At 37.0% G+C, this 122,164-nt stretch overlaps 5 protein-coding genes and 3 long non-coding RNA genes across 18 annotated transcripts; 5 read left to right on the forward strand and 3 right to left on the reverse strand.

The window, feature by feature from the left end:
• The first annotated feature begins 10,422 nt into the window (after nt 1-10,422).
• LOC128198914 (uncharacterized) lies at nt 10,423-13,847 on the forward strand. Its single transcript, XR_008251622.1, has 2 exons — nt 10,423-12,714; nt 13,571-13,847. It is a non-coding gene; the product is annotated as an uncharacterized LOC128198914 (long non-coding RNA).
• Nucleotides 13,848-45,186: 31,339 nt separating this feature from the next.
• On the reverse strand, nt 45,187-46,550 carry LOC112054152 (mitochondrial inner membrane protein OXA1L). Its single transcript, XM_024093829.2, has one exon. The coding sequence runs from the start codon at nt 46,420-46,422 to the stop codon at nt 45,247-45,249; it is 1,176 nt and encodes a 391-aa protein (XP_023949597.2). The 5' UTR covers nt 46,423-46,550; the 3' UTR covers nt 45,187-45,246.
• Nucleotides 46,551-46,881: 331 nt separating this feature from the next.
• LOC112054151 (U3 small nucleolar RNA-associated protein 15 homolog) lies at nt 46,882-50,356 on the forward strand. Its single transcript, XM_024093828.2, has 4 exons — nt 46,882-47,091; nt 47,169-47,267; nt 48,353-48,535; nt 49,150-50,356. Exons 1-4 carry the CDS (start codon nt 46,990-46,992, stop codon nt 50,335-50,337), a joined length of 1,572 nt encoding a protein of 523 aa, XP_023949596.1. The 5' UTR covers nt 46,882-46,989; the 3' UTR covers nt 50,338-50,356.
• A 622-nt stretch (nt 50,357-50,978) lies between these two features.
• On the reverse strand, nt 50,979-55,155 carry LOC112054154 (uncharacterized). 3 transcript variants are annotated; one of them, XR_008251620.1, is made up of 4 exons: nt 53,302-55,155; nt 52,413-52,469; nt 52,078-52,375; nt 50,979-51,579 (listed from the first exon to the last, which is right to left on the reverse strand). XR_008251620.1 is itself a non-coding variant. In XM_052886616.1 (3 exons), the coding sequence occupies exons 1-3, from the start codon at nt 55,066-55,068 to the stop codon at nt 51,409-51,411; spliced, it is 651 nt and encodes a 216-aa protein (XP_052742576.1). In that variant the 5' UTR covers nt 55,069-55,153; the 3' UTR covers nt 50,979-51,408. The 3 variants fall into 3 exon arrangements, 1 of the variants encoding a protein (XP_052742576.1); XR_008251619.1 differs by having other exon boundaries at nt 52,078-52,469; XM_052886616.1 differs by having other exon boundaries at nt 52,078-52,469; nt 54,981-55,153.
• Nucleotides 55,156-55,391: 236 nt separating this feature from the next.
• Nucleotides 55,392-56,812, forward strand: LOC112054161 (uncharacterized). Its single transcript, XR_002887431.2, has 3 exons — nt 55,392-55,650; nt 55,943-56,112; nt 56,378-56,812. It is a non-coding gene; the product is annotated as an uncharacterized LOC112054161 (long non-coding RNA).
• Nucleotides 56,813-56,890: 78 nt separating this feature from the next.
• On the forward strand, nt 56,891-58,749 carry LOC128198913 (uncharacterized). The gene is made up of 2 exons (XR_008251621.1): nt 56,891-58,148; nt 58,455-58,749. It is a non-coding gene; the product is annotated as an uncharacterized LOC128198913 (long non-coding RNA).
• A 1,374-nt stretch (nt 58,750-60,123) lies between these two features.
• On the forward strand, nt 60,124-116,692 carry LOC112054150 (DENN domain-containing protein Crag). 9 transcript variants are annotated; one of them, XM_052886607.1, is made up of 35 exons: nt 60,125-60,353; nt 60,575-60,734; nt 72,068-72,232; nt 78,359-78,598; nt 79,384-79,471; nt 80,926-81,085; nt 82,060-82,251; nt 83,436-83,537; nt 84,507-84,679; nt 84,984-85,075; nt 86,213-86,334; nt 86,974-87,076; nt 87,168-87,256; nt 88,133-88,300; nt 88,985-89,210; nt 91,516-91,696; nt 92,260-92,446; nt 92,985-93,151; nt 94,091-94,197; nt 94,501-94,605; nt 95,354-95,482; nt 95,768-95,868; nt 98,157-98,271; nt 99,272-99,383; nt 100,133-100,330; nt 101,819-101,902; nt 103,590-103,667; nt 104,639-104,865; nt 105,308-105,429; nt 105,733-105,915; nt 106,894-106,984; nt 107,798-107,983; nt 108,734-108,887; nt 109,828-109,944; nt 111,051-116,692. In XM_052886607.1, exons 2-35 carry the CDS (start codon nt 60,608-60,610, stop codon nt 111,241-111,243), a joined length of 4,884 nt encoding a protein of 1,627 aa, XP_052742567.1. In that variant the 5' UTR covers nt 60,125-60,353; nt 60,575-60,607; the 3' UTR covers nt 111,244-116,692. The 9 variants fall into 9 exon arrangements, with proteins under 9 accessions (XP_052742562.1, XP_052742563.1, XP_052742564.1 ...); XM_052886600.1 differs by lacking the exons at nt 106,894-106,984; nt 107,798-107,983; nt 108,734-108,887; nt 109,828-109,944; nt 111,051-116,692 and having other exon boundaries at nt 60,137-60,202; nt 60,285-60,353; nt 86,974-87,085; nt 104,624-104,865; nt 105,733-105,998; XM_052886602.1 differs by lacking the exons at nt 106,894-106,984; nt 107,798-107,983; nt 108,734-108,887; nt 109,828-109,944; nt 111,051-116,692 and having other exon boundaries at nt 60,124-60,353; nt 104,624-104,865; nt 105,733-105,999.
• Nucleotides 116,486-120,104, reverse strand: LOC112054159 (uncharacterized). The gene is made up of 3 exons (XM_024093840.2): nt 119,703-120,104; nt 118,716-118,934; nt 116,486-118,320 (listed from the first exon to the last, which is right to left on the reverse strand). Exons 1-3 carry the CDS (start codon nt 119,919-119,921, stop codon nt 117,631-117,633), a joined length of 1,128 nt encoding a protein of 375 aa, XP_023949608.2. The 5' UTR covers nt 119,922-120,104; the 3' UTR covers nt 116,486-117,630.
• Between the last annotated feature and the right edge of the window lie 2,060 nt (nt 120,105-122,164).

Consider the following 122,164-nt stretch of genomic DNA (forward strand, 5'->3'; position numbering starts at 1 on the left):
CATAGCTCGCTCGATCACGCGCTACATGTCTCTGATTCTTCCTATAAGGCCCATAGTTATAGACTAAGTCTCGGATCCGTAGGTCATCACTGGCAATACATGCTGTCCGAAGATTTTGGTCTTCAAGCATTCAGGAATTTCGGATGAAAAGATTTTACGGATATACTTACTTAGTTGAGTAGGTATTGTTATAGGCAATATTAAAAGCCAAATGAAAGGAGATGCTCCACTCTTATACCTCGTATCATTAAAATTAAAAAAAATACAAGGATTTTATTAAAATCTAAATAAGTGAATAAATCTAACTAAATAAAATTAAAACCCAAGTTTTTGAGTTATAACGAGATGGCGTCCATATAGCAACTATGACATGACAATTGACATCAAACGTCAAATCGACTACTGCGTTGAAAACGTCATCAATCCGCCATTATTACCCATATTAGTGTTGCATTTCTTGAGAGAGAATGAATATTATTTCGAAAGAATTAAAGTAAATTCATGGATTTGAATTATCAAAAATAGGTGAAAAATATATTTTCTTTTATTTCCGCCAGGGTACAATGACTGATCCTGGGATCCATACAATTTTGGACCATTTTGCTATCATTTCCATAATGATTATAATTATTCCTGGTAAAATAGCCATGTTTATTACCTACTAAAATTTGAACGAGGTTTCCAACAATTCATGGGCAGAGATAATTACGAGAATTATGACAACAAAAACTTATTATTCGGTTCCACCACACTTATTTCAATTTCGTACCCAAGTTCCGAGAAGGGTGAAACTTTTGTAACAATTGCCGTTATATTCTGTTTTCTGTTCGGAGTTCTTGTCGGCTCCCTTTAATCGGCAATCGTGAAAAGTTTCCTAACCACGTAGATAAGTGAGTTCGTGAACGTGCTCTTTAATTAAGTCGTTATCATTTCAATTGGTATCGTTATTTTACTGTAATTTCACAAAATATACCTAATCTATAATGTTATAAAGAGGTAAAGTGCATGAGACCCGTGACAGCCCAGTGGATATGACCTCAGCCTCCAATTCCGCAGGGCGTAGATTCGAAACCGGTCTTTGACTTTTCAGTTAAGTGCATTTAAAAAAAAATTTACGTGTCTCAAACAATCAAGAAAAATCATCGGGAGGAAACCTGCATACCTAAGAATTGTCTTGATTCTCCACGTGTGTGAATCTGCCAATCCGCATTTTGATAGCGTGGAGGACTATTTGCCTAACCCCTCTCATTCTGGGATGAGCTCAGCAGTGAGCCGAATATGGGTTGATAATGATGATGATGAAAGTTTATGGTATTGTAGGGTGTAATCTCTGGATTTACTGAACCGAATTTCAAAATTCTTTTACTTTTGAGTGGTATAGGCTTTATTTTATTTTATTGCCGTGTTGAGGAACGAGAACTACGCGAAACCGCTGGTAGTCGGCTGATGTAATATATTTCGCAGAACATAATTTTATGGAAACTTGAGAAAAAGTTAATAAAATAACTTCTCGGTATTCTGCCTAATTTGCTATTTGAGTAAGTATCTAATTATTTAGTAACTTTATTTAGTTGAACTTTTGTTACTTTCGAGAAAATCTCTGTAACAATGATCAACTAGGCTATTCTGTAACGATATTTTTATAACTCGCAAGTGCGAGTTTCGCATTCACCTCCATTTCTCTCTGTTTAACACGATACTTTAGAATGAGAAAGATAGCGGTGAATTCGAAACTTCGAAATTGCGAGTTATACAAAACATCACAGCCGTGTTCTCTAACGATTTGTTAAGTTATAGCTTGTTAAGTTATAGCTTGACAAGGTCGTTCGTAACACTTCCGATGATACGCGCGGGCCGGGGGGCGTGTAGGTCTTTTTTTTTTTTTTTCTTTGAGTAACGTGGTCGCTTATTTACAACAAAAGTTTTTTAAAACACATAATACCTAAATATTATCAACAATGTTGAGTTGTTTAAGAAGTGTAAAAACTGTATATCGGCGGAGCGGACTAAATATACTACTTCTGATAACGGAGAAGCCGTAGTCTAAGAGCAGGTTCTAAGCTTTACGTATCAAGGATGGCAGATACACAAAGTAACAGTGTCAATCATCACCGAATCGTTTAACTTACTAATACAGTTCTACCCTCTAACTACATTACTGATCAAGTATAGCGACGATACTATCAGATGTAAACCAGGATTATCTAGCGTATTGCAGTAAGGCAGTCACGAGTGAAATTACGGGCTGGCAACCGCCATTGGCAGGGTTAAAGGATCCTTTCTGAAGCATTCAACTGAATCAACTTGAAATCCACCGCGAGCTCTCTCAGAGATCGTCAACTAACAGATGTCCACAAACTAACACATGTAAACACAAAATTGTGCATATGTGTGCTTAGCGGAGTCGCTAAATTCGGATCACTTTTTGCGATGATTTTGTAGGCACGTAACTTAACTATAGTATAAAATTGTAGGCAGGTATTGTTTCATTGAATCAACGATATTGAAGTTTAAACATTATGTAAAATAACTAAGAAAACACATTGTACGATAATGCAACCGTACATTTCTACCATAGGCTACATAACAATGTTGGATGCAAGCAGCCGTTCAAAACAACTCAATCGATATCGCATTTCAATGCAAGCGGTCAATTGAGCCGAGAAATGGCCAGTATTGGTTTTACACGCCTGAAGTTGCATGTTTATTCCATCTTGTGTTGCTTATTATATGGAACCCATATGTACCTACTAGGTATAGGTAGCAAGGCATATTCATGAATAGAGGGAGTATTTCCCATGGTAGTCGTCAGTTAGAAACAGGCTCTCGCAAGTTTGTTTGAATTTCTTTTTATTTTGCAACTAACTCGAAATTTAGCTAGAAGGTGGATTGTAGATTATAGTTGGTAGAGGTCCGTTACAAATGAGATTTGCTAGATGTCCAGATTAAGGAGGTCTTTTTATTTATGAGGACGAGCATATTTCAAGTCGTGATAGCCGATATGGATAATGGCTCTGCCTTCGATTCAAAGAGCGTAGGTACCAACCCGCTCCAGGGCTTGCACGTCCAACTATCTAAAAATAAAAATAAATATTCCCGTGATATTTATCTAAAAATAAATATCACGGGTCTCAAACGGTGAAAGAGATTTCTGAGAGTTTTCCTAATTCTTGTGTATGAAGTCTGCCTTTTGGGTTAGTGTGGACTATTAGCCAAAGAGACTCGTACTCAACAGTGTGACGAATATCGGTTGTGAATGATGATGAATTGTATTCTAGTTAGCAGATATATTCTTGTAATAAATAATAGCACACCAATGTTTCCTGTATATCCACTAAACCCACGGAAGTTTGTTAAGCCAAAACTGGAGCGGCAAATTTCTTTGCACGTTCGGGAATCTCGAAAAGTCGTTCCGCAAAGTAATTGCTTATGAGTGAAGCGGATAAACGGAACGAGCTCCACTCTAGCGGGACTCGTAAAATGGACTCGGGGGCTTGCATTTAATTAATACGGGCACTACGTGAGAGCACATCGCCCGAAATGAAATCATTCCTTTTGACCGCAAAACTGACTTTCAGCCGAAAAACTCCGCGCTTGCCTTTCATGGCGGTGGAAAAAAAAACGAAATCAGTTTTGCTTTGACTGGCTAGGGAGCTAATTTCCACGGTGTCTTTTTCCGTCGTTTTTTTTTTGTTTTCAGTTAAGGTGGGTTCGTTTGCTTTTTGTAATACTTTTAGAACTCCCGTAAATAATTTCGGTGAGTTAATCTGGCAGTTTTGAATGTTTGGTTTTACTTTAGCAGACGCCTGAGACTTGGTGGGTACATGGTGGAATTACTTTTTTTAATAACGAGCTTATATTAATATCTCATTGTACCGAGACCTGTATTTATTATTAGCGGACGTCCGCGACTTCGTCCGCGTGTAATACAGTTTTTCACAAATCCCGCGGGAACCATGGTTTTTTCCGGGATGAATGCGTTAATCCAGACTATAATCTATCTCTACTTCAAATTTCAGGTGCTTCGGTTTAGTAGCGTGAAAGAGTAACAAACATTAATGCCATCATCAGGTTTTCGATGGATTTTTTCGGGATAAAAAGCCTGTATTAATCCAGAGTAAAATCAATTTCCATTCTAAACTTAAGCCAAATCGCTTTAGTAGTAGCGGCGTTAAAGAGTAACATCAAACAAACATACAAACTTTCGCGTTTATAATATTAGTAGGATACAACATTTGCCACGCGATCTCACCCACGAATTTCCCGTACAATAATATATACCCTGTTACTAAGTGGAGATGTAGCTTTCTAAAGGTGTTAGAAGAATTTTAAAAGTCGCTCCATTATTCTTGAGTTATATCGTAACAAACAAAAAAATAAAGAATTAAATCTTACCTCTAATTTTAAAGAGAGAGAAAAATAGATCAGAAATTTCTCTTTATTTTTTTTTACTATAATATTTGTCATATCTTTTAAATGTGACCAATATTCCCATTCTAACTAGTCGGGAAAGTATTAGGAGTGGGTACGATAATATAACAACGGAGCGGGGATCGAACCTGCATTATTACTTTTTTTTTAAATATCAGTAGAAAAATATATCTTACACTTAATCTTATCGAACCATATCGAACGCATCACTAAAACCTTAGCAAAGTGAGCAAAACGAGGTAAAATAAAAGGAAAAGAAACTAAACAAAAGTCTCAGTTCCCCAAGCATAACAGTTCCGATGGAACTCAAACGAAACCGGCTACACCAACAATAGTTAAACTTTACAACTTGAATAAAAGAATACAGCTAATAACAAACACAGGAAGGCTTCCTTGCAATTTACCGAAACAACTAGGTACTTCTAGAGTTACTAATAGTGTAGCCTGTGTAGACAATGGAAAAAGTTAAGGTCAATAGTCTTTAATTTAAGGTTGAACAAAAGGACACTAGTAATAGGAGACGGAGGCGCGATTACACGACTCCGGTGCCGTTTGCTTTGGAATTTATAAAGCTGCTACTTCAGTAAGAAAATAAATTAAGTGTCACTTTTATACAATGAGGATGATGACTAGGTCTGAATATATTGATTTTTATGATACATTCGGGTAAATAAGGTCAATGTTAACTAATTTATACATAAAAAGCAAAGATTGACTGGATAATTGCAAAATATACTAAAAATATTTTATCGTAATTAGATGGAAATTCATACAGTTTTAGCTACCTTCCTTACATTAAATGTGACATTTTTTAATAAATGAACTATAAACATAAACGCAGAAATAACAAAGATATTAGTAATTTTGTTTAAATGCCCATACAAATCTAACGATCATTAATTGCCTACGACGTCATAAGTTCGTACCATTTTGTATGGGGCGTTTTTCAGGGATCCGCAGCAGTGCCGCAAATCTGACCCTTTAAATCCCTGTAGCTCCGAAAGTAATGATCGCAGATACCCTGTTACTTTTACAAAATTGCTTTACTATTAGCGTACTCTTAATTTATATACAATTTAAAAAACTGTCATCATCCCTATTGCGTCATCATTAATGGCCTATTTTAATATAAAAAAGTGACAATCCATATGTGAAGCATTGGGTAAACACACGGCACTTCACAAAATGGTAAATACTGTCATTACTAACATATTTCCATTTGGTTTTATATATTACTAGCGGACGCGGTCAAGCTTCGCTTTAACTTATGTGTACTTCTTCCCTATCCTTACTCTACACTAACCTACTCTTAGCCCTACTCTACCCCTACCCTACATCTACCCTACACTACACTACTCCTACCCTACCCTGCCCTACCCTATCCCTACTCTAACCCCACCCTACCCATACCCTACCCCTACCCTACTTCTGAATTCATTTTTCTTCTTTAGCCAAAGAAAAAGAAGAAGAAGCAGCCTACATCTAATCATCATCTGCGCCTGAGGATAAGCAGGCAAGTGCAGCGCCCGCGAGGTAATGTCCGACCTTGGGCGCGTATAACCAAACAAACAAACTAAAAACTATCCAAGTTTATAATATTAGAACAAACATGCACTTGTCGGTGCGAGTGACGACACGAGATAGTACGAAGTGTTCCATGAGTTAGGTGGGGAGTAGTTGGAGTGCTGGCGATATGGGCGACTGGACTAGCTCTAGGCTTATTCTTACCGAGGCGTTCGATCCGTCCATACTGTTGTTGGATAATCCTTCATGGATAATTTTGAGATTGGCGGGAGAATGGTTTGAGTAGAGAAGGGGAGTGTTAACTAGTTTTAAAAGTCGTCTTTAATCCTACATACATCGGTAACAAGTCCGGGACTTCGCTCAAGGTTATAGTCTCTGCCATTCAAGGGTTTATTCGTCACTTGATAGGTTCTCATTCAATAATTGTGTTTTCTGATGTCAACTCGCTCGTACCTGTTGTAATTGTTTTTCCGAGAGCTCTATGAAGATCTCTACTTTTTCTTAGACCCGTCTTTGGTATGCAAATTGCGAATTCATTAAATAATTGTACGTCCGTCGTGAGCTTTCTTTTTCTTTGTCCTCGTTAAGAGCCTCTCGTCGGAGGCACAAAAGGATCGTTTGGATATACGCTAATAAAACTGTCTGGATCGTATTTACATTCGTCTAAACAATCGTCCAAACAATTAAATTGACTGTTTACAAATCTTATAATTAGATTCCTTTTCACTTTTCTTTTTATGACGGAGGACACTTTTTTATTTCTCTTCTTTATGTATTTATGTATAATTGACACAAGATTGTAGATCACGACTTGAGAAAAGCGTAACCATTAGCGCTTTATCTATTTTCTATGATTATAATCACGACAGATTAAGCACTTCTGTGATTCGGATAGTGTTAAGTTGATACGCATATTATTATTTAAGGGGTGTGGATTTCATCCTCCTCCTAACAAGTTAGCCCGCTTCTATCTTAGATTGCATCATCACTTACCATCAGGTGAGATTACAGTCAAGGTTTAACTTGTAACAAATACATAAAAAAAATATTTATATTATTTTGAGTCTATATATCTATACATTTTAAAAAACAAACTCCTCTACTTCGCCTGTCTGTTCACGGTAAACTCGAAAATACTGTACAGAATTTCATGCTGTTTTCACCAATGTGGTACATGGTAATTTATGACGAAGTTATACGCATAATTTTTCAAGGTTTTTGTGTAAATTGATTTTGATTAATGACGACAAATTTTATTATTGGTGGATCAGAGATTTCATTCTCAATTTCAGGGTCAGGAGTTTTCTGGGCAAAGCCGTCTATAGTAGTCAATACTTTACATGGAAAACTCACAACATTATTGTGGCTTTCCTACCTAAGTTATGGAGACCTTAATTTTTTTGACGATTATAAATAAATAAATAATAAAAAAATAACTTTTTATTTCGGCTTACACCATAGAATTGAAAATTAATCTAGAAGAGATTATAACATTTGTAGATGTCAAGACGAATCATACGTCATCGTAACGAATGCCTGTATAACCCCGGGTCCACAGATGTCTGCTCCGGTATAAATCCACCCCACATACAACAGTTAGCTTAGTTTGGACTATAACTTATATTTGGAAAGTTATGGCCACGCAAAATAACTTATGGCGGGCCATACATCCCCGTGTGATGGATGTCTGCATTTATCGGGGTTCGCAGATGCTTTCGTCTGTATATATCCTACCATATATGGGCCTGAATCCATTAACATCCATATTCATATTTACAAGCATTAACCTTTTGTTTTTTGAATGTCTCTTTGCTCCGGTGGTTAGCCTATCTCACTTTGGATCACGATGTCGAGCTATGAAAGAGAGAGACGAATATCTTAGCATTCCATGGATTCACCGTGCGGGTGCCGGGTCCATCGCGTGGTAGCGAGAAAACTCCGAGCAGAGTCCTGAACTTGTGACTACAGGATGTAGGGTTAAGGAATTCCTTGACGATCGATCAACACTCCCCGTTCTCTGCTCGTGTTGTTCTCCCTAGCCAAGGTGTTACTTTCTTCTCCATAAAAATTCACCGCCATTCAGTTGTTCGCTACGTGACTCGAAGACGCTTCATCGGTCCCGTTATTTTACTGTCATTTGTTTATTTAACAATATTAATAAAATACAAAACATTATCAAAAAAATTTAAAAATAATCCAACCCTCCCGCTGTGGGACATTTTGAGTGCCCAATGTAAATCAATGCCACTTTTCGTTATAATTTTATTCCTCAAGAATGGGCTTACCTATCCAAACTAAATATTTAAGCTTTGATCGGACTGTTTAGTAGATGGTTTATGTGAGGGAAGGGTAGGGTGGGGGTAGGGTATGGTAGTTTAGGGTAGAGGTAGGGTGGGGGTAAGGTAGGGATAGGGTGGTGTAGGGTAGTTGTAGCGAAGAAGTGCACATAAGTCAAAGCGAAGCTTGACCGGGACCGCTAGTACATAATAATTTTAATAACCAGTTCAAAATAAAACGAACTGTGGTTTATGTTGCACTATGGTTAGGCTTTAGGTTAGGTTGGTTATAAATCAATAAAAATATAGTTCCATCTCATGATCCTGTACCTTAGTAGGCCTAGGCTAGTAATGAACCTTTTCTTTTGTTTTGCATATTTGCAACATAGAATCGCATGTTACTCGAATCTTACACATGCAGTAGTCGGATTGACATTGAAGTCTACTAACACTAATATTGAAAAGGCGAAAGTTTGTGTGTGTACGTTTGTTTCTCCTTTGCGCTGCGGCTACTTAAGCGATTTGGCTAAATTTTTAATGGAAATAGAATTTACTCTGGTCTTAAGTTTGGATAGGCCACTTTTCATCCCGGAAAACCCCATGATTCCCGCAAGATTTGTAAAAAAGTGAATTACACGCGGACGAATTTGAAGTCCGATAGTATATAATATTACAGATATAATTTGCGTAGAAATCCCTTCCATTTTTAAAACACTGACTTTCAGACAACATTTCCTCACATATAGGGGATATGTGCGGAAATGTTGTCCCTCCTCTGTCCCTAAAAGGCTTTGTCACTCCTCATAAGTTCAGCTATCATATTTAAAAAGAATTATTACAACTAAGACATGTAGTCAAGGGAGTACGGATACGATATAGAAAGCTAAACAGCCTCAAAAAAGAGAAACGCCGTTGGTTTTAATTTTCCAATTTTCAATTTTTTAATTTTCAGTTTTAAATTTCAATTCTAATTTTGTTAAAATCGTTATTGTAAGTTATTGAAAAAACTATTTACTAGTGAATAGAACGAATCATGTCTATAGTGTGAAGTCTGCCAATTAGGTCAGCGTGGTGGACTACTGTACTAACCCCTTAGCCTAACCGCTCCATTCTGAGATAAGACTCGTGCTCAACAGTGAGCCGAATATGGGTTATTAACGACCCAGTAAATCATTTAAAATTGAATGTCAATTGTCAAATGTTATGTTAATAACATTAATTAATTAAATTGCCAAAGTCCAAAGTCCACAATACAATACGGAAGTATAGTGACCTGCGTTGCCGCAGGTACTGTACTCTTCAAAAATTCTTAATTGATATGACAATGAATTTAAAAACTAAATTACACGTCAACTTCTACATTCTGAACGAAAACAACGCTGGCGCGTTTCAAGCTATTACTAGCGCCATCTAGTCTAGTCTAGTAGCAAGCTAAATAGTCTCAAAAAAGAGAAACGCTGTTGGTTTTAAGACTTTCGATTTCAATTCTAAATTATTTTTTATTAAAATTATTATTTATTAAAATTATCTAGAAACTCTCCCATCTATCTATCTATCTATTGAACTATTATCTATGGGTCATTAACAACCCAGGAAATAATTTTGACAATAGTGGGAAAAGCTAAAGTTGAATGTCACTTGTCAAACTCAAATGTTATTGTTAACATTGACATTTCACAATAACTAATTAATTATTAATTAATTATTTGACTAATTTAAAATTTTAAATATAAATACCACAATACACAATTATACAATACGGAAGGGAAGTATAATAACCTCCGTTGCCGTAGGTACTATACTCTTCAAAAATAGATTATATAAATGATTAAAAAGCAACGTCAATTTATTTACACATCAACTTCTACATTCTATACTAACACAACGCTGGCGCGTTTCAAGTTACTACTAGCGCCATCTAGTGGGAAAATAAAACACTACAATATAGTAGATGTTTATCTCATGAGACTGGCTATTATATTCAAAAAGAATTATTACATAACACAACTAAGACATATAGGCAAGGAAGTATGAGTACGGTGTGGCAAGCCTGAACTGGGTCCTAACTGAAAATCAGTGCTGCATACTTTTTTTTGGATAGGAAGTATGTAGCAAAATGCTGACTTAGGGCCTTTTTCTAGGTTATGCCACATATTGCAAGGCGTTCTTCTTTTTTTGCTCTAGCTATAAGCTATATGTCGCCGGGGAAGCTTGGCTCACTGAGGGCTCTATGGCCTCAGACCTAATAGTTGTCATGTTTGCTCTGTGGTTATTTCGAATCGACTTGTTATCTAGTGGTCTGATCATTTTGCAGTCAAAATACTATTCCGTTTTGATTTAATTAATAATTAGTCTCTCAAGTAATGATGACAGGTGACAGCAGTAGAAAAGAAACTCTTTAGGTTCTGTGTTGAGATTTTGCTGTCGTAATGGTCAGCAAAATCTACGTTAATTAATTTAATAAATTTAGAATCAAGTTTTCATGTAATTAGGTTTTGATTATTTACTCTAGTAGTAATTAAGATTGTAAAACGTTACCACCATAACGAACGTGGCGGCGATCGACCAATAGGAAATGATCACGTAACTCTCAAAAATGGCGCGTACGCGTGTACCGTCACTGTGTATTCACTCTAGTGAGGCATCCTGCCTCCGTCTGTCTCCGTAGTCTATTGATTTAGTAATTCAGTTCTAATCGCGTTTTTAAGATGGAATAATCGTCTTCTACAATCTACTTGTTAAGTATAGTGAAATAGTGAAGTGTTAAGTAGTGTTATTAAGAAAAGGAAAGTAATTAGTGACTTGGGCTATTAATTGGTTCAATTCTTTGTTGAGCAGCTTGAGGCGTCATGCTGCTTGTCGTGTTAGTGATTTTGTTCGATAATGTTTCGTGATGAAGTAATTATTGATCTTAAATTGTTTACTGTGGGCATGGAGAGCATGTCGGGCAGGGTTGGTGAGTGTTTACTAGTATTAAAAGGCGCCTTTAAACCACACCCAATGGTCACAAGTCCTGGGACTTGCTCGATGTACTTCCTCTACCACAACTACCAGGGTAAAATAGTAAAATTAAGAGTAGTATTGTGTAAGCGATTAGTGAGGTTAAGCATAGCATACCTATTGTAATTGGCAGAGCCGATGACCAAGGTTAGGTCAGCGGTTCTGTCCATATTTTTATTAATGACTCTACCCATTTTTACGACATCAGAAGTGGGATCGCTCCAGCGATCCCTTTCTGCCGGTCAATCTGTACCAAATCCTGACATTGACAATGAAAGTGCAACTTAATTTGTAATTTGTGAAATCCCTGATGAAATTAATTTTATTTGATAACTACCCTCAGTTTTTCTTGTGGTAACTAAGTTGGACTTAAAACCGTAAAATAGTTTTGACAATTTAATGTTGATGCGTCATTGAGTTGAATCGGCAATGGTTGCCGTGATGCCCGTGTCGCCATATCGCATCCAAATAAATAATGTAATAACGTAAAAGACAAAGAGAAAAGAAAAGAAAAAGAAAAAAGAAAAAAGAAAAAAAAAAAAATTGAGAAATGTTCATTACGTTGCAAACTTATTACGTTACTTTTAAAATTTATCGTTTGCAAACGTTATGCGTTTGCGAGTCGAGTACTTTTAGTTAAAAACCGCGACGGTTTGAGCCGAGTGTGCGAATCTTTTACCGATAATTTCAAAATAGATATTGCGTTTACGTGGCGTACGGCATTTTTCCAAGTTAGATTGCGTCTCTTACTTTTCATTTAATTCAGACTGTACCAAGGGTTTACTTTAAGAACTTCTCCGCCTCTTTACATCCCCAAAATAAATTATTGATGATGGAAGACAATTCCTCAGAAGCTTCCAAGAGTTATTGTGACAGGCATTGCAACGAACTACACATAGTGACTCCAGGTAACGAAATACTATCTTTGGTTATTTGCAATGCTCTTTTTACTGTGAAGTACATACAATATTTGGTATAGCTTCGTTAACACTTCTTGTATGTAGTCACAATTGTGTAGTACCTAAACTTCTTAGTCTAGTTCACTTTGACAGTGGGGTCATCGATATAGAGGCCCTGCATGTTTACATCCAAAGTAGAATGGCAGAGGCGGTTGTAAAAAAAAAAAACCACTATTAGTAAGGAGACTACTTGGTTTTAATTAAAAACAACCAAACGTCGCTTCACCTTTGTTTAGCAATCATTATAGTGAAGTACACAGAGTGCTCAAGAGCGGTATCTGGTCGTCATTGGAGGCCTTGCAGGGTCACAGATAACCAATTGAGGCGACCTGCTCGCCCTGGTGATCTTCTGGCGGCCGTACCGCCTCTGGTATCAACGGTGTCAAACGTCTAACGCCACTACAGCCGCGCAGCCCGCTACTACTTCTGCAGTCGTTGCAGCCTGCGGCTATTGCGACCGCTGGAGCTGGCGTGCTGCCTGTGTCGTCTACTACATCGACCACTGCGTGGACTATTTATTCCCGGTGAATATAGTTTCAATTATTTTAACATTTACACAAACATCATCACAAACACTTTAAAAGAAAGAGTAATGAGAATACTTATAATTTTACTTATTGGCGGCGTGGAGTCGTTTATAACTAATAAAAGATGCCATGTGGCACTCAAAAGATGTCGTTGGCGTATGGAGCCGACCAGCGACCACCAAAAGATGCCATGTGGCACTAAAAATATGTCGTTGGCGTATGGAGCCGACCAGCGACCACCAAAAGATGTCGTTGGCCTGAGGTGCCTTGTATAACGACCAACCTTGTCTATCCCCTGTGGACCACGGCGCTAGATAACCGCTTAGCACCACAGCATCGACCTTCCCAAACTCCCCTAGAGCCTTCGACGTGGATCTATCTCACCTAATTCCCTACCTATACTACACACCACGTTATAACTGTATTCATATGAAAATTATGAGCAGTGTCTACGTGTACACTTAAAACACAACATACTTACTTATTTTATAATTATAATATTTATCTGTTGTCGCGTGGAGCGAGCAGTGTCAATATAAATTATTATTATCTGTTGTCGCGTGGAGCGAGCAGTGTACATATGAATCATTAGCTGTTGTCGCGTGTAGCAAGCAGTGTCAATATGAAATAAACTTATGAATATTCTCTTTCTCAACATTCATAGCAAGTTTGTGTTGTCACACTTATAGTTCAGCCTTGTCTAAGATAACTAAACATTTTAATTTTTGATACTAAAGTTAAGCCTTGTTTAAGGTAACTAACTATTTGAAAAACACAAGTTTCTAGATTCAAACAAAGCCTAGGTTAATTGTGAAAGTACCTAGCTTCAGAATTTTTTTTTTTTTATTTACAGAAAAGAACTGGAGGCGCTGCAGAGCACGCACCGCACGTCAGTATGGCCGTGTCGCCGGGGAAGCTTGGCTCACTGAGGGCTCTATGGCCTCAGACCTAATAGTTGTCATGTTTGCTCTGTGGTTATTTCGAATCGACTTGTTATCTAGTGGTCTGATCATTTTGCAGTCAAAATACTATTCCGTTTTGATTTAATTAATAATTAGTCTCTCAAGTAATGATGACAGGTGACAGCAGTAGAAAAGAAACTCTTTAGGTTCTGTGTTGAGATTTTGCTGTCGTAATGGTCAGCAAAATCTACGTTAATTAATTTAATAAATTTAGAATCAAGTTTTCATGTAATTAGGTTTTGATTATTTACTCTAGTAGTAATTAAGATTGTAAAACGTTACCACCATAACGAACGTGGCGGCGATCGACCAATAGGAAATGATCACGTAACTCTCAAAAATGGCGCGTACGCGTGTACCGTCACTGTGTATTCACTCTAGTGAGGCATCCTGCCTCCGTCTGTCTCCGTAGTCTATTGATTTAGTAATTCAGTTCTAATCGCGTTTTTAAGATGGAATAATCGTCTTCTACAATCTACTTGTTAAGTATAGTGAAATAGTGAAGTGTTAAGTAGTGTTATTAAGAAAAGGAAAGTAATTAGTGACTTGGGCTATTAATTGGTTCAATTCTTTGTTGAGCAGCTTGAGGCGTCATGCTGCTTGTCGTGTTAGTGATTTTGTTCGATAATGTTTCGTGATGAAGTAATTATTGATCTTAAATTGTTTACTGTGGGCATGGAGAGCATGTCGGGCAGGGTTGGTGAGTGTTTACTAGTATTAAAAGGCGCCTTTAAACCACACCCAATGGTCACAAGTCCTGGGACTTGCTCGATGTACTTCCTCTACCACAACTACCAGGGTAAAATAGTAAAATTAAGAGTAGTATTGTGTAAGCGATTAGTGAGGTTAAGCATAGCATACCTATTGTAATTGGCAGAGCCGATGACCAAGGTTAGGTCAGCGGTTCTGTCCATATTTTTATTAATGACTCTACCCATTTTTACGACATATATATTTTAAATTTATTATTGTAATGTGTGGCACTGCCTAAAAATAAAGATATTTCTTTCTTTCTTCTTTCTTTCTTTCAAGCTAGACATGCCTAAATCAATTTGAGAGCCGTGATAGCCTAGTGGATATAACCTCTGCCTCCGATACCGGAGGGTGTGGGTTTGAATCCGGTCCGGTTATGCACCTCCAACTTTTCCGTCTCAAACGGTAAAGGAAAACATCGTGAGGAAATCCGCATACCCGAGAATTTTCTTAATTCTCTGCGTGTGTGAAGTCTCAGCGTGGTGGACTATTGGCCTAACCCCTCTCATTCTGAGAGGAGACCGAGCTCAACAGTGAGCTGAATATGGGTTAATAATGATGATAATGATAATTCTAATCTTATTAAAATAACTAGCTGACGCCGCGTGGTTTCACCCACGTGGTTCCCGTTCCCGTAGAAATATAGGGATATTATATAGCCTATAGCCTTCCTCGATAAATGGGCTATCTAACACTGAAAGAATTTTGCAAATCGAACCAGTAGTTCCAGAGATTAGCGCGTTCAATCAAACAAACAAACAAACAAACTCTTCAGCTTTATCATATTAGTATAGATAATCTAGAAACTCTCCCATCTATTACTTTCGCAGTTATTGAAAAACACATTACTACTGAATAGAGCAATCAATGTCTAGTTGTGAGAGTAAACAAAATTGTTGATTGCAAGCAAGTTGTTATTTTCTTGCGGTTCAATTTCTATAATAATATCATTAGAGAAATTGCATCGCATGTTTATTTGATCTTGAGGTAAATATCTAACTGAACTATTACCTTCGTTTTCAAATCAGAGGGAGTGGCTTCGAATCCTGTCCAGGGCATACACCTATGACTTTTCAGTTAAGTATCCATTTTAAGAAATTAAATATAACGTTTCTCAAAACGCTGAAAGACAAACATAGTGCGAAAATCTGCTTATTTCTTAATTCTACTTATTGTAAAGTCTGCTAAGCCGCATTGGGCCAGCTTGGTGGACTAACTTGGAGAAAATTCATGCTTAACAAGTCAATAGTAAGCCAAATATGGGTCATTAACAACCCAGGAAATAATTTTGACAATAGCGGAAAAAGTCAAAGTTGAATGTCAATTGTCAATTGTCAACATTGACAATAACATTAATTATTATTAATTATTATTTGAATTTTGGAATAATTAATTAATTTCAGAATAAATAAATACCACAATTCACATTCACAATTATTATTCACAAATACACAATACATAACCTGCGTTGCCGCAAATATTAATACTCATCAAAAATAGATTAAGTACGCGATAAGCGATTAGCGATAGATAGCAACAACAATAAATTTACATATCAACTTCCACATTCTAAACTAACACAACGCTGGCGCGTTTCAAGTTACTACTAGCGCCATCTAGTGGGAAATGAGAACACTTCAATTTAGTACATTAACACGGCCCCTGTCTGGTACGCCCTCTGCGCCGCGCACCAGAAGAACCGGCTGCAAATCCAGCAGAACAAGTGCCTACGCCTTGCTACGGGATCTCCGAGGTACGTCAGAAATTACGTCTTTAAGCTTCAGTAGCTCAGTGATAAAGAGGCCTCATTTATCACTGTGGTGTTTCAATCCCCGCTACACTTTCGTCGTACCCGCTCCTTACCCCGCAAATATCTACCATTACCATTTTTTACCCTTCGGGGGGCAAACACCTTTTTTACCCTTCGGGGGAAAAAAGGTATATTTAGGTAATTAAAAAAATTGCCTGTAAAAACTAATTCAAGAATTATATTAATAAATTTACTTAAAAAACACATTTTGAGACCTAAAATTTTTTAAACTTATAATTTATGATGTTATTAAAACAAACAGACGGTATATACATACTTATATAAACAAACGTATACGAACTGACGTATATGCATATGATTTATGAAAGCGTAAAAATAAATGCATAAAAGTTACGTTGAAAGGAACGTTGATTGCAATTGAACTGTTTATTTTGTAGACGCTGAAAGCTTGGGCATCGTATTATATTTTTATTTTATTTTAAACTGGAACAGGCTACTTCGGGGCAGACGAAATTGAAGTCTCAGGGGAATTGGGAGCGAGCAGGAGGTATCATCTCGATTCTCAAAATAAATAATTTCGACGCTGGAACCGTTTTAACGACGAAGAACTCGAAATTGCAACGTTCGAATAATTTGTATCCAGTGCAAAATATTGAAACTGCTTTTAACGTTTGTGATTGTAAATATTTTTTGAGAATACCTTTAAAAAATTGTTTTGGTATTTACGTATTATGAAATTATATTTCATAGAGAAGTTTCTTATGTGCTCTTTTCGACTGCGTCTTCGAAAATATGTCGTTTACCTGCGTAAAGGAAATAGCATAACGTTGCGACTTAGGAACTTATTCCATCAGACTATCCTACCATTACCAAAGCATTTCTTTTACGTAAAAGTAAATTATGAAACCAACTTCCTGAAATAATCAGTGCCTCTGATGTGTCAAAAGTATGTAGCAGCGGGCAGCGGCAGACACAGGTATAACATTTTTTCAAAAATCCCGCGGAAACCATGGGTTTTGGAGGAAAAGTATCCTATGTGTTAATCCTTAGTAAAATCTATATCTATTCCAAAGCCACTTCCGCCGCAGCGTAAAGAAACAAAACATACACAATTACACACACAACACACAAACTAAAATAGCTTGGCAACTTTGTTCGTAAAACTCCCAAATTCCCAATGGTCCGCGCGGGCCTGGCGTGTAGCGATGAATGGAAAACAAATGATGCACCTCACTTCCCTGCACGCATGATTTCACACCATTTCTTTCCCCCCGTCGCCCGCATATCATGGGAGTATCATTAACGAACTTGCCAGACTATATCGCCTTTATAATATTAGTGCGATAACCAATCCACTGATCATAAAACAAACTGTTATCTTCAACAAAAAATGGTTAACCATTACACAGTAATGGCGGTCATCCGTTCAATAGACCCCACACAAGATATTAGCGCAATAAACTGCCAGTGTATCAGAGCATCGGCCAATATTCGGCCAGTATACAGATTACAGATAATGTCGGATCGTTATTAGAGGGACGGGCAAATCAAGTACGTGCCTACGGCGTAGATAGTCGTCACAATAGTCGTTTAAATAAATTCTTATTCTGTCTGAAGAAATAATTATTTCAGAACATTATTTTTGATAATAAAATCGTCGAAACCACGGAAAGACAGCGCTAAAAGCTTTAAGTTGCGTAGATTCTTTTCCCCTTGGAAAAAAAAACTATAACTGTCAGTGTATTAGATCATCGTCCAATATTGGGCCAATATACAGATTACAGATAATATCCGATCGTTATTAGAGGGACGGGCAAATCATGTACGTGCCTACGGCGTAGATAGTCGTAGCTCACGATAGTCGTTTAAATAAATTCTTATTGTGTCTGAAGAAATAATTATTTCAGAACATATTTTTGATAATTAAATCGTCGATACCACAGACAGACAGCGCTAAAAGCTTTAAGTTGCGTAGATTCTTTTCCCCTTGGAAAAAAAACAATAACTGCCAGTGTATTAGATCATAGTCCAATATTCGGCCAGTATACAGATTACAGATAATATCCGATCGTTATTAGAGGGACGAGCAAATCATGTACGTGCCTACGGCGTAGATAGTCGTTTAAATAAATTATTATTGCGTCTGAAGAAATAATTATTTCAGAACATATTTTTGATAATAAAATCGTCGATACCACGGAAAGACAGCGCTAAAGGCTATAAGTTGCGTAGATTATTTTCCCCTTGGAAAAAAAGCGATAACTGCCAGTGTATTAGATCATCGTCCAATATTCGCCCAATATACAGATTACAGATAATGTCGGATCGTTATTAGAGGGACGGGCAAATCATGTACGTGCCTACGGCGTAGATAGTCGTAGCTCACGATAGTCGTTTAAATAAATTCTTATTGTGTCTGAAGAAATAATTATTTCAGAACAAATTTTTGATAAAATCGTCGATACCACGGAAAGACAGAGCTAAAGGCTATAAGTTGCGTAGATTTTTTCCCCTTGGGAAAAAACAATACGCACTTTTACCGGCTTCCCGGTCAGCACGGGATCGCTTTTAATTGTAAATCTTCCATTTCTTAATAGTCTCACTTTTTTTTCTCGTCTTTTTTGGGTTCACCTTGGGCTGGATTCTATTATTAAGCTACAAAAATGTTTTTTTTTTAATCCAGAATTCTAAATAGCGTAGTTACAGCACGTAGTTACCGCTGATGGAACGAGAGCCTGCGAGCGCTACACTTACCCGTACCTCATTTGTTAAAAACTGAATGTTTGTCCGCCCATTCTTCCATGGGGCCACAGCTATCATTTCTATTGTCAAAATACAACACGTGGTTTTCATGCATTTTTTATAGGTCATCATGAGACATTTAGTTTTTTTTATAATCCAGAATTCTAAATAGCAGTCAAGTCAAGTGTTGCTACGAGTAAATCATCGCAGAACACGGTTAAGCCAGCCTTTGATTCATTATCATTAACATAGACATCAGTATATCAGGATGATTGTAATTAGTATAACTACATTCCAATTATTTTACTTTTCAATCGCATTAATTTAATATGTAGGTAGTAGGTACTATATACATATTTAAATTGGGTCTGTAGCCAAGTAGCGTAATGATTCTCTTTCTACCAACGCTAACGTTTTGAAAACTAAAAACATGTACGGAAATGACAGATATGATCGATAACTTACACGTAACCTGTCGATAACAAATGACATTCCCATACATGTTTTAATTTGTCAAGCGTTTGCGATTGTAGAAAAAGAATCGACGTGCTACATAGCTCCAAGCTTTGGTTTTTCAGTAGGTGCACGAAAAATCTATCTCTCGTGTACTTACAATCAAGTCGTCGTCGTTATCAACCCAAATACGGCTCACTGCTGAGCTCGAGTCTCCTCTCAGAATGAGAGGGGTTAGGCCAATAGTCCACCACGCTGGCCCAATGCGGATTGGCAGACCTCACACACGCAGAGAATTAAGAAATTCTCTGGTATGCAGGTTTCCTCACGATGTTTTCCTTCAACGTTTGAGACACGTGATATTTAATTTCTTAAAATGCACACAACTTAAAAGTTGGAGGTGCATGCCCCGGACAGGATTCGAACCCACACCCTTCATATCCATGCTATCACGGCTCAATACAACAAATTAGGCATGTCCTATTTTTAAATGCCACGTGCAGCTGTGAATTTAATAATCGATACAACAGCAGACACTGAGAAACCAGTGTTCACTGTGACAGCATCGGCACACGTAGTTACCCACATCTGATAGAGCGAGAGCCTGCGAGCGTCAGACATACCCGTACCTCATTTTTAGGGTTCCGAACGTCCGTAGTACAAAAACGGAACCCTTATAATGTCAATCGCGCACATTTTAATGTTTGTCTGTTTTTAAAGATTGATTGTATGTCAACCAATTCTCCTTTATTATAAGTAAGTGTGGCTTTGGAATACAGCACTTATCAAGGGGCCACAGCTATTTTCAATTGTCAAAGTACAACACGTGGTTTTTGTGCATTTTCTACAGGTTATCGTAAGATATCATTAGTTGCTTCTCTTAGCTCAGTGGTAACCCTTCGCCAAAGACCTTTAAAATTATCTTTAAATAAAATTTACGGTGTTTTTCGTAGGTTCGAAGATTGGTCTGGCCACTGGGGACATGATTATGCTAGCCACCTACCATCCAATAGGCCCACATGCCTGTAGCGGTAACGGCTTGACATTCGATAAAACTGATTGTGTGTTTATTCGCGATCTATATGATGTCATCACTCACACACACATATCTTATTTTATACTTAAACGGTTCTGAATCTGGACACTTAAAACATGCTAATTTTCAAAGCCACCACAGTTCGAAATCCATAATTACCTATCGTAATTAACTATGGTACAAGTATAGGCTAACAAAGTTTGAAAAATTCATTTATTTCAAATAACCGTAGCTTACAAGCACTTTTGAAACGTCAGACTATGTTATGAGGTAGGTCATAATAAAATATACGAAGTACTAATAACAGCATAAATTACACTACCGTTGTCTTGGATAGAGAACTTACTGTTGATATGTGGATTTATGGTAGTTTTTTATCTATTTTAAAGGACATGTCCCAAAATAGGCCTTTATTATTTATAATTTATAAGCAGGTCGATAGTATTTTTAGGGATAGAAGATACAAATTGCTTTTGAGAAAATAATTTGCAGAATTTTTGGAACCCGCATTTATTAGATAAATATTTTTTTTTGTTTTGCTTTCTTGTTTACAAATTAAACATGGACTATACAGTAAAAGTGTTCAAAACAGTTAATATAAACACCTGGAATTGAATTCATATCCGGTGTAAGCTGTCAATGTCATGTAATATTGTCAAATGTTAATAAGACACAGTTATTAAAATTAAATCGTAGACAGAGAAGCATTAAACAAAAAAAAAATTCAATAAAAATATTTTATTAGATTAATTTAAAAAAAATGCGGGTTCTAAAAATTTTTCATTTTGGGTTCTTAGCCCTAAAAATAATTTGTTCTGCTTAGTTGACACTCGGAATAAAGGCCCAGCCTCCATACAAAATTGTGACATGTCCTTTGGAAATAATATAGCTAACGACGCCAACACATTCCGTGAGGTCACCCTGGGGTCATGCCTGAAAATCAGCGCTACAGTTACTTAGCTGTAGCGTAGAGCTGAGGCAGCGCCTCATTCAGCCGAAGCATTAGGTTTGTATCAAGTTCAAAGTTTTATGTATTTGGCTGATTTTTTTTATAATTATTCTTATTAGGTATAATAAAAAGAAGTATGTCTGGGTATTGCAGGCCCTGTTTCTATGTGACAGGCCAACGGCACACGTAGTTACCTACAACTGAAGTTGCTTTAAAAATTGGATAATATTGGCGAGGCGGCACCCGAACAATCATTTCGAAATGAAAAATTCCGAACATTTCAAATATTGGAAAGCGTTCAAAACGTCACATCACTCGTCGAAATTGCATCTGCTCCCTACTTTGTATTCAAGAACACTTCAAGGCATATTTGTTCATACCGCCACTGAACGGCGCTCTCGGCTTGTTATTATACATTCCCAAATATTCAATTACTTAAAAAATTCAATGTTGTTTTGCCATCTATACGAATAATTCTAGATTTACCTTATTGATTGTCCACAGATTCACACCGCACGCATCGGGTGGATCGTATTAAACGGATTTTAGTATTCTTTGTATAAAAAGTCATACAAGTGCGTCCACTAATCCGCATCGTACGGATCGCAAAGAACAGATTTTTTCGCAAACTACTGTAAAATTAAAAATTCGTTGATGCGATGCGTCCGACACATACGGTGCGGAATAATGGAAGGCGATCACTGATCCGCATCGTACGTATCGAATGCATCGCACCAAATTGCTAATCAGTTTTATTGCTAGCTATTAGTGTGATAATGTTGCATTAAAAAAATATACATTCACAATAAAACAAGCAATAAAACAGATACAAAGCTAGAAATTCTTTTGTTATACCTACAAAAGTAGGTGTGATAAAAGAATGGATCAACAAACCTCCTGGTAACATGCAGTTACGTACTGCATGCTTTTCTGAGTTAAACTATAAACCGAATGTGTTCCTCGAATTATGCACATTCAATACCTCACAGTGCCTGGCCTATGCCATTTAGTGTAGTGGATATGTCATATTCAAACCATCTTTTGAATCATACAATGATTAAGTAACAAACATCTATCTATCAATTTTAGTTACTGAGAAAACAACTGTAACCCAAATAACGTAAGGTATATTTTACACTGACGTTGAAGTGACATCCTTTATTTCGAAACCATCGAAAAAGATATGTATAAACTCTTACTGGGTTACCTACATTTTTACATTTTAATTGGGTCATGTCTCGATCGCATTTTGTTTTTTTTTTTCAGAAGCTTCGACAGTTTTACGTGTATCTCAATTGCATGTCGTATAACAAACTTCTGCAAAATACCTACATCTTTGAAAAAATAATCTCTTATATTAATTAACAACTGGCTGACGCCGCGCGGTTTTACTCGCGTGGTTTCCGTACCCGTAGAAATACGGAAATAATATGTATGCCTATAATATAGCCTTCCTCGATAAATGGGCTATCTAACACTGAAATATTTTTTTCAAATCGAACCAGTAGTTCCTGAGATTAACGGGTTCAAGCAAACAAACAAACAAACTTTTCAGCTTTATGATATTACAACGAGTATAGATGCATGAAAGTTTTCGTAGTTTCTCGAAAAACATGTATTCAATTTTTTTTATGATATGTTAATTCGTCATTTAAATTAAAGTTACGTTTAAATTTAAATTAGTGTTACGTGCCTCAGAGACAAAATTGAACTGTCGATCTCGATCATTATGATTAAAATTTAATGGTGATCGTTAAAGAGTCCAAAATTCACAGCCTAATCTTGCTAAGACGCATTAGAACAACATGCTAGGTCTGACCTTCAAATCCACTCTCCTATAAAGGGCCTGCCTGACATTTAAAAAGATTTACAATGATGGTGATGATGTTAATATAATAAAGGGAAGCCTAGCCTATCTTAGAACACAGAATACATAATAATACCATTGATTAATACATACTCGTGATAAGGCGCACAAGGCCGGAAGTTAAATCTTCATATGGCGGGTAATAAATTCGCATTTGCCATCTCAAGTGTTATAAATGAGTGTTATACGTCTTCGCAAATAACGGATCCGTCCGTGACTCTTCTACTTTAGAATAATAACACTGTTTGACGATCTCTCTGAGCTCTCTCATGCTATTAGGTGCACTTTCCGAGGACATATTTTTTAAGTCATCTGTCTCCAAAGATGTCGTGAAAGGGAGACATATAGCCCCAGAAATTAAAAAGAATATAGCCAAAGGAAAATCTTTGCGATAACAATCGCCGTAGAGATATAACTCTAAGTGTAAGTCTTAAATCTCTCTATATATGTTTTTTATACAGTGACAAGTTAGCTTGTGACAGCGATCTAATGACAAGTGATGTAATCTTGAGGTTTTTTTTTTATTTTTTTAATTCTCTACAAGTAAGCCTTTGACTACAATCTCACCTGATGGTAAGTGATGATGCGGTCTAAGATGGAAGCGGGCTAACTTGTTAGGAGGAGGATGAAAATCCACACCCCTTTCGGTTTCTACACGGCATCGTACCGGAACGCTAAATCGCTTGACGGTCTTTGTCGGTAGGGTGGTAACTACCCACGGCCGAGGCCTCCCACCAGCTAGATCTGGACCAATTAGGAAAACCTCTATCAGTCGAACCGAGGATCGAACCCAGAACCTCCGTCATGTAAATCCACCACGCATACCACTGCGCTACGGAGGCTGTCAAAAGCTCAAGTCTATCAGCACCTTAAGGCAAGCGTCCACAGATCAGTATGCATAAGACGCATCGCACCAAACGGATTTTAGTATACTTTGTATAGAAAGTCATACAAGTGCAACCATTGATCCGCATCGTACGGATCTTATCGATGCGTCCAATACGGATGCGGATCAGTGGACGCCTACCATTTACATAATATACAAGTTTATTCTACCCACATTTCTTACAATCACACTGTAAAACTTCATTGAGGTCATAGTCAACACACTGGAGGTATTACAAATACGAAAATGCTTCCACGAATTTCACAACAAGTAATACTTTCAACGGCTTGTCACCTGTCACAGAGTGTACGTTGCTGAAATACGAGGCTAAGGAGCTTACGAATGGCTATATTCAAAATACATTACTATATTTCGACGAACAAATAACTATATTCACTGAAACAATAACAAACATTTTCCCTAAAATCTAAATTTAAATTTGTTTATTTGAAGTAGGCTTAGTTTACAAGCACTTGTAATGTTAAGTTTGGTTATTTGTAAATAATCTATCATCAGTTATAAAGGCAGGTTTTGTTAAAGAAAACTACTATTATTTATAAGTAGATACATAATAAATTAAAAGTAGCTGTATATATTTTGTTATTAATTGTTAATATTTAATTTGAAAACATCTAAGGCGTCTATTCAATCTGCTTGAATCATCGATCCTATTTATTATAAGAGGTCAATGGCTTCAATGTAGTTATTTTTTTTTATTCTTTACAAGTTAGGCCTTGACTACAATCTCACCTGATGGTAAGTGATGATGCAGTCTAAGATGGAAGCGGGTTAACTTGTTAGGAGGAGGATGAAAATCCACACCCCTTTTCGGTTTCTACACGACGTCGTACCGGAATGCTAAATCGCTTGGCGGTACGTCTTTGTCGGTAGGGTGGTAACTAGCCACGACTGAAGCCTCCCATCAGCCAGACCTGGACCAATTTATAAAATCTCAATTGACCCAGCCGGGGATCGAACCCAGTATCTCCGTTTTGTAAATCCACCGCGCATACCACTGCGCCACGGAAGCCGTCAAAATTTTTTTCTATCTTAATTTATAAAAAAAATACGTTTTATCTCTCTTCATCCAGATGTTTTCGCACAATTCAATTGAAATGATAATAGATTTTACTCTGTATTAACTTTTCATCCCGGAAAATCTATGATTCCTGCGGGATTTGTGAAAAACTAAATCCACGCGGATGAAGTCTCGGGCGTGCGTAGTAAATCTATACTAATATTATAAAGCTGAAGAGTTTGTTTGATTGATTGAACGCGCTAATCTCAGAAACTACTGGTCTGATTTGAAAAACTCTTTCAGTGTTAGATAGCCCATTTATCGAGGAAGGCTATAGGCTATATTTTATCCCCGTATTCCTACGCGAACGGGAACTACGCGGGTGAAACCGCGTTGAATCAGCTAGTTGTAATTATAAATAGCTTAGTCATAAAAATGTAATCAACGCGAATCGCCCATAAGGTGCACGTAGTTACACGGGGATGGTAGTCATAGCGTATTTCTTATTTATATTGCAGTCGTTGAGAACGGGAAATTGAATTACATATTAAAACTAGGGCGGCAGACGAGCGAAATTGAACTCCTTCCGGAGTATTGGAAGCGAGCTGCTCCCGTCATTAGAATATTATTACGTAATTCATAACGTAAATTGGAAATTATCATTTCTGCATTTGGTTTTTCTTATGACAAATGTTAGTGATCAATTCCTTCCCCTTCTCCTCTGATCCAGCTTAGAACTATTTTAGCTTCGTATAATATTCTTTTGGAATGCCCTTCCGGCGTTTGTGTTTCCTGTCACGTATAATTTGAACACCTTAAAAGCAAAAGTGAATAGGCATCTTCTAAATAAGCGCGCTCCAACTTAGACCGCATTAATGCTTACCATCAGGCTTAATTGTAGTCAAGCGCTGGCCTATATCGCATAAAAAAAATTCTATAAGTAGTCGGCGCTCGATCAACCGAAAAAATAAATTTACAAAATGTAATGAATCACATTACATTTTGTATATTTTTTATGATATATGGACAATGTTTTATAACTGTAACTCTAAAAATGAGGGACTTTCCATACAAACTTTCAACCCCTATTTCACCCCCTTCTGATTTAATTTTTGCAACAAAAAGTAACCTTTTACCTTCTCCGTACTATGGTCTCAAATCGTGCCAAGGTTCATTTAAATTCGTTCAGTAGTTTCAGCGTGATACCCGGCCAACAAAAACACGGACAGATAGACAGAATAATTTTGGCTTCAGTGTCGATTGTATAATGCCCTCCAATAAAAAATTAAAAACATCTTCAATGTACAGAATTTAACCAGTTACACTTTTATTATAAGTATAGATATAGATAGATAAGTTTTAATAGAATTTGAACTTCATGTTCCATCCCACTTCTGTGGGATGGCAAAAATAAGATGTCAGTAACAACGAAGTTGTCATGGAAATGAGCGATGTCACATCGCTGTAACTTTACAGAATTCAGGGGTACAGCCCCTGGATTCTCTAACCAGGTTGAGAAATCTCTCAGAGGCTTCTTCTTTTCTTTTTAACCGACTTCAAAAAAGGAGAAGGTTATCGATTCGTCGGAATCTTTTTTGTATGTGCTACCTTCTGATCAATTTGAAGACGGTACCAAGTATTAATTAAATCCATTTAAATCATAAAAGTTAAAGAAGAAGAAGAAACGACTTTAATTATTACTGCACTATCTTGGTAGCACCTTCAAACTGATCAGAAGGCCTAGACCGGCATCAATACCTTCTATATCAGAACACAGCATTACTACTCGACAGCAGATGTAAGTAAGCATTGTGGGAATACTTTCGCGGACGAGCTCCAGTACAAAGAGCTCTACTAACTACTGTATCTATCCTCCGATAGCCTCCGTGCAGTGGTATGCGCGGTGGATTTACAAGACAGTCCTGGATTCAATCCCCGGCTGAGCTTATTAAGGTTTTCTTAATTAGTCCCGGTCTGACTAGTGAGTTGTTTCGGCCTTGGCTAGTTACCACCTTACCGGCAAAGACGTACCGCCAAGCGATTTAGTGTTCCGGTATGATGTCGTGTAGAAACCGAAAGAGGTGTGGATTTTCATTCTCCTCCTAACACGTTAGCCTACTTCCATCTTAGATTACATCATCACTTTCCATCAGGTGAGATTGTAGTTAAGCCCTAACTTATAAACAATAAAAAAACCCTTCAATGGTCATAGTCTTGGCTGAAATTGTTTGATATTTATTAGTTACAAAGCTACTTGCTCAAAGTATCGTTATCTACCACAAACATTGTTTAGAGTAACAACTCCCTTGAAGATAATTTATATTGGGGAACGACTACCACAGATTAATGGAGTCATTTACATTCCTCGGTTAGCCTGAATAGGTTCGATCATCTACGGAACAAACTCTTGTCAGACCATATATCAACCATCACATTTAATATAGATTTAGATATACCTCGCGATTTATCCTAGGTAGACCGTTTCTTGCAGCATTATTAGGATAAAAAAGACTATTTGCCGTTCTTTAAGCCAATTTTATCTAGGTACGTCCTTTCAGCCGTTGAAATGGGATGTTGAACCATTGAGCCATAACAAACATCTATATAATAGTTATTAAGTTTCCTTATTTTCTGTGCAATTATCTTCATTATTATGTTCCCAAGGACCTCGAAATTATAAAATAGACATTGAAGCATATTTTTTCTATATTTTAGATATTATAGATTTAAAAAATGAAGCTTTATAATATTATCTGTGGGCCTCATATGAAGGCTCAGAGTCACGAAGCGGTTGATGGAACGAGCTGTGCTCGAAGTATCTCTGCGTGATCGAATGTGGAAATCCGCAGAAGAACCAAAATTACCGACATAGCTCAACAAGTCGCAAAGCGGAAGACGCAGTGGGCAGGGTACATAGTTCGAAGAGCGGACGTTGGGGTCTCAAGGTGCTGGAATGGCGACTAGAAAGCACAGTATTGGTCGACCCCCCACCAGGTTGACTGACGACATTGAGCGAGTCGCAAAGATTCGCTGGATGCAGGCGGCTCAGGATCGTGATGTTTGGAAGTCCCTACAAAAGGCCTATGTCCTGCAGTGGACGTCCATCGGCTGATATGACGATGATGATGATGAAGCAATAAGCACACCATTTAATACAAATCTTTAAATTTATCAACTTTGTTTCTACGATAAGTTATACACGATACGATAAGTACGATAAGTAGATATATCTATCTATCTATCTATCTATACTATAATAAAAGAGTAGAAATCGAGTGTCTGTACTTTGCCCAAATTTAACTAAAATCAAGTTAGGGCGATTAGAAATGAGCAATAGAATACAAAAATATTTTTTTTAATTTTCTTGTCTGTCTGTCTGTCTGTCTGTCTGTCCTTCTGTCTGTATGTTCGCGCTATTCTCTGGTTCTACTGAACGGATTTTGATGTAGTTTTCACAAATAGATTAAGCAAAGTTCAGGGCAACATATAGGCTTTGTTTCATTAAGATCGGACAGATAGAAAAAAAGTTATCTTGAAAAAACCGGATTGCTCAAATTGATTCGCAGGCGTTATTTGGAGAAACGAGTTTTCCACTAAAACTGTGTAATATCGATATTGAGGCACATATTCTATACTCAACTGACCAATTTGTTTGTTTATTTGGTTGAACGCGCCAAGCTAATCATAGGAACTACTTGAAAGTTCAGGTTCAAATTGGATAATTCTTTTTGTGTTTAAATAGTCACATTGTCTGCTTTTTATCGTATAATGGTATGCAAGTTTTTTACTGTTTCAAGCAATAACTTCATATTAGATTGACCTAAAAGGAGATCATTCATTTTGGGCCTTTATGAAAGTGCCGGCCAACAAACAAAAATAGCACGAATTTGGCGCAATAGCTAATCTATACTTCTGTCAAATTCTGTACATTCTGTACATAGAAGATATTTTAAAAGTTTTTATTAGAGGGCATTATACAATCGATACAAAATATTATTTTGGTTTCTTGTCTGTCTGTCTGTCCGTATTTTTTGTTGACCTACTGAAACTACTGAATGAATTCAAATGAAACTTAGCACAGTATGAGAATATAATACGGAGCAGGATAAAGTATACTTTTTATAACGAAAATAAAATGTGAAGGCGGTGAAATAGGGCTTAAAAGTTTGTATGAAAAGTCCTCCTTTTTTCCTGGTCAATTTACCAAGAACAAAAAACGCTCGGCCTTTGGCCGCGCACTTTATTATAGACCGGCCTTCGGCCGGGAGCTTATGATAGGGCCTCCGACCGTGGTTACAGCTGGGTATTTTACCCAAGCACAAAAAACGGAACGCGCGGCCTTCGGCCGCGCACTGTGTTGTGGCCCGCCCTTCGGCCGGGAGTATATGATACAGCCTTCGACCGTGCCTACGGCTGGGTATTTTACCCAAACAAAAAAGAAGCGCGGCCTTCGGCCGGGGGTTTGTGATATGGCCTCTGATCGTGGCTACGGCTGGGCATTTTACCGATGCACAAAAAACGAAACGCGCGGCCTACGGCCGCGCACTTTATTATCCAACGGCCTTCGGCCGGGGGGTTTTGATATGGCCTCTGATCGTGGCTACGGCTGGGCATTTTACCGATGCACAAAAAACGGAACGCGCGGCCTTCGGCCGCGCACTTTATAGTACACCGGCCTTCGGCCGGGGGTTTGTGATATGGCCTCTGTTCGTGGCTACGGCTGGGCATTTTATCGATACACAAAAAACGGAACGCGCGGCCTTCGGCCGCGCACTTTATTGTGCACCGGCCTTCAACCGGGGGTTAGTGATATGGCCTCTGATCGTCACTACGGCTGGGCATTTTACCGATGCACAAAAAACGGAACGCGCGGCCTTCGGCCGCGCACTTTATTGTACACCGGCCTTCGGCCGGGGGTTAGTGATATGGCCTCTGATCGTCACTACGGCTGGGCATTTTACCGATGCACAAAAAACGGAACGCGCGGCCTTCGGCCGCGCACTTTATTGTACACCGGCCTTCGGCCGGGGGTTTTTGATATGGCCTCTGATCGTCACTACGGCTGGGCATTTTACCGATGCACAAAAAACGGAACGCGCGTCCTTCGGCCACGCACTTTATTGTACACCGGCCTTCGGCCGGGTGTTAGTGATATGGCCTCTGATCGTCACTACGGCTGGGCATTTTACCGATGCACAAAAAACGGAACGCGCGTCCTTCGGCCACGCACTTTATTGTACACCGGCCTTCGGCCGGGTGTTAGTGATATGGCCTCTGATCGTCACTACGGCTGGGCATTTTACCGATGCACAAAAAACGGAACGCGTGGCCTTCGGCCGCGCACTTTATTGTACGCCGGCCTTCGGCCGGGTGTTAGTGATATGGCCTCTGATCGTCACTACGGCTGGGCATTTTACCGATGCACAAAAAACGGAACGCGCGTCCTTCGGCCACGCACTTTATTGTACACCGGCCTTCGGCCGGGTGTTAGTGATATGGCCTCTGATCGTCACTACGGCTGGGCATTTTACCGATGCACAAAAAACGGAACGCGTGGCCTTCGGCCGCGCACTTTATTGTACGCCGGCCTTCGGCCGGAGGTTTGTGATATGGCCTCTGATCGTCACTACGGCTGGGCATTTTACCGATGCACAAAAAACGGAAAGCGCGGCCTTCGGCCGCGCACTTTATTGTGCACCGGCCTTCGGCCGGGGGTTTGTGATATGGCCTCTGTTCGTGGCTACGGCTGGGCATTTTATCGATGCACAAAAAACGGAACGCGTGGCCTTCGGCCGCGCACTTTATTGTACACCGGTCTTCGGCCGGGGGTTAGTGATATGGCCTCTGATCGTCACTACGGCTGGGCATTTTACCGATGCACAAAAAACGGAACGCGCGGCCTTCGGCCGCGCACTTTATTGTACACCGGCCTTCGGCCGGGGGTTAGTGATATGGCCTCTGATCGTCACTACGGCTGGGCATTTTACCGATGCACAAAAAACGGAACGCGTGGCCTTCGGCCGCGCACTTTATTGTACGCCGGCCTTCGGCCGGAGGTTTGTGATATGGCCTCTGATCGTCACTACGGCTGGGCATTTTACCGGTGCACAAAAAACGGAACGCGCGGCCTTCGGCCGCGCACTTTATTGTATAGGGGTTATGATTTTGTATTTTTCATATATAAAAAATTCGAAAATGTAAATAGAAGGGGCTAAGGGTTCGAAAATGTACATCGATTTTCACGCGGACGAAGTCGCGGGCATCTGCTAGTACTTATATATAAGTACGATAAGAGATAAGTAGATACGATAAGTAACACGAAATACGTATTACTCGTTTAAAATTATATATTTAACATTACGTTGTCTAAGTTACAATATAAGCAAAGCTGTCGTACTTCTCAGTAAAATAAATAGATGAGTTTATCATTATTTTAGCCGGTAAGTTGAGTTTCACGTAATATCCTGAAGCATTAGGTATTCAGCGTTTCGCGAGAACTATTATAACATTTCAGGCGCGCTACTTGGCTGTATGCCGCTCACAGCTGAACACAAATTGCGAAGGTGTTTACTGTGTAATGTTTATAAATATCCTAACTATAATATTTACTTATATAATATAATAATATTATAAAGAGGAAAGATTAGATTGTCTGTTCGTTTCAATGTAATGAATAGGCTCCGAAAGTAATGAACCGATTTGAAAAAATATTTCACTGTTGGGAAGCTACACTATCTCTGAGTGCTATGGGATATATTATATTTTCCAAAAAATTATTCAGTCCTTCCTAGCACTCAAATCCACCCAACGTTTAGGGTAGGGTAGGGGTAGATAGGGGTAGGGTAGGTTAGGTAGGTAGGGTTGACGTAGTGTGGGAGTAGAATAGGATAGGGGTAGGGAATGAGTCAAAGCGAAGCTTGACAGGATCCGCTGGTAATATTATAAATGCGAATGCGCTAGACTCAAAAACGATTTCAAAATTTATCTCACCTATGTAAAACGAACATAAGCTATTGTCGTATATTATTCCCGTATTTCCACGGTAACGGGAACTACGAAGGACGGGCTCGTCTGTAAGTAGTAAATAAAGTAAAAGAATTTTTTATATTGTTGTGTTTCTATTATATTTATTTACTTGATTTTGATATTATATTTATTTGATTTGTTGTAAAATCCCCAAAAACATCTCCTTAACCCAGTGTTACTTACTTCTGTATTACTTACCGAATGTTTAAAGTTATTTTTCTGAGAGTTTTCGTAAATGATTTAGCCAATTTGACTAAATCATAAATCATAGCATTATGGCCGCCTTGCATGCTAATTCTTAGTTTCATTTATTAATTTATTTTTAATGGCTTTTTATTTATTTTTGTGTGCAATAAAGTACTTCGTAAACATAGTATAATGGATCTGAGTAAAACTAAAACAAAGTAAGAAACAGATACGTAGGACATAGTAACTCAGACAACAGTAAGAAATCCCAGAGCAATTCTCGAATGTATCAGTTAGCAGGTGGAACATATATCATGGGAATACGGTAATATTCTTCCTTTTCGCAGATTTATCGTATAAATCCTTAGAGCCAACGCGGTATACGACCGATGGCGATTTACCTCGTCTTTCACTATTATTTTATATTTTCATATTATTTTCATATTAAATTTTTACTAGTCGTCTTAAGAATTCCACAGTTAATAGACTGGAAGCAAGAGGTTTCCCCATCCATTTGTTGTACCACTAATAGCAAAAACTTTTCGCTTAGTTAAAGAGGAATAAAATATATTGATCGTGTTCAAACATACAAGGACAAAGAACACTTCGAAAAAAACATTAGAAATTAAAAAAGTGAGAAATCGATAGTTACGTGTTAATCAATCTATAACATAATTATTGTATACACGAGCATTTTTCGTTTGCAACGAACTTTCAATCACGTAGCATTATATTATATACAATTCTATCCATTGCTTGTAAAGACTCACTCTGTATCCTCTTTACTCTGTGCTCATTTATAAGTATAGATGTGGGATGATAACTAACAGCACCCGAAGCAGCCCCAGTATACCTAGATAAAATATTTCAAAATATAATTTACCACCACATTTAAAATCACCTTCAAATTTTGCAATTTTTAATACAGTTTAACTAAAGAACGCTCTCTCCAAATGCCACCTCTCTAATTAGTTCACTTGTGTAGGTGTTGAGAAAATTTCACCTTGTTTAAATTGTATATTTTCCTGAACAAACACGTGTAATAAAAATCTGAATGAATCATGAGAATTATTCTAGTTTTCGGTCAGTGGCGTAGCTTGCCTTGGGGAGGCCCTGTTCCAAAATTAGTTAAGGGCCTAGTAAAAGAGCGGCAAATCCAGAAAAATCTCTTTAGTTTTCGATTTTTCACTAGCTCTATCACCACAATGTAGAATTGGTACCAAAATATTTGTTGTGAAATACTACTTTATTTTTAATCGACTTTAGTTGACATTCAAATAAGCAAAAAAAAATGGCTAAATTTCTAATTTTCAAATTTTACTAACAAAAAGAGACTGCTCTATTGACTTTTGTAATTTCTGAAGTGAAACTCTATACGCAGTATTTTATATTTTCTTTCGGAAAGCACCAGACTGTCACCAGACAGATTTACAAAACGGAGGTCCTGGGTTCGATCCCCGGCTGGGCTGATTGAGATTTTCTTAATTGGTCCAGGTCTGGCTGGTGGGAGGCTTCGGCCGTGGCTAGTTACCACCCTACTGACAAAGACGTACCGCCAAGCGATTTGGCGTTCCGGTACGATGTCGTGTAGAAACCGATTGTGCATGAAAATTTACTACTTTTTGATTTCACACGTAAGATACGGGATACAGGGCTCCGAGGGCCCCGTATCATTAATACGGCATACGCTAGCTACGCCCCTGTTTTCGGTGTCCCATTCAACCAAGTCTCATTTTTAACTCCCTCGGGCACTATAACGTGAGTAATATACGTGTATTATTTGTATCTTTACAACCATTACATTCTATTTTACGAGCAAAGTTGCGTAGTGAGATAATTTGGACGTATTGTTGTGCAAAGTTAATAGGACGTGTTGTAAATTGTTGATTAAGTTTTAGTTGTACTGGCAACACAATGACATTGTTGTTTATTAGCCGACTTCCAGAAGGGCGGTTGTATGTTCAGCTTTATACTTAATTATGTTTTTTTTCCTGTACCTAATCTATTAATATTAGTAGAATCTTAAATTACAAAATTTTACCTTATATTAAAGATGTAAATGTCTTAAAAAATCATTTGGGGTAGTAGGAAAAAAGATCTTCTCATACAAATTGTACGGTAAAGTTAGTTGTCTTTACTCCACTGTTATCGCCTAGCGGCAATATTATTGTCAATAATTTGTGTACCTAAAGTTGCCGGTTAAACTACATTATATTATGTAGTTAAATTGTTTTCAGGTTCCTTAGCAAAAAATAGCACAGCACGCACCTTACAGCTCAGATTTGTATAGAAGTAAGTATTTCTAAAACAGATCCCAAAACCGAAAAAATAGTCGCATACCCATAACATAACTTTAAATTCACAATTTTAATTCACATGAGATTGATGAAGAAAAAGGTAATTTCCACTATAACTGTGGTATAAAGAAGTATCCTAGTCTATTATGTACGAATAGATAGAAATGCCATAAACATAGAGGTTACACGAAACCCTAAAACTAGTAAGAAATAAAAGTACGTAATAATAATAAAAGAAAGTGAATAAAAATAATAATAAACTATCTCTCACTATGACCGTGACTATTTTTATAACTATCAGGTCCAGCGGGGCACGTAGTATATGATTTGCCCCGTCCCTCTAATAACGGCCTGCCCAGTGCCCCGATAACATCTCCGATGTATGTTCACGAATATTGGACGATGTTCCGATACACTGGCAGTTTATAACACTAATATGTTATTTGCAAGCTATTGGATAACGATGGATATTGTTACCAATTATTATAGTGGTCAAGGTATGTTATGTAAGGCTGGTTTTAGAGTCACGCTGACAAGACGCTGACCGTCGACGATGACAAATAAAATGTATGAACTCCTAGGGAGCGTTTCAGAATAACGCGTAGCATTCAGCGCGTGAGGAGGTCGGTCGTGTTATTCTGAAACGCGTAGCTCTACGCTAATGGTGAAATTGTCATTTGAATCATTAAATACTTAATAAATAATTTGCATGCCAAATTGGCAAGATACATTTACCATCTACATCTACAGACCACCTGTAGGTATATTATATAATGCATGTATCTGCAAATAAATAAATTGATTGATTGAACTCAGCGTCCGGTCAGCGTGACTCTAAAACCAACCTTAATCTTTATTATTCAAAAACATTTTCAATATGTTGGGAATTAATTTAGAAGACATTTTGTAAACGAATATTATACATTCAATGCTTTTGTAAACTGATAATAATGACTAAATAATGTAACATGTGTAATTCATTAACTAAAAAACAAGGTTTGTACAAACAAAGTTCTAACATCCTGAAACTTGTATTTTTACATACCTAACCTACCTACCTACCTAAGAAATAGTTATTCAGACAAGATGACCCAATTGATGGCAAGTGATCAAAGCAAATCATTACCTATAAACAAACACCACTTCGCAAAAGTGTCGCTTTCTGTCCATATTTCAGCATTCCTAAAATATGGTATAACTGGCTGTCTTAGGCTGTGGTCTGATTTTTACCTACAGATCATAAAAATTTAAAAAATACAAGGATTTCATTAAAATCTAGATAAGTGAATAAATCTAACTAAATAAAAAGAAATAAATAAAATTTAAACCCAAGTTTTTGAGTTTTATCAAGATGGCGCCCTTAGAGATACTATGACATGACAATTGACAGCAAACGTCAAATCGACTTCTGCATTAAAAACGTCATACCCATATTAGTGTTGGATTTCTTGAGACAGAATGAATATTTTTTCAAGAGAATTAAAGTGAATTCGTAGATTTGTATAATCAGAAATAGTTATAAAAATATTTTCTTTTATTTCCGCCAGGGTAAAGTGACTGATCCTGGGCTCCATACAATTTTAGACCATCTCCTTTAAACTAACAATATCAAATAATACTCATTTCAGTTAAAACAGCAAATGTTTTATATAAATATTGCCCCTGTAGAAAATCAAATCAAGTAGCGTAAGGCGCAAAAAATTTTCATTTTTAACGTAATGTTGTGAGCAAATTTAATTTAGCGCTCTACTAAAATAGTGCATCCAAAGCTCAAGTTTGCAGATGATTGGTGGTATTCAGCACTAAGAGAATAACTCCTCGTCGTCTGTGAAAGACACGTAAATGACTCCATTTGTCTGAAAGCAGTCGTTTGTCGAAATAAATTATCTTCAAGGGAGTTGTTACACGAAATTGCTGTCTGCGGTACGTAATAGCAGTTTGAGCGACTTCTAACTATCATGCAATTTGAAGAAGATTGATTACGGAAGAGAAACGGTGAATAAATCACAGATTTTCACTATTATGGACTACTTGTATTTACTTATTTATTTATTATTGTTACTAGGAATTAATTATAGGTAGTTGTGATATTTTTTTATGTTTGTGTGACGTAGGTACTAAGAAAATACACACGCAGGATATTGATGATTAATGTTCCAGTTATGTTTTTAATTTTTGACGACATTAGAGAGTGATATTATTAGTGAGTGAGTGATGATGATGATACAATGCTTCATTTTTAAATTATAGTCTGGCAACTTCGTTCATAACACTCTCGATGGTCCGCGCGGGCCGGGGGGCATGTAGCGATGAATGAAAAACCCACGACTGAAGCACCTCACTTCCCCGCACGCACGATTTCGCACCCGCGCAGTCTTTCCCCCGTCGCCCGCATATCTTGGGAGTGTCATAAACGAACTTGCCAGACTATAATTTTTAATCACTCATTGACTTGCCAGTTCACAAGATAATTGTAGGAAATTACCGCTATAGAGCATATTATAGAGTTCGCTTTAAGCCTTTGATTAAAAGCTTTTCATCTATACTTTCTATACTAATATTATAAAGAGGTAAAGTTTGTAAGTTTGTAAGTTTGTCACATTTTTTAAATGGGGTAATCTTCGGAACTACTGGTCCGATTTCAAAAATTTTTGCACCAGTAGAATGCTACATTATCGGGGAGTGCTATAGGCTATATTTTATATTGGTATCATATATATTAGCCGAGTTATCACAGTGTTTGTCTTACAGGTCGGACTGAAAATCCTCTTAAACAGACTTATTCGCATGCGCTGCCTTAACTATTGTGTAAAATTGAAATTAATGTATGGAGACTTTATGTATCTTTAAAAGTTCTACAAAAAAGTCCGCGACACGACATATCTATCTTCTATATATTAGCAGATATAGTACCTTTTGTGTTTTAAAAATTATTAATTTTATATACGTAGGTTTACGTCATTATTTATACAACTAAACTTTAATCCTTATTAAAATAAATTATTTAATAATCACAAGGATATTATGGAGATAAGATTTGCCCTTTACAGTATGTTAATTACTTAAATAGTTTCGGAGATAATACACAATTTCTAAAAGACGCAGAAATTCCGCTATATGACGCCCGGCGCTTTCATTTATGTATTTCCCGTTCCCGTGTGAATATGCGGATCAAACATAACCTATGACACTCGCAAATAACGTAGCTTTCTATTGGTAAAACAATTTTCCAAATCGGTCCAGTAGATCCAGAGATTACCTCCTACAACCACACGAACTTTACCTCTTTATATTATTAGCATAGAAGTCTCTATTTCTCTTGGTCATACCACCACTCTCGAAGGAGTAAGATAGAGAAATTACAGGGTAGGGTAGGGTACGGGTAGGGAAGCGTAGGGGTAGTGTAGGGGTAGGGTAGGTTTAGGGCCGGGTTTAGGGTAGGGGTAGAGGTAGGGTAGTGGTAGAGTAGAGGTACGGGTAGGATAGGGAAATAGTAGGGTAGGGGTAGGATAGGCGTGAGATAGGGGTACGGGTGGGATAGGGGTAGGAAAGGGATAGGGTATGGGGAGGGTAGGGGTAGGATGGGGGTAGGGGCAGGATGGGGATAGGGTGTAGGTAAGGTAGGGGTAGGTTTGGGGTAGGGTAGGGTAGGGGTAGAGTAGATGTAGGGGTAGAGTAGGGTAGGGTTGGGGTAGTGGTAGGGTAGGGGTAGTATTGACATCGAAATTTACGCGGACGAAGTCGCGGGCGTCCGCTAGTACAAAATAAATAGTGTAACCTCTTCAAACTATTTTTTATTTTGGTACCTTTACGCTTTTAATTTTTTTTTATAATTTTATTGTGCAACAAAGGCTTCATCTTCTGTCTATCTAAGTGATTTAAATCTAACTAATCTAACTTTAAAGAACAGACTTGTTAAGAAAAAAATCTAAAAGCATTATTAGGTATACCTACCTAAATTAAATTTTCACGTAAATTTAAGATATATTTTTGTTCTTTACAAGTTAGCCCTTGACTACAATCTCACCTGATGGTAAGTGATGATGCAGTCTAAGATGGAAGCGGGCTAACTTGTTAGGAGGAGGATGAAAATCCACACCCCTTTCGGTTTCTACACGGCATCGTACCGGAATGCTAAATCGCTTGGCGGTACGTCTTTGCCGGTAGGGTGGTAACTAGCCACGGCCGAAGCCTCCCACCAGCCAAAGATAGTTTTGAATTTCGTATATATTATTACAAACAAGTTCTATAAGTATAAACATGACTTTCTGAGTATTCTTAAATAAAAATGAAGTATGTACATAAGTAAACGGTGCAATTGCGTTAACTGATATTAAAACGCTGCCAACGTTGGAAACGTTCGGAATTTTTCATTTTGAAATGATCATTCGAGTGTTACGCTTCCAATATTCAGGAGGGACTCCAGTTCCGCTTCTGCCGTCCTAGTTTTAAAATGTAATTCAATTTCCTATTTTCAACGTCTACAAATAATATAAATGACATCCAAAGATGGGCTACTAACCTAACTTTGTCGTTTTTATTTTGTGAAAGCAGAAAAGTAAAGTCTATACTTTTCTGCTAACTGTTACTTAGACAAAAGGGTCTACCTTTTTCTGATTGTGTAAGTGCCGTAGGCTCCTTATGATACCTCAGCGGCGTCAGCGGGGGGTTTGGGCGAGCGCAGAAGCATCGCCTGATGGGGCCCGAAGGCAGAAGCAGAGTAGATGGGCGGAACGACTCTCTAAAGGCGTCTCCTCTGAGACTCGGACTTCGGAGCCGTTCGGGAAGGGTGTTTTGGCCTGAGTGTATCAGTCCGGGCGCCCCTGAGATTGTGAGGTATAAAGCCCACGTCTGGGTGACGTCAGATATCGAGGACCTCGTCTTCGCCGGCGAAGACGCTGTGTAGCTTGTGTTTGTGTTGCCTGGGAAGCATTGTCGTTCGTTATGTCATCGTCAAGATCGTAAAGGACGTTTCCAAAAAGTTCTACCGCAATAGTATCTTATTGTTCTTCTTTTTGAAAGTTGGAAAAAAAAGTCAATAGATCTACTAATCTAATAACTTATCTACCTACGTATTGCTCTCCGCGGTCATCATTATTAAAATTTGGGGTCCCCACAACGTTTTACAAAACCATCGTGACATCTGTCCATCTTATTTATGGGCGTAAGTAAAGTTACCTTTGTAAGTGATGCAACGAATTGAGTGAATGAAATGGTCTATGACGTACAAAATTGCATAAACGAAACAATCCTGCAATAAGCTTATTGGCCCTCAGGGTACGAAATGTCGAAAAATTATGGAATCACTGCAGACATAAGAGTGTATGGTTGATTAGATCGTTAACCACGGATAATGTTGAATGAATGAATGATGAAATCGTAGTTAGTTATTAATATGCATAAATAAACCAATCAAATCTCGAGAAATTATAATGGTAGGTTCATTCCATCATTCATGCATTCATACCTACTTGAATAAAACTTGAAAAAATATTTTTGACAAAAAAAAAATTAACCAATTTCAAAGATGCATTACCTACTGTAAAAAACAAAAAATTTTCGTTTTTTAGAGTTTTAATGCCAAATAGGCTCTTAAAGTTTAATTTTTTTATTGGCATCGCCTTCAAACCGATCAATAGAAAGAACATAGGTAGTTATGATGTTATTTTTCGCTTTTTAAAGTAGGTACCTAATGCATCTTTGAAGTCGTTTCGGTTTTGTTCCTAGACTCCTAGCTCAGTGACCGTAAACGCCACAGTTTGGGCAATTTCGTTCACTTATTTCAGTTATTTTGATTTTAACACAAAATTACTTAACAGATTTTTTGTGAAAATTAAATGGGACGAATCTGAAAGCATACTCTATCAAACAATAAAAGAATTTTCAAAATTGGTTAATAAATAACGAAGTTAAGACGTAAAAAAAATTTAAATAAAAACATACGCGTCACTCTGAGAAACTCCTTTTTTTTGAGTCGGATGGAAAGGCATAACGCAAATTGAAATTGACCACGTTACAACCATTCAAAATGTACCACGTTCACCCAGATCTTGCCGCTTATATCCCTCGCCGGATTAAAAGAGATCCAATGTAGACGGAGACCGGATTAACGCGAGTCCTCTGTATTTCAGTTGCTAAATAACTTCGCTCGCTACTTTCAGGGTACTTTGGCGAGGTGATTTCCAAAATAATAATTAAATTCGGTATTGAAAATAATGCAATTTTACGACGTCTTAGACTCTCAGCAGCGGCGTACACAAGGTTTTTAACTAGGGTAGGCACCAGTAGAGATGACTGAAATTTTATCATAGGTAACCCATCCATGTGATTTTTAAGTCTGAATGTGTTTTTGGCTGAGTACGGTAAATTATTTACGTACGCAAAACTCGAGTATATTTAAAAGGTAACCCGATAGGAATCGGGTTGTTAGGAACCATCGCCTCTGGTAGGCACTACTTACAAATTGTAAGAAAAGGAAAATTCCAAAATATGGTTTTTCTCAATCCTCAGGGTAGGCAGTGCATGTTTGTATCTATAAAGTACACGCCCCTGAGTCTCTCAGACTCAGGCTTGGAAGACCTGAGTTATAATATATAGTTGACTTATCCAGCACTTTTATGTTTTCGTGCACCGGTCAATCAATGATAAATTGGCTGGTGGGAGGCTTCGGCCGTGGCTAGTTACCACCCTACCGATAAAGACGTACCGCCAAGCGATTTAGCGTTCCGGTACGATGTCGTGTAGAAACCGATAGGGATGTGGATTTTCATCCTCCTTCTAACAAGTTAGCCCGCTTCCATCTTAGATTGCATCATCACTTACCATCAAGTGAGATTATAATCAAGGGCTAACTTGTAAAGAATTAAAAAAAAACCTACTTGATCAATTTATAACCAATCGATAATACGTATTGAATAAATAGAGTAAGGCATTACATAATACAAAATGTGTAGGTACCTACTACTTTAATTTTTGATCACCAAACTATTCATAAAATACTTAGCCCTCTCAATCGTACGCTGAATGATCTCAAACTTTTTTATTAGACCCATAGTTAGCAAGTGTTTCATCGTTCACGAGAGATAAAAGAAAAACCGAACTGTCTATCTAAATATCTATAGTTATATAATGAAACTGTAACAAGTCAAATTCTGTACATGGAAGGTATTTTGAAATTTTTTTGTTGGAAGGCATTATACAATAGATACTGAAGGCAAAAATATTCGCTTTCGATTTTTTTGTCTGTCTCTCCGTATTTTTTGTTGACCGGGCATCATGCTGAAACTACAGATTGAATTCAAATGTAACTTGGTATGGTTTGAGACCATAATACGGCGTGGGTTATAGGATACTTTTTATTGCAAAATATAATGCGATTCAAAAATATTTAAAATTGAACCGTTTAAAGGGTTAAAAAGGTTGTAACTAAATAAAATCGTGTCTGTGATTTCAAAATAAGTTTATTTTTGTTTATAAGCAATTTCCACGGTACTAAAACATAATCAAGCGTTTTTAAAATTGTCATCTGTCTTTCTGTTTGTCCGGGCGGCTCTCTGGGACGGTTGAACCGATTTTAATGGGACTTTCACTGGAATATAGAGGAGGTTATGGAGCAACATATAGGCTTGTATTCTAAAAAATACGTACTTCCCAAGGGATATGTATAAACAGAATTTCACGCGTACGAATTACCTATCCATTATAATAAACCTGATAAACAGTAAAACAATGTCTCGATGGTCCAGTGGTTAGCCTACGTGGTCTCGGATCACGAGGTCCTGAATTTGAATCTTGGGTCGGGCTGAATACTGAAATTTTCTTTCTTTTGTTTCACTTAAATATCTCAGTCCAACAATGTTGGGAATTTGGTGTATACTCCCGTATCTCGGAGAGCACTGTACCGATCATTAATAATTGTTTTGGCAGTCGTTAATGTAGTTAACATTGCCACCGATGATTGGAGCAGCGTGGTGGTTCTAAGCTCCATATCGCTTCTCCAATATGGAGGGAGGCTAGCTGACTTATTCACTGTTTTAGTCTTTAATAACCACCTATTAAAATAAACATCAAATCAATTGAGAAATGTCATCTACCTACCTACTGTATGATATCCGCTAGTAGGCACCGGTTGACATTTGTAGCATAGAATCACAATTTCGTTTATGTAGGTATGGCATCCGCATCCATTATAATAAACCTGACAAACAATAAAACAATGCCTCGATGGTCTAGTAGTTAGCCTACGTGGTCTCGGATCACGAGGTCCTGGGTAGCTTATGTCAAAGATACTGAATTAACCTGCTGACCTTGTAGCGGTCTGTTCAAATATGCCGTTTTAATGTCAAACTGGTTCAATTGACTTTATCCTTTTTATGACACATTAGGACTTGGTTATTCACCACAGTCACCCATAGATTTACGATTCGGTACAAGTACCTACAGTACCTAACTACCTACATATGTTTTATATGCCAAAGTTAATGAATAACACATCATGTTACCTCAATGTCTCTGAGCCAGATAACAATTAATTTCAGAACAGAAAGATATTTAATTTTACGTTCAAATAAACCAAATACCAAATTAATTGAAGAATCAAATCTGGCCCGGCTGATTGACAACGATAACTTCACCTTACTCATATAAAAGCATGTAATTGCGCCATAAGCATTCAGCTTTTGATATATTCTCTTTGTTGGAACAGCAATGGTTTTCCCTCTTTATTATAATACCCGTCGAAAACATTCCGCGTCGTTGCGACTCCCAGTATTCAATGGGCCACGACCTTCTGGTATCAGCGTTAGCCTTACTTAGTATTACGAGTAGATAAGTACCGCATAGAACCCGAGATTATTATTGTATATTTCTGTCATCAAGCCGGGTTGCCTGTAATTGATGGCGTTTAGCAATAAAGCCGACTTTGCATGTTCTCTCTCTCTCCAAACACATAAGTGAAAAGAAAATTCAATATCTCATAGCCTGACCCAGGACTCGATCCCAGACAAGACAAACGAGGCAGTTAGCTGATTGGGTTAAAGATAATGAGCTCTAACGAATCCCGAGTCAGACCAATAAATCTTTCAAGAAATATTTCAATCATCATCATTATTATCAGCCGATGGAAGTCCAGTGCTGGACATAGGCCTCTTGCATGGACTTCCAAACACAAAGGTTTCGAGCTGCCAGCACCCAGCGGCTCCCTGCAACTCGCTTGATGTCCATGGCCTACTTTTATCCTCAATAATGTAGGTATGTCAAATCTCTAATTCTCGCTCATAAAATTAGGCCATGGCTCCAGGGTAACACAATACGTATTATTTTTGGAGCTTCCCCATTTGTATTTCAATATTAAGTGAATTGTTTTTCGCGCCCTCTTTATGTTCTGCGTAAATTAGTACCTATTTGCTTTGCTCTGAAAAAAACTTTTGAAGGCTGTTTTATTATTACCAAAGCTCGAAGCAATTTATTTGAGCAAATTCTTCCAAAGTGTCGTATTGCGTGGGCATTAATAACGATGAGTGTGTACCTACTTATCCAAAGATTTTAGTATAAAAACCATTTTTAATATTAAACGAATGATATATACCTACTTAATTACTAAAATTTTTTTTTTCTACCTACCCCACTCGTAAAGAACGAAATAATCCTTACATCAAATTAAACAACAAATAAGTTCGTATACCTTATCTATAGTAATATTATAAAGAGAAAAGATTTAATTGTTTGTTTGTATGTATTAAATAGGCTCCGAAACTATTGAACCAATTTGAAAAATTCTTACACTGTTGGGAAGCTACACTATTCCTGAGTGCTATAGGGCTTAGGCTATACTATTGTATTTTAAAAAAAGTTAGTGACTACAACCAAAACAAAACAATCATCTTAAAGTAGAACATCTACCCATATCCTTTGTGTGAACCTTGTGTAAATCACATTCTGGTGGCGCCATCTAGTTTAAAAAGCGGAAGGCGTACGCTGGATTGGAACACAGGTCACAGTTAGGCTTGCCAAACGTACTATACTATATAGTTTTGTACTATATTTCTGCATACTATATACAGTTGAAGAAATATATAGTACGCAAAAATACTATATTTTCAACATTGAAATACAATAATTAAAATTTACATTTTAAAACTTTATAAACATTAGTTTTTGAGAGATCTTTTTGCGGATGATAGCAAAATAAATAAATCATTATATAATCATGATGAACTTCCACAAAGTAACTCCTGCTTCTATCCAATATGCAACAAGAGTGAATAAATATTTTTTTTATTAAATACCTACTATGTTTTATTTAAGTTTACTATATATTTTATTGCAAATTTTAAAAAATACTATATTTTTCTGATAAAATATTGGCATCCTTAGTCACAGTACCTATTCACCCATGGCCAATCCCCTATGCTTTAACGGAGCAACACCAGCTGTTTGTCCAGCTTCTTCAATCCCAACAAATCTTTTAGCTTAAGCAAATTAAATACTGGGAATAAAGTGTAGATTTATACAATAAACAAAAATTATTATTTACAACACATTTAATACATAATCTACAGACTAAAACTATAATTAAAATTTAACTATTTAGGTTTTGCTTGAATTTTTGCTACTTTTGTTGGGTCATATTTGAAGGTTTTCTGCACAGCACCCTGTCCTGCTTTAGTGAAGATCATTTCGTCAACTCTCTGCCTATCTGCAAGGTTTCTCGAAATTTTGATATTGGTCCAAGACTCCTTTGCACCTTCGACAAATCCTTTCTTCTTTATTGGCAAATTATCTGCCTTATGTGTTATCAGTGGAGGTATTTTAAAGTACTCTCTAACAGCTGGTATTTTAAGGAAAGCCACTTGGCAGAGAGATATAAAGTTAGTTGAGACCCAATACACTAAAATGGCTCCCGGGAAGTTTATTGTAAAGGGAATCATAACAAGTGGGATTGCCCTCAGGACATATCTCATTAGCTGCATGTTCTGTGCTTCTAAGCGCCCACCGTCGACCCCTACCTCGATAGTTGCCCACATTGTCGCACTGGTAATAAGAGGCAATATAAAGAACTGATCAGGTACAGTTAGGTCTGTGAACCACCACATTCCACCATGCATCATACTCTCTACAGGACAATTGGCCATACTTCTGAGGCCCATGAAGAAGGAAATAAAAAGCGGCGCTTGTGCCAAAGGTACCATAAGATTCTTCAAAGGATTTAAACCTTTCTCTTTCATAAAAATCATCATTTCCTGTGCATATCTAGCAGAATCCAGTTGATTTCCTATTTGTCTGGCTTGAGTCATTTTCATCTGCAACAACTGCATTTCTGGTAAGTTGTTATTCATGATTGCGGTGTTTCTCTGTGATATAACAACTAATGGGAACATGAACAGTCTTACTACACAAGTTCCGATGACGATTGCGCCCCACCAAGGTATGTCTAGGGATACGTGTAGAAACTCGAGGCAGTTTTGCACCATACCTACAGGACTCCATCCTCCGAGGCCCAGGCTGGCGAACGTAGGCTCCCCGTTAGCCGCCAAAGACTGCACAGCCTCTGTAATCCCACCAACTGTCGGCTCGGGTATAGGCGGCGGTTCCGGAATGTTATCCGCTATGGGAACAATTTTCCCCGTCGAAGCATATCGCACTGATCCGGCCGATGAATAAAAATAATAAACTCTAGCTTTTCTAACCTCGAACTTTTTGTCGCAAAATAAGTTAACTATGCCACTCCGGCGGCCGTGGCGATTGAGCAGCTTAAACATGTTAAATTTGTTCCTATGCCTCTTGTTTTGTGAATAATAACAATTTGTGCACAAATAAAATAATTAATTATTAATACACACAATTTTATAGGTTACAACTATATGTCAATGTCATTTGTCATTTTGAATTTGACTGATATTTTTGATCTACGTCTATAATCTATATAGATGATCTTTGGTAGGCAACTACAAATGGTGTTACAATGGTGCTATTTATAAAACACTTGTAATGATTTTATATGAATTTTCATTGTCATGGTTTTGAATTTTGAAAATAACGAATCCATGGACCGATCGAATCGCTCGGAAGCTTAGACCATTAATAACGGTCTAAGCTCGGAAGAGACATGATGCAACCTACACGCAACAAATGTCAGGCATTGCTCTAAACATATTAAATTGTCCCAACGTACAACGTAGTATCTATTAATTTGTGGTCCCAACGTTCTTGTCATTTTGACAATGACAATGACATTTAGAATTGAAAACAATGTGATTTAAATGCGGCATGTTTTTGAAAAATAAAACAAATTCTAAAATTTCATTTAACTGTTATTTTATATCAAAATGGCACATATATCTTATCCTTTCAAAAAATCTAATAAAGCGGTATTTAAAAAACCTGGTTCTGCTATCACACACGACGTAGTTCATTGGAAAAAATTAGGGGTATAAACTTTCCAAATATTTTGTAAGTAAACTATTTGGTATTACCTGAGATGTAACTGACATTATTATCCTTGTAGCTACCGGTACTAGTAAAAGAATTCGGTGCGATTGACTGCCTGGATTTCAGCCCTGTAGAACCATATTACTTTGCTGCCACTTGCTCCGTCAGGATACAGGTTAGTATGGCCTTTATTTATATGTATGTAAGATACTTATTATGTTATGCCATTTATACTTATTTCCTGCCTCATAAAATATGTAGATTGTTGCTCAAAATTCCATAACAACACATCTTCTGAACTAAAGGTGCAGCTTTAGGGGCACTTATATGGCTTAAGTTCCTATAAGCGCCCCCAAATGCGCACCTTTATCACCAGTGGAATTTAGCAACCAACCAACAATGGTATGTGCAAGGTTATCAAAGTACACAATCAATTTGATTACGATTGAGTGCTTGTTAGGGTTCATTTGCACGAGCAGCAACTGCTGCCTACGACTGCAGTCTGCGACGTCGTGGCGGCAGTCGACAGCAGTAGGCTGCAGTCGCCGACGCTGTCTCGGCGTTAGTCAGTCGACTGAAGTTGACTGCAATCGGCGACGTTTCGTAGACTGCCGTTGACAACATGCTGCTCGTACAAATGAACCCTTAATTGTGTGGGCGATGATGAATCGGATTTCTGAGGTGAGGCTTGTGTGTTTGTGCCTTAATAATGCTCCCAATTCAGAAAATTATCAATTAACTTTGTCCTTTTAAAGATTATTGGCTATATCTCCTAAACATGACAAATTATTGCCATTGTCCTCTACTAGCCAATAACCTTGGGTTAGAAGTAAATACTTTAAGCCCCATAATATGGGAGTCGGGCAATACTTGGAGGTTATGTTTTCAAATTTTGCTTGATGGACTATTGTTGTACCCACTCCTAACACAGATTTGCTCATTAATTGCAGCGGAATAAAAATGTTGGTCATATTTTGATTTAATATTTTAATATTATAATAATAATAATAATAATAATAATAAGCCCTTTATTCTGTGTTAAGAAATTACAATTATATATATACAATATTTTAATATTAACATACATTAATTTCCTTTAAAAACATACATCAACAGTCAAAAATCAAACTCCAAACCTCATTAAAAATCACATTTGATCCTGCCCCCCAGTGAAGCTATATAATTTTTTAATCATGTAATATTCTTCTTTTACCTCATTTTGAATATCAATACATTAAGAATATGATTCCCATTTTTCAGGTGTATGATCCTATTACAAAAGTAGTTGCTAAGAATATTGCTAAATTCCATGAAGCAGCCTATGGTGGTGTGTTTAGAAATGATGGAAGACTATTAGTAGCTGGCAGTGAGGAAGCTGTAGTCAAAGTATTTGATGTCCAGTCTAAGAATGTACTACGAGTATTTTCTGGTCACACAGGCCCAGTAAGTTTACACATAATGTGAATTTTTACATAGAAATAATAAAAAAAAAATATATTACTTGTAAAACTGTCAATTTCCATTATAAGTAAAGTTGAGTTAGTTAAACCATTCATATCTCCAAAACTGCTGAATTAAAAAATTATAATAAATATGGCACAGACTGCACAGAGATAATAGTGAGCACATCACATAGTGAGCATGGGTAATATTTCCTTGGGAACAAATACTATGTGGTTGATAATGCAGGGCACAGATTAAATATCAATTTTCCACTAACCAACTGGATGTAGGAACTGGTTATGATATACTTAGTTTAGTCAATAAAACTCTTGATGCAGGTACCAAGAGTACTAAATTGAAATCAATAATTAATTATATAAAATACAAGCAGTCGCCCTGTGATTTCACCATCTCATTTCCTGTTTATGTGGAAATATGGGGTTAAATTATAGCCTATGTTCAACAGCGGTGATGTAAAATTTTAACTGTGATAAGAAATATCAAGTTGACCCAGTAGTTTCAGAGTCTATTCAAGACAAACAAACAATCAAATCTTTTTCTTTATAATGTTTGTATAAAAAACGGAAAAATCATACATTTTTTTTATTTCTCAGGTTCACAGGACATACTTTTCCAAAGATCAACTTAAAGTACTCAGTTTATCCGATGATAAGTCAGTTTGTCTATGGGATATTGCCACAGAAGAGAAAATTGCTTCATTCTCTGAACATACAGATTATATAAGAGCTGGTGCTCCAAGTCCAATATCATCTGATATTATTTTATCGGGAAGTTATGATCACACAGTAAAGTTGTATGATGCAAGGTCCAATGAAACAGTACTAACTGTTAACCATGGTAGTCCTGTGGAATCTACAGTCTTTCTGCCTTCAGGAGGTATTTTTGTAAGTGCTGGAGGCACAGAAATCAAAGTGTGGGATATATTTAATGGTGGAAAGCTACTGGCAAACATTTCCCAACACCATAAAACAGTAACTACATTGAGACTTGCAAGTAACAATAGCAGACTTATGTCTGCATCACTGGACAGACATGTTAAAATATACGATTTGTCAACATTTAAAGTAGTACATAATATAGATTTTCCCAATGCTGTACTTAGTATGGCAATATCAGAGAATGATGATATATTAGCGGTTGGTATGATAGATGGGGTCATCTCAATAAGAAAAAGAGAACAGCCATCTAATTTGCAGGATGAAAGAAAGGGATTTTATAAATTTGCCCCAGATCATACGAAGACATCAACTGTTGATGTTGTTGTATCAAAACAAAAAGGAGTAGCAAATTCACAACCTGATAAATTCTTGAGGAAAATGGAATACACGAAAGCCTTAAATGTAGTTCTGAATACCTTTGTAATTACCAAATTTCCTGAGAAAACAGCTGCAATAATTCAGGAATTACTCAGACGAAAAGTGTTATATTTTGCTATGTCTGGTTTGTCAGAAAATGCTATTGGTGTGTTGCTAAAGTTTTTCAAAAAGAATCTTGGTGAAACAAGATTTACAAGATTAGTGATTGATGCAGCAAATGTTTTTGTAGATGTATTTGAAAATCATCTAAGTACATTTTCAGAACAAAATTTGTGGCTGTACACATCATTGCAAGAGGATATTAAAAGTGAAATTGATGTTTGTAAGAGGGTCTGTGAATTAGAAGGTGCAATAGGTATGCTGTTTTCAAGTGCCCAAGTTAGTACAACTTGTGACAACTTAGATTTATATGATAATTTAGTTCCATCAACAAAGGCACAGAAAGAAATAATTATTGATGTTTGAATAAAAATCTACAAACATTCATTTGAAGTATTTATTTAACTTCACATTAGCTAGTGGGGAGACAAATCTTGCAAGTTTTATTTGATATACTTGTGTACTTCCCATAATTTGCATGATTATTAAGATAATTTTGTTATGATATATTTAAATACCTAATTTTATAGATATCACACCAATCTTTAATTAATATTACATCTAAATTGATTAATGTCTCTACGCTTTAATGATTAGTCACAATGTTTCTTGTAGTCTTTTGATTTGCTTAAAATTAGGGTAGTTGACTCATATCTTTAATTTTAAATGATATGTTTTTGACAATATTATAATCCACATAACACATGAGCTGTGATAGCTCATGTAATGTATGATATGTAATGGCGCGCATTTTAGGGAAGACTAATAGATTTACGAGTCGGTACAAGGTACATTACAACTCTATGGGAAGACTAGTGTTTGAGATGATGTACCTAAATAAAACAAAATATGTTCAATAATTGATCTTACGAGTATTTATTTTCAACTAGCAGATAGCAGGCTAGCTACCACTCTACCGTCAAAGAACCGACTACCACTTATCAGACTCAAAAAGGGAGGAGGTTTCTGAATTCAATGTGTACGTTTTTTTTTATGTGTAATTTTGGAAATTTTTTTTTTGTTTGAAAGAGAATACTTTCAAATTGTCCCATGAAAATCAAAATAACTGTAACACGTCTTTGAAGTATGTTTAATTTTTATGTTAAAAAGATTATTATTATTTACAAGTTAGCCCTTGACTGCAATCTTACTTGATGGTAAGTGATGATGGAATCCAAGATAAAAGCGGGCTAACTTGTTAAGCGTAGGATAAAAATCCACACCCATTTCGGTTTCTACACATCGCACCGGAACGCTAAATCTCTTGGTAATACTTCTTTGCCCCGGCCGCCGGTAGGGTGGTAACTAGCCACGGCCGAAGCCTCACACAAGCCAAAGATTTCGTTTAGAATAAACTTGTACCTCTTTCAATTTAGCCCACTACCATCTTAGACTGGGATCGCAGTTAAAGGATAACTTGTCACAAAAACATCAATTTTATCTGCGTAGTTTGCTCAATATCGCTTTAGTTTCGTTCATAAACTTGACATCGTCGGCCTTCGCTTTGAATGACATCGCTTCTTCGCTAAGCGTTTGAAGCGATGCTACTTGCGTAATGAGAGATTTTGGTAGAATCGATTCTGGTATGTTAAGAGATGAGTATTTGGTCTGAAAGAAAAAAAAATACAATTGTTAGGGCCCGACCATACAAACGACAATTCGCTTCATGGTAATCCATCGCTAACGGTAAGATACCCTTAAATGCGACAAGGTTAGATATAGTTGTTCCAAGTTCCTCGATTACAGGTGGTACCTTTCATTATTTATGTAATTGTAGAGGGGAGGTGTCAGTATTGGTTTAAATAAGAGGGTATTTAATGGCTTGAGCTCTCTTGACTTGACATGTGTTTGGCAGCGTAGACACCGTAACGCTGCCAGTCGCGTTAGTAATTTTGTGCACTTTGCTAACGCTTCGAAAACTAGAAAAATTTATGGGAATGACAAATCTTGATCACGTGACCATAGCAAATGTCTTTCTCTGACATCTTTATTTATAGTTTTCGAAGCGTTAGCGATCGTATAAAGAGAATTGACGTGCCACTTGGCTAGGGGGACAGGTGAGATTGCAGTCAAAGGCTAACTAGTCACTGAATAAAAAAAACTTACCTTAACCCGCTCATAGTTATCCTCATAGACGGACAACTTTTGTTTTAACTGTCTGATATACTTATTTATATTTTCAGGATTTGGATCCTGATTGGACAAACTCTGCCTTGAATTCTCCAAATCTTTTTTCATCTTGGCTAAAAATCGATTATTACGATGGATTTTTATTTGCAACTCGATGTTTTTAAGATTCAATTCAAGTAATTCATATATGTGGTAGAGTTTTTCGCTCAATTCCCTCGATTTGTATAGCGATATAGCTATGGGGTATAATGATTGGAGTTGTAACTCGTTTTGACTGTCCGCCACATTGTCTAGTATAGTTTGACTCTGACGTGGTAGTCTTTCCAGGTTTATATTTAATTTCTGTAGCGTTTCCGACGTTAGGGTGACTGAAAATAGAAAAAAAAAATATTTTTAACAGACTACTAGGTATATGTATTTTTTGACGGCCTCTGTGGCGCAGTGGTATGCGCGGTGGATTTACAAGACGGAGGTCCAGGCCATCCCCAGCTGGGCCGATTGAGGATTCTTAATTGGACTAGGTCTGGCTGGTGGGAGGCTTCGGCCGTGCCTAGTTCCCACCCTACCTTATATCGCCAGTCATTTCCGCCCAAACGCTACCCCTCTCTAACTCCCTACTCTTTACGGAAATGTCAGACTACTATTTCCTACAGTATACAATTAATGACGGGCGTGTAGCACAGGAATATTGAAGCCGACCGTACGGCGAGCGCCTTATATCGACAGTAATTTCCGCTCAAACGCTACCCCTCTCTAACTCCCTACTCTTTACGGAAATGTCAGACTACTATTTCCTACAGTATTCAATTAATACGGGCGTGTAGGACAGTATTTAGTGACCCTGCCTTCCGTGACGAGTGACACATGACAGTGACTGTGGGTACGATTTCCAGAAATTAAAAATGTTTGTGTGATGAGCATAGGTGTTTCTGAGTGTCTGGATGGTTATAAATAATATAAGTGTAAGTGGTTATAATATTTACATTAAGAGTATTTTAACGGCCAGGCCAGGCATCACTGATTTTTCTTTTTGTAATAGATCTATAAGATAAAACTACTAATCTATCAAGTATAAAGAATTTAAAGGGAAAAGGAAGGGTTTGCATCTTAGTTTTGTGGAAGTTAAAAATAACAATTTGTATTAACAACATAATTATGTTTTTATTAAAAAGTAAACAACAAAATTGTACATAGGTATACCTCCACAGCTAGCTAAAATATTAGTCAACATTCAATCCAGGGAATTGGACTAAATCTTCAATCCTTTTTGCTACATTCAATAATATTTCTTCTGATAGTGCTGGCCCCATCAATTGCAAGGATAATGGCAATTTATTACTAGATAATGCAATAGGTATCGACACAGCAGGAATCCCAGCCATATTAGCTGGTTGTGTACAATAATCTTGCAATGCACACTGATCCCTATTGTGTTTAGACTTGAAATCTTTGTATGACGGAGCATCAGTCAAAGTAGTTGGTGTCAATAGTAAATCTACAGAATTTGGCCCACTGTAAACTTTTTTAAAATCATCTGATATTAGTCGCCTTAGCTTGAGAGCTTTGAGAAAGTATTTTTCATAGTTTCTAGTTAACAAAAAATAGTTGCCGGCGAAAATTCTTGACCTTACTATGCTGTTGAAACCTTCACAACGTGTTGAGGCATATAATTCCTCTGTAGAATAATCATCTGAAGTTCGGAGGCCAAATTCTAATCCGTCATATCTTGCCATGTTGCTAGCTATCTCACACTGATTTAAAATTGAATACACAGCAATGGACACAGATGTGTGAGGCAGTGAAACAGTTTGTATCTGACATTTTTCATTTTCTAACAGATCTGTGACCCGTCGCCAAAGATCAATTATGTCTGCACTCATACCATCACAGTAGTATTCCTTTGGTATACCAATTCTAATTTGTGATAAATCAATGTTTTTATTTATTACAACTGGTTCGAATGGCTTTTTTATTGTTGTAGAATCCAACACATCGGGTCCAGCTATACAATTAAGTATTTTTGTGGCATCGTCAATAGTTCTCGCTAATATGCCAGGTACATCCATAGAATTTACTAAAGGTATCAGTCCGTAGCGAGAAACCAGTCCATAAGTTGGTTTTAGACCAATAACTCCACACAAAGCAGCTGGAATTCGTGTTGATCCGCCGGTATCAGAGCCGATGGCGGCTACAGATGATCCAGAGCTCACAGCAACTGCACTACCTCCAGAGCTGCCTCCGGATATCTTCCAATCTTCACCGTAAGACCATGGGTTGCGGGTTGGACCAAATATAGAATCCACAGTACCCGAACCCATGGCAAACTCGTCCAAATTCGATTTGCCGACAAGACAAGCGCCTGAATTGACAAGTCGCGAGTACACAGTCGCATCGTAGGTCGGCACGAAGTTTTTTAACATGTCTGAAGCGCAGGTTGTGCGTACGTTTTTCGTGCAAAAATTATCCTTAACAGCAATGGTTATACCTTCTAAAGGCCTGATTTTCTTATCGATATAAGTACGTTTTTCACTCTCAATAGCATGGTTTTCAGCTATTTCCTCAGTCAGAGTTATAAATGCATTTAATTCACTTGTTTGTTTTGCCCTCTGAATGCACAAATCTACGAAACTTGTTGGTGTCAACAACTTATCTTGGAACGCTTTATGTATCTCTTTAATTGTATATGATGTTAACTTGTTCATTTTAACTTAGAAAAATGTATTTTTTAATGTAAATAACAGAAATAATATTTATATTTTTGAGAGATTAAACGACTATGGAATTGGAATTGGAAATGTCAATAACAATTGTCAAACTCAAACTCAAAAGTATTAACCTCCATTCGGTCGGTTAATACATAAACTTTGTTTTTCACTTACCGAGTGCTTTATCTTCGAAGCATTCTCTATTTATAATATTATTAAATAGTTTTATATAATCTTCATTTATAACATTGCGGTTATCCATGTTTTATCCTTTTTCACTAAAGAATTTCTATCTATAAAAATATCAACAAAACAAAGATGAGTTTTTTAACCGCTTTGTAATTATTGTATTGTATTTATTTCACAGACCACAAATTAAGATTTGTTTTGTAACGGAAAATTCAATTTCATTTGACAATGACAATGACATGACAAATTGCTTTGACACCTATATAAAATAGACCTGTGACAAATTTACGTCAAATTTGGTCAAGGTTTTAATTTTTTAAAGAAGAAACAAAATTTTTTCGTTACCTCTCTAACTTAAAGAAAGTTACCTTAATGGAGTGAGATAGATATTTTTTAGTCATTGCGTAAAGAGATTAGACATATTTTACATGACAACATCAATTATGTCAGCTGTGACCAAAATATATTTTGTTTTTAGTGACCAAAAATGGCTATTGTTGTGGTTCCGGTGTAACGAAATTCGAAATATTACGGAAATAATAACCAATAGCTTGTGAATCGCAAAATAAATTAAATATTATACAATGGTTGAGTGTGCAGTTGTTGCCTGCACTAACAAAACCCAAACAAAACTAGCGGGGATTTCATTTTACAAGTAAGTATGAAAATCTTTGATTTTTCTGTTGATATTAAGTATTTTAAAGGTATTTTCTTTTAATTAGGTCCATTGCCTAATTCAAAGCTTTACAATACGTGGTTTTATGGGCAATCCTTTAAAGAATTGAATTATTTCACGAGTTTTGGTTTGACCGTATACGTAGTGTTGGGAAAGTATTGTTTACAATATCGATGAATAGCGAACAATTGATTTGTTTCGCTATATCATCGAAATAAGCTTAAACGTATAAATTAATAAATTATTTGTATAGTTATTTTATATTTTTCAGATTTCCAGAAAATCATGATTTAAGAAAAAGAAAAAATGGCTAAACAGCATTAACAGGCCTAATTTCCATCACGATACAGCTGCATATGTAGTGATCATTTTAAGAAGGACTACATTAATTTAACATTATGCTTTCCGCGCCTCAAAGACAATGTCTGCCCATCTATCCCGGTGAGAATCCTTTTTCATCGTATTCATTCTTGTTTGTGATAATATAGGAATTCTCCCATTTTAAAATATCTGAATAATAGCAAATGTTAATTTTAACATGTATTTATATATTTTTTTTTTATTGTGTCCAATGGTGTAAGAGAAAAAAAAGATTTTGCTGGTTGGTTCCTTTATGTACCTTCTCATTATTCATATAAATACTAATGTTGCCTTTATAGTAATATTTTAGTAGATTTAACCAAAGAATAAAAATTACCTATTGCAGAATTTATCACCTGAGCAACAAGTAAGACAACCCTTGCAAGAAGTGAACCTTAATCTGTTATTAGAGAGTCATGACAATGCTGTTTCCCAAAATGGAATATAATTAGTATTGTATTGTATTGTCAAATCATGTTTAAAAACTAAAATTTTTGTCTAGTAAAACGATAATCAAATTTTAAAAGACCATTTATAAAAAAGTGTCAATTTTGTTATGTATAACGTATAACGTTGTATCAAAAATTGTAAGTTTTGCAACTTCTATAAATAAGTTTTGTTGATGAATTACGATTTTTGTTTCCTTGTTGTGCCTTGGTTTAGTATTAGGCTGGTGGTCTAGGACAACATCATATTCATCTGATAGTAACAATCAAGACATAAACACAGGCCAACGTTCGTGAGTGCCAATACAAAACATTGCATAGTTTAAATAATCTAAACTATACAATGTTTATTAAATACCACAGAGTAACCAGAGAGCCTTTACAAACTGCGTGCGTGCAACCCATAAAAAAAAAACAAAAATCACGCGTCTCCTTGTTATTTGCATATGTAACAATTACGTAAATTGATATAATAATCAATAAAAAAATACTCCATCTTATTTCTTTAGTTTTTGAAAACAGTTTTTAAAATATTTAGAAACAATTAACGCTATTTTTCTTGAATAATATTGAAAATTACTGATGCGACGGTTCGTATCTTACTGACAAGAGAACGTATTCGGTTTTTAATTTCATATTCGTAGCGGGTACGACACCGTCATGTTCCGTACGCTCCATCTGTATATTATTGATTAATCTGTGTTAAATACAAAACACTTTAATGAGAAAATCAATTGTATGGAATTTTATATTATAATAATATAAGACAGAATTTAAAATGTTTCATTTTTGTAAACATAATATTTTGTATAATTTTATATCGAGTGCTTAATTATTATCGATAAAACAGCCCTAGCTCAATTTAGAGACCTAACATGGTTACCGGAAGCCTCAAAAATAATTACTTGTCACATATCCTCTATTATCTATGTATCTAAGACAAATTGACATCGCAATCGGTTATTATTCAAAAATCCATGACCCATAGATAACTAATCATCTCAGGTCAATCGTGTCCATACGCTACACTATAAATTTGACTCGCAATCTCAGACTAATTAGATAAAGACCTGCCTCGCAAGACATTACTTTTCTGACAAAGTATATGATCAACGATCTTATGCGATTATAAACACTGTCTCTATAGAATCGATGTTTCATAGTTACAATCGTGTCCGTCGGTTAAAAACCTCCGTAAAAATACCTTTTTGTGTAGTTAAATGGTGTAAAAAAACGAACAAAAACTGCAAGTTTAGTATATGATATGCTTTGATACCTATATATATGGACCTGTGGCATTTTACGTCAAAATTGGTCAAGGATTTAACTTTTTAAAGAATAAACAAAATTTTTTCGTAACCTCTCTAACTTAAAGAAAGTTACCTTAATGGAGCGAGATAGATATTTTTTTAGTCATTGCTTAAAAAGGTTAGACATATTTTACATGACAACATCAATTATGTCAGTTGTGACCAAATTATCTTTTGTTTTTAGTGACCAAAAATGGCTATTGTTGTGGTTCCGGTGTAACGTTATTCGAATTATTACGGAAATAATAACCAATAAGCTTGTGAATCGCAAAATAAATTAAATTTATACAATGGTGAAGTGTGCAGTTGTTGCCTTCACCAACAAAACCCAAACAAAACTAGCGGGAATTTCATTTCACAAGTTAGTATTAAAATCTTTGATTTTTCTGTTGATATTGAGTATTTTAAAGGTATTTTTTTTTTGATTAGGCCCATTGACTAATTTAAAGCTTTACAATACGTGGTTTTATGGGCAATCCGTTAAAGAATTGAATTATTTCATGAGTTTTGGTTTGACCGTATAAGTAGTGTTGGGAAAGTGTTGTTTACAATATCGATGAATAGTGAGTGTGATGATTTGTTTTGCTATATCATCGAAATAAGCGAAAACGTATAAATTAATAAATTATTTTATGTTCTATAAGTATAGTTATTTTATATTTTTCAGATTTCCAAAAAATCATAATTTAAGACAAAAATGGCTAAACAGCATTAACAGGCCTAATTTCAAGCCATCACGATACAGCTGCATATGTAGTGATCATTTTAAGAAGGATCACATTAATTTAACATGCTTTCCGCGCCTCAAAAACAATGCCTGTCCATCTATCCCGGTGAGAATCTTTTTTCATCGTATTCATTCTTGTTTGTGATAAAATAGGAATTCCCTCATTTTAAAATATCTGAATACTAGCAAATTTTAGTTTGAACATTTATTTATATAATTTTTTTATTGTGTCCAATAGTGTAAGAGAAAGATATCATTCACAAATTTGAAAAAAGATTTTGCTGATTGGTTGCTTTATGTACTGATATAAATACTAATGTTGCATTTATAGTAATATTTTAGTAGATAACCAAAGAATAAAAATTACCTATTGCAGAATTAATCACCTGAGCAACAAGTACAACAACAACCCTTGCAAGAAGTGAATCTTAATCTGTTATCAGAGAGTCATGACAATGCTGTTTCCCAAAATGGAATATAATTAGTATTGTATTGTATTGTCAAATCATATTTAAAAACTAAAATTTTTGTCTAGTAAAACGATAATCAAATTTTAAAAGACCATTTATAAAAAAGTGTCAATTTTGTTATGTATAACGTATAACGTTGTATCAAAAATTGTAAGTTTTGCAACTTCTATAAATAAGTTTTGTTGATGAATTACGATTTTTGTTTCCTTGTTGTGCCTTGGTTTAGTATTAGGCTGGTGGTCTAGGACAACATCATATTCATCTGATAGTAACAATCAAGACATAAACACAGGCCAACGTTCGTGAGTGCCAATACAAAACATTGCATAGTTTAAATAATCTAAACTATACAATGTTTATTAAATACCACAGAGTAACCAGAGAGCCTTTACAAACTGCGTGCGTGCAACCCATAAAAAAAAAAACAAAAGTCACGCGTCTCCTTGTCATTTGCATATAAAACAATTACGTAAATTGATATAATAATCAATAAAAAAATACTCCATCTTATTTCTTTAGTTTTTGAAAACAGTTTTTAAAATATTTAGAAACAATTAACGCTATTTTTCTTGAATAATGGTTACCGGATGCCTTAACAATAATTACTTGTCACATATCCTCTATTATCTATGTATCTAAGATGATATGTATGAAATCTAAGCTCGTTTTCCTTAGAAAATGGCAGAAAATTTTGTTCGTGAATTTGGGTGCGATACTAGTCCTTATATATTTAGTCTGAGCTCGCAATACACCAAAGACCTTAAACTATAAGGTCTTTGCAATACACACACGCTAAAATTTTTACAAAACATCGCTTATACTACTTGATCGTTTTTTTATTGCTCCGTCAAAAGAATCGATTCTGTTTAAAAATTGTTTTTATTACAAAGATAAAATTAAAGTAGAAATGCTTACTAATGAAACGTTACTCCATCTTTTACTAAACTAATTTATTCATTGACAAATAGTCAATGAATAAATTATATTGTAAGACAAAACGAAATCATCGATATAATCGATAACAAATATAATCGTAAATCCCTAGAGACTTTATAGTAAACCTTCATTTGTCACTGTGTAGTAAACACATAGCCTGTGGTTAGTTTAGTTTAGTTGTCTATAGTGTGCCTTGTGTTGTGTGATGCTGTGCTGTGCTGTGATTACGCCAGTTACGTTTATGTCAGTCCAGCAATCTATGTGTAAAACTTTAAGAAATATGTACGAAATGATTATTATAAAACCTTATTTATATGCATAAAGCCATATCTTACATTAACAAAATGATTATTATCCATTTTAGTAACACGTAAATGCAGTGATTATACTTAATTTGCTGGCGAAATAATTCGTTATCTGTTGCAAGTAATCTGTGAGTTCATTTTTGGTTATAATTTTTTAATAACGTCGCTTGTTTATTTTGTTCGTATATTTTATTCGTGACGATAACATAGTGTTACATAAAAGACACTGAATAGTGATTGTGTGCTAAAAATATATTCTTTTATTACTTGTGTACTGTGAAAGGTTAAAGACCGTGGTGGATTTTTATTCGCTCGGTTCGTGTTTATGTTTATTGAATTTGCATTGTAGGTGTTAAATGAAAAGTATAAATAGTATATAGAAATGGACGAGAGGCGTGTAGCGGAGTATTTTGTGGTGGCCGGGCTGCCCGAGAAACCCGAAATACTCGACGACTCCGATTCTGGCCACCTAAAAGGTTACAGTACTAAGCCGCCGATCACAGATATAAGTAAGTAGTTGTTTGTCTATTATTTATTTAATAGTAGTAGAGCTTTTTGTGTCAGCTCGTCAGGGGAAGCACTGCCTTGCCAACTTAAGCAAATTACATAAATGACACTCAACACAACAAACATTCCTTACTTACTCTTATATTCATAAGTTCAACACTCCATAGGTTTGACATGCTCTCCAAGGCATGTGTGAATGATAAGAGCTCCTCGAGTACTGGTGGTATTAACATTAATTATTAATATTATTATAACAAGGAGGTATTTGATGACTTGGATTCAGTTCTTTGTTAAGCTATGGTCTCTTGATTGTGCTGCACACCGCAGCGTAGGACACATAATCTTATGAAAAAGTCAAGAGTGGTCTTTTGTTCCGTCGCCGTCAGTGTTGTAGTCTCAGCACAGAGCAGCAGTGGCACGTTATAGAGACCAAAGCTTTACGCAGCACAAACTAGTTGTGTTAGTGATTTTGTGCGATAATGTTTTGTGTTGATTACTGATTATAAATTGTTACATTGACATGGAGAAAATGTCTGGCATGGAAAGTAAGTGTTAATGCATTGTGAAAGAATCCTTTAAACCTACACCCAAGGTCATAAGTCCTGGGACTTGCCCGAGGTAGTTCCTCTACTAGAAAATGATGGTACAATCAATATTGCTGCTACCCATCACATTATTTAACACCAACTGAGAGAAGCCTGGCCCTTTGTGTCATTAAAAAACATACATACAGCCAAACATAGAACCTCCTCCTTTTGGGAAGTCGGTTAAAAATAGGATGACAATGAGTTATTTAATAGGATGCCAGAGCAGTTACCTCAGATTTTAATAATAATTAATTATAATTGCTTTGTATTATTAAAAAAAACCACTTTCTCATGGTCTATAAACGGCTTTATGAAGGTTAATAAATGTCATGGACTTCCTGTTATTAATGCATTGGATTCTCTATATTACTGTATATATATTATATTTTATCTTAATTAAACTTAACCTTTTTAATACAATATTTTGTTTGAGAAATTACCTGTAAACTATTAACTTCAAAAATGCTGGTGAAAAATTGAAATTAAAAGACTGAAAATGGTAAACTGAAACAAGCATTCAGGACCATCATTATTAACCCATATTTGGCTCACTGCTGAGCAAGAATCTCCTCTCAGAATATGCCAATAGTCCACCACTCTGGCCACCACACAGAGAATTAAGGAAATTCTCTGGTATGCATGTTTCCTCACAATGTTTTACCTTTACCATTTGGTTAATTTAGGTTTTGGGTAGGGGTAGGGCTTCATGCGGATGAAGTTACAGGTGTCCGATAGTAAATGTAATAAAAGCTTGTACTAGCACTTATTATGTCCGTAATTAGTTATGAGTACATGTCTCCTGCATAATGATTCTCTAGGACACAATTGGTTATTTATAATCTGTTTAGTGATTCAAGTCTCATAAACTTTGTCATACATATTGATGGTCATACACTTAAGGATAATCTATGCAAACATTTTTGTCAATGGTATAGTAATAATGCCTTGATAACTCATATGATTCAATGTCTTCCCATGTAATATTTTTATCTGTTGTGATTTTTTACATTAGTCATATTTTCAGATGAAATTATGAATTTTTGTTTATGAGTCTCAATTTGTGAGACATTCTAATGCCCATCTGTATGTAGTATTTAGGCAGTGCGGTGGGCTTAAGCTCCATATGGCCTCTCTTGTAAGGATAGAGGCCTGCCCTGTAGTTGGTCATTAAAATAGGCTAGTAATGAGAATGATGTGAAACACGTGGATATGACCTCTGCCTCAGATTCCGGAGGGTTTGGGTTCGCAACCGGTCCGGGGTATGCACCTACAACTTTTCAGTTGTGTGCATTTTAAGAAATTAAATATCACGTGTCTCAAACGGTGAACGAAAAACATTGTGAGGAAACCTGCATACCAGAGAATTTTCTTAATTCTTTGTGTGTGTGAGTCTGCCAATCTGCATTGGACCAGCGTGGTGGACTATTGGCCTAAGCCCTCTCATTCTGAGAGGAGACTCGAGCTCAGCAGTGAGCCGAATATAGGTTGATAATGAAGTAATGATAAAATTAAAAAGCACGAGCATATCATCATCATCATCATCCAACCCATATTTATGTCACTGCTAAGCTCGAGTCTCCTCTCAGAATGAGAGGGGTTAGGTCAATTATTCCACCAGGCTGGCCCAATGCGGATCGGCAGACTTCGCACACGCCCACGGTGAGAAAATTCTCAGATATCCAGATTTAAGACACGTGATATTTAATTTCTTAAAATGCATATAACTGAAAAGATGGAGATGCCCCCCCGGACGGGATTCGAACCTACACCCTCCGGAATCGGAGGGAGTCAAAGTAGAGTAGCATAAATACTGGTACATTAATGTCGATATTGATTGTGGTTAAGCCCCCAGATCGTATGACTTCTCTACACGTAACATAGACTGCGGCGAGGCATTGTGTTACAGTTGTGCTATGATAATATCGGTGCTGGTAATTTCTATTCACATTCCTTCAAACTGACAACATAGAATGGTTATTATTAGGTTTCATATCGCTCTTTGTTTGTACCCTTCCTATTGTATAGCTAATGGACGCCTGAGACTTTGTTCCCTTGAAGATACAATGTTTTTATAAAGTTACTAGCTGACGCCGCGCGGTTTAACCCGCGTGGTTCCCGTTCCCGTAGGAATACGGGGATAATATATAGCCTATAGCCTTCCTCGATAAATGGACTATCTAACACTGCAAGACTTTTTCAAATCGGATCACTAATTCCTGAGATTAGCGCGTTCAAACAAACAAACTCTTCAGCTTTAAATATTAGTATAGATTCTTACGTCTTCGTAGGTATTTACTGTTATTTTTATTTAACTTGCCCAGTTATTATTTATGCCCTACTAGTGGACTCCCGCGACTTCGTTCGCATGAAATCTGCTTTGTGAAAATCTCAAGAACCATAAATCCAGGATAAAAAGTAGCCTATTTTCTGCTGCAAGACTCACTTTATCTCTATATTGTAGGAAATGGTAGTCTAAGACGGATATGACGTCAGGTGGCGCGACTTGTTTCGTAATGAGTAGGGATTTAGAGAGGGGTAGCGATCGTTTGGCGGGAACGGCTTGCGAGTCTGCCAAAAATACCATATCATGGTCGAATCTCTTACCATATCGTCTTGTGGTATTATGCTATCAACTACTACGTTACTTACTTAGCGCTGAAAACATATTTGGTTTCACGTTGATGGATCAGTTTTTTGTGAGCTTTTACGTGAATTATAAATGAAGGGTTCATAGCTGACCCCGTTTTTGCTTGGATTACACAATACAAAAAAGGTTAAAAGAATGAAAGACATTCTTAAAGTGTATTATCACTTTAAGAATGTCTTTCATTCTTTTAACCTTTTTTGTTTAGCTCGGTATGCCTATTTTGCTGGTAAGGTACGTAAACAGTGACGTCACTGTCACGTGCTTATACAATTCCCAAAAACACAAAATTAAATTATTAATATTTGTCAAACGTTATCTACGCGAGTAATATGATACCGATGATACCGAGAACTACTGGACTGCAACCTACTCTAAACTCAAAAGCTTAGTAGTTGAAAGGTTGATTGAAGCCTGAAAGATCCTAGATTCGATTCTCCTCATTTGCTATTTATTGGCTTGTCGCTTAGATAGAGTGGGACAGGAAACGTTACACATTACCATAGAGTAAGGTTAGAATAGAGCCGTGATAGAGGCAGATGTCATATCCACTGGGCGGATATGACATGTGCCCCCGATTTCGGAGAGTGTAGATTCGAATCTGGTCTGGGACATGCACCTTCAACTTTTCGGTTGTGTGAATTTTAAGAAATTAAATATCAGGTTTCTCAAACGGTGAAGGAAAACATCGTGAGGAAACCTGCATACTAGAAAATTATCTTAATTCTCTGCCTGTGTCAAGTCTGCCAATCCGCATTGGGGCAGGCAGGGTGGTGGACTATTTAGCCTAACCTAAGGTTAGAATTCCTTCCTTCCATCCATCCATATTCATGTGAAAGTAAGTCTGTATGTTACCTTTTTACGGCTAATCGGCCTAACCGATTTGGATGAAATTTAGTATAGACATAAATTGGACCTTGAAGCATAACATAGTTTACTTAATGTCTCTGAAATAAAAGGAAAGAGTTGGAAACTGAAAGGGGTAAAGTTTGTCTAAAAATTTTAAATCAGCCATTTTTCAAGTTATATTTGTGAAATACGATTAGTTAAACATTTTGAAAATTTTATCCCTAAGGGCTTAAAATGAAGTTTATTTTTTTTTCTCGTTTATCTCATTTTTTTCTCATTTTTCATGTTATGTTAACAGTAGGTACATTGACTATTGTTACAATGTGAAATGTAATAGAAATGAAAGCTTACAGCAAAAAAACGTGCCGCAAACAATGATAATTTTATACTATAGGTCCCTACAAAATCACCGCAAAAAGTGATCCGAATAATACAAAACTGAGCGCACACAGTCATGCACAATTTTATCTTTAATTCCATTATTTATTTCCTGAACACACAACTCGACGTTGTAAACGATATTTAGGTATTATTTGTTTAAAAAAAGTACGTTGTTGACCACAACTAACATTGAGATGAAGAAAATTTCCTCTTTTAAAAAAAAGCTGTAGCACAAAGATGATTCTAATTTTTGGCCTGCAGGTTAATTCTCTAATTTTGACGTATTGTTAGTTGAACTTAAACGAAATAGATATAAATGTATCAAATGTCATCCGGTGCCTACTGACAACCCTTCGTGTATATCATACAGTAAGTAGATGACATTTGTCCGTTCATTTCATGTTTATTTTAACTAATGAATCCCCCCCCCCATAGAAAATAATTAATTAGACTGTTAAAGAAAATAAGGTTTTTATTTGAATAAAAGTTAACACATAAAGTATCAAAAGAAATGTCTTTGTTTTAACCTTAATTCTGACTCGATATCAGTTATCAAGCCACCATTACGTAAATCTTGTCGCTAACCCCCTGCCGTCGAATGGCGAACCCCTAGCGGTTCGCGTACCCCACTTTGAGAAACCCTGATATAGACCAAATTAGTAAATAGGTCAGCAGGACTTCAATATGCTATTCTTTGAAATAAATGTTTTATCAAAACATTACCTTTAACAAATCTATATATATAAAAGAAAGTCGTGTTTGTTACAACACTTACAACTCGAGATCTGCTGGACCGATTTTCATGGTTTTTAATTCGTTGGATTTGTCTCTGCCAAAAATAGCAGAATACATCTTAAAAACAATAAAAACTCGAAGAATAAATAATTATGAACGATGAATAATTTTCCATAAATGTTACATTGTTTAGTATCTGTCAAACATTTGTTGTCCATCTATCCCTATCCCTATACAATACCCATAGGGTATGGGTGTTGTATAGGGATAGGGTAGGGGTAGGGTAGCGGTAGGGTAGGGGTAGAGTAGAAGTAGGGTAGAGGTAGGAGTAGGGTAGTGTAGGGTAGGGGTAGGGAAGAAGTGCAAATAAATAAATTAATAAGTCAAAGCGAAGCTTGACCGATCAATAAAGATGACGCTTCCGGTTTTTATAACGGACTTTCTACAGAAAAACTTGACCGTTTAGCCCGCATCAAACTAGTTCTAATAGTGTAGCAGTGGGTGATTAACACGCCTCTGATACTCACCAAGATTTCTTATAATCCACTTATCTAATCAGTTGACATATTTTATTAGTAAACGTGAAATCACCATTATATTTTTTATTATTTATAGGCTGCAGATTTATATTATAGGTTTAATTTTATATCCTACTGATTATAAATGTGAAAGTTTGTAGGTTTGTATTTGAATATTAATTACTAGCGGACGAATGCGACTTCGTCCGCGTGGGTTTCAGTTTTTCACAAATCCTGCGGGAACTGTCGCGGAATTTTTTTTAGAACTTTTAAAGGGGAACAATTCTGTCATACATGATTTTTGCGAAACTTAAACCGTTTACGCAGCGCACGCCAGCGTAAGCTCTCATCAATAGGAAAAAATCCCCCGATTTTGAACATTTTGATTGGTGCTCCGCTCCTCGGTCTTAGCGTGATAATAAATAGCCTATAATAGCCTTCCTCGATAAATGGGCTAACTAACACTGAAAGATTTTTTTAAATCAGATCAGTAGTTCCTGAGATTAGCGCGATCAAGCAAACAAACAAACTCTTTAGCTTTATAGTATTAGTATAGATTCTATCACGCAACAATGTATGAACCATCTGTAACTCCTCGGATTCAAATTCAAGAGATGTAGGATACGGTCCCTGTCAGTCAGTATTGTCGTACCCACAAGCTATCCGCTTAGTTATTGGGCAGAAAATAAACGTCCACCAGCAATGCACAACCAAGAAAGCGGTTGGATGCGTTTAGATTAACTTGCTTAGATTGAGAACATTGACGTCTTATAATAAAAGGACGCACAATCATGTAGAAAATTTCACTTAAAATGTGGCTAATTTTACTTTGGCAGTTTAGAACTATTGGTAAAGAAAATTATACCTACCTTAGATAATTCAGAGCAAATTCGACCTTAAGGATTGAGTTTAAGGTTGAATTTGCAAATGTGACCATTTGAATTGAGTGCCAAGAGGTTGTGTTTAGCACTCATTGAGTGGGGACGCTTTTTGGTCGCTGATTGTGCATCCACTTTTTAATAGGAGATCGATGTTACATAAGAAACAATCATCACCCCCCAATCAAATCATTACCCCCCAATTTCTAACGTAACGAGAACTGATACACTCAAGCTACAACATCCTTCCCGAATGGTCCTCTAAACAGAGGTCCAATTCTTAGAGTCGTTCCGCCAGCTCTTCTTCTGCTTCTAACCTCGAGCCCAATCAGGCGACCGACGCTTATGCGTAACTCGAAATCCCCGGTGACGCCGCTGAGGTTCAATAAAGGAGCCTTACCACTAATCAATTAGTCAATTTAGTTATATTATGGGGGTGCAATTTCAAATAGCCTATCCGCCATATTGGATTTAAGTCACGTGACTATTTTTTTCGTACACCTGACAGCAAACCCTTTCATTTGATATCATCCATATCATGGGGCTTATTTCAAACAGCCAGTCCGCTATCTTGGGGAAGCCGCCATATTAGATTTGTAATGACGTTCCTTAGCTAATCATGTATTGACATAAGAACTCAGAGCGTGTGCAAAATTTCATCCTAATCAAAGACCGGGAAGTGTGTCAAATTAAGATTCCAAGATTTTCTTACATACATAGTTACAAGTGAAGCTAATGTAAGCATGTTAAAAATACGGAACAAGCAATGCCTATATGCTTCTATTTATAGCACCGCGCAATTGGTATACACCGTATGACCTCCCATTTACTACAGTTACGTACAGATTTCTTTCGGTCTAGGACACGCGGGGACCTTGATTCGCTCGGATGAACCAGACCGAGAAAGGTTGTAAAAACTCGTATTACGTGTACCCATTTGTGGACATGTATCTTTGTATGCCTACTAAGTTATTACTACTACTTAGTTTGCTCTACAGCTTTTCTGTACCTTTAGTACGAGGTGCAATCATAACTTCGAAAACTTCGATGGTTTTTGATGGTTTTTGATTGCTTATAAAATACCCAAATTCAAATTCGTTCGTTTATTTGAAACCTTCTTTATTTATTACTTTTATTATAAATAGGTAAAGTTTGTGAAATTGTACGGTGTAATCACTGGACTGGACTACTGAACCGATTTTGAAAATTCTTTTGCCATTAGAAAGCATAGGTCATTTTATTTTATCTCCGTATTCTCACGGGAACAGGAACTACGCGGGTTAAACAGCGCGGCGTCGGCGCGTATAATATTATAAACGAATTTGAATAAAGGCCATGTCTATTTTTTTATATAATTTTAAATTGTGCTCTCGGCAAAAAATTCAATTCAAACTCAATTTCAAAAATTTCTTTTCTCGACAATCGATTGAATTTCAATTGGAATTCGCTTAATTTACATAGATTTTACGTCAAGGACTTTAATTCAAGTTTATTTGTCTGTACAAGTAATGATTACCTACTATCGGCTAGGGAGGCGGTTCAAAAGTCTGAATGATATCATATTTTTCAATGATTATTTCTATTGATTGATCCACAGATATTAAGTGACATTGCTCTCTACGTAGCCTGGTAACTTTCAAAGGGTTAACCTAACTAGTATCTGACTATCTAGCTACGACCAACATCAAACAATTACTAGTTTTAGACGTTGTATGCGTACAAAAGAATTTGAACCTTAAAACAAATGTAATTAAGTACATAGATAATGAAAATCACTCACGATATTTTAAATTCTAAAACAATTTTTCCTAATCTGATGTTTTTGTTTCGATACTCGATAACTATCGAGTAATGTAAGAAGACTATTTTTGGTTTGTACTAAAGGTACTAAAACCAAAGCTTATCAATTTTTACTTACCTAAAAATGCGCTTAAATCGTCGTCGTTGTCATCAACCCATATTCGGCTCACTGCTGAGCTCGAGTCTCCTCTCAGAATGATAGGGGTAAGGCCAATAGCCCAACACACTGGCCCAATGCGGATTGGCAGACTTCACACACGCAGAGAATTAAGATAATTCTCTGGTATGCAGGTTTCCTCACGTTGTTTTCCTTCACCGATTGAGACGCGTGATATTTAATTTCTTAAAATGCACACAACTGAAAAGTTGGAGGTGGATGCCCCGGAACGGATTCGAACCCACACCCTCCGGAATCGGAGGTAGAGGTCATATCCAGTGGGCTATCACGGGCGCTTAAATGTCTTCTATAAAATAAAGGAAAACAAATAAACGGAAAGAAAGAGGTGTAGGAAAAAATGTGGTTATTTATAACCTTCGATCGAACTGCAAAGTCATTGAGGTAATTACGTACAAATCTCGATTTACATACAAAACCTTTGTAGGCTATTTGAATATACCTACCTATTCTATTAAAAGATGTAAACAATACACTGAAAAATTCCTCATTCGGTATGAAACCACTATAGTACTAGTACCACTATAAAACCAGATAAATTTTCGTGGACCCTTCCTTACGAATTATGAACCCCCATTTTTTGGAGATGCTGACGTAGGAATCTACCGTGGACCCTCGGGGAAATTTGGGACTCAATAGTACAGAGTATAGACTAACGGAGGCCGGCAACTTCGTTCGCGTGAAGTTCTGTTTTTAAAATGTTCTGCTCTAAAGTCCAATTTATCACTGTACCGAAATGCATCGAAATCGGATTAGCGGTTTAGCCGCGAAAAGATAACAGACAGTCTTTTGCATTTATTATTAGTATGTATTTATACCACACATTGAATAAGTAAATAATGGGCGTTTGTCATACGCTAGAAAATATTGTAAAATATTCTCTGCTACGCGCTAACTTGCTCGCCTTATAAGACTTCTATTTTAGTCTTTTAAATCCTATCAACTATGCGCAGGTAGGGTTTGCTTACACAAGCTGATGTCAGTGGTTGCAAACATTTGATTTAGTCAATTCTTTCATTTCCATTTTCCATTATGATTTATGTTTTAATAAAGAAGTGACCAAAGTCGAGAAAGGTACCTATGCTTAGATCGTATGGGCAGATAGAGAGGATGAATGATGAAAGGAGACTATTGAAAGGGATTTATTAGGCGGGAAGGGAAATGTTGGAAAGGGCGACCTTTCCTGACTCAAATCCAGGACATTCTCATTGAAGGCCAGGTCAGGAGTACCTACCATAAACCGACAAACTTGTATGAAAGGATTGATGACAGTGGAAGAAGTAAGGGAGATATGCAAGCATCTCAGTAAGCAGAAGTAGAGCCGTGATAGCCTGGCCTGGCCTCTTTACCATTGAGCCATTGGAGCTATATTGGGGGAGCATTAACAATGCCTTTATTTTGTGTTTCTACACCCCTACCCTAATGTGAACCGCAAACTATCCGGTTATACATTAAAATAACTGAGTACGCGAGGTCATCATAATTGGTTGCAGCAAATAAGAAAAAGCTTCTTATTCTTCTTTCTGGGTCTTTTGCGCACTTGGCCTTTATGGTGGCCTGCTTTGCTTTGCATTGGTGAGACTGCAGTCAGTCAAGCTCACTTTAGAGGCTTAGCAGGGCAAAGGAAATTAAGATTATGATTATGGTGATTCTGTTGCAGCGAGAATACTTTATCAACAATTTGGGTCAGCCGATCGACGACCAATGTTAATAAATAATAACGAAAGGTTGAAATCGGGTCATCAATTGGACCCTTATTGAGTGTTATAGCAGGGATTCATAATAATTGATTGAACCGTCATTTTATTTATTTGTCCCTGTAGTGTTTAAAATGTCACATTGAACAAAGCTTTCACATTGGATTCTTAAAAATATGCGTGGTATTTCATAGACGCAAGAATTCATTACCTGCGTGAATTATTACGAACAAACTATAGTGGAAAAGGATTTTTTTATTTTGTACGTATAGTGCATTATTATCAGTACTGGAACGCGCTTGTATGAATTTCTATACAAAGAATACTACGATCCGTCTGAGGCGATGCCTCCAATACGATGCGGATACGTAGACGCATACCATTAACGTCTCTGTAGGCACGGAGGTGTAAATCACCAATTTCCCAACTATGTGCTGAGAATTTAACTGAAAATTTCTTGGAAGAATGCAAAGCTCACTAAATATTCAATGACCCAACCCATGATTCGAACGCAGGACCTCGTGTTCTGAAGCCACATAGTCTAACCACTGAAACATTGAAGCAGGTACAACAACGTATAGTTCTTACCCTAGTTAAAAAACTTGTGCACGCCACTGTCTGCTAGTTATGATAAGAAAGCAGCGGCAAAGAGTCCACACAAGCCGATTCCCGGCGGGTTACCTTTTCAAAATCCATACATACATCATAGGTATACATTATTGTAATGTATGTATGTATGGAATTATGGATGTATGAGAAACCGAGGTTTGTATCAGTATGAATTTCCTTTTCTTTGGAAGGGTTATCTTTGTCTACATTCCACTCTTCGCCACTGTAAGATAGGGTCATAAAGAGCTTTATTATGTACAAACCGACGCCTCGCGGTTTTACTCGCTTAGTTCCCGTTCCCGTGAGAATACTGGGATAAATTATAGAATGTTGCTTTCTAGTGGTAAAAGAATTTTTAAAAATCGGTTTAATAGATCCAGAGATACCCCCTACAACACCACAAACTTTACCCTTTTAGATTAGCCCTAAAAATATTTAATGAAGTTTTTTTAATTGTTTCAGGTGTAATATTCCCTGGTTTAGGGGAAAGGGTGCCAGATGGGTACGAAGTAGTGGAGCTAACGCCGACCGGACTGCCCGCCAATTTGAACCATGGCTCGATGCGGTCACCAGAATGCTATCTGTGTATACGAAGGGGGAGGGATCGACCACCGCTAGTTGATATAGGTATTTACCTAAAATAATTTATTCGTGGTGATGGATACGACTAAACCAGACCCAGGGTAAAAAAACTGAACTGAGTATTAGATTTGAGCCCGAGCTGGAAATCGAACTCAGGACTGCTCTGTTTAGAACCATATTACCAGAGTGCCTAGTGGGAGTTTTCAATGTTTTCATACTGTGACGAATCGCGCCATCTAATGGCACTATTCTACAACTGTTTCTATTTTTTAGAAATTCGAGTTTACGTTTACGCGAACGTCACAGTATGAAAACATTGAAAACTCCCACTAGGCACTATGTTGGTAATCTCTCTAACGTAGTTACGTTAGGTCGTCAAATAATCGTATGGTACGGATAGAATAGCCTCTTTCAAGTAAGTCCGCTTCCATCAACTGCATCTCTTACAGTGGAATTCATAGATGTTCTAGGGGCACCCCCAGGGGATCATTCAGCCGGTGGGTGTCGAATTAAACCTCTATTTGTTTAAGGATTTGATTTGAAATTTTTTTATGTCAGGTGATAGGCTCGCACTTGACTAGCCTAATGGAAAGAAGTGATGATGTCAAAGTTGAAGCTCGCTACTGCTTTATTCACTCTTGCCTATAATGTATTGAAATTAATAAGTTATTTATGTTCCCTACAGCATTAAAAAAAAGTACTACTAAAATTATTCAATCAATCAACCCAACCCATATTCGGCTCACTGCTGAGCTCGAGTCTCCTCTCAGAATGAGAGGGGTAGGCCAATAATCCACCACGCTGGCCTAATGCGGATTGGCAGATTTGACATACGCAGATAATAGGGATGATGACTAGGTTTGAATATATTGATTTTTTTTTATGATACATTCGGGTCATTGTTAACTAATTTATATATAAAAAGCAAAGTTTGTCTGGATATTTGCAAAATAAATGAGATTATAAAATTTTAAAAAACTATTAAAAATCTTTTATCGTAATTAGATGAAAATTCATACAGTTTTAGCTTCCTTACATTAAATGTGACATTTTTCAATATATGAACTATAAACATAAACGCACAAATAACAAAGATATTAGTAATTTTGTTTGTACGCACATACAAATCTAACGATCATTACATTGCCTACGACGTCATTAGTTCGTGCCATTTTGTATGGGGCGTTTTTCAGGGATCCGCGGCAGCGCCGCAAATCTGACCCTTTAAATCCCTGTAGCTCCGAAAGTAATGATCGCAGATACCCTGTTCCTTCTACAAGATTGCTTTACTATAAGCGTACTCTTAATTTATATACAATTTATAAAACTGTCATCATCCCTATTAAGAAAATTCTCGGGTAGGTATGCATGTTTCCTCACGATGTTTTCCTTCACCGTTTGAGACACGGGATATTTAATTTCTTAAAATGCACACTACTGAAAAGTTGGAGGTGGGCTATCACGGCTTTATTTAATTAAAATTAATGATATTGACTAATTGATTTTTTTTTTATAATGTGGTTAACCAATTTAATGGTTGAAATATTTTGATTCCACACTATAATTTCCTTAATTTAACAAATAAAGACCAACCGCATTATGTTTATTACCTTTATCAGGATTCCTCCTACTCTCAATGACTTCATTGCATGACCCTGGTAAATACTTTAAAACATTCTATACGTAGAATGCATATACCTACCCGTCATATGTATTCTTTAGGGACACTAGGGTTATATTCTTTAAGGAAAATTAATTAAAAATGTCTAAGGAACATGTGTTCTAAAAATATGTAATAATAAAAAAAAACAACTGACTTAACTGAAAACACAAAACATGGTGACTAAACTAAAAAGCGAAAAATAATATCATACTAAGTTCTATGTATCATATTATGTTCTAACTGATGATCAGTTTGAAGGCGGTACTAAACCAGTGTTGTGACCGGCGGGTGTCCGCTAGTGGTAGATAAAATACTGGTCCAATGAGATATATCGATACATATACTGCCTGTTGTTATTGGGTAGATATTTCTTAAGTAAACAAACCAGAATCCTTACAGTGTCGCGTCGATATATTTTATCGGAGCGACAGGACTAAGGCGATTTGAGGCATGGGACATTCGATACTTATCGACGATTTCGCGTTTGTTATTGTAATATTTTGTTTTTTACAGAAATAAAAACAATCTTTACTGAATAACATATAGGTAATATTTTATTCTCGTATTTCCACATAACCAGGTACCACATGGGGCATATTATTATTTCAAAATCGTAGCAACACCTGCAGTAGGTTATCAATAGTCGGTACATTGAAAATTATTTGACGGCCTCCGTGGCGTAGTGGTATGCGCGGTAGATTTACAAGACGGAGGTCCTGGGTACGATCCCCGGCTGGGCCGATTGAGGTTTTCTTAATTGGTCCAGGTCTGGCTGGTGGGAGGCTTCGGCCGTGGCTAGTTACCACCCTACCGACAAGGACGTACCGCCAAGCGATTTAGCGTTCCGGTACGATGTCGTGTAGAAACAGATAAGGGTGTAGATTTTCATCCTCCTCCTAACAAGTTAGCCCGCTTCCATCTTAGATTGCATCATCACTTACCATCAGGTGAGATTGTAATCAAGGGCTAACTAGCAAAGAATAAAAAAAAAAAATACTAAAAGCCACGTTATTTGTGAGTGTCATAGGTATATTTTAACGGGAACTATGCAGGTGAAACCGCGTGGCGTCGGCTATTACAAAATTGCATTGATTTATTCAAAAATTAAGGCGACAGAATTAATGTTTTGTATCCATTTTTCCTCAGACACTGAATAACATATTAACATATTATATAATAAATATAAAAATGAATGGTCATTCCACGTCAAATCGACCAATAGTTGGACTCGACCCCTTTCGATTTGGATAAATTTTGGTCAGAAGTTTTCTTTTATCCTATAACGAAGTTCTGCCGAAGAAAAAAAATTTAAAAATTTTTTTTTCAAAAGTTATGCAAAATCCAAAATTTCACTATTTTCCATATTTTTTAAATTTATGTTTTAAAAATCTCAAAAACTATTGCAATTAAAAAAATCGCTTATGGTAAACTTCAAAGGGGATACTTGGGGCTATTAAAAAAAAAAAAATCCAAAAAAAAATTTTGAAAAATCTCCAATTTGTGATATTTTGAATTTTTGAAAATTGTCAAAATTGACCGTCGACAATAAATTTTTGGCTCAAATTTTTTTGTGTACTACCTTGTACCAATCTTAAAAGATCCTGAAATTTTTGGAACTGTGTTTTTTGTTTTTTCAAAAATATGAATTTTTGAAATTTGTTAAAAAAAATTTTTTTCTTAAATTTTTTTTTTTAATCAGTTTGGCGAATCGCGTAATTTTGATATTTTGAACAGTTGAAATTTCATTTAGTGGCATAATGATGAGAAAAAAAAACATTAATGATATTTGTTTATTATTGGTTATTAATTTATTTAATAGGGCTTTTTACGTGTAAGTTTACTTGACATTCTGTTACGAAAATTTTTTTTTCTTCAATTCTTCAGTTACTGTTGTTGCTCCTTTTCTTTTTCTTAACCTGAAAAATGTTAATATGATTTAAATCTTTAAATCCAAACTTAAAATAGATAAAGTACTAACATAGAAATTTCAGATTTTTACCTGCTTTTAATATCTGGAAATCCTTTCCTTCCTCAGATGAGGATGAGGTTTTTACTCTCATCACATCACTTGAAATGGGAATAGCGGCATGACAATTTCGGATTCCTTGTACTGGCAGAGCATTTTTAAATCTCTGGTTAAGTTTTTTTTGAGTACGCTGAATCTGCTCATTTGAAACAAAGTCACAATTGATTCCGTGAACATTTTCTTTTGCCCATTGGAATAGCTCATCAGGTGTTTGAATTTGGTCGTCAATTTTTCCTCATCATTATGCCACTAAGTGAAATTTCAACTGTTCAAAATATCAAAATTACGCGATTCGCCAAACTGATTAAAAAAAAAAAATTTAAGAAATTTTTTTTTTAACAAATTTGAAAAATTCATATTTTTGAAAAAACAAAAAACACAGTTCCAAAAATTTCAGGATCTTTTAAGATTGGTACAAGGTAGTACACAAAAAAATTTGAGCCAAAAATTTATTGTCGACGGTCTATTTTGACAATTTTCAAATATTCAAAATTTCACAAATTGGAGATTTTTCAAAATTTTTTTTTGGAATTTTTTTTTTTTAATAGCCCCAAGTATCCCCTTTGAAGTTTACCATAATCGATTTTTTTAATTGCAATAGTTTTCGAGATTTTTAAAACATAGATTTAAAAAATATGGAAAATAGTGAAATTTTGGATTTTGCATAACTTTTGAAAAAAAATTTTTTAATTTTTTTCTTCGGCAGAACTTCGTTATAGGATATAAGAAAACTTCTGACCAAAATTTATCCAAATCGAAAGGGGTCGAGTCCAACTATTGGTCGATTTGACGTGGAATGACCCAATTTATAATCCTTGGTCACGCGCCATCGCGCGTGAACGGCTAGACCGATTTTACTATTTTTTTTTTGTGTTTGTTATTGTCAGGAGAAGTTTCTTATGACAGATAGGGTAGGAGTGGGGCAGGGTAGGGGTTGGGGGTAAGGGTAGGGTAGGTGTAGGGTTAGGGTAGGGTAGAGGTAGTTGAAAGTGTACATCAAGTTTCACGCGGAAGAAGTGGCGGGCGTCCGCTAGTAATATATAAATGTACACCTACATAATATAAATCTTTTGGAAAAAACCTTGCCTTGTAGAGGGTTCTTTCTTTCAAGTAAGGGTATTGTAGACTCTCCTTATAAGGATGTGGAGCTTAGGATGCTACAAAATCACTGCATCCATGATCCGTATTTAGCTACTTACTCCACTGAGCACAATTTTGTGTTTACTTACTTCATATATTTATGTAGTATTATAGTGTTTACAATGTCTGAACACACAAGTCACAACTCGACATCGTAGACAATTTTTAGGTATTATTTGTTTAAATAACTTTCGTTGTTTACTATGCGACTTAATGAAATCAAGACAGTTTGAAACCTTTGTTTGCCTCAGTTTCAACGCGCTATTGACATATCTAAAAGTATAAAAATCTATGTATGTTCCTAACAAATTGTATTAATTTGTAACAAAACGTAATCTAAACGACTGTATCAACAAGGATGCCCTTGTCATTTCCACTTACTTGTGACGACATTTGAACGCCTGCACTCATTGGATTTTTATCTCCTAAACAGCTATTTGTATAAAAATAAATAAATGATGTAAACCTCAGTACGTTGACCTCAAATAATTTTACTTATACCAAAGGTGATTGTTGTGTGGCGATCTCATTGACCGTCTTTATTTACAATCATTGGAGATACGAACAAAATGTTTAGACCGAGTTTTATTCTATACTAGCGGACGCCCGCGACTTCGTCCGCTTGGAAATCAATGTAAACTTTCGAGCCCTATTTCGCCACTTAGGGGTTGAATTTTTATTTTTATTTTTTTTTGAATTATAGTTTTAGTATTTTTTTTATTATTTATGAACAATTTTTTAAAACCCTAACTTTAAAAATTGAGGACTTTCCATACAAACTTTCAACCCCTATTTCAGCCCTTCGTATTTTATTTTCACAATAAAAAGTATCCTATAATCTTCTTTATATTATGGTCTCAAACTGTGTAAAAGTTTCATTTTAATTAATTCAGTAGTTTCAGCGTGATGTTCGAATAACAAAAAACCGGACAAGTGCGAGTTCCGAATATGTATCTATCATGCTTTTGAAAACTGACCAGCTGGCCTGTTCACTATTTTGGTCTTTATTATCATTATCAACCTATTGAAGTGGACAACAAAGTGTACATACTATGATATACACCGTAAGCACCGGATGATATTTGTAATTTGTATCATATTATGTGGATGACATTTTGTCAAATGATTTGTTTTTTTTTATTTTGACGGGTTATAGAGTATTTATATAATTAGTGTGTTCTCCACTTCAATAGGTTGATAATGATATCATAGACCTAAATAGTGAATAGGCCAGCTGAAATTGTATCTAATTATGGCTGGTTTTAGAGTCACGCTGACCATCCAAAATATTTTTCCAAGTAGCCAATTGACGACTGCTTTTATTTTTTTTTCTTTTCCGCAGGTGTAATGTACGAAGGTAGAGAACGGTTAATGGCCGACGCTGAAATGGTCCTGTTGTCCGTTGGCGACCGGCTGGCCAACGTTAACAATTCCACCGCCAAGTCGTTCATAACGTACCGACGCGCGCATCCAACGGCGCCGTGCAACGCGTTGGTCGTGGTGGACGTGTGCGTCATCATCACGTGCAAGGGGGAAACGCCGCCGCATGCCTTTTGTATGATCGGGAAGAATTTAAATAAAGGTAATTATATCTCTTCAGTATGGTAGTTCGAAGAGCCGATAGACGTGGTAGTCCGAATGTGCAGAAATGGCGACTCCGCACCGGTAAGTGCAGTGTTAGTACTCGATCCTCGATCCTCCACTAGTTCGATTGAGGACATCAAACAGATTGCAGGGAGCCAGAGTAAGGAGGATTCTGGAGGTCGAGACTGTTGTCTTTGGAAGTGTATACAAGAGGCCTATGTCCAGCAGAGGACGTCCATCGGCTGATAATAATGACCATGATGACTTGGCGTATTGTTGCAAGGTCCTCGAGTACGGGTGATATGAACATTCATTATTTATATTATTATAAAAAGGAGGAATTTATTGCAACGGTGATGGTATAATTAAGAGGGTATATGATGACTTGAGTTCAGTTCTTTGTTAGGCAGCGTGATCATCGCAACACTGTTACTCTCGTTAGTGAGTTTGTGCAATTATGTTTTGTGTTGTAATTATTAATAATGTTTTGTATTTATCATAAAGTGAGCATGGACAACATTTCGGGCAGGGGAGGTAGTGTTAATGCATTCTAAAGGGATCCCTTAAACCTACACCCTCTTCACAAGTCCTGGGACCTGCTCGAGGTGTTTCCTCTACCACAAAATGATGGTACAGTCACTGTTGCTGCTACCCGCCATAGTAGGTCACGCACTACATCGTCGCTATAGTCTTAGTCACTCCTACCAGTCTTTCCGAAAATTCAGAACTTTTTTCTAATCCATTGATCAGTAACAAGGTACAATGAGCTATTTTATCTTACAGGGTTAATAGGCAGCAACGTGTTCCTATGCTACAAAAAGTCAATGAATCGCCCGCCGTTAATAGCTTACAAACCTGAAGTGCTGTTTAGGTGAGTTAACTTTTGAGTCGAAGCCTAAAGCCAAACTTGATGTTTATGGAAAGTTTCTTGATAGAAAGAAAATAAGTACATCGAAATTCAAAACCCAATTCACTAATCAAGCCCAATATCATAAGGCAGTTATAACTGTTACAGTATACGTAATGTAATGTGGTGCTAGCATTAGAATGAATCATTGAAAAAGAATGGAGAGTGCTGTTATATTTAAACTGAACGCTAATTGAAATAACTTTCACAAAGTGAGTCGGTAATTAACGCCCGGCGGCGCTAAAAGGCTATGTTTAATGAACTTTGGCCGGCCTCTGGGGGCTAGAGCAATATTTAACTGCATTAAACTGCACGTTTCTATGAACCACGCAGAGCTTTTAGCGCGGCTTCATTTATATTAGTGAACCGTAGTTTTTATCGTAATCGCGCTGGTTTATTTTATTTTTATTCTCATTTTGTATTTGTCACGCTTTTAAGACTTAAACAAATAAATAAAAGTAGTTAATCCAAGACGTGATAGTCCAGTAGATATGATCTCTGTCTTCGATTCGGAAGGCGCAGGTTCGAATGCGGTCCGGTGCATGCACCTCCAACTTTTCAGTTATTTCCATTTTAAGAAATTAAATAGCACGTGTCTCAAGCGGTGAAGGAACAACATTTTTTTTTTTTTCCTGTCTGAGTAGGTGCCGATAGCTCCCTGCGGAACCACTACGGCGTCACCGGGGGGGGGGAACAACATCATGAGGAAACCTGCATACCTAAAAATTTTCTGAATTCTCTGTGTGTGAAGACTGCCAATCCGCATTGGGCTAGCGTGGTGGACTTAAGGCCTAACCCGCGTTGTTCCCGTAAGGATTAGCCAGAGACTGCAATACTTCAGCTTGTCTACTTTGATTCTTCCATTTTGATCAATCCTATCATAAAAGTTCATCGTCTTAGGGTTCTCTTGGCCAGGCCTTTAATGACAATGTACTAGATTTGGTCCAAGAGCTTCCCCTTTTAACATTTCCGTTCTCGATCCCCTTTTAATGTTTTCCTTTCAATCATCCTCTCTTTGTGCCCAAAACACGTAAGCCTTTCTTTATATTAGTCACTACATCCTCTTTTATACCACAACTTTCTCCTGTTACATTATTACTTACTTCGTCATTCAGTGATCTTCATTCATACTCCTAATCACTCTCATACACTGCATTTATTTTTTATATGGTTTTTTGCTATACCCAACATTCACTACAAATTAAAATGGGGTACCTCCAAACTTTCAGTTATGTGCATTTTAAGAAATGAAATATCACATGCTTCAAACAGTGAAGGAATAACATCATGAGGAAACGTGCATGTCTTGAAAATTTTCCTAATTCTTTTTGTGTGTGAAGTCTTCCAATGAAAGTCGTGCTAAACAGTAAGCCGAATATGGGTTGATAATGATATTGGACAACTGTGTTCTGCCTCAGGTATCCATCAACAGAGCGTCGCAGTCTGGCGTTCCCCACGTCAGTGCCTCTGTTCTGTCTGCCCATGGGCGCCACGCTCGAGGTGTGGCCCAACAACGCTGCGTCGCCAAAACCCGTGTTCTCTACGTTCGTCCTCACCGTCGCTGATGCTACGGATAAAGTTAGTATATACATCAAGAGCAGTGATATCCCAGTGGATATGACCTCTGCCTCCGATTCCGGAGGGTGTGGGCTCGAATCCGGTTCAGGGCATGCACCTCCAACTTTTCAGTTGTGTGCATTTTAAAAAATTTAATATCACGTGTCTCAATCGGTGAAGGAAAACATCGTGAGGGAACCTGCATACCAGAGAATTATATTCATTCTCTGCGTGTGTGAAGTCTGCCAATCCGCATTGGGCCAGCGTGGTGGACTATTGGCCTAACCCCCCCTCTCATTCTGAGAGGAGACTCGAGCTCAGCAGTGAGCCGAATATGGGTTGATGACGAATACATCAACAATCTTCGACCATTAATAACAGGACCTGCCTCGATAACCGTTACCCCTTTGGCAAAGATCAAAAATCAATGATCTAACGTGTTTATAAAAACTGTTGCTATAGAATCGATGTTTCATTGTTGTAATCGTTTTCGTCGTGTAAAGAGCTCCCTAAAATGCCAGTTTGTGTAGTTTAGTAAAAGATGGAGTAACGTTTCATTTGTAAGAATTTCTACCTTAATTTTATCAAATTTGTAATAAAAACAATATCTAAAAAGAGTCGATTCTTTTGATAGAAACAGTAAAAAATCGAATATTCGAATCGAATATTATAATGTGTATTGCGAGTCAAATTTATAGTTGGGTGTAGTGTATGGACACAGAATATATTTATTGGTGTTAAATATTTTCGATGTGTGAGTTTACCTCGTACCCCTCAAAAAATTACAATAATTTTGTTGGTGAATTTGAGTGCGATGCATCTCCATTTTCTAATTCCTCTATGTCAACAATGCATTATCTGCAAATGTGTTTTCATAAACATTATATCAATCTTTATCCACACAAGCACACTATTCGTCGCAAGTATTTAATTTCGAACAAATTGCTCTTGACAACCACTCTTCTCGATTCTCCATTCCTTTCCCTTGATTCCAGGTATATGGGTCAGCGGTGACGTTCTACGAGAGCTACCCGCACTCGTCGCTGAGCGACTCTCAGATGGAGCAGCTGGGGTGGCGCGCGGGCGTGTCTCACAGCACGCACTCGCTGCACGCCAACAAGTGCATCTGTCTGCTGTCCCGATGGCCCTTCAGTGATACCTTCGAGCGATGGCTCTTGTACATATTGGTGAGTTTTTGTTTCTACGACAACTGCTATCTACGAGTACCTATTAAAAGAAAGAAGAAGAAAGAAAGAAAAAAGCTTTATTAGTGAACTATGCCACACAACACAATTTGTTCTATAACAATATCCTGCGATGTGTGGCACAACCCAGTAAACGGATCCAACTCAGCATAATGCTACATACTCTTTAAATAAAAAGAGCATGCAGCGCTGGTTTTCAGTTGGAACCGTTGACCAGATGCCGCCACAAACACAGCACACAACAACCTTATTAACTATAATAAACAATAATAATAACAACTTAAACTTAAAATAATACATTCCAATTAGTAGAGAGCAGTTGTTAATCCAGCTACTAATAGGTACTCGTACCATCCAACAAGTACCTATCAGTAGCTGGATTAACAACTGCTCTCTTAGCCGAAAGGACGTTGTTGATACCCTGCGACTCCGACCTGCACACATTCCAACTAACACGTTTGATTTCCTGATGGGAAAAGTTCCGTCGCCAAATTGCCCAGACTGTGACAGGCCAGAAGACATCTACCACGTGTTGTTGGAGTGTGTCAGAAACGAGGCAGTGCGACGGGAAGTACTGCTATGATTTCCCGCACTAAGAGAGGTGGGCGGCTGTAATAGTTCACTGGCACATCCTCAGTCAGAGGAGGCCAGGGCGCTGGTACAGATTTATAGGAAAAGTTTTAAGGTAATTAATTAAATCATAAGATTAGCATTGTTACAAAGGCGGCCTTACGGAGCGGCATAGTCCAAAATGGACTCAGCTCCTTAAAATAAAGATTTAAAAAAAAAAAAACTAGAACGTCCTACGAGTGCTTCGCCCAAAGCTCCTGTAATGTTAGCGAAGTTTTGGCACTATCGCAATGACGATTGCCACTGTAATCTCCTTCTTTTGATAGTGCCATCTCCTATCGGAGGTCAGCAATCATTAAGGCTAATTTCACTTTATTCACTGCTTCCCGAAAGAGTGATTTGGTACTCATATTAAACCATTGGCGTAAGTTCTTGAGCCAAGATGAGACCAGCCACTGTAATAGACCGAGAAATTACCTGGTGGATTATTTTCTAACTTCGTGGCCCTCTGTGTCACTTTTGGATATCAAAACACAGCTTGTATGATTTATAATGCCGGCGAATGTCCTATTGAACTACTGTGTGTATTATTTCAGGAGATGTCCTGGAGCAAGGAGCCTTTGAGTATACCTATCGAGCGGTACATAACACACCTGCTAGAAGAAGTGCCATTTCCAGAACCGAGAATATTATTACAGGTATAAAATACAATACACAATTGAAGTCCGAAGCATCGGAATTTATCGCCTTTGCTTCAATAACGTGGTATCTCGAAAAACACAATTTTACAGGAGGCTCTTTTTTGAGTTTAAAAAATGTTTCGTGTTAAAACTAATTGATTATGATACTTGAAAATCATATTAATTTGTTAGAGAGTTTGATATCTAATCTCAATCTCATGTAGATACGCAATAAAATTTGTAAGCAAAAGAAAATAATTAAGATTTAAGAAGATCTAAAAGTCGCGGACGTCCGCTGCTTGCCCACTCTTAGACTTAGACTACTTACTTGTCCACATTATAGACAAACTAAAGATGAATTAAAAATGTCGTAAAACGTTGTAGCAGACTTTTTGATTGATAAAGTAATATTTGAATAGGGATGATGACAGTTTTTTAAAAGGAACAGGGTATCTGCGATCATTACTTTTGGAGCTACATGGATTTAAAGGGTCGGATTTGCGGCGCTGCCGCGTATCCCTGAAAAACGCCCCATACAAAATGGCACGAACTAATGACGTCGTAGGCAATGTAATGATCATTAGATTTGTATGTGCGCTCAAACAAAACTACTAATATCTTTGTTATTTGTGCGTTTATGTTTATAGTTCATTTATTAAAAAATGTCACATTTAATGTAAGGAAGCTAAAACTGTATGAATTTTCATCTAATTACGATAAAAGATTTTTAATAGATTTAGAAATTTTACAATCTCATTTATTTTGCAAATATCCAGACAATCTTTGCTTTTTATGTTTAAATTAGTTAACATTGACCTTATATACCCGAATGTTTCATAAAAATCAACATATTCAAACCTAGTCATCATCCCCATTATTATAGTAGAATTATCAAGGTTTTTTTCGATATAAGTAAATTACCGGGTGTTTTGGGTAGGCCTGCGTTTTAAATTGCATTCCCGTTCATGTTTTTAATTTAATTTTCAGCTGTCGCCAACGAACGCTCACGACCGGGTAATAGTAACGCGTCGCGACGATCAGCCGCTGGTGCGTAGCGGGGCCGGCTTCAGGCAGCTCCTGCTGAACCTCGGCGCTGACAACTGCTTGCTGCTGCTGGCGTTGGCGATCACTGAGCAGAAGATACTTATACATTCGCTCAGGTACACAGAAAATACTTTATATATTCTTCAGGTACACAGAAGGCGCTTATACATTATCTCAGGTATACAGAGTATACGTATACATTCGCTCAGGTATACATAAACATTTTATACAATACTCAGGTATACATTCTCTCAAGTACACAGAGGATACTTATAAACTCGCTCAGGTACAAAGAAGATACTCCTATATTTATACTCTTTAATACACTTTATCCACCTATCTCTTCATGCCTAACATAAAATAGCTATGTCTAATATGTATGAAAATAAATTTTATTCTAAAACAAATAATTAATTACAGGCCAGACACATTGACTGCTGTCTCCGAGGCAGTTTCCAGTTTATTATTTCCATTCAAATGGCAGTGCCCGTACATTCCGCTTTGCCCTTTGGGTAAGTTTTCTATATAATTTGATAAGTCAAAAAGATATCTAATCTGCTACTTCCAAGGAAAATTATGATTACTTTTTATTTAGCCCTAAGATATACTGTGACGTGATGGGTAGTAGCGATAGTGATCGTACCATTATTTTGTGGCAGATTAAACATCTCGAGCAGGTCCCAGGAATTGTGACATTGGGGGTAGATTTAAGGGATCCCTTTAGAATGCATAAACACTCACTTTCCCTGCCCGATTCCCAAAATTATGATAAACAATGGGGATGATGACTAGGTTTGAATATATTGATTTTTATGATACATTCGGGTAAATAGGGTCAATGTTAACTAATTTATACATAAAAAGCAAAGATTGTCTGGATATTTGCAAAATAAATGAGATTATAAAATTTCAAAAACTACTAAAATTTTTTTATCGTAATTAGATGAAAATTCATACAGTTTTAGCTTCCTTACATTAAATGTGACATCTTTTAATATCTGAACTATTAAGATAAACGCACAAATAACAAAGATATTAGTAATTTTGTTTGAACGCGCATACAAATCTAACGATCATTACATTGCCTATGACGTCATTTTTTCGAGCCATTTTGTATGGGGCGTTTTTCAGGGATCCGCGGCAGCGCCGCAAATCTGACTCTTTAAATCCCTGTAGCTCCGAAATTAATGATCGCAGATACCCTGTTCCTTTTACAAAATTGCTTTACTATTAGAATACTCTTAATTTATATACAATTTAAAAAACTGTCATCATCCCTATTATTACGTTATTGAACAAAATCACTAACGCGACTGGCAGCGTGACGATGTCTACGCTGCCTCACAAACAACTGAGCTCAAGTCATCAAACACCCTCTTATTTAAACCAACACTAATACCTCCCCTCTACAATAACATAAATAATTAATGTTAATACAACCTGTAATCTAGGAACTTGTAACAATACATAACTAATTCACGACTTATCGCTAGCTAAAAAAACAAATGTCGACAAATAGTCGAAATATAGCTCTTTCATTCATTGCGTTGGAATGAGCTGGGACTGTAACAACCCCGTCGCTATTGGTTGACGCATGTTAAACCTACTGGCACAATTGATAATTCTAGATTTTTTTATATAACTTTCAGGTCTAGCAGAAGTATTACACGCTCCGTTACCGTATTTAATAGGAGTGGACTCAAGGTTCTTTGACTTGTTCGAACCCCCGCCAGATGTGACGTGTGTCGACTTAGATACCAACAATATCACAGTAAGTGGTTTTACTGCAGACTGAGACTGAGGGTGCGTAGACTGAGAAGTAAATAGACAGTGGATTTGCATTCTGTCAAAAAAGAGGACAATTGTTTATGCCCAGTTTTTTGACGGCCTCCGTGGCGTAGTGGTATGCGCGGTGGATTTACCGAAGAAAATCGAATATCTGGTAAATGGCACGCTAATCATTGGTCCGTTTATGCATTTATTTAGCTACTAGCGGACGCCCGCGACTTCGTCCGCCCTTAAACCTCTTTAATCCAGCCCTTAAAGTACTATCGCTGTAAAAATGGAGTAACTTCTCCCGTTTTCCCAACATTTCCCTTCACAGCTCTGCTCCTATTGATCGTAGCGTGATGAAAAGTATACTATAACCTGCCCAGGGGTATGAAGAATATTTGTACCAAGTTTCGTTAAAATACGTTGAGTAGTTTTTGTTTCTGTAACGAACATACAGACAGACAGGCGAAAATTTTACTGATTGCATTTTTGGCATCAGTATCGATCACTAATCACGCTCTAATAGTTATTTTGGAAATATATTTCATGAACAGAATTGACCTGTTTACAGATTTATTATAAGTATAAATGCCTTAACTTATAAGATTAGTTGATTACAAATTTACTATTGTTACAGATATGCGAATCCCAGAGGCATATATCAATAAAACTATTGCCCAAAAGACAAGTAAGGTTATTGAGACACACATTGGAGCAATTATATACCAACATACGGCCCGGTATGTTAGGTCAGTTTGTCGCTTTGTTACCCAGTAATATTGTCGAAAGCAAGCAATAGTATTGGAGAATAATTCCTAATTTATATTACAGCTTCACCAGTACATTCTTCACACAACAACAAATATAATGGGGAACCAACAACGAGCTTAGACAGAGATTTTCAAAAAAGAAAAAAGGAGGTAAGTGTTATTTTAGAAATAATTTCATTTTATTTCAGGTTAGTTGTAGTCACCATTTGTATTGCCAGAATGGCAGAAAAGATTTAGATAGACGGATGTTTTACGTTTGTATAGTGTATGTGTCGCCGCACACGGGCCGTCGCTACAAGAAGCAAAAAGGGGCCACAAAAGTAGCTGAAGTGCGCGACAGCCACGTGTGGCCGGTGGTCGACACTTGCGGTCGGTGGCTGTTATTTTTTACTGTTTAGTGGCCGGTGCGGGCCACAAGAAGCGAGCGACGATTGTAGCGTGTGGCGGCCGCCGTCGTCAACCGTGTGCGGCGAGTCCATATAAAACGTATGAAATTTGTAGGAAATATGCCGGTTGTGGCCGGTGGCCCGTGTGCGGAAGCCCTAAGACTTGACTCAATGCCATTTTACTATTAGTCTCATCATACACTAACATCATTGCACTACAAAATGACGTGAATATTGCTACGCCTATGTAGCAACATATACGAGTAGGTACATACCTACGAGAGGAAAATGAAATAACGTGAAATTATAATAAATTCATTTGAAATAAAATGAAAGATGTTATACGCTATACTTTTTGTTAGTAAGATATGAATATAGGTTTGCTTGCTGCACACGACTTAGTGAGCGACAGATTGATGTTGCTAAAAAGAAGCATCAACAAAATATTTACGCTCAAAACATCTTTATTTTGACTGACATATAATATTGTGTCGACCATTCTTCTCTATCTTTTGGTGAAAACCACATGAATATCCGTGCAATAGTATTTGAGTTTATCAGGAACAGACAGCGATTTGCGGCAGGGGACTTTGTATTATAGTATGTATAGATCAACTTTAGAGGAATCATTTATTTTCAGCAAGCGTTAGAACTGAAAATCCAGGAAGCATTTTTGAGGTTCATGGCACAGACGCTACAAGGGTACCGAGGATACCTCATACCGATCACCAAAGCGCCCACAGTGGGTACAACCGATCCACACGCTCTGTTCCATATGGACGCATTCCTTCGCTCTAGAGCTGATAAGGTAAGCAATAACAGGTTAGAAAAGTTCCAAAGCTATGGGCCACAGCTATATTTATTTCAATATGACTTTTGCAATACATTTATGCTAGTCATCAAGTAATAATTTTTATCAAGTAATTTGCCTTATTAGGATGAAAGTGGTCAAATAACCGTCTGTTGTTGGCATTCACTCCTAGTCAAGTCATTACATTTAGTAAGTCGAAGGCGATATTATAAAACTTTTGCTAGAGTCCACCGAGAAAATTTAATCAATCACTAAAACACTCTTGTTCAACCTTCACTTTGCTTGTGCATCTTTACAGAACTGTATTGAATAAAATGCATTCTACTTTAAGCAATAAAACTCTAAAATGCAGCAAATCAATGAAAATAAAACGAGACCTATATGTAATTCCTACGATTTTCCCGCCAAACTCCAAAGGGATATTAAAAATACAAAGCATCTTTTTGGTTCAATACAACTTCTAAGATTATTAAACAGAAAGCTTAATTAATAAATTAATATTAATAAACGCCCAAAAACTTCCGAAGTTCTTGTTCTTGACTTTCTTTAGTTAATTATCATAATCCATGTTGGTCTCTTTGCCTATAAGCGAGAGCTATAACCCATAATCTATAGTATCAGTTATTTAATTAGAGTATATTTAGTAGAACAGATAAACTAGAGCCTTTGTTTTTTTTTTAGACAGAACAACGCTTCTTTACTCTGATAATGCGAACGCAAATGTTCACGCGTTTCATAGAAGAACGCTCGTTCGTGTGCGACAATGACCAAGGTCTGACATTCTTCGACGAGTGCATAGAACGAGTGGCCAGCAAAGAGGCGAGAGCACACGAGCCGTTGTTGGGATTGGACAATTCTAACACGTCGGAGCGTACCGTGTTCGTGCCACCACCGGACCCTGACCCTGGTAAGATACTTTTCTTAAATTTGACCAACTCTGACATACTTTGACGAGTGAATAGAACGAGTGGCCAGCAAGAAAGCCCGAGCGAACGAGTCATGGCTGGGATTGGACAGTTCTAACACGTCGGAGCGTACCGTGTTCGTACCACCACTGGACCCTGATCCTGGTAAGATATTTTCTCTGAATGTAGCCTAGGTCTGACATTCTTCAATGAGTGCATTGAGTAAATGGTTAGTGAAGATGTGAGAGGGTCCGAGACGTTGCTGGGATTGGACAATTCTAATACGTCGGAGCGTACCGTGTTCGTGCCACCACCGGACCCTGACCCTGGTAAGATACTTTTCTTGAATGTGACCAAGGTCTGACATTCTTCAATGAGTGCATTGAGTAAATGGTTAGTGAGGATGTGAGAGGGTCCGAGACGTTGCTGGGATTGGACAATTCTAACACGTCGGAGCGTACCGTGTTCGTGCCACCACCGGACCCTGACCCTGGTAAGATATTTTCTTTGAATGTAGCCAAGGTCTGACATTCTTCAATGAGTGCATTGAGTAAATGGTTAGTGAGGATGTGAGAGGGTCCGAGACGTTGCTGGGATTGGACAATTCTAACACGTCGGAGCGTACCGTGTTCGTGCCACCACCGGACCCTGACCCTGGTAAGATATTTTCTTTGAATGTAGCCAAGGTCTGACATTCTTCAATGAGTGCATTGAGTAAATGGTTAGTGAGGATGTGAGAGGGTCCGAGACGTTGTTGGGATTGGACAATTCTAACACGTCGGAGCGTACCGTGTTCGTGCCACCACCGGACCCTGGCCCTGGTAAGATATTTTCTTTGAATGTAGCCAAGGTCTGACATTCTTCAATGAGTGCATTGAGTAAATGGTTAGTGAGGATGTGAGAGGGTCCGAGACGTTGCTGGGATTGGACAATTCTAACACGTCGGAGCGTACCGTGTTCGTGCCACCACCGGACCCTGACCCTGGTAAGATATTTTCTTTGAATGTAGCCAAGGTCTGACATTCTTCAATGAGTGCATTGAGTAAATGGTTAGTGAGGATGTGAGAGGGTCCGAGACGTTGCTGGGATTGGACAATTCTAACACGTCGGAGCGTACCGTGTTCGTGCCACCACCGGACCCTGACCCTGGTAAGATATTTTCTTTGAATGTAGCCAAGGTCTGACATTCTTCAATGAGTGCATTGAGTAAATGGTTAGTAAGGATGTGAGAGGGTCCGAGACGTTGCTGGGATTGGACAATTCTAACACGTCGGAGCGTACCGTGTTCGTGCCACCACCGGACCCTGACCCTGGTAAGATATTTTCTTTGAATGTAGCCAAAGTCTGACATTCTTCAATGAGTGCATTGAGTAAATGGTTAGTGAGGATGTGAGAGGGTCCGAGACGTTGCTGGGATTGGACAATTCTAACACGTCGGAGCGTACCGTGTTCGTGCCACCACCGGACCCTGACCCTGGTCAGATACTTTTCTTGAATGTGACCAAGGTCTGACATTTTTCAATGAGTGCATTGAGTAAATGGTTAGTGAGGATGTGAGAGGGTCCGAGACGTTGCTGGGATTGGACAATTCTAACACGTCGGTGCGTACCGTGTTCGTACCACCACCGGACCCAGAAACTGGTAAGATATTTTTCTTGAATGTGACCAAGGTCTGATATACTTTGACGAGTGCGTAGAGTTAGTGGTTAGTGAGAATGTGAGAGGGTCAAAGACATTACTAAGATTGGACAATTTTAACAGATCAGAGTGTACCGTGTTCGTACCACCACCAGATCCAGACCCTGGTAATATACTGCTCCTGAATGTGACCTATTAGAGCAAGTTTAGTAGTGTAAGAGCGAAAGAGCCTTTACTGGGATTGGATAATTCTAACGAGGCGATATTTAGTAGATATAATAGGCTAGTTAACACACAAAAAAATTGACACATTTTTTGAGATATGATTGCATTAAAATTTTAATTTTTAAATATTTTATTGACAATGCGAGCCCAAATGCCTGTTAACCATGATGGTCTATATTGTTATATATAACTGTTTTATGATGTCACTATAACAAATCCCTTACAAATGGAGTGTTAGACAAAAATATTAGTTAACAGTTAGTTTGACGCTTAGTACATCAAGTAACATTATGACGTCACAAAATGGACGACAGCGTTTTTGACGTTTGACGAAGAAACACCTTTATTCCATGTACTACACAAAATTAATACGTATCGTTAATATTATATTAAATTTAATATGAGTCAAGTACCCTGCTATTAAATATTTATTATTATTTACAGAGGAACAATACACATATGAAAAGTTCATATTAGACGAGGTGCTGGTGGATCGATGTCGACAGAACACGCGGGGCGGCGCGCTACAAGCTTTGCCCGCGACTGCGCTCGCCTCGGCCGAGTCTTTAGCAGATGCCTCACCAATGGCCAGACGTACTAAGAATGAAATATCTGCGGCGCAAAGGTTTTTTTTACTTCCTAACTAATATTATAAGTGTGAATGTGAGTTTGTTTGTTATGTTTCTAAGTTAAAACCACTTTACCGATTTTAAAAATTCTTTCACCAATGGAAAGCTACATTATCAGCGAGTAATACAGGTTATATTGTATGCCTGTATTTTCAAAGGTACGGCAGCTACGCGAGTGAAACCGCAGCATCTACACTAATATTATAAAGAGCAAAGATTTGTATATGTAATGAATAAAATGAAAAATTACTGCACCGATTTGTAAAATTCTTTCACCAATAGAAAGTTATATATTTAGAGAGAGATATCAGAGAATTAAGAAAATTCTCTGATATGCAGGTTTCCTCACGATGTTTTCCTTCAACGTTCGAGACACGTGATATTTAATTTCTTAAAATGCACACAACTGAAAACCATTGGAGGTGCATGCCCCGGACCGGATACAAACCCACACCCTCCGGAATCGGAGGTCATATCCACTGCGCTATGACTCTTCACGGATTGATTGATTGATTGATTAATTGATTGATTGATTGATTGATTGAATGTTTTGCACCAGACTGGCGCGCAAAGCAAGCCTGTTCCCGGAGGAGTGGGCCAAGTGTCTCCTGGGCGCGTGCTACTCGCTGTACTTCCTGGCGCTGCCGTGCCGCATCTTGCTCTGCCGGGGAAGGGAGCACGCCACCCTCAGGGACGCCTTCGAGCTGCTGGAGCGAGCCACCAAACTGCGAGTGCCTTGCGATGAGGTATTGTACTTTCTTTTTATATATTTTTAGCAGAAGGCTTCAAAAGTGGATTAAAATATAAGACCTTAGAGTGGCAGAGAATGACCTTGAGTGGATTCACGCACTTGTGAACGCTGTGTGTAGGGTTAAAGGGTCCTTTGACAGTTAACAAACACTCCCCTTTTTCACTCAATTTACTCTTCACTACTCTACTACTCACCTATATTGGAAGTCGTTACCGCCGACCGATCGTTACCCCTCTCTAACTCTCTACTCTTTACGGAAATAAGTCGCGCCACTTAGCGTCGACATGACCCAACACTAGAGCGCCGTCTCAGACTACTATTTCCTACAATATATTTTTAATGTTACATGGTTTAAGCATTCATCATCCTATTTTAACGATCCGCTACGTTTTCGGATTAAAGCGCTGAGAACGCGACAAAGCATGGCACTCTGTCGCTTTCTCAACTTCTAAAGTATAATGTTTTTCCCATCTAGTAGGGACACTAATGATTAAATAAAAGTGTCAACTAGCTTTTTGTAATTTCCTCACCAGGTGTGCTATCGGGTGATGATGCAACTCTGCGGCATTCACTCGCTGCCAGTGCTGGCAGTGCAGTTGCTTTTCCTGATGAAGAGATCGGGACTGCAGCCCAACGCGCTGACGTACGGATACTACAACCGCTGCGTGCTCGAAGCTGATTGGCCGAAGGACATGTCCAGGTTAGAAATTACAATAATATTTTTAAGACACTAGAAATGGCCAAATGCTCTTATAAGTAATTAGCTACTTGGGCAGTTAACGCACTAGGGTTTGAATATTTGGAATTAAACACCTATCAATACACACTTCTAAACGTAGGCAATCCGTAGTCCAAAATCGTAGCCGAGTTCACTATCGTTCACTTGTATTGCTTGTGTCACTTTGATGTTACTCCACTTCGTTTCGAAAGTCAACTGGGCCGAGCGATCGGGGACGTCCTCGACGACCCTCACGGGTCCTGGCCCGAGCACCGCGTCGGTTCCGTATTTATACCTTTTACAATGATTCGAGACTATTCTGTACAGGGAATAAACAACATGTTTATTCCACGAAATTCGACAAAAAAAAAACAATAACAAAAGATAACGCTATACAAACAACTCAAATAGTAAACAACTCGACAAGGGCGAGCGATTAGGAACCTTATGTCTTTAGTAATAGGGTTCTCCGTAACAATATTTTAAATTTTACGTAGGCATATATTATAAAACTTTATATTGATAAAAAGATTAATAGAACAATTAGAAATAAAACAGTTGAAATTTTTTAAACATTTTATATTATTATCCGAGACCTGGTCGCTAACTGTGGCCCTCATAAAAAGGCTTAAAGTCACTCAGCGGACAAATGAGCGAGCTATGCTTGGAGTTTCTCTGTGTCACAGACTTAGCTCAACAAGTCGCGAAGCTGAAGTGGCAATGGGCGGGGCACAGAGTTCGAAGAGTCGATGAACGTTGGGGTCCCTAGGTGCTGGAATGGCGACCCCGCACCGGAAAGCGCAGTGAACCGTCTTGTTTGGAAGTACATGCATGAGGCCTATGTCCAGCTGTAGACGTCCATCGGCTGTTATTGATGATGATGATGATATTATTAATACCAATGAAATGTTTATTATACAGTGGATCACAGTTACTGTGGAATAAGCTGAGGATCGCGGTGATGGGCGCGGCGTTGTTCCGGAAAGCGGGCGCGCAAAGGGCCATACGATCCGCCGGCACTACGGGCAGTAAGTTCGCGTTTATTTACTGTGGCTTTAGATTTTGTGTAAACTGACAAAAATATGGTAATGTTTGTTTTCTATCCGTAGCTGATTTTTCAGTGAAAAAGTAATTTCGTTTTTTTTTCAATGAAATAAGTTTATAATAATGATTTTTTATGAACTTTTTCTCAGACTAGTTCTCTCTTCCTAGTTGGATATTCTAAGAACTCCATCACACTCTCTCCTAAGGCTAAACATGCTTATTACAAAGTAGTGACGTGTTTTCTTTAAACACTTTTTTTAAAAATTTTATTTTTATGATTTTTCAAGGCACTGGAACACTTCCTCGCGTCCGGACAGTTGGAGGCGAAGGGTCGGATTTGGCGGCGTTGGCACTCGCCGAACCTACGCGTAGTAGGTCGAGTTTAGATTCCGGTAAGCATACAATTTTTTTTTGTTCTTTACAAGATAGCCCTTGACTACAATCTCACAAAAATAATATCAATTTTTTTTTTGTTCCATGAAATATCGTGCAATCAGTCAAAAAGACTATGAGCAGATGGGTTTTAGGTTTGATGTTGGTATGACATGAGTATCCCCCACTAGAGACATTCATTTTGTTGTTAAGACTGGAGTATTACACATCCAGCTCCAAGATTCTTTTTCTTTTCAGACGTTTGAGATAATCTGGTATAGTGAGCTGAGCTGCCAGCGAATGGGCCAGAGAATGGGCAAAACAATTTATCTACGCTTGCGCGTTTTACAGCATTCTAAATATGAAATAAATATGGAATGTGAATTTAGATGTAGATGGCTAAACCTAAAGTGCGAAGTAAAGAGTTTTTTTTTTTATTATTCCTTACATTAGCAGCCATTAGCAGCCCTTGACTATCAATCTGACAATCTCACCTGATGGTAAGTGATGATGCAGTCTAAGATATAAACGGGCTAACTTGTTAGGAGGAGGATGAAAATCCACACTCCTTTCGGTTTCGTTCGCTACGTCTTTGTCGGTAGGGTGGTTTGAATTCGTTCGCCGCAAGTCTGCCAATCCGCATTGAGTCTTTTGGACTATTAGCCTTATCTCACTCTGAGAGGGGACTCGTGCTGGTGCTCGTGAACAATGTGAACAATGAGCCGGTATGGGTTGCTGATGATGATGATGATGGTGATTGATTTGCAGCTAGCGAAGGGGCGACCGCCAGCGCGAGCGCGTTCGAGGCGCTGTGCCGGCGCGGTAACATCGTGCGCGCGAACACGACGCACCCGCGCGCGCACAAGCTGTCGCACGCCGCCGGGATACTTATATCAGGTTACTACTGTTTTATAATATTGTTTGGATATCCTTTACAGGTTAGCCCTTGACTACAATCTCAGCTGATGGTAAGTCGCTGATTGTGTATCCACTTTTTAATAGGAGATTGAAGGTTGAATGGTGTAAAAAACGGTCAACAACTTCAAGGTTACTAGAAGCTAGTAACTCTATCATTTGTTTCATTTGTAACTTATTAACCTATTTAAAAAAATGGAGGTCTATTGAATACAATATACCTATCAGTGATAATCATTAATTAATTATCATTTATTTGCCTTTCAGGTTTGCCGTCAAATCCAGATTTAACCGGCACGTCTCGACCAAGAAGTAATTCGTTAGGGACTGAAGAACCTGAGCCGTTGACCATAACAGAAAAAAGACAGGTAGTATTAGTATTACTAATAATTATTTATTACATAATAATCTATACTAATATTATAAAGAGGTAAAGTTTGTAAGTTTGTAAGTTTGTCACATTTTTTAAATGGGGTAATCTTCGGAACTACTGGTCCGATTTTAAAAATTCTTTCACCAGTAGAATGCTACATTATCGGGGAGTGCTATAGGCTATATTTTATATTGGTATCGTATATATTAGCCGAGTTATCACAGTTTTTGTCATACAGATCGGACTGAAAATCCCCTTAAACAGACTTATTCGCATGCGCTGCCTTAATTATTGTGTAAAATTGAAATTAATGTATGGAGACTTTATGTATCTTTAAAAGTTCTAGAAAAAAGTCCGCAACACCATATATCTATCTTCTATATATTAGCAGATATAGTACCTTTTGTGTTTTAAAAATTATTAATTTTATATACTTAGGTTTACGTCATTATTTATACAACTAAACTTTAATCCTTATTAAAATAAATTATTTAATAATCACAAGGATATTATGGAGATAAGATTTGCCCTTTATAGTATGTTAATTAGTTAAATAGTTTCGAAGATAATACAAAATTTCTAAAAGACGCAGAAATTCCGCTACATGACGCCCCGCGCTTTCAATTACGTAGTTCCCGTTCCCGTGTAAATATGGGGATCAAACATAACTTATGACACTCGCAAATAACGTAGCTTTCTATTGGTAAAACAATTTTCCAAATCGGTCCAGTAGATCCAGAGATTACTTCCTACAACCACACGAACTTTACCTCTTTATATTATTAGCATAGAAGTCTCTATTTCTCTTGGTCATACCACCACTCTCGAAGGACTGGACCGATTTTGCTAAGGGTAGGAGTAAGATAGAGAAGTTACAGGGTAGGGTAGGGTACGGGTAGGGAAGCGTAGGGGTAGTGTAGGGGTAGGGTAGTGGTAGGGTAGTGGTAGGGTAGGGGTAGAGGTAGGGTAGTGGTAGGGTAGAGGTACGGGTAGGATAGGGAAGTGGTAGGGTAGGGGTAGGATAGGCGTGAGATAGGGGTACGGGTGGGATAGGGGTAGGAAAGGGATAGGTTACGGGAAGGGTAGGGGTAGGATGGGGGTAGGGTGTAGGTAAGGTAGGGGTAGGTTTGGGGTAGGGTAGGGATAGGGTGGGGGTAGGGGTAGGGTAGATGTAGAGTTCGGGTAGGGTAGGGTTGGGGTAGTGGTAGGGTAGGGGCAGTAGTAAAGTTAACATCGAAATTTACGCGGACGAAGTCGCGGGCGTCCGCTAGTCTATTATAAAATGAATAGTTTAAAAAACTAAAAAACATGGGGGTGTATTTCAAATAGCCTGTCCGCCATATTGGATTTTAGTCACGTGACTAATGTTTTCGTGTTCCTGACAGCAAACCCTTTCATTTGATATCCGCATCATGGAGGTGGATTTGGAACAGCCAGTCCATCTTGGGGAGGCCGCCATATTGGATTTGTAATGACGTTTCTTAGCTAGTAGTGTATTGTCATCTGAACTCAGAGCGTGTGCAAAATTTCATCCTAATCGAAGACCGGGAAGTGGGTCAAATTAATTTCCAAGATTTGATTTTCTTACATACACAGTTACATTATTACTGATTCACGTAAAGAACAAATGAGTGCACGGTTGGGTACGTGTTGTGATATGACGTCACGCGATCGTACTCGCGCTACAACTACAAATATGGCTGAAACAAAAACTGTCGTAGCCTTAGAGTGCTTAATACAAAGGAACGAAATCAGGAGAATTTTATAAACCTACACGGTCGTAAAGTTTCAAGTGATACCATAGACCTGGTGATATTTTTCATCGTATTCAACAGACCAACAGTAACAAATAATTAATTCCAGTCCGTAAAATGACAAGTGCAACTGTCACTAAAATGTCATTTTACTGATTGGAATTAATAATCGTGCATCTAAACATGATTGAACGTGCACGATTAATCTTACATAAGATTATTAATTCCAATCAGTAAAATGTCATTTCAGTGACAGATGCACTTGTCATTTTACTGGAATTAATAATCTATACTAATATTATAAAGCTGAAGAGTTTGTTTGTTTCATTGAACGCGCTAATCTCAGGAACTACTGGTCTGATTTGAAAAATTATTTCAGTTAGATAGCCCATTTATCGAGGAAGGCTATAGGCTATATACTATCCCCGTATTCCTACGGGAACGGGGACCACGTGGGTGAAACCGCGCGGCGTCAAGTAGTCGTACTATATAGACACTGTTACTATAGATTAAGTGATATTGTTAACAGACAATACACGTCAGTCCAGAGAGTCCGTCCGACCTCCGTATACTGACACGGTCGAAGAGCTTCGCGGGCGACGCTCAGATCGTGCAGAATCTACAGAGGCTTTCATTCTCCAGTGGTAAGTAGTAATATTTTTTTTTTTATTATTCTTCACAAGTTAGCCCTTGACTACAATCTTACCTGATGGTAAGTAATGATGCAATCTAAGATGGAAGCGGGCTAACTTGTTAGGAGGAGGATGAAAATCCACACTCCTTTCGGTTTCTACACGGCATCGTACCGGAACGCTAAATTGCTTGACGGTACGTCTTTGCCGGTAGGGTGGTAACTAGCCACGGCCGAAGCCTCCCTCCAGCCAGACCTAGACAAATTAAGAAAATCTCAATCTGCCCAGCCGGGGATCGAACCCAGGACCTCCGTCTTGTAAATCCACCGCGCATACCACTGCACCACGGAGGCCGTCAAAACTTGTTAGGAGGAGGATGAAAATCCACACGCCTTTCGGTTACTACACGATTTGATCCTCCTTTGCGATGCGGCTACTGTAGAGATTTGGCTGAAATTTGAAAAGGATTTTTTTGTCGATGTGTGAGTTTACCTCTCTTTCAAAAAACGACAGACAATTTTGTTGATGAATTAAGTGCGGTACATGTCCAACAGAAGATAATTGATCTGAGCTCAACTCACTTGCTTATAGTCTAACGACTGATCGCATATACCAAGAATTAAAAAAAGATACATAATATGGCACTCGGGGACGACCACTTTAAAGTTATTGTATAGATTTTTTTATTAACTTATGCAATCATAACTATTAACCTGGCATTGTGTCTAAAAGAGATACAATCAATTAAACGTTAAAGTCGTAACACTCTCGATGGTCCGCGCAAACGGGGGGGGGGGGGGGGGGGTTTGGGGTAACGATGCCCCGTTACCCGCATATCACGGGAGTGTCATCAACGAACTTACAACGGCTTTCAACGCCGCACCGCAGTGCCGGTCGGAGTAGGGTGTGTTAGGTTTATTTTTGTTACGAAATTTCGTGATTCGATCGCTGCGATCAAAGCCCGCGGTAAAGGCTGTGTGTGCAATAGCTTATTAATATATTGTGTTGTTAGGTTCAAATGTGAAGACTCGCTGCTCGAGGACACTCAGTTTCCCTGAGGAACCGGAAAAGGAGGCGGCAGCTATGGAACCTTTAGATCTGAACTCCAAATCCTCACCTTTAAAGTAAGTGCTCTCAATTTATAACTAACCAATGGACTTAAAATAAAACATTCTTTAAAGAAGCTAACATTCATATATTCGTGTAACACATAACAAACTTTATAAGGAAATCTGTGAAAACATTGATACCATATTTACAGAATTAGATTGGACGAAAAAAATGGAAATAAAGTTTCATTTTAATAAAATATGCAATGATAATAATGCATTATAAACTCATTTTATAGAACGAATTCACAGAGTACAATTTTTTTTAACCGATTTAAAAAAAGGATAAGTTGGATGCGTATGTTTTTTAATGTTTGTTACCTTATAATTTCATTATTTATTAACCAATTTTGAAAATTATTTTTAGTGTAAAATTGGTCCCACTTAATTTCCACGAAAATGGATTTAGTAGTTTTGTGTTAAAATGACTGATATAAGTAAACAAAATTGCCCAAAGCTGTGCCAAAAGACAAAATATACTTTAAGAGCCCATTAGCACCGCCTTCAAACCAATCAACAGAATGGATGCGTTATACAGTATGATGTTATTTATCGTTTTTTAGTGTAAGTGTTCATTTACACGAGCAACCGCTACCAACGACTGCAGTCGACTGCCATTGATTGCAGTTGACGACCGCCCTCGACTGCCGCCGAGACGTCGCCGACTGCAGTCGGCGGTAGCAGTTGAATGAACCCTAATGCATCTTTGAAGTGGCTTCAATTTTTTTTGTTAAATGATTTTTTTTTTTAATTTTCATCTTCAGATTGTCACCCCGAACGCCAGTATTAGCCGATGACCCTCTCGGAGCCTTAACCCTGGATGAACGGGAGCCGCTGTTGGAACCGAAGCCCCCTGTAGATGACGGGCCTCCGCTGCCGAAACACGAGCTGAGCGTCAGTCCCAAGCTGTTCCACCGGAGGAGCAACTCTTTCCAGGACGAACCTACAGAGGATCAGCCCGGGTACATAACTTCCATTGTTAGCTGTGTTATCCCTTTATATGCATACTACCTGACGCCGCGCGGTTTTCTTCCGCGTGGTTCCCGTTCCCGTAGGAATATGAGGATAATTCCGGTACAATGTCGTGCAGAAACAGAAATGGTGTGGATTTTAATACTACGCCTAACAAAGTTAGCCAGATTCCATTTTAGATTGCATCATCACTTACCATCAGGTGAGATTGCAGTCAAGGGCTAACTTTTAAAAAATAAAAAAGAATTTCGTTCTTAGCAGACGTCTACTAACTGTAAATTACGTCCCTGCCAAATTTCATCTTAGTGGTTTTCGAGATTTCGTGATATATGACCTTTCGCATTTATATATTAAGATGCGCAATATTTTTTTCGTTTTGATCGTTTGTTGTGTTATGAATAAGCTCCAAAACTACTGGACTAATTGTAACGATTATTGCCATTAACTACTTGGACTTAAAATATGCATTTAGCTACCGAAAATCTCATTCAAATGGAATCGAAGAAAGAAAGTCAAAAACCTCTTTCTTTAAGTTAATAAAAAAAAACTAATGATTTCGTCGAAGAAAATAGATGGGTACTTCATATAATGGTAATTACTTTTATTAATTTGTGTGTTTATATTTATTTATTTAGCGGTGTGTACCTACCTCAGTCCTACCACATAGCATGTCCTCCGCTTAATTGCACATTAGTAAGCAAATGCCATTTGCCAAATAATCTGAGGGCCTAGTGGCAGTTTGATATTGTTACTATCGCGTTAACGTAAACGCGAATTTCTAAGCAATTGAAACAGTGCTATCTAGTGGCACTGTTTCAATTTCATATAAATTCGCGTTTACGTCAACGCGATAGTAACAGTATGAAAATATTGAAAACTCCCACTAGGCACACAGACATCAGTTTACACTGACCATAAATTATTTTGGGCAAACCGCTTAACGAGACCTCTTGCGAAAGACAACACTAGAATTCACCAATAAATGAATGAAGAAAACTTTCCTACTGTATTTATATATTCATAGTTGAAATTAATGTGCAGTTAGGCCTTTAGATACATTTTGTCGTATCAAAAGTTGTAAGGTTACAATAATCCGAACAAGGCATTTACTATGAATAGATGACTTTGAAATTCGTTTACTTGGTTGTGTAATGTGTACCTATGTTTTTATATAATTTTTTTTAATTTTATATTTTAAAACAATTTAATAATTTTACTGTTATTTATCATCAGAATTCATTAAAAAATAAATACTATTTTACTTTCTGAAACTGATGGTAATGAAAGAGGATTTTGTTAAATAAATATGTATAATTAGTTATTTAGATGTATAAATTACCGGTGTATTCAATCGCGTATCCGCGTTAAATACCTTGCAACTTTACACACACCCCGTTTACGGTGCTCCCGCTAACCTGCTAGTGTGTGGTCGGCGTAAGTGTAAGAACGTGATGAGCTGGATAGTTTCCTGTTGGCAGGAAACTGCATAGGAGCGAAACGGCGCCAGCTACAGTCTCATCCAGCCTGGCGAGCCTCGGCAACACACTCAAGATCAGCTTTGGGTGAGTTTTACCTTAAGGACCCAATAGTCCAATAGGCCCAATGCGGATTGACAGACTTCACACACATAGAGGCCAAATCCGAATTGGGCCAGCGTGGTGGATTATTAACCTAGCCCTTCTCATTCTAAGAGGAGACTCGTGTTCAGCAGTGAGTAGATTATGGGTTGTAATGATGATGATATAACTAGTTTCTGGTCTGAGAATAATTGAGATTATTGTTAAGGTCACAATTTACGACTACACTCATCCTTGATGCACTAAAATAAATATTCAAGGTACAAATACAAAGTACATTGATTCTTTATAATACAAGGTACATTGATATTTTATAATCAAGGTACATTGATATTTTATAATACAAGGTACATTGATACTTTATAATACAAAGTACATTGATTCTTTATAATACAATGTACATTGATATTTTATAATACAAGGTACATATAATTCTTTATAGTACAAGGTACATTGATTCTTTATAATACAAGGTATATTGATTCTTTATAATACAAGGTATATTGATATTTTATAATATGAGGTATATTGATATTTTATAATACAAGGTACATGGATGCTTTTATCTAAAACAAGGAGTAACTTACGTTGTTATAATGGAAAATATGGGATATTGTTTATTTAAATATTACGAATCTCAAACTTCAAGAAGAATATATTATTAAGTACAAAACAAAAGATGCAAGAAATATTATTTTTTCTCATAGCATGATAGGATCTATCAATCAATGTAGATTCTGAGTAATTCATTGCATGTATAATAAGAAAAAAAAACTAAAATAATTTCATGTATTATAAACATTATATTTACATTAACGCAAAAAAATATTGAATTTTTAACGTAAGAAAAAAAATATCGTCCTTAAAGCATGTTAGATTGAGGACGATGTTTTGCTTAAATTTTATTTTATGCTTTTCAATGTTTTTACTTTAAGCCAATTCTTCTGACGCACAAAATAAAGATTAACAACTCAATTTACTTTTTTAACAACTTAAATACGATGCAAAAACTTTTTATAAAGTTCATATAGAAAGCTATTTTATCAACTGACTTCAAAAAATTTTGACGCGTATGTTGTTTAATGTTTGTTACCCATCGATCTCCTATTAAAAAGTGGATGCACAATCAGCGACCGAAAAACGTCCCCACTCAATGAGTGCCAAACACAACTTCTTGGCACTCAATTCAAGTAGTCTCATTTGCAAATTCAACCTTAAACTCAATCCTTAAGGGTGAATTTGCTCTAAATTTGGGATTTTATTGAATATTGTACTATATTTAAAGGTCATTAGGTATAATTACCAATATTTCTAAAACTGTCAAAGCAAAATTGGCCAGTTTTTAAGTGAAACTTTCTACATGATTGTACATCCTTTTATTATAAGAGGTCAATGTTGTTACCTCATAACTTCGTAAATTACTAACCAATTTTGAAAATCCTTTTTTGTTTGAACTCTTCCAGATTGGTCCCATTTCATTTTCTTGGAAATTGTTTTAGTAATTTTGTGTTAAAATCAAAATAAAGTCGAATTATAATAAAGTCGTGTTTGAAGTCGGTTCCATTTTCATGTTATTTATTGTATATCGTGTCTATAGAATTGGCTGTTAGTTGTTTAGTATCACATTTTTTTATTTTCCGCACCGTATGCCATTGCTAGTTTGTTTTCTTAGACGCTATTCGCCTGCCAGACTGTCGTTGCGCAAGGAAAACATGAAAATCGGAAAAGCTATGATCGAGAATTACTTCAGGTAAGCGGACGACTAACATTCATTTTCATTTGTTATGTTATCACCAATTTAACTAATGGGATACCTACATACCTGATGTCGATACATTGGTTCTTTTCAATGATATGCAAAGGGTTTCATAGAGTTTGCGAGAAAATTAAAAAAACCATAAACCAATGACACTCCCATGATATCCGGGACTCTCCGTGACGGAGAGGGGGGGGGGGGACTGCGCGGGTGTGAAATCGTGCGCACGGAGCAAAGGGAAGACTGCACGGGTATGAAATAGTGGGCGCGGGGCATCGCTACCCTCCTCCCGGCCCGCGCGGACCATCGGGAGTGTTACGAACGAAAAAAACTTTGCGACTGACACCTCACGTTTTAAAGCTCTTAGTATGTATGTTGCACAATAATTTAATTAATATAGCACTAGGGGTTGTGCATGTACTGTAAGCACTGATAATTTAGTATTGTAAAAACGTACTCAAAATCGATGATGGTGAAAAATTACTACAAGCCGTATTTTAAATATAGGTATATACGCGCAATAGCATTTATAGTCTGGCAAGTTCGTTGATGACACTCCCATGATTTGCGGGCGAAGGGGGGAAAGTCTGTTAAAAATGTATATTTAAAGAGTTTTTCAAAATGCATGGGTATGGTGGTTCATAATACGTATTATTATCGTGAATCGCGGCAAACTTTCAAGAGTGATACGAACTGTCACCCGCACCATCCTACATGAAACGAATTGTAACATAACAAAATGTAGTTAACAATCTAACCCAAGCGCAATGCTGTGTTTGTACAAAGCTGTTATTTGTGTGTAATACACTAATAAATGTTATAACTAGGCATGTTCGTGTCACCGCATATGTTAGTTCACTCTAATGTATCACCTGTGTTGTTTTTTTTATTAGCGCATTGTGTGTCGTCCTATACTAAAAAACGTTCATTTCAAATGGTGGCTACTATAGTCATATCCTTGACAGCCCAACGAGCATAGCTGGCAAGAAGTCTAACGAACTCCTGCAAAGCGGTCTGAGCAGTCTCAAGTCAGCCGCGACTAGTATGGCGAAGAAGTTCGATGAGATGAAGGAGGTTATATCGGCGAATTCCACGCCAGTCAAAGGGGCTATCGGGAACGCTACCAGCGCCTTAACCAGCTTCATGGGCGAAGATGAATCTGGGGACGGCTCTTCGGAATTCAATCCAGATGGTAAGGCATGAAATGTTACATTTTTTTGATGATAGAGCAGCTGTTGAGTTTTTTACCAACTCTTCTATGTATTTGCATTACGAACCGGTGGTATAAGTCCAGTAATTATAGGCATTTTAAACCTCAATCTTGGGAAAAGAAGATGTGAAAAATCGACATTGATATCGTGCCGGCTAAAAAGCCGTTACAAAGGTCAAAAGGTCACGAAAATCAATTTTTTGCAAATATTTCGCGACCTATTGCTCGGAGGTCAATACAGGTCACTATAAAATTTGTTCCTCGTAAAATTGTCCACAAAAAATGTCGTTTGCAGTTTTTCTGTAAAATTAACGGTTTTCGGATTAAAGCGCTGAGAAAGCAACTGTATCAGTAATATATTAGCAGTAGCCCTAAATTAATTATATTATAGGTCATCTTTTACAAGTTTAAAATATTATTCCAGAACATTCCGGTAATGGCTTTAGACGTGTCTCGAGTGATGCTGAGCTAGCGTCGTCAACTGAGCGCGGGTCACTCGCTACTCTACTGTCACATCTTCCGGACAACCTTTACCCGACGCTAAATGTACGTAATAAGTTAAAATTACTTATTGACTTATTTGCGAAAGGTCATGGTGAAAAATTAATAGCTTTAGTTGGCTATTTCCGCGCAAAATGCCTAAACACTTTTTTAACTTTAAGTTGCAGATACCCACGTTGTTGTAAAACAAACGGAAGCTGGAAGAGCATTTAATTCTTTGAAGTGTAACAAGGGGCCAAATTATTAATTTAGTAAATCTATTGTCTATTGTATTATAAGTCTCAGGTATTGCATTTTATGGTATACAGCACAATACCTAGTAATTGACTAAAAATTACCCTTTTTTAGGGCAACGCCAAAGCGGAGAACGTGTCAGTGACAGTGCACATAACGTCGTGCTCGCAGTGCCACCAGTGCCTGGCGCTGCTGTACGACGAGGACATCATGGCGGGCTGGGCGGCCGACGACTCCAACCTGAACACGCGCTGCACGGCCTGCGGCAGGCACACCGTGCCCTTGCTCTCTGTGCAGGTATACTGAGCGTGACATGTCACAGGAACGTGTCAGTGGCAGTGCACATAACGTCGTGCTCGCAGTGCCACCAGTGCCTGGCGCTGCTGTACGACGAGGACATCATGGCGGGCTGGGCGGCCGACGACTCCAACCTGAACACGCGCTGCACGGCCTGCGGCAGGCACACCGTGCCCTTGCTCTCTGTGCAGGTATACTGAGCGTGACATGTCACAGGAACGTGTCAGTGGCAGTGCACATAACGTCGTGCTCGCAGTGCCACCAGTGCCTGGCGCTGCTGTACGACGAGGACATCATGGCGGGCTGGGCGGCCGACGACTCCAACCTGAACACGCGCTGCACGGCCTGCGGCAGGCACACCGTGCCCTTGCTCTCTGTGCAGGTATACTGAGCGTGACATGTCACAGGAACGTGTCAAGGGCAGTGCACATAACGTCGTGCTCGCAGTGTCACCAGTGAACCTCCTTTGGGACATCACAGTCTCGCAGAAGGAGGCCATCGCTTTCTGAGATCCCATTACCTGCCATGGCCTTAGCCACGGCCAGGACCTGCCCCATATACACAGGAACCTGGGTAAACTTGATTAAACAAAAAAATATATGCGTAACATTTTGCCTTTCGATTTCCTTGCAAATAATTTCGTCGTAAGGGACAAAAGTGTATACCAGAAAACCAGGGAAACGTTTGAGTGTGCTCGATCCCAGAGTTACCAACCCATTTTTCGATAGCTTGTACATGAAGGTTAGATGTCAGGTGTACCATCAACAGCGATTGCTGTAAAGTTTGCTTGGCTTTCTTTGTTCTTTGTTGCGTTTTCTTAAGAACGATACTTAAACAACATTGTGGCCGTGGGCATTTGGTATAATTAAATTTCAAATTAGTGATTTGGTCTTGGTTTGGTCTTGGTTTGGTCCGTCCTAAATGTACTTAATGTGTGTCCCTATTGTCAGTACTGATATTATGTGTGATTCTTTCCAGGTTATACGAACGGGTCTAACACAAGCGGAGACCATGAGCGTGCCTTATTTAAATCCTCTCGTTCTCAGAAAGGAATTCGAATCTATTTTAGGTAACTGGTTTTAATAACTTAACATAAACTGTTATTCATCCATCATGGATATTTGTTATTCAATCACGCCAAAACGGCTTGGTAGATCAGCATGAATTTGGCACAAATGTAGAATGTAGATCTAGATAATCATATAGGCTACCTTTCACCTTGTTTTTCCAAAAGTTGTGAGTTTGTAATTTTGGATATACTGAACCGATTTTGGAAATTCTGTTACCAATAGAAAGCCACGTCATTTGTGAGTATACACATAGGCTATAGTTTTCCCCCGTATTTTCACGAGAATGGGAACTACGCGGTTTAAAATGCGGGGCGTGCGCCAATTTGACATAAAGTAAAAAAGTGACAAAAGTTGCGCTTAGACTATCTGTTACTAAGCAGATGGTGAAAGCCGCCCTAAATAATAGGCTAGTTGACACATTTTTTAAATGGTCATTGTCGTTCTACTAGACTGAAAATTTTACTTTTTAAATATATTTTTGACAATGCGAGCCAAAACGCCTATCGGCCATGACAGTCTATATTTCAACTGTTTCATGACGTCACTACAATAAATCCCATACAAATGTAGCGTTTGAAAAAAATCTTAGTTAACAATTAGTTCGACGTTTAGTACATCAAGTGTTATAGTGTCTTCACAAAATGGACGACAGCGTTTTTGACGTTTGGAAAGTTTGAAAAGAATTTAATTGAGTTTGATAAGAAATCCTTAACTTTTAGTAATTGATATCGATATATTTCGTACTACACGAAATTAATATTTAAATTTGATGAGTCAACTGCCTGCCTGATATTGCATGTATTAATTTTCAGGTAGGGAAGGTGATGCATGTCTAGCGGAGTCTGAGTTCGTGGAGTCTCATCCAATAGTGTACTGGAACTTGGTGTGGTTCCTCGAGCGCGCGAACATTGAGAACCATCTCCCTGACTTGCTGTGTCCCAACTATTCAGCCAAGTACCAGAGTACGGACCAACTGCCTGATGTGGACAAACCAGTTGGTATGTAAACCTTTAGCGTTCCGTTCCCCCTAGGTCGGAGCGGTAAAATTTACCGTTGGACTGTCGTCGCTATAACGACTTTTGTCCTTAAACGACACTCATGGCTAAGTGTTCTCATTAGTTTTTGAAAAGCTGATATGGGGCAGATATTATGTGGTATAGGTTTTATAGACTACAGTTGGTCATGCCACCCTATATAATATGAACCTCTATTTAAATATACTAGCCACGATACTTCAAACTGCCCGATAAACTGTCGCTCTGTATAATGGAAACGCAGCCTTAGAGTCATTATTGAAGATTTTATACTTTTGTAAATGATTACAGTTAAAATTCGATTGTTCAGATCGGATTCGGGTTCGCAATTTGCTGGATTGTCAATCACGATAGTTTACATTGTCCAATCATGGATGTCTGGAAACTGGTATCATCAGCATCATGATAATAATAATAATAATTAATGAAACAAGTGTTTTTTTTATATTTTTTGCAAGTCAACTGTTTGAATGCCTTATGACAGCCTGCAATTAGTACTCTGGTTAATAGAGTATTTATGATGATTGAATTGTGTATGAATTTTTCTCTTTATGTCATTGATGCATACTAAGCCTACTAGATTTAAATGGATCATTGCATTTACATGATACGTTTTCGTCTCTGTCTCAGGTGTGCGCGTAGTGGGAGAGCGATGCTATGCTGCCGCTATGTCAACAACACATCTTTTTCTCTTAACGTCTCTCTCTGTCTCAGGTGTGCGCGTAGTGTGCGAGTGGGAGAGCGCCAGGCCGGCGGAGGGCGAGGCGCAGGCGCTGTACAGGGCGTGGCGGGGACGCAGACAGCAACCGCGCTCGCGGCAACTGCGCGCGCTGTTGCTGACTGACCACGACTGTAATGCGCACCAATCGTGAGTTATATTGTAGTTATATTACCTTTTCTTTATATAAAAAGGAAATCGAGCTTGTTGCATGGAGCCGCTGGATGCTGGTGGCTCGAGAACGTGGTGTCTGGACGCCCATGCAAGATGCCTATGTCCTGCAGTGGACGGCCATCGGCTGATATTGATGATGATGAGGATATGCAACGTTCATCAATAATTTGAGTGTAAAGAGATTGTTTAATTTCTGGCTAAGTCTTGTACAGTATAACAAAGAACTTGAAAAAAATACAGAAATACGATTTAATTATATTGAATTGTTTCGAAGGAAATAACTTGTGCAAAAATATAATTGCATAACCTTGGAATAAATACTTATACCACCGACGTAATTAAATACATTTCAGCAGAAAATATTTCAGTTTAATGAATTTAATTGGATTTGCTTGTAGTTATTACTGAAATGTCAAAGAGCAAAAAATATATTGTCTTTCGGAACGCATCTTTCTAAACGTCAAGTGTCACTTGTCAATGTTCCATCATTGTGTATGTCATTGTATTGCCGTCTTCGTCTTACAAAAATAATTTTGTACAATTAAAATTAACTATTTTATAAAAATTAAACAATAAAGAAACAATCATTTTATAACTATAACTATATTGAATTACTGTACATATACCTAGCCAAGGTTCCATACAAACTTGGAACAACCCGTTTCGTTAGGCATCTAATACTCCAAAAATCTTAGTGTTAAACTTTGTTATAAAGGATTGTTTCCTGATTATATAATGATTTATTTATTTTGCTATCGTCCGCGAAAAGTCGACGAACCATGCGACAACGTCACCCAGGTCCGACAAAAAACTCTACGTACGTTTCACCCCGAAACCGGAGCATCCTCAGGAGATGACTTGATTGACAGGATTGACTCTTCAACGTGCAATTGCAAAGTGATTGTTTCCTGTATAGGGTCGTCGCGGCTGTACTGGACGGACTGGTCAGCAACGATCTGTCGGACGCGATACGCAGACTGGCCGCGTGGCGAGACTCCACGTGCGGCAACAAGCGGTATTACTCTTACTATAGGTCAGTTCTACCTACTATATATTCTATTCTATAGATTCTGCCATTCTTGATGAGTACTGTTTACCAGAGTAAAGAGCTGTGATAGCCCAGTGGATATGACCTCTGCCTCAGATTCCGGAGGGTGTGGGTTTGAATCCGGTCCGGGGCATGCACCTCCAACTTTTCAGTTGTGTGCATTTTAAGAAATTAAATATCACGTGTCTCAATCGGTGAAGGAAAACATCGTGAGGAAACCTGCATACTAGAGAATTATCTTAATTCTCTGCGTGTGTGAAGTCTGCCAATTCGCATTAGGCCAGCGTGGTGGACTATTGGCCTAACCCCTCTCATTCTGAGAGGAGACTCGAGCTCAGCAGTCAGCCGAATATGGGTTGATGACTGTCTGACTGTTTACCAACAAAGACATTAGAAATGAGGGTAGAAAACGCCTGTCATTTCATAACTTATTTAAATTTTAAATTATGCATGGTTTGTGTATAAATTGTTATATCTATACTAATATTATAAAGCTGAAGAGTTTGTTTGTTTGTTTTTGATTGAACGCGCTAATCTCAGGAACTACAGGGCCGATTTGAAAAATTCTTTCAGTGTTAGATAGCCCATTTATCGAGGAAGGCTATAGGCTATATATTATCTCCATATTCCTACGGGAACGGGAACCACGCGGGTGAAACCGCGCGGCGTCAGCTAGTAAAACATATTAACCATATCTAATTGTTCTAAGCTTATTAATCAAATTTATTTTCATTAAGTTAATTATAATTATTATTAGGTGTGAAATTACTAGTGATTTATACCCTCATTTTTAATTTGTTTGTTGGTAAATAGTATTCATAAAGAAAGGCTGTTGTATAGTATTTAACGTAACACTTACAATAAGTGATTTGATTATTATTGATAACTGATAAACATTTAGCTATGAGAACTTCGTTTGAAAAAATTATAAAAATATTATTAATATTTTATGTCCTAATTAATGCAGAATAATGGGTAAAATGCACATGTATTTTAAGGAATTTTATACTTGACGACGTGAGTTTGACACGGCCAGTAAACCAGTTTAATTTCGTTCCAATCGTTCCATTCAATCCAACATATTGTTTCAGGGACATATTATTCCTAGCGATGGCAGCGCTAGGTGAACAGAACATCGACTTCATAGCCCTCCAGCGCGAGTACACACGCGCCCTCGAACAGCTGGGCACAGAGACGAGGCCGCAGGACTTGCCCCCGTCACCTACCGCCGCATGCTGCAGGCACTACTTCAAGAGACTACGACTGAACATACACGAAGTATGATCTAAAACTCTTTGGCATTTCACTCAGAGGCCACCATAGACAAGGGAATTAAGGAAATGATAGTGAGATAGGCCTATAGATGTCACAAGATATCTCGAGAATGGAAAAACATATGGTACACGAATTATGATCTAAAGCTGTATGGCATTTCATTCACAGGCCACCATAGACAATGGAAGGAATTAAAGAAATGATAGTGAGATAGGCCTATAGATGTCACAAGATATCTCGAGAATGGAAAAAGACATGGTCGAATAGCGCGGCATTATTTAAGGCTACACCGTGCAAGTTTCATCGTATGTAAGCTGCCCCGACACTTATTAGTGCCAATACAAGAAATCCCTTAACAATATTAAAAATGACCTCAAGCTAATTTACCGGGTATAAAGTCATTGAATTTTGACCTATTTTTAGGTTAAAGTGAATGACCTCAAAGGGTTGACGAGCCGCACAGCGGCATGGCATTGAATAGATAGGTGTTTGAAAATAAGGATTTTTAGAACAATCAATATTGTTACAATTGTATATCCTTGAATTATGCTTTGTTTTTTTTTATAATAACACTAATGGATAATATACATTGGGTACATTATGCGATTTCGATTTAGATAAAGCAAACATCACGGTGTATATGCTGAAAATATATAATATATATGGAAAATATCTCTCGTTGATTCATCATAAAGAGAAAGATATTTTTGATTCCGTCGGTATTGGTCGTCAATATGTGTTTTTCTTTTCACTAGATATGTCATTGACACAAGTTGGTCTACTGGATAAACCAATTGCATTGTCACAATACTCTCGTGTGTGGTCACAAGGGAATATGATTTTTCGTTTCCGATTTCTTAGCTTTAAAGTTTGACTTGCCTCTGAAATCGTGTAAAATGGCGTTGTATAATAAATCAGTTACGAAGGCTTATAAAATTACGTTAGTTAAAATTCCAAGTTTATTTGCGAATTGGTTACAAAGGAAGGTTTGTTCTTACAATCCAGGATTTAATAGCGGTCTTTGCAATTTGAAATTTTTAGATGTGAGATTTTTATGTTGAATGTATTGTATAATTGCTTATCTACATTATTGTATTTTATACATATATGGACGATTTTTTACACGAAAAATGATTTTGTACAAGATTATGTCAAACATAATATGACAACCGTCCATTATGTTTTAAGTCGACAAAACTGCAAGCGAATCTCTATGACATTCAATTTTATCATTAATACATTTAATACAAGGACATAAAGATGAATTTCCAATGACAATGACTTTAAAATTATAGGTGAGATAAGGTTTTAGGTAATGTCTCATGGCCCTGAACTATGAAAGTTTTGTAGTCTTGACTTTTATCAAGTTTTGACACTCATCGAGAACATGAAACATTCAAATTCTCGATCAGTTTATCTTATTTATCTGTAACCCCAAAGGATGAAATTCTTTCTCGCTAGAAATTATGCTTCTATGTATCGAAAAATTTAATAAACATGTGATGTTTAGCCCGTTTTTGGACGTATTCTTGTCTAGCTTATAGTTACTTTTGCCCCAATACATATTTATGGTATTTATGTCTGCTGTCCTAATTGGAATGTACCTATATCAACCGACTTTAAAAAAAAACGGTGAATACAAATCCTGACTGTCAAATATATTCACCGATATTTTTTTAATTGATTGCTGTCAGAATATGTGAAGCCAAACGTTCTTTAATTCTTTTGATAATTCATTGAACGCCTAATATTAATATTCCACAATTTCTATGACATAACAATTGTGCCTACCATTGTGACATTAATTTTAAAAGAACATTGGTTTTAAACCGTATCTTAATATTGACTGTCAGAATATTTTAAGAATTTATGCTTTAAATTCAGTTCAATCTATACTTGTTTTCACAAATTATTATAAAAAAATTGCACGCAGATCTTTTGGTAGCATAACGGAAAAGTGGCTCGAAACATTTAGCTTACTTTTTCCTCATAAAGTTTCAGTTTAGGGAAAACACGAATAAAGTATTATGTTAATTTGAAATAATAAAAAACCATGTTTGGCACCATATTAACATTTTCATTACAACTTAGCATGCTAGTAGATGGTATTAGTTCGAAAAATAGCGATAATAATTTTTTTTTTTTTACTGGCAATACTTTTAAATTATTTATTTCATTTATATGTGTATATTTGACATACAATACAATTTAAATAGTCATTCTTTATATATATTTGACATACAATTCACATCAATTTGTACATAAATAAAATATTATTGTATTTATTTGTGATTGCGTTTTGACTTTTTTTTTCGTTTTATTTTTACGTAAGACGTATCCGTTATGCGTAAATCTCGGGTGCTAATGCGTAATATAAATTAATTATAACATTTTATTCACTGTACATATTGTAATGTATAAATAGGATTTGAAATTATTCATGATACAATGACGTATAGCTTGTCAAGTTCGTTGATTACACCCCATGATATGTGGGCGACGGGAGGAAGGACTACGCGGGTGTGAAAATGTGCGCGCAGAGCATCGCCCTCACCTCCCTCCCGGCCCGCGCTGACCATAGTGTTACGAACGAATTTACCAAGCTATATCTAATATGTGTGAAAAAGATTTATTGATATATCACTTCAAACCCATTACTAGACCTCAAAAGATAAATTTGCACTTCTCGAAAGCAGCCTCGGTTTTAACATAAGAAATTTTCATAGCATAAAATAATTAAAAACTTATCTGTTTTTGATATTTTTTTCATGATTATATGATAAAGAAAAGTGTGTGTGAACTCCGACGCACTAATGGAGTTTACTCTTTCAGATCGACTGTCTAAATAGGTGTATGTTGCCCCGCAGCATACACTATGTACGTCTCAATACCCACGCCTGAAAAATTAATGGTGCGCAACCGAGGAGCCGCAGGCGGCTGCGCACGGTGAAAGGTGCGCAGAATAGGTTGCGCACAAAAACGTAACGAATTTTACCGCCCATTATTTTTCTCATACCGGGGGCTATATATAAAAAATCGATTCTTAAGGAGTAAACTCACAAAAAATTTCTTGATTTTTTTTCTTTAGCGCAAAGTTTGTTAAACAAACTTCATATTTGGCTACAGTTTTTGCAGTTATTTACTAAAATCTAATCTAATCTAATGTGATGTGATATTTATGTAACAGCGTACATATTGGTTTATGTAATGTTTCACATACATACACATTTTCAGTGCACATTTTTAACCATTCCAAAATTGCACTTAGTTTTTAAACTTTTGCTTTGTTAAAATTTCATTAAAACAAAAGTCATGTTTGTATACTGTCAAAAATTGAGTCTTGTACATATTGATAAGAAATTGGTATGTACTGATGTTTTTTTTTTAGTTTGAAGATCCTAAGTTTGATGTCATGAACAGTATGTAATTGTAACACATGTGTGACTTGTAACATCATATAAAATATTGTGTAACCTTGTAACGATATTTGAAGTGAATTTATTATTGTTAAACGATGTAGGGCCACTACACACTAGCGCGCAAAGCGTCATATTATCGCATGCATGCGCTAGTGTGTAGGGGCCTTAAGATGTAACTTCTAAACCGTTCCCATAAAACACCATGTATCATGATTTATATGTATAGATTTAGTCAAAGTAATCAAATTGTTGTGTACCTAGTACAAAAACTAAATCTTGGACATCTGCTAGTTTATTTCATCAGAAATAAATTAAGATAAATTGTTATTAATATGGTTAACTAGCGGACGCCCGCGACTTCGTCCGTGTGGAATTTGATCTGAACTTTAAACCCCTATTTCACCCCTCTATTTTCTATTTTCGCATGTTTTATAATTATAAATGAATAGTCCAAAATAATCGTTTTACAAAATTATAACTCAAACCAGGAACAAGAAAAATAGATATTGAAAAAACTTCAAGCCCTTTTTAAGCCTTTAGGGGCAGAATTTTGAAAAATTTGAATAAGACTGAAACTAAAATTTTCAATATATCTTCAATGAAGAGAATTACACCAGTTACAGTTTCATAAGAATCTATACTAATATTATAAATGCGAAATTAAGTCTGTTTGTCTGTCTGTCTGTCACCTTTTCACGCCTAAACGGCTGAACCGATCAAGATGAATTTTGGAATAATGGTAAATGGTACCTTATAGCAAAACATAGGGTACTTTTGAGCCCAAAATTAATAATAGAAAGGGTAAAATAGGTATGAATGGAAAGTCCTTTATTTTAAAAATTTGTACATAAATCATGAAAAATACGAAATATAATGCGATTCAAGAGTTTATAAAATTAAATCCCTAAAATGGTGAAATAGGGGGAGAAAGTTTACATTGATTTTCTAGCGGACGAAGTCGCAGGCGTCCGCTAGTACGAGTAGATAGATATGCGATGAAAAAGTGACTGCCAAATCGAAAGTATTGAAAAGTGTCAACATAATAATTTAAAAATTTACAGTAATGTTGTCTTGTGTGATTTGAAATTCATGCATCATCACAATATGCAATGGCCTAAAATATATTGATGCTTTCTTGAATTTAACATAACATACTATTTATATTATGAATACTCATGACTAACAATAGTTGAGGATCGAAATACTATTTATTCAGTTATCACTTAACCGTAGTCTTAGTCGAATAATGTGAGGCAGTTATTTAGCAGGTATTATTATTATTTTCATTCTTATATTGTAAAGTTATAGGAAATATGTATGTCATTATGTTATTATATATTTTTTTAAATACACAATTTTTATTAATTGTCATTTTATCGAATTAAAATATATGTATGATGCAATAATAAATGTTTCTAGTTTGGACTGTATTAGGTGCGCGCAAGATAAGTTGCCAATTATGTTGCCAGCGTTAGTGATCTATTTTGCCCGCCAAGAGATGGCGGCACTTTTGATTATAGCTTCAAATTCATTCGTAACAGACCTGATGGTCCGGGAAGCGGTAGCGATGCCCCGCGCGGCGCACGACTTCACACCCGCGCAGTACTTTCTCCCCGTCGCCCGCATATCAGGGGAGTGTCATCAATGAACTTGTCAAGCTATAGTTCCGATTTTGGCCACGCGCAAACTTATCGTGCGCGCACTCTACGCTTTTTATAGAAGCACCTTGTCTATGATCAAATGATTATGTATTTGGATGTTATATCGCAGAGCTAATGATACTTTATTTGCCTCAAGTTATGTTTAAAGCCATATTTTAAGTTCAATATGAAATGTACAATGGTGATAGTCGCCTAGAAGTATTTTTATAATATTTGAAGTGATTTATATCATGTACAAGGTAATTAAAAAGACATGCAATAATAAATTTCAATGTATTAAAATTAATTTCCATTTTATTGTTTTATTTAAAATTTATTGTAAACGACGAGTATAATGAGATGGATATAATTTTTATATAAAAAAAATATATTGCTTCATTGAAATGTTTTATTTTCTTTCTTAGATCCTATATTTTATCTTATTGACATTGCTCAGAGACAATGTCTTCCTTTTTTCCTACAGGCCAAGTTAACATTAAATGAATAGTGAATACGAAATCATTTGACTTAAGAATTACTAATAATAGCTAGAGTGCGCGCAAGATAAGTCTACGTGCGACTGGCAGCGCAATTACGAGTACGTTGCCAGCGTTAGTGATCTCTTTTACCCGCCAAGAGATAGATAGAGATAGAAACTTTTGATTAGTTCCGATTTTAGCCACGCGCAAACTTATCGTGTTACGCAAGTCTAGTTGGTAAAGGAGGTGGTCAAAAATTGTATAGAGCCCAGGATCAGTCATTGTACCCTGGCGGAAATAAAAAAAATATTTTTTAAACTATTTTTGATTATACAAATCTACGAATTTACTTTAATTCTTCCGAAATAATATTCATTCTCTCCCAAGAAATGCAACACTAATATGGGTAATAATGGCGGATTGATCGGCTGTCGGTTGTTAAAGCAACCAACAGCAAACGTCAAATCAACATGAATTTTTTGTCATCTTGATAATAAAACACAAAAATTTGGGTTGTAATTAATTATTTTAGTTAGATTTTAAATTAAAATGTAACTAAATAAAATTCATCTAGATATTAATTTAAAATTTAACTAAATAAAAAGATTTGTATTTTTAAAATTTTATTGATGTACAAGAGTGGACCTGAAATTTACGTATATGTTCAATTGTTTACTAACAAACGTCAAAGTTAGTAAATTCTCTGGCTGGGTGTGTTTCTACACTTACCAACTTTGTGATCAACAGCCATTGGTTTGTCTATTCTGATAATCAGTAACAAGTTATTGTTTGTATGGTAAGTGACACTCAATCATCAAAGGTCATCAGTCAAGTTAAAACTATGTACAATGTATATTGTTAATGAGTGTTTGTCATACCTATCACTCTATATAAAAACCTCCCATCATGATCATAAAAGCAATCATCAACTTTGTATGTTGCACCTTTTTGATAAGCTTTCTTTGGTATTCTTATTCTTTCTGGATAACTTGCAGGCAAATCAACTTTATCATCTTCCTCCTTATAATTTGTTACGCTATTCTTTTCTTTTTTCTCATCAAATAATTCAATTTCTGTATTATGTGCTTGGTTGGTATTTATATTGTTTGGCTCATTGTTAATTGATTCTACAATCATTTTGTCTGGTATATTTACATTTTTACCTTTATCTAATCTATTCTTTATTGTGCTCGCTAGTTCATTTAATGTTACTTTTTTCCAGTCCTTCTTTATTGGTTTAGTTTCTTCATCTGTATTTGACTCGCTAGATTCAGAGTTATTTGAATCATTTTTATTGTTTTCATTAGATGCACACCTCTGAATAATTTGTTCAAATTCTCCCATCTTTTTTTCTGAAATATCCATTTTGATTGATTTCTTATTGAGTGGTGGTATTGTTCTTTCTGAGAACTTGAGAAAGTGTGACCTCAATTCTTCTGGTATATCTAAAGTCCCCTCTTTTAGTTCTCTCCAGTTTCTCATGGCTGATGCATCGTGGCGAGCTATTCTCTCTTCCGTTGCTGGTTTCCAAGGGTATTTCAATAGTTTCTGAAAAAATGTTTTTAAACAACTTTAGAACTGAATACTTTTAGCCTTAAAACTTTAACTGCCATATGTAATAACTGTATCTGCCATAAACCCACATTGCCATTAGAATATCAGGATAGAGATACCGCATATTAAGTATGTGTGTTATGTTCAACAAAATGAATAGTTTGAATATACATACATTCAATTAACAAAAGTTTTGTTTTAATACAATTAAAAATCGTTACTCCTATTGTTAGTACAGCTACAGCCTTTCCTATATTAAAAAGCTAATGTTGTATTCTGTAATCACAAATTAGTGCATATTTTTTGGTGATAGTTTAACAAGGCAGCAAGAAATAAATCAGTTTATTATGAACAAAGTTTAAAAGTCTTATCAAGGTATACGTTAATACCTTAGCAACATGCTCAGTAACAGGAAAACTTTCAGCTATCCTCTGTGGTGTCCATTCATCTGGTTGAGTAGCAGCTAGATGCCTTATCTGTTCCTTCTCACTCCATGTTAGCAAATTGGGCATGTTCTCTTTGAAGTATTTATCTTTTACTATTTGGTACTTTAATTGATGTTTACCAATCAGTGTTTCATTTAAATGCGCATTGTAAGCTTCACCAACCTAAAATTAAAAGAATTTATATACAAAGACATTTAAAATAATAGTGAAGTTTCTGGTAAAAAAAATTTTAGTAAGGTGCCTAGTTCATCCAGTTGCCGTTCTAATTTTTATCATTTCCAATATTTTCAGCTTATTTTACAGGCAAGGTAATATGGAGCTCAAACCCACCACTGCTTTAATGATGGTTGATCAGCTTAGAGCAATAATGTTGGATTCTTTGACTTTTACTTAATAATGGGCCACTTAGTTGTGACTAACCAAGCCAAAGCCAATTTCTTCATGTAAAGCTAAAATAACAGTAAAAGTAGTAAGTAGTAAAGAAGAATTTATTTTTCAGTGAATTAGACCATCACTTTTGATTTATGACTTTACTGTGACTGTTACTTGTGATGAAGAAACTGGCCGTTAGCCACCCAAGGCTGGGGTGTTGATTTAGTTGATGAGCTCCCATGCTTATACAACCTAAAAATGTAGTTTACAATGGAGTGCAAATAATTAAAATAAACACAAACAAGCAGTCTTAAGAGAAATCTTCATCATTCTTATCACATCAGCCAATAGACTTCCACTGCAGAACATATGCGCTTTTTGTATGGACTACCAAACATCATGATCCTGAGCCACCTGCATCCAGCGACTTCTTGTGACATACTTGATGTCACCAGTCCACTTGGTGAGGGGTTCACTAACACTGCGCTTTCCGGTGCGGTCCGGGGTCGCCATTCCAGCACCTTGGGATGCCAAAGTCACTGTCATGGTCTTACTTACATTGAAAAAATTGCTATCCGACTGTTCCATAAATTCTTCGATATCGTCATCTTGTACTTTAATGCCTTCTTCTCTAAATGCAGTCAATCTATTATCTAAGCCAGGATTAGAGCCGCCGCCATCAAGTCTGCGACTTCGGTTTCTCAAGAGACGAACAGGCACCGGCAGTTTTTCACAAATGAAGTACAGACGTCGAGGGAATACAGCAAACATCGTCATTAATCTATCTCTAGTTAAATATAAAATTTAGACAGTATTACAATGTATAGCCCAGACGGCTAAATAAATATATATTAACGATGAATAAGGTTATCTTTTAAAACAAAATGAACTCCGCTTTTCACCGCACACAAAATCACGCAAATCGTCTCGTCTGGCTGACAGTTGACACTGACGTCTAACATGCTGACAATTGACATTGACAGTGACGCTCGTAACACTGTTATTTTTTAAAAATTGATTTACGGCTCTGAGTACTAAAACTAAAAGCTACCCACCACTGTTTCAATCCCTGGGCTTATGGCTGGAGTTTCAAAATACAATACACCATGGTAATGCATAATTATACAATGTAAGTAAACACAAAATTGCGCCTGTGTGCACTCAGTGGACTTTTTTAATTTGCCAGGCGTTTTCAGTCTCTACTTTCAAATGAATACATTCTCGAGTCAGTACGACACGAAGCGTCGCATAATTAATCTACTTAATACTTATAATAAATCTGTAGAGAGGTCAATTCTGTACATGAAATATATTTCCAAAATAACTATCAGGGGGTTATATGTGATCGATACTGATGCCAAAAATGCAATCAGTAAAATTTTTGTCCGTCTGTCTGTATGTTCATTATAGAAACAAAAACTACTCGACGGATTTTAAGGAAACTTGGTACAATTATTTTTCATATTCCTGGGCAGGTTATAGGTACCTAGTATATAGTTATTTCATGACGCTACGATCAATAGGAGCAGAGCAGTGAAGGGAAAACGGGAGAGATTCTCCATTTTTACAGCGATACTACTGTAAGGGCTGGATGAAAGAGGTCTAAGGGCGGACAAAGTCGCAGGCGTCCGCTAATTCTCAATATTATTCAAGAAAAATTGAGGTTCATGTTTTTAAATATTTTAAAAACCGTTTACAAAAACTAGAGAAAAAAGATGGAGTATTTTTTATTGGTTCCTAATTATTAATTAATCTATTATTTTACGTAATTGTTGTTAGTGCTAAATTTTGAAATACAAATTAAGAAAAACGTTTGTATGTGCGGATGTCAAGACGCGTGACGTTTGTTTTTTTTCAACGACACCACGCTGCTTGTAAAGACTCAGTCTGGATTATTCTTTAATCTGTGGATACAGGTTAATTTAATTAAGATGTTTATTGTCGATTCAAAGCATGAGCCGCTACACAATTAATTAGCACTTTATTTCGTTTTTGCGACAATTCACCATGGTTAATGGTTATATTTACGAAACTTACGTTATTAGTGTAATTTTACATCATAATATTGGTTTTTGCGATCATCCGAAATGGTTATTTCAACGAAATTTACATTAATTAATGTTAATTCTTATACCTACGATACTGCGTTTAGTACGAGTTCTTGTAATAAGAAATATATACCCTCATCTTTTAACTAATTGGGATAAAAAAATAATATTAATTATTATTATTTAATCTCCTTCCCTCAATGGTTATTTAAAAATAATCGTACAATAGCAATAGAATTTACCCAAAAGAATTGCAAAAAAAGTAAAGGTTGCCTGCTTTCACATCGCAACTGTGGTGTTGCCAGTTAAACATATATAAACAGTACTGTTATTTATATACCCTCATCCAATGATAATTTTATACTAGAGATCGGTTACGTCACTATTTTGTTGTGGGCTCTTCTCGGAACTCTCGGAACCCTCGTAAATTTAATTTTAAGTGTTCGACTAATTATTATCACCATTATCTTATAATATTAATACCTGACATTAGAAAGTGTTTGTAAACTAAGCCTAATTGACATTGTTCACAATAATAATTATTGAAAATTATAAACAAAATATGTTCTTTTTCTCTTCATCCGATTATTGAGAGAAACTTTTGTGTGAATTGTTGTGATTTTGATGAATTTTTTGTAAAAAATGTCTTTGCACTTTTTTCTAAAAAATATAGTCTATGATACTTAACGTGGCTTTATCGTCATCGTGCTCTCCGAGTCCTGATTTCTCACCTGTCTGCCTGACTATGAGAGTGAGGGAATAGATAGTGCACTTGTGCACTATAATATCTCCTGCATACGAGTATATGATTAATCTCAACATGAGATTGGTCGCCGTGTTTGAAAAATTCAGCCGGGAGCATAAATTATTCTCGTGGTAAAAGAATTTTCGAAATCAGTTTAGTGGATCCAGTGATTACCAGAAATTCACTAACTTCATAATATTAAGTATAGATTAAGATTTTCTTTTTTT

This window comes from Bicyclus anynana, chromosome 17, assembly GCF_947172395.1.
Source record: "Bicyclus anynana chromosome 17, ilBicAnyn1.1, whole genome shotgun sequence".
In the NCBI taxonomy this organism is placed as follows: domain Eukaryota; kingdom Metazoa; phylum Arthropoda; class Insecta; order Lepidoptera; family Nymphalidae; genus Bicyclus; species Bicyclus anynana.

Bases quoted from the DNA above. Each gene is read 5' to 3' on its own strand.
- LOC112054159 (XM_024093840.2), bottom strand. From the start codon at position 119,921: ATGACGATGTTTGCTGTATTCCCTCGACGTCTGTACTTCATTTGTGAA. The intron at 118,935-119,702 runs GTAAGTAAGACC...TTTTAATTTTAG, and splicing joins CGGATAGCAATTTTTTCAAT to GTTGGTGAAGCTTACAATGC. The intron at 118,321-118,715 runs GTATTAACGTAT...ACATTTTTTCAG, and splicing joins TTACTGAGCATGTTGCTAAG to AAACTATTGAAATACCCTTG.
- LOC112054150 (XM_052886607.1), top strand. From the start codon at position 60,608: ATGGACGAGAGGCGTGTAGCGGAGTATTTTGTGGTGGCCGGGCTGCCC. The intron at 72,233-78,358 runs GTATTTACCTAA...TCTTTTCCGCAG, and splicing joins ACCACCGCTAGTTGATATAG to GTGTAATGTACGAAGGTAGA. The intron at 89,211-91,515 runs GTAAGATACTTT...TATTATTTACAG, and splicing joins ACCACCGGACCCTGACCCTG to AGGAACAATACACATATGAA.
- LOC112054151 (XM_024093828.2), top strand. From the start codon at position 46,990: ATGGCACATATATCTTATCCTTTCAAAAAATCTAATAAAGCGGTATTT. The intron at 47,268-48,352 runs GTTAGTATGGCC...CCCATTTTTCAG, and splicing joins CTTGCTCCGTCAGGATACAG to GTGTATGATCCTATTACAAA. The intron at 48,536-49,149 runs GTAAGTTTACAC...TTTATTTCTCAG, and splicing joins TTTCTGGTCACACAGGCCCA to GTTCACAGGACATACTTTTC.
- LOC112054152 (XM_024093829.2), bottom strand. From the start codon at position 46,422: ATGTTTAAGCTGCTCAATCGCCACGGCCGCCGGAGTGGCATAGTTAAC.
- LOC112054154 (XM_052886616.1), bottom strand. From the start codon at position 55,068: ATGGATAACCGCAATGTTATAAATGAAGATTATATAAAACTATTTAAT. The intron at 52,470-54,980 runs GTAAGTGAAAAA...TTCTATTTTCAG, and splicing joins CTTCGAAGATAAAGCACTCG to TCACCCTAACGTCGGAAACG. The intron at 51,580-52,077 runs GTAAGTTTTTTT...TTTTTCTTTCAG, and splicing joins ATAACTATGAGCGGGTTAAG to ACCAAATACTCATCTCTTAA.